A 131190-nucleotide genomic window follows, 5' to 3' on the forward strand; every position below is an offset into this window, starting at 1 on the left:
GTTTAGTTGGAATAGGGTCCAGTATGCAGCTTGAGGGTTTGGAGGCCATGATTATTTTCATCATTGCGTCAAGAGATATAGTACTAAAACACTTTAGTATCTCCCTTGATCCTAGGTCCTGGCAGAGTTGTGCAGATTCAGGACAATGGAGCTTTGGAGGAATACCCAGATTTAAAGAGGAGTCTGTAATTTGCTTTCTAATGATCATGATCTTTTCCTCAAAGAAGTTCATAAATTTATTATGAAAGTTGAAACTTATTAAGTGAAAGCCATCCTCCATTTGCGAAGGCTGCTTTTTAGTTAGCTTTGCGACAGTATCAAAAAGAAATTTCGGATTGTTCTTATTTTCCTCAATTAAGTTGGAAAAATAGGATGATCGAGCAGCAGTAAGGGCTCTTCGATACTGCACGGTACTGTCTTTCCAAGCTAGTCGGAAGACTTCCAGTTTGGTGTGGCGCCATTTCCGTTCCAATTTTCTGGAAGCTTGCTTCAGAGCTCGTGTATTTTCTGTATACCAGGGAGCTAGTTTCTTATGACAGATGTTTTTAGTTTTTAGGGGTGCAACTGCATCTAGGGTATTTCGCAAGGTTAAATTGAGTTCCTCGGTTAGGTGGTTAACTGATTTTTGTCCTCTGACGTCCTTGGGTAGGCAGAGGCAGTCTGGAAGGGCATCAAGGAATCTTTGGGTTGTCTGAGAATTTATAGCACGACTTTTAATGCTCCTTGGTTGGGGTCTGAGCAGATTATTTGTTGCAATTGCAAACGTAATAAAATGGTGGTCCGATAGTCCAGGATTATGAGGAAAAACATTTAGATCCACAACATTTATTCCATGGGACAAAACTAGGTCCAGAGTATGACTGTGGCAGTGAGTAGGTCCAGAGACATGTTGGACAAAACCCACTGAGTCGATGATGGCTCCGAAAGCCTTTTGGAGTGGGTCTGTGGACTTTTCCATGTGAATGTTAAAGTCACCAAAAATTAGAATATTATCTGCTATGACTACAAGATCCGATAGGAATTCAGGGAACTCAGTGAGGAACACTGCATATGGCCCAGGAGGCCTATAAACAGTAGCTATAAAAAGTGAGTGAGTAGGCTGCATAGATTTCATGACTAGAAGCTCAAAAGATGAAAACGTCATTGTTGTTTTTTTTTGTAAATTGAAATTTGCTATCGTAAATGTTAGCAACACCTCCGCCTTTGCCGGATGCACGGGGGTATGGTCACTAATGTAACCTGGGGTGAGGCCTCATTTAACACAGTAAATTCATCAGGCTTAAGCCATGTTTCAGTCAGGCCAATCACATCAAGATTATTATCAGTGATTAGTTCATTGACTATAACTGCCTTGGAAGTGAGGGATCTAACATTAAGTAACCCAATTTTGAGATGTGAGGTATCACAATCTCTTTCAATAATGGCAGGAATGGAGGAGGTCTTTATACTAGTGAGATTGCTAAAGCGAACACCGCCATTTTTAATTTTGCCCAACCTAGATCGAGGCACAGACACGGTCTCAATGGGGAAAGCTGAGCTGACTACGCTGACTGTGCTAGTGGCAGACTCCACTAAGCTGGCAGGCTGGCTAACAGCCTGCTGCCTGGCCTGCACCCTATTTCATTGTGGAGCTAGAGGAGTTAGAGCCATGTCTATGTTCGTAGATAAGATGAGAGCACCCCTCCAGCTAGGATGGAGTCCGTCACTCCTCAACAGGCCAGGCTTGGTCCTGTTTGTGGGTGAGTCCCAGAAAGAGGGCCAATTATCTACAAATTCTATCTTTTGGGAGGGGCAGAAAACAGTTTTCAACCAGCGATTGAGTTGTGAGACTCTGCTGTAGAGCTCATCACTCCCCCTAACTGGGAGGGGGCCAGAGACAATTAATCGATGCCGACACATCTTTCTAGCTGATTTACACGCTGAAGCTATGTTGCGCTTGGTGACCTCTGACTGTTTCATCCTAACATCGTTGGTGCCGACGTGGATAACAATATCTCTATACTCTCTACACTCGCCAGTTTTAGCTTTAGCCAGCACCGTCTTTAGATTAGCCTTAACGTCGGTAGCCCTGCCCCCTGGTAAACAGTGTATGATCGCTGGATGATTAGTTTTAAGTCTAATACTGCGGGTAATGGAGTCGCCAATGACTAGGGTTTTCAATTTGTCAGAGCTAATGGTGGGAGCTGTCGGCGTCTCAGACCCCACAACGGGAGGAGTAGAGACCAGAGAAGTCTCGGCCTCCGACTCCGACTCGCTTAATGGGGAGAACCGGTTGAAAGTTTCTGTCGGCTGAATAAGCGACACCGGTTGAGCATTCCTACAGCGTTTCCCTCCAGAAGCCATGAGAAAGATGTCCGGCTGCGGGGACCGTGCGAGGGGGTTTATACTAACGTTACTATCTGTACTTACTGGTGGCACAGACGCTGTTTCATCCTTTCCTACACTGAAATTACCCTTGCCTAACGATCGCGTCTGAAGCTGGGCTTGCAGCACAGCTATCCTTGCCGTAAGGCGATCGTTCTCCTGTATATTATAAGTACAACGACTGCAATTAGAAGGCATCATGTTAATGCACTGTACTGAACTCTACTGTACTGAACTTTACTGTACTATACTGAACTGTACTGAACTCTACTGTACTCTACTGTACTGAACTCTACTGTACTGAACTCTAATGTACTGAACTGAACTCTACTGTACTGAACTGAACTCTACTGTACTGAACTGAACTCTACTGTACTGAACTCTAATGTACTGAACTGAACTCTACTGAACTCTACTGTACTGAACTCTACTGCACTGAACTCTACTGCACTGAACTCTACTGAAATCGAATGTACTGAACTATACTGAACTCTACTGTACTGCACTCCATTGTACTGAACCCTATTGTACTGTACTATACTGATCTCTACTTTACTGTGCTGAACTCTGCTCTACTGAACTCTGCTCTACTGTGCTGTATTGTGACGTACTAACTGCTGAAACATGAGGAGAATGACATTCATATGCATAATGATGGATTTCTGTGTAATACGGATCATGGTCCTGTGATGTAATTCAGTTACTGTAATTCCGTTACCGGGTGTAAATCCTCTTCAGTTCAATAATCAAAATATATTATTTTAACTCAAGTTGTCATGTCATAGCTGACGCGCCATTGTTTCTGCAGACATTTGTTAATCTTAATTTGGAGCAGATATTTAACACAGTGTAATGGCTGTTGAAGGGAGTAGACCAAGGCGCAGCGTGGTTAGTGCTCATCTTGTAATTTATTAAACTGAGAACACTATAAACAAAGAAACAAAAACGACAGTCCACAGTTCTGTCAGGTTAGACAACTAAACAGAAATTAACCACCCACAAACACAATGGGAAAAAAAACTATAAATATGGTCTCTAATCAGAGGCAATGAGATTCAGCTGCCTCCAATTAGAGACCAACCCCAAACAATTCCAACATAGAAATAGATACCCTAGAATAAACATAGAACATAGAACATAACCCCAAAACACACAGACAAACACCCCCTGCCACGCCCTGACCAAACTACAATAACAAATAACCCCTTTTACTGGTCAGGACGTGACACACAGGGACACTAGAAGTCAATCTTAAATGAATAATTGTTTATTCTCAGCAAGCTGGATAGGTCACAGTCAAACTTAAATGCAAAAAGTACCGGTCTGAAGTGCGCTCTAATGGGGCAGTCCCGTTAGTTCTCTTGTATACTGCAGACAAGTCATATTTGCATGATTTAGCTTATTCATAATTAATTCATCATTAACATCTGCTTCATTCATTTGACCGATCAATACTGGGTCATGCATGTGACAGACCAATATCTCACCAGGCTTCTTCTTTCTAAGCTGAGACCTTGAAACTGAGATATCTTTCGTTCTCAAAACAAGGGTCTGGGCGTACTGCCAAATTGCAGATACTGATATTGAGAGTTTGTTCAATCAATCACGCATGAACACAGAAATTGGTTATTAGAAAAGCACAAACAGAACACAGAAATGAATGAAATAGAAAAGCACCTACATCATTTTTTCCATCACAGTTGTCACATAACCTGATGGATATTTCACCATAATTCCCTTACCAAAGTTTCCATCTGCACAGTTATTCCACTAAATTTGTGTTTGTACCTTTTTTTGTGGAAATTGTTAAAAGCTGTCCTTGTGCGTACAGTGACTTCAAAAAGTATTCACACCCATTTACTTTTTCCACATTTTGTTGTGTTACAATTGAGATGTTTTGCCACTGGCCTAACTACAATACCCCATAATGTCAAAGTGGAATTATGTTTTTAGAAATGTTTACAAATTAATTTAAAAATAAAAAGCTAAAATGTATTTATACACCCAGTCACTACAAAGATACTGGCGTCCTTTCTAACTCAGTTGCTGAAGAGGAAGGAAACCGCTCAGGGATTTCACCATGAGGCCAATAGTGACTTTAAAACAGTGACAAAGTTTAATGACTGTGATAGGAGAAAATTGAGGATGGATCAACAACATTGTAGCTACTCCACAATACTAACCTGAACGACAGCGAAAAGAGTTGGGGTATGCTTATAATCGTAAGGTCTAGGGAGTTTTTTCAGGATAAAAAATAAATGAAATGGAGCTAAGCACAGGCAAAATCCTAGAGGAAAACCGGGTTCAGTCTGCTTTTCACCAGACACTGGGAGATTAATTCACCTTTCGGTAGGACAATACCCTAAAATCTACACTGGAGTTGCTTACCAAGAAGTCAATGAATGTTTCTGAGTGGCCGAGTTACAGTTTTGACTTAAATCTATTTATTTTTTATTTTCTCCCTAATTTCGTGGCATCCAATTGGTAGTTACAGTCTTGTCACACAACAAAATGTGGAATAAGTCAAGATGTATGAATACTTTCTGAAGGCACTGTATGGTTTGTTAAACTTTGTTTGGCATACCTTTTCAAGTTAAAGCGTAATTATGTTACCTTGGAGACTACCGTAGACTAATATTACTATATCTTCTCTGTCCGTGTCCAGGTATGGTTCCAGAACCGTCGGGCTAAGTGGAGACGTCAGGAGAAGATGGACTCCAGCTCCTTGAAGCTCCACGACTCCCCCATGCTGTCCTTCAACCGGCCGCCCATGCCCTCCAACATGGGGCCCATGTCCAACCCATTACCCCTGGACCCCTGGCTGGCCTCGCCCATGTCCAGTGCCACCCCCATGCACACTATCCCTGGCTACAGGGCCCCAGGGCAGGGCCCTCACCTTCAGTCTGCCTACCCCAGCCACTCCCACAGCTTCCTCAACAGCCCCCCAGTACATGGTGTGGTGCACCAGGGGATTGTGCAAGGAATGCAAGGGAGGCAAAGCATGCAGTCAATGGCCCCGCCTCCCTACCAGTGTCACCCTAGCTTCAATGATAACTACCCTATGCATGACGAAGTGGAACGTAGCTCCAGCATCGCAGCGCTGAGGATGAAGGCTAAGGAGCACCTTCATTCCTTGGATAAAACCTGGCAGCACATGTGATGAATAGGAGAGGAGATGTTCTGTATGAAGGCTGTCAACACGTGATTGTAATAACAAAAACAAAGACGTTCTGTATAAAGGATGGTCAACTTCAAAAAGTGATTGTAATCACAAAAACAAAGACGTTCTGTATAAAGGATGGTCAACTTCAACACGTGATTGTAATCACAAAAACAAAGACATTCTGTATAAAGGATGGTCAACTTCAACACGTGTGATTATAATCACAAAAACAAAGACGTTCTGTATAAAGGATGGTCAACTTCAACACGTGTGATTATAATCACAAAAACAAAGACGTTCTGTATAAAGGATGGTCAACTTCAACACGTGTGATTATAATCACAAAAACAAAGACGTTCTGTATAAAGATGGACTCTATTTTCCTGGATATCAAATGAATGGGGGGGGGGCACACATCTTGATGGAGAGGATATGTGGCACCTTGTCAACTTGTTGACTGACTTATGAAAACAGAACTGATGATCAATTTATCATCAAGCTTTGATGATCGATTTATACTCCGGATTCAATTGAACTCGCACTGTAGTGGACTTGCGATGGCGGGCTGGATTGTTGACCAATATGCCCCCCTATCAGTGGAAAGGGACAGGAGTACATCTAATACTGCGGAATTCCATATTAGTGCCAGGAGTTTTCCTGACCATGTGAGCTGACTACAATAAGAAATCCTCCTGGCCTAGATGAGGCAATATTATGACCTGACCAGAGAAAACTCCTGGCCTAGATGAGGCCGTATTACCTGACCAGAGTAATCTCCTGGCCTAGATGAGGCCATATGACCTGACCAGGGAAATCTCCTGACCTAGATGAGGCCGTATTACCTGACCAGGGAAATCCTCCTGGCTTAGATGAGGCCGTATTACCTGACCAGGGAAATCCTCCTGGCCTAGATGAGGCCGTATTACCTGACCAGGGAAATCCTCCTGGCCTAGATGAGGCCATATTACCTGACCAGGGAAATATCCTGGCCTAGATGAGGCCGTATTACCTGACCAGGGAAATCTCCTGGCCTAGATGAGGCAGTATGACCTGACCAGAGAAATCTCCTGGCCTCGATGAGGCAGTATGACCTGACCAGGGAAATCTCCTGGCCTAGATGAGGGAGTATGACCTGACCAGGGAAATCTCCTGGCCTAGATGAGGCAGTATGACCTGACCAGGGAAATCTCCTGGCCTAGATGAGGCAGTATCTAATACTGCGCAATTCCATATTAGGGCAAGGAGTTTTCCTGACCATGTGAGCTGACTACAATAAGAAATTCTCCTGGCCTAGATGAGGCAATATTATGACCTGACCAGAGAAATCTCCTGGCCTAGATGAGGCCGTATGACCTGACCAGAGAAATGTCCTGGCCTAGATGAGGCCGTATGACCTGACCAGAGAAATCTCCTGGCCTAGATGAGGCCGTATGACCTGACCAGGGAAATCTCCTGGCCTAGATGAGGCAGTATGACCTGACCAGGGAAATCTCCTGGCCTAGATGAGGCCGTATGACCTGACCAGAGAAATCTCCTGGCCTAGATGAGGCAATATGACCTGACCAGGGAAATCTCCTGGCCTAGAGGAGGCAGTATGACCTGACCAGGGAAATCTCCTGGCCTCAATGAGGCAATATTATGACCTGACCAGAGAAATCTCCTGGCCTAGATGAGGCCGTATTACCTGACCAGAGAAATCTCCTGGCCTAGATGAGGTAGGATGACCTGACCAGAGAAATCTCCTGGCCTAGATGAGGCCGTATGACCTGACCAGAGAAAACTCCTGGCCTAGATGAGGCAGTATGACCTGACCAGGGAAATCTCCTGGCCTAGATGAGGCTGTATGACCTGACCAGAGAAATCTCCTGGCCTAGATGAGGCCGTATGACCTGACCAGGGAAATCTCCTGGCCTAGATGAGGCAGTATGACCTGACCAGGGAAATCTCCTGGCCTAGATGAGGCCGTATGACCTGACCAGAGAAATCTCCTGGCCTAGATGAGGCAATATGACCTGACCAGGGAAATCTCCTGGCCTAGAGGAGGCAGTATGACCTGACCAGAGAAATCTCCTGGCCTCAATGAGGCAATATTATGACCTGACCAGAGAAATCTACTGGCCTAGATGAGGCCGTATTACCTGACCAGAGAAATCTCCTGGCCTAGATGAGGTAGTATGACCTGACCAGAGAAATCTCCTGGCCTAGATGAGGTAGTATGACCTGACCAGAGAAATCTCCTGGCCTAGATGAGGCCGTATGACCTGACCAGAGAAATCTCCTGGCCTAGATGAGGCAATATTATGACCTGACCAGAGAAATCTCCTGGCCTAGATGAGGCCGTATGACCTGACCAGAGAAATCTCCTGGCCTAGATGAGGATGTATGACCTGACCAGAGTAATCTCCTGGCCTAGATGAGGGTGTATGACCTGACCAGGGAAATCTCCTGGCCCAGATGAGGCTGTATGACCTGACCAGAGAAATCTCCTGGCCTAGATGAGGCCGTATTACCCGACCAGAGAAATCTCCTGGCCTAGATGAGGCTGTATGACCTGACCAGAGAAATCTCCTGGCCTAGATGAGGCAGTATGACCTGACCAGGGAAACACCTGGCCTAGATGAGGCAGTATCTAATACTGCGGAATTCCATATTAGGGCTAGGAGTTTTCCTGACCATGTGAGCTGACTACAATAATAAATTCTCCTGGCCTAGATGAGGCAATATTATGACCTGACCAGAGAAATCTCCTGGCCTAGATGAGGCCGTATGAGCTGACCAGGGAAATCTCCTGGCCTAGATGAGGCTGTATGACCTGACCAGAGAAATCTCCTGGCCTAGATGAGGCAGTATGACCTGACCAGGGAAATGTCCTGGCCTAGATGAGGCTGTATGACCTGACCAGGGAAATCTCCTGGCCTAGATGAGGCCGTATGACCTGACCAGGGAAATCTCCTGGCATAGATGAGGCAGTATGACCTGACCAGGGAAATCTCCTGGCCTAGATGAGGCCGTATTACCTGACCAGAGAAATCTCCTGGCCTAGATGAGGGAGTATGACCTGACCAGAGAAATCTCCTGGCCTAGATGAGGCTGTATGACCTGACCAGAGAAATCTCCTGGCCTAGATGAGGCAGTATGACCTGACCAGGGAAACACCTGGCCTAGATGAGGCAGTATCTAATACTGCGGAATTCCATATTAGGGCTAGGAGTTTTCCTGACCATGTGAGCTGACAACAATAAGAAATTCTCCTGGCCTAGATGAGGCAATATTATGACCTGACCAGAGAAATCTCCTGGCCTAGATGAGGCCGTATGAGCTGACCAGGGAAATCTCCTGGCCTAGATGAGGCTGTATGACCTGACCAGAGAAATCTCCTGGCCTAGATGAGGCAGTATGACCTGACAGGGAAATGTCCTGGCCTAGATGAGGCTGTATGACCTGACCAGGGAAATCTCCTGGCCTAGATGAGGTCGTATGACCTGACCAGGGAAATCTCCTGGCCTAGATGAGGCCGTATTACCTGACCAGAGAAATCTCCTGGCCTAGATGAGGCAGTATGACCTGACCAGAGAAATCTCCTGGCCTAGATGAGGCTGTATGACCTGACCAGAGAAATCTCCTGGCCTAGATGAGGCAGTATGACCTGACCAGGGAAACACCTGGCCTAGATGAGGCAGTATCTAATACTGCGGAATTCCATATTAGGGCTAGGAGTTTTCCTGACCATGTGAGCTGACTACAATAAGAAATTCTCCTGGCCTAGATGAGGGAATATTATGACCTGACCAGAGAAATCTCCTGGCCTAGATGAGGCCGTATGAGCTGACCAGGGAAATCTCCTGGCCTAGATGAGGCTGTATGACCTGACCAGAGAAAGCTCCTGGCCTAGATGAGGCAGTATGACCTGACAGGGAAATGTCCTGGCCTAGATGAGGCTGTATGACCTGACCAGGGAAATCTCCTGGCCTAGATGAGGTCGTATGACCTGACCAGGGAAATCTCCTGGCCTAGATGAGGCAGTATGACCTGACCAGGGAAATCTCCTGGCCTAGATGAGGCCGTATTACCTGACCAGAGAAATCTCCTGGCCTAGATGAGGCAGTATGACCTGACCAGGGAAATCTCCTGGCCTAGAGGAGGCAGTATGACCTGACCAGGGAAATCTCCTGGCCTCGATGAGGCAATATTATGACCTTACCAGGGAAATCTCCTGGCCTAGATGAGGCAGTATGACCTGACCAGGGACATCTCCTGGCCTAGATGAGGTAGTATGACCTGACCAGGGAAATCTCCTGGCCTAGATGAGGCTGTATGACCTGACCAGGGAAAAATCCTGGCCTAGATGAGGCTGTATCACCTGACCAGGGAAATCTCCTGGCCTAGAGGAGGCAGTATGACCTGACCAGGGAAATCTCCTGGCCTCGATGAGGCAATATTATGACCTTACCAGAGAAATCTCCTGGCCCAGATGAGGCCGTATTACCTGACCAGAGAAATCTCCTGGCCTAGATGAGGTAGTATGACCTGACCAGGAAAATCTCCTGGCCTAGATGAGGCGGTATCTAATACTGCGGAATTCCATATTAGGGCCAGGAGTTTTCCTGACCATGTGAGCTGACTACAATAAGAAATTCTCCTGGCCTAGATGAGGCAATATGACCTGACCAGGGACATCTCCTGGCCTAGATGAGGTAGTATGACCAGACCAGGGAAATCTCCTGGCCTAGATGAGGCAGTATGACCTGACCAGGGACATCTCCTGGCCTAGATGAGGTAGTATGACCTGACCAGGGAAATCTCCTGGCCTAGATGAGGCTGTATGACCTGACCAGGGAAATCTCCTGGCCTAGATGAGGCTGTATCACCTGACCAGGGAAATCTCCTGGCCTAGATGAGGCCATATGACCTGACCAGGGAAATCTCCTGGCCTAGATGAGGCCGTATGACCTGACCAGGGAAATCTCCTGGCCTAGATGAGGCAGTATGAGCTGAGGCAGTGACTCCTAAAATGTTCTCAGAAGACTCAGTCCTGGCGGATTGAGGTTGAGTTGAGAAAATCCTCTATCTTGGGTAATCTGTCACGCCTGCTAATTTCGTCGGACAACCGTACCACTTAACACCTAATTAACCGTTTTTAAAGCGATTAACCTCAGGTTAACAATTGATGGACAGCTGCCCTCAGAGTCTCCCTGAAACCCTTAGATCTGATTCAAAGCCTGATAGTCAGTCACATCCTTTCCTTTCCTCCTTTCCTTTCCTAATTTCCTTTCCTCACCTTTCCTCCTTCTCTATTCCTCTCCCACTGTTTTACAGAGATGCTCGCTAGATTGTTAGTTTCTGTTCATACATACACCACACTAGGATGTATACAGTAGAGTGTCTGACAGACTACTACATGTAAGCATTGAGTAAAATTTGAATTGAAATTTGAGTTTACTTCCTAAATTCTCAAAATGGAACCCAACCCTGTGCACCACCACACATGTGATAGTCTGTCATGTACTGTACATGTATAAATCCTTCTAACACATCGTATTAGTTAGTGCTGCTCCTGGATGTATTGTTGACAACAGGGGAGGCAGGCAGCCTCTTCTTGGTGCTGTTCTGTTTTTACATGGCTTAAAGCGGCAATCAGCAGTACAAACAATAACTAAGAGTTTTCCCCGCCCCTGTTTCAGAGGAATGGGGCTGGACAAATGTAACCACTCTCAAATTCATAGACAGAGCTATGGATGCACGTTTTAACCATGTTTTGAGGCTATATAGTGTTTGTTTACATTGTTTTACTCCAACGTTTGTAAACAAAGTCAATCTTATATTTTGGGTTCGGACGAGGTACGACAGTTGAACTAAGCTCATTAGGCATTTATAAGATATATATTTTTGAAGAATCAATGGGTACATAGCATTAATGTATAAGTCCAAAAATGGATGTAGCAACTGCTGATTGCCCGTTTAAGTGGCAGCAGTTACTATAGGGCACAGGAAGTACAAGAGGGTGTTCTTTCTATGCATTATGGTTATTCGGAAATGAGGGGTCACATACTGAGTGTGTGTGTGTGTGTGTGTGTGTGTGTGTGTGTGTGTGTGTGGCCCTAGAATGAGGGCTGCCTGCCTGTCTGATGTAACACTTCAGTGGGTTAACTGATTCATTGTTCAGGACTATTGATTCTCCTTTTGGTCTGAAGCTCCTGGAACCAAACGGTTAGAGAGGTTTAGAGTCTGGACTAACAAATGGTCATTAAATCCATCAGAACAGGGTTGGGGTCAATTCAAATGGAAGGCAGTCAATTCAAGTGATTTTAATTAAAAAAATACTAATAAAAATACTTTTGATACACACTACTTTTCAGTCTATTGAGAAGTCACTGAAAATATATGCCCTTTGTTCAGTTTACTTCTTGTTTGACTGCCTTCAATCCTGCCCCTGAAATCCTGATGAAAGCACCTTGCTGTTGAAACAATGGTTAACTAGTATTAAATGGTTTGCATCTTAGCAATAGAGTGTAGTTACCTTCTTTTTCTCGTAAAACCCACTAAACCATGGATGGGCCCTCGTGTATATTTTCCAAAAATAAAACATTCATGGGATACTTCTTCATACATTCCTACACACAGAAGTGCATTTTGTATTTTTGTGGGATATAGTAGTTAGTAAAAGCCAAAGAAAATATATTATAAATATTTGTAAAACATTGTCTAATCGACAGTGCGTGTACAAAACATTAAGAAAACCTTCATTGAGATGCACCCCCACCTACAAGGTGTTGAAAGCGTTCCACAGGGATTCTGGCCCATGTTGACTCCAGTGCTTCCCACAGTTGTCTCAAGTTGGCTAGATGTCCTTTGCGTGTTGGACTATTCTTGATACACACGGTAAACTGTTGGGCGTGAAAAACCCAACAGCATTGCAGTTCTTGACACAAACCGGTGCGCCTGGCACCTACTACCATACCCCATTCATAGGCACTTACAGTTGAAGTCGGAAGTTTACATACACCTTAGCCAAATACATTTAAACTCAGTTTTTCACAATTTCTGACATTTAATAGGAATAAAAATTCCCTGTTTTAGGTCAGATAGGATCACCACTTTTATTTTCAGAATGTGAAATGTCAGAATAGTAGTAGAGAGAATAATTTATTTCAGCATTCATTTCTTTCATCATATTCCCAGAAGTTTACATACACTCAATTAGTATTTGGTAGCATTGCCTTTAAATTGTTTAACTTGGGTCAGACATTTCGGGTAGTTTTCCACAAGCTTCCCACAATAAGTTGGGTGAATATTGGCCCATTCCTCCTGACAGAGCTGGTGTAACTGAGTCAGGTTTGTAGGCCTCCTTGCTCGCACACGCTTTTTCAATTCTGCCCGCAAATGTTCTATAGGATTGAGGTCAGGGCTTTGTGATGGCAACTCCAATACCTTGACTTTGTTGTACTTAAGCCATTTTGCCACAACTTTGGAAGTATGCTTGGGGTCATTGTCCATTTGGAAGACCCATTTGCGACCAAGCTTTAACTTCCTGACTGATGTCTTGAGATGTTGCTTCAATATATCCACATAATTTTCCTCCCTCATGATGTCATCTATTTTGTGAAGTGCACCAGTCCCTCCTGCAGCAAAGCACCCCACAACATGACGCTGCCACCCCCATGCTTCACGGTTGGGATGATGTTCTTCGGCTTGCAAACCTCCCCCTTTTTCCTCCAAACCTAACGATGGTCATTACGGCCAAACAGTTGTATTTTTGTTTCATCAGACCAGAGGACATTTCTCCCAAAAGTACGATCTTTGTCCCCATGTGCAGTTGCCAACCGTAGTCTGGCTTTTTTATGGCGGTTTTGGAGCAGTGGCTTCTTCCTTGCTGAGCGGCCTTTCAGGTTATGTCAATATAGGACTTGTTTTACTGTGGATATAGATACTTTTGTACTAGTTTCCTCCAGCATCTTCACAAGGTCCTTTGCTGTTGTTCTGGGATTGATTTGCACTTCGCACGTTCTATCTCTAGGAGACAGAACGCGTCTCCTTCCTGAGCGATATGACGGCTGCGTGGTCCCATGGTGTTTATATTTGCGTACTATTGTTTGTACAGAAGAACGTGGTACCTTCAGGTATTTGGAAATTGCTCCCAAGGATGAACCAGACTTGTGGAGGTCTACAAATCTTTTTTTGAGGTATTGGCTGATTTATTTTGTTTTTCCCATGATGTGAAGCAAAGAGGCACTGAGTTTGAAGATAGGCCTTGAAATACATCCACAGGCACACCTTCAATTGACTCAAATGATGTCAATAGCCCATCAGAAGCTTAGTGTATGTAAACTTCTGACCCACTGGAATTGTGATTAAGTGAAATAATCTGTCAGTAAACAATTGTTGGAAAAATTACTTGTGTCATGCACAAAGTAGATGTCCTAACCGACTTGCCACAACTATAGTTTGTTAACAAGAAATTTGTGGAGTGGTTGAAAAACGAGTTTTAATTACTCCAACCTAAGTGTAGGTAAACTTCCGACTTCAACTATAAATGTTTTGTCTTGCCCATTCACCCTTTGAATGGCACACATACACAATCCATCTCTCAAGGCTTAAAAATCTTTAACCCGTCTCCTCCCCTTCATCTACAGTGATTAAAGTGGTTTAAAAAGGTGACATCAATAAGGGATCATAGCTTTCACCTGGGTTTACCTGGTCAGTCTATGCCATGGAAAGAGCAGGTGTTCTTAATGTTTTGTAAACTCAGTGTACTGTTCAAGTTGATTTTCTGTTCAGTCATTTGTAATGCATTTTATGCTGTGCTCTGTGCTATACCTTGAATTCATTTATTTACATTTTGACATTTATTTTTGTTGTATTTAGATTCAATGTTCTTTGATTGATTGTAATAAAGACACACTAGAAACAGTGTGGCAGAAGTTCCTCCCGGCAACTTGTATATTTTCCTTTCAAATGTACAACTCTCTAGACTACTCTGAAAATGACTTGATGCTGGTAATGAGTGTGTCTGCTGGACAATGGCAACATGTCAGCCCTGGCAGGAAGGGATGGGTTGGGGATTAGGGCTGGGAGGGAGCAGCAAGCTTTTGTGTCTCTGCAGCCTGGTGCATGGAGACCTGCCAGCCTGTTAGGCAGATGAAGCTCCACTCCATCAGGCCTCCCCAGGGGTGTCAGGAAGCATGGGGGGGAGGGGGTCACTGTAGCGGAGTAATGTGTGTGTGTGTGTGTGTGTGTGTGATCTCCCCATAGTTCAGGAGGACAGATGTAAGGTCCCTTCTAGGTCAATAACTTGTCAAAGTAGAGTTATGGGTATATGAGTTATTTATTGATTTTATTATATCAAACTGAGATCCAACTATGGCTAAACCACCTGTTTGAATGTAGTGTAATACATTTCTTTCACCACAGGGGGGCGTTTGGTACTTGCCCAACATTAAAGGAATAGCTCCGCTATTCTTCATATTTAGATATTTGTTTTCTCACCTTGAAAGCAATCTAGGGACAAGGGAGATAATGCAATCCATACTTTGTGATTTATTTAAACTAGCCACCGCCATCCCCTAGGTCACAATGTGGAGAGATACCAGAACACCTGTAACTATTATATCACTCATTAATTAACCAGCCACATTAATGATGTTGTGTTGTGCTTGGCGGTACTGGGCTCAGTGGTCTGGGGCCAGTCTGCAGTGAACAGGACTGACAGAGGACGTGTTCTACACTGTAAATAATAAGGAAGAGGAGCGTTATTAATGTGGTCTGATTAAGAATGCTTTTCAAAGAGACACTCACTGGTTCTGGGCTCTGAACGTTAGCGTTGACGGAATTTGAGATTTGATGCCTGGCGCCAGTTTACTTGTCTTCTGTGGAGATGTTAACTGTGTCAGTCAGAGAGGAACACACACAGACAGATTGAGGGAAAAATCTAACACCATCGAGGATGCTGGTACATTTTTTTCCCCCAGTTTACAAAAACTTGTACTGTTGGCTACATTCATTTGAAAACAAAGATATTATAACCCAGTGACAATAGTAAAGCAATGGTTCTACACCCTTTTTGCTACATATACAGCAGAGGTCAACCGATTAATCGGAATGGCCGATTAATTAGGGCCGATTTCAAGTTTTCATAACAATCAGTAATCTGTATTTTTGGACACCGATTTGGCGATTTAATTTAATTATTTAATTATTAAATTTTTTATACACCTTTATTTAACTAGGCAAGTCAGTTAAGAACACATTCTTATTTTCAATGACGGCCTAGGAAAGTTGGGTTAACTGCCTTGTTCAGGGGCAGAACGACAGATTTTTACCTTGTCAGCTCGGGGATTCGTTTTTGCAACCTTCCGGTTACTAGTCCAACGCTCTAACCACCTGCCTTACATTGCACTCCACGAGGAGCCTGCGTGGCAGGCTGACTACCTGTTACGCGAAGCCAGCAAGAAGCCAAGGTAAGTTGCTAGCTAGCATTAAACTTATAAAAAACTATCAATCTTAACATAATCACTAGTTAACTACACATGGTTGATGATATTACTAGTTTATCTAGCGTGTCCTGCGTTGCATATAATCGATGCGGTGCCTGTTAATTTCTCATTGAATCACAGCCTACTTCGACAAATGGGGGATGATTTAACAAGCGTATTTGTGAAAAAAGCACTGTCGTTGCACCAATGTACCTAACCATAAACATCAATGCCTTTCTTTAAAATCAATACAGAAGTATATATTTTTAAACCTGCAAATGTAGTTAATATTGCCTGCTAACATGAATTTCTTATAACTAGGGAAATTGTGTCACTTCTCTTAAGTTCCGTGCAAGCAGTCAGGGTATATGCAGCAGTTTGGGCCGCCTGGCTCATTGCGAACTGTGTGAAGTCCATTTATTCCTAACAAAGGCCGTAATTAATTATGACATAACATTGAAGGCTGTACAATGTAACAGCAATATTTAGACTTATGGATGCCACCCGTTAGATAAAATATGTAATGGTTCTGTATTTCACTGAAAGAATAAACGTTTTGTTTTCGAAATGATAGTTTCTGGATTCTACCATTTTAATGACCAAAGGCTCGTATTTCTATGTGTTATTATGTTATAATTAAGTCTATGATTTGATAGAGCAGTCTGACTGAGCGATGGTAGGCACCAGCAGGCTCGTAAGCATTCATTCAAACAGCACTTTCGTGTGTTTGGGGGCAGCTCTTCGCAATGCTTCAAGCATTGTGCTGTTTATGACTTCAAACCTATCAACTCCCGAGATTAGGCTGGTGTAACCGATGTGAGATGGCTAGCTAGTTAGCGGGGTGCGCGCTAATAGCGTTTCAAACGTCACTCGCTCTGAGACTTGGAGTAGTTGTTCCCCTTGCTCTGCATGGGTAACGCTGCTTCGAGGGTGGCTGTTATCGATGTGTTCCTGGTACGAGCCCAGGTAGGAGCGAGGAGAGGGATGGAAGCTATACTGTTACACTGGCAATACTAAAGTGCCTATAAGAACATCCAATAGTCAAAGGTCTATGAAATACAAATTGTATAGAGAGAAATAGTCCTATAATTCCTATAATAACTACAACCTAAAACTTCTTACCTGGGAATATTGAAGACTCATGTTAAAAGGAACCACAAGCTTTCATATGTTCTCATGTTCTGAGCAAGGAACTTAAACGTTAGCTTTTTTACATGGCACATATTGCACTTTTACTTTCTTCTCCAACACTTTGTTTTTGCATTATTTAAACCAAATTGAACGTTTCATTATTTATTTGAGGCTAAATTGATTTTATTGATGTATTATATTAAGTTAAAATAAGTGTTCATTCAGTATTGTTGTAATTGTCATTATTACAAATACATTTAAAACATCGGCCGATTAATCGGTAGCGACTTTTTTGGTCATCCAATAATCGGTATCGTTATCGGCGTCGAAAAATCATAATCGGTCGACCTCTAATATACAGTGCATTCTGAAAGTATTCCGACCACTTGACTTTTTCCACATTTTGTTACGTTACAGAATTATTCTAAAAGTGAGGAAATTGTTTTTTTCCCCTCATTAATCTACACACAATACCCCATAATGACTAAGCAAAATAAGGTTTTAATTTTGGGGTACTGAGTAAAGGGTCTGAATACTTTTGTAAATGTAAAAAATGTTTTTATGTAAATGCACCTCTTCAACCTCAGGAGGCTGAAGAAATTCAGCTTGTCACCAAAAACACTCACAAACTTGTACAGATGCACAATCGAGAGCATCCTGTCGGGCTGTATCACCGCCTGGTACGACAGCTGCTCCGCCCATAACCGTAAGGCTCTCCAGAGGGTAGTGAGGTCTGCACAATGCATCACCGGGTGCAAACTACCTGCCCTCCAGGACACCTACACAATCCGACACAGGAAGGCCAAAAAGATCATCAAAGACAACAACCACCCGAGCCACTGCCTGTTCACCCCACTATCATCCAGAAGGCGAGGTCAGTACAGGTGCATCAAAGCTGGGTCCGAGAGACTGAAAAACAGCTTCTATCTCAAGGCCATCAGACTGTTAAACAGCCATCACTAACATTGAGTGGCTGCTGCCAACATACTGACTCAACTCTAGCCACTTTAATAATGGAACATTTTATGTAATCAATTTATCACTAGCCACTTTAAACAATGCCACTTTATATAATGTTTACATACCCTACATTACTCATCTCATATGTATATACTGTATGCTATACCATCTACTGCATCTTTCCATCTTGATGTAATTAAATGTATCACTAGCCACTTTAAACAATGCCACTTTATATAATGTTTACATACCCTACATTACTCATCTCATATGTATATACTGTACGCTATACCATCTACTGCATCTTGCCATCTTGATGTAATTAAATGTATCACTAGCCACTTTAAACAATGCCACTTTATATAATGTTTACATACCCTACATTACTCATCTCATATGTATATACTGTACGCTATACCATCTACTGCATCTTGCCATCTTGATGTAATTAAATGTATCACTAGCCACTTTAAACAATGCCACTTTATATAATGTTTACATACCCTACATTACTCATCTCATATGTATATACTGTACGCTATACCATCTACTGCATCTTGCCATCTTGATGTAATTAAATGTATCACTAGCCACTTTAAACAATGCCACTTTATATAATGTTTACATACCCTACATTACTCATCTCATATGTATATACTGTACTCTATACCATCTACTGCATCTTGCCTATGCCGTTCGGCCATCACTCATTCATATATTTTTGTGTACATATTCGTATTCATTCCTTTACACTTGTGTGTATAAGGTAGTTGTTATGAAATTGTTAGGTTAGATTACTTGTTAGATATTACTGCATGGTCGGAACTAGAAGCACAAGCATTTCGCTACACTCGCATTAACATCTGCTAACCATGTTTATGTGACAAATAACATTTGATTTGATTTGAGAGCATCAGCTGTTCCGGACGACTGTGTGATCAATCTCTCCGCAGCCGATGTGAGTAAGACCTTTAAACAGGTCAACATTCACAAGGCCGCAGGGCCAGACGGATTACCAGGATGTGTACTCCGAGCATGCGCTGACCAACTGGCAAGTGTCTTCACTGACATGTTCAGCCTCTCCCCATCTGAGTCTGTAATACCAACATGTTTCAAGCAGACCACCATAGTCCCTGTGCCCAAGAACACTAAGGTAACCTGCCTAAATGACTACCGACCCATAGCACACATGTCTGTAGCCATTAAATGATTTGAAAGGCTGGTCATGGCTCACATCAACACCATTATCCCAGAAACCCGAGACCCACTCCAATTTGCATACCACACCAACAAATCCGCAGATGATGCAATCTCTATTGCATGCCACACTGCCCTTTCACACCTGGACAAAAGGAACACCTATGTGAGAATGCTATTCATTGACCAAAGCTCAGCGTTCAACACCATAGTGCCCTCAAAGCCCATCACTAAGCTAAGGACCCTGGGACTAAACACCTCCCTCTGCATCTGGATCCTGGACTTCCTGATGGGCCTCCCCCTGGTGGTAAGGGTAGGTAACAACACATCCACCACGTTGATCCTCAACACAGGGGCCCCTCAGGGTTGCATGCTCAGTTCTCTCCTGTGCTCCCTGTTCACTCATGACTGCACGGCCAGGCATGACTCCAACACCATCATTACGTTTGCTGACAACACAACAGTGGTAGGCCTAATCACCGACAACGATGACATAACCTATAGGGAGGAGGTCAGAGACCTGGCAGTGTGGTGCCAGGACAACAACCTCTCCCTCAACGTGATCAAGACAAAGGAGATGATTGTGGACTACAGGAAAAGGAGGACCGAGCACGCCCCCATTCTCATCGACGGGGCTGTAGTGGGGCAGGTTGAGAGCTTCAAGTTCCTTGGTGTCCACATCACCAACAAACTAACATGGTCCAAGCACACCAAGACAGTCATGAAGAGGGCACGACAAAACACATATAAAGTGAATCGTTTTGGGTGCTCTACGATAATGTTGGCTGGTCGACGATTCACGGTCAAATGATTAGTTGAGAGTGCCGAGACAAATGTACAAAGGTCTTTTATGGCCAAGATACACCCTTTTCAACCTACATGACGAACAACAGATACATAGAATGGGTCACAAGGTTAAGATTTGTATGAAAGATACCTATAATACATAGCAGACAGTATCTGCTGTGTCAACAGTTTTCATTGTATAGACCAGAGTCTGTCCCTCCGACTCCAAACTGGAACCATCTCTCCCTGGTACGGTATAGAACAGAAACATTAACCCATGCTCTGGAATGCTCTTTAGGTTTTATCACCCAAAAGACATTGTAATTCTCCTGTCAGTGTTATCTCCCAGAGGCCCATCCTCAGTAGAACACACACACATTAGTTAAGAATACTCTATTCTGTCGGATAAAACGTATACATTTGACATTTTATTACTGAACAAAAATATAAACGTAACATGTAACAATTTCAACGATATTACTGAGTTACAGTTCATGTAAGGATATCAGTCAATTTAAATAGATAAATTAGGACTTAATCTATGGATTTCACATGACTGGGCAGGGGCTTACACGTGGGTAGCCACTGGGAAGCCAGACCCAGCCAATCAGAATGAGTTTTTCCCTACAAAAGAGCTTTATTACAGACAGAAATACTCCTCAGTTTCATCAGCTGTCCGGGTGGCTGGTCTCAGACGATCCCGCAAGTGAAGAAGCTGGATGTGGAGGTCCTGGGATGGCATGGTTATATGTGGTCTGCGGTTGTGAGGCCAGTTGGACATACTGCCAAATTCTCTAAAACAACGTTGGAGGCGGCTTATGGTAGAGAAATGAACATTCAATTCCCTGGCTACAGCTCTGGTGAGGACCAACACTTTACATGTTGCCTTTATATTTTTGTTCAGTATACAGTACCAGTTAAAAGTTTGGACACACCTACTCATTCAAGAATTCTTCTTTATTTTTACTATTTTCTACATTGTAGAATAATAGTGAAGGTGTCAACACTATGAAATAACACATATGGAATCATGTAGTAACTAAAAAAAGTGTTAAACAAATCAAAATATATTTTACATTTGAGATTCTTCAAAGTAGCCACCTTTCGCCTTGATGACGGCTTTGCACACGCTTGTTATTCTCTCAACCAGCCTCATGAGGTAGTCACCTGGAATGCATTTCAACTAACAGGTGTGCCTTGTTAAAAGTGAATTTGTGGAATTTATTTATTTATTAACCCTCCCGTTGTCCTTGGGTCAAAATGACCCCGCTCTTGTTATCGACCCTCCCGCTGTCCTCGGGTCATTGTGAACCGCCCTGTTGTTTAACGTGTTTGAGCCAATCAGTTGTGTTGTGACATGGTAGGGGTGGTATACAGAAGATAGCCCTCTTTGGTAAAAGACCAAGTCCATATTATGTCAAGAACAGCTCAAATAATCAAAGAGAAACGACAATCCATCATTACCTTAAGACATGAAGGTCAGTCAATCCAAAAAATTTCAAGAACTTTGAAAGTTTCTTCAAGTGCAGTCGCAAAAACCATCAAGCACAATGATGAAACTGGCTCTCATGAGGTCCACCACAAGAAAGGAAGACTCTTGGCATTCTATCAACTAGCTTCATGAGGAGTTCCCACATATGCTGAGCACTTGTTGGCTTCTTTTCCTTCACTCTGCGGTCCAACTCATCCCAAACCATCAAATTGGTTTGAAGTCGGTTGATTGTAGAGGCCAGGTAATCTGATGCAGCACTCCGTCACTCTCCTTCTTGGTCAAATATCCCTTACACAGCCTGGAGGTGTGTTTTGGGTCATTGTCCTGTTGAAAAACAAATGATAGTCCCACTAAGCGCAAACCAGATGAGATGGCATTTTGCTGCAGAATGCTGTGGTAGCCATGCCTGTTAAGTGTGCCTTGAATTCTAAATAAATCACAGTGTCACCAGCAAAGCACCCCCACACCATCACACCTCCTCCTCCATGCTTCACGGTGGGAACCACACATGCGGAGAGCATCTGTCCACCTACTCTGTGTCTCACAAAGACACGGCGGTTGGAACCAAAAATCTCAAATTTGGACTCATCAGACCAAAGGACAGATTTCCACCAGTCTCATGTACATTGCTCGTGTTTCTTGGCCCAAGCAAGTCTCTTATTATTATTGGTGTCCTTTAATAGTGGTTTCTTTGCAGCAATTCGACCATGAGGGCCTGATTCGTGCAGTTTCCTCTGAACAGTGTTGAAATGTGTATGTTACTTTAACTCTGTGAAGCATTTATTTGGGCTGTAATCTGAGGTGCAGTTAATTGCCGATTTCTGAGGCTGGTAACTCTAATGAACTTGTCCTCTGCAGCAGCGGTAACCATGGGTCTTCCTTTCTTGTGGCGGTCCTCATGAGAGCCAGTTTCATCACAGTGCTTGATGGTTTTTGCGACTGCACTTGAAAGAACTTTCAAAGTTCTAGACATTTTTCGGATTGACTGTCCTTCATGTCCTAAAGTAATGATGGACCTTCATTTCTGTTTACTCATTTTAGCTGTTCTTGACATAATATGGACTTTGCTTTTTACCAAATAGGGCTTTCTTCTGTATACCACCCCTACCTTGTCACAACACAACTGATTGGCTCAAACGCATTAAGGAAAGAAATTCCACAAATAAACTTTTAGCAAGGCACACCTGTTAATTGAAATGCATTCCAGGTGACTACCTCATGAGGCTGGTTGAGAGAATGCCAAGCGCGTGCAAAGCTGTCAAGACAAAAATTGGCACTTTGAAGAATCTCAAATATAAAATATATTTGGATTTGTTTATTAACACTTTTTTGGTTACTACATGATTCCATATGTGTTATTTCATAGTGTTGATGTCTTCACTGTTATACTACAATGTAAATTAATAGTAAAAATAAAGAAAACACCTGGAATGAGTAGGTGTGTCCAAACTTTTGACTGGTAATGTACATACATACATACATACATACATACAGTACCAGTCAAAAGTTTGGACACACCTACTCATTCAAGTATTTTCTTTATGTTTTAGTATTTTCTACATTGTAGAATAAGGCTCAACCTGACCATGAATCTGATTTTAAAAGTTTGGCAATGTTGTATTTGAGCTAACCTTAACCCTTTTCCTAAACTGCTACGTTAATTATCCTAACCTGCTACATAAGTTATCCTAACCTGCTATGAAAAGTCAATTTTGACATAAACTCTGTACTATCAATTCAAAACAATTTACCACTGGTTCAGCGGAATTTAGTTCACCGGAAGAGGAATGACCGAGCGTGTGTTTCGTGGTCTCATCTGATTGGTTAAGGCTGATAGCGTTTGAACCAATGAGAGGCAGACATCTGTTCACTCGAGCAACTCCGAAATTGCTTTCCTTTCCTTGTCATTCAATGAAATCACAAGACATTTCCTGGAAGAATCTCTTTTGAGGGACAACGTTTAAGCTTTAGGCGGTCAAAATGCAGGTCTTGGGATCATTCGCGATAATTCTGTCCATATTTTCTGTTCATTCTACCGTTTACTTCCAAGAACAATTCCTTGATGGAGGTAAGTTCGTTTTATTTCTGACGTTTCACCCTCGTCTAGAAACGTTAGCTAGCTAGCCTACTTACTCAGGCCATGCACGAGTTTCAAAGATGGACCTGAAAATGTGTTGCCACACTGCCTTCTCTTCAATTTAACTGTATACTGCAGATTTTGTTTCAAATTCATTACTTTCATGTTAATGCTAGCTATATTGCTACATATTGAAAGAAAGTTAGCTTTGACAATGTAACATTAGCAGACTTAGTTAGCTAACGTTAACTACAGTCACGTTAGTTAGGCTACACTGGTCAGCCAAATTCATGAGTACCATTTGTAACATTTGACTCACCATAGCTAATCATCAAGCCATTTTGTTTTTGCGTATGTCATCAGAGAAGTGGCTAGTGACACTTTTTTTTTTTTTAATTAAAACTGAAATGAATGTTTTTGCACCTATCAGATGGTGTCCAGACTGTAAAATTACTGTGTTTGAGATGGAGAAGGCCTTGTGCCATATTTTACACTGTAAGGTGATATCAGTGATTGGTCTTCATTTTTTGACGATTCTGACTGTTCAAATGGTTGGTGTATCTTTCTGCAGATGCCTGGAAGACTCGCTGGCTGGACTCTAAGCACAAGGCAGACTACGGAGAGTGGAAACTGACAGCTGGTAACTTCTATGGAGATGCTGAGAAGGACAAAGGTCAGTTCCTTATTGCTTCCTGGGTCGCTGACCTTACTGGGTCAGTTTCTTTATTGTCTCCTGGGTCAGTGCTGCCTACCAGGGTTGGGGTCAATTCAGGAAGTGAACTGAAATTCCTACACTGGTTATAGTTTTTCGGTTTACTTCCTAAATTGATGGAATTTACCACAAGCCTGCTGTATGGCTGGGGTCTTGAACAAGTTTTGTTAACTGAGATACTGATAATGGGTGTATTGTGATTTGTGACTATGGTGTTGTCAGTCATGACTGTTATACAGCGAGTATTCATCAGTGTTCACCATGCATCACTCTGGCTGTGTCCCCAGGTCTACAGACCAGCCAGGACGCCCGTTTCTATGCCGCATCGGCCCGCTTCGAACCCTTCAGCAACGAGGGAAAGACTCTGGTGATCCAGTTCACTGTGAAACATGAGCAGAAAATTGACTGTGGCGGCGGTTATGTCAAGGTGTTCCCCTCTACCCTTGACCAGGCTGACATGCACGGAGACTCCCAGTACTACATCATGTTCGGTAGGTACTCTGTCTGGTCTAATGGGTAGTGCACTGGGGTGCATTCATTAGTGCACATCATAGAAAATTGTAGCCAAACATTTTGCAACATAAACAAGAGTTTTTATATTATACAAATTCAGGTAGGTCCCTTCCCGTCTTTGTTCCATTTGCTTCTGTTTGGTTAGTGAATACACACCTGAGTTTTTCCTAAATTGAACACATTGTGACATGACTGGGGAAAACTCTGGGTCCTTATTGTAGCCTATGAGTAGGTTTATTTCCTAGTCTAATGACGTGGGCAGGAACATCAGGACTGGTGTGTGTGTGACGATAACTCATTCATATTGAAAAGTTTTGTGGTGATTGGATGGAAGGTCTCCACTAGAGGTTAACCGATTATGATTTTAACGTCGATACCGATTTATTGGAGGACAAAAAAAGCCGATACTGATTAATCGGCCATATTATGATGATTATTATTTTTATATATATTTGTAATAATGACAAACAATACTGAATGAACACTTAACTTCTTATGGCTCAAATCCCATTAACGGGATCGATTTGACAACATCCGGTGAAGTGGCAGAGCGCCAAATTCAAAAAACAATATTTAACTTTCATACATTCACAAGTGCAATACACCAAATTAAAGCTGAACTTCTTGTTAATCTAGCCACAGTGTCAGATTTCAAAAAGGCTTTACGGCGAAAGCAAGCAATGCTATTATGTGAGGACAGCACCACATCAAACAACACAGACAATCATATTTCATCCCGCCAGGCGTGACACAACTCAGAAATAACGATATAATTCATGCCTTACCTTTGATGAGCTTCTTCTGTTGGCACTCCAATATGTCCCATAAACATCACAAATGGTCCTTTTGTTCGATTAATTCCGTCGTTATATATCCAAAATGTCCATTTGGCGTGTTTGATCCAGAAAAACACCGGTTCCAACTTGCGCAACATGACTACAAAATATCTCAAGTTACCTGTAATCTTTGTCCAAACATTTCAAACTACTTTCCTAATCCAACTTTAGGTCTTTTAACGTAAATAATCGATCAAATTTAAGACGGAATAAACTGAGTTCAATACCAGAGGAAAACAAAGTGGAGCGTGCTTTTCAGGTCACGCGCCTCTATCAAACAGTGCACTTCCCTCGAGTCTCGTTCTGAACAGGGCTACTTCATTACACAAAGGAAAAACATCAACCAATTTCTAAAGACTGTTGACATCCAGTGGAAGCGATAGGAACTGCAAGCAACTGCCTTAGAATTATGGATTCTCAATGAAAACCCATTGAAAAGAGTGGATGGTTTGTCCTCGGGGTTTCGCCTGCCAAATAAGTTCTGTTATACTCAGACATCATTCAAACAGTTTTAGAAACCTTAGTGTTTTCTATCCAAATCTACCAATTATATGCATATCCTAGCTTCTGGGCCTGAGTAGCAGGCAGTATACTTTGGGCACACTTTTCATCCGGACGTGAAAATAGCGCCCTCAAGCCATAAGAAGTTAAGTTAATATAATACATAAATAAAATCAATTTAGTCTCAAATAAATAATGAAACCTGTTCAATTTTGTTTAAATAATGCAAAAACAGTGTTGGAGAAGAAAGTTAAAGTGCAATATGAGCCATGTTAAACGTTAAGTTCCTTGCTCAGAACATATACTGTTACCGAATGACCACTTAAATAGCAAAACAGTAACTCAGTAATACAATAAATTACACTAGAAAGTCTTAGAAGAATTCTCACAGAAGAATACAACATTTGTATTGCTGGTGGTTCAATATTCCCAGTTAAGAAGTTTTAGGTTGTAGTTATTATAGGAATTATGACACCGACTATTTCTCTCTATACCATTTGTATTTCATATACCTTTCACTATTGGATGTTCTAATAGGCACTTTAGTATTGCCAGCCTATTCTCGGGAAGTCATAAACTGTAATCATGACTCTTGAACTCATAAACAGCGCTGTGCTTCAAGCATTGCTAAGAGCTGCTTGCAAATGCAGTAAAGTTTGAATGAATGCTTACTAGCCTGCTGCTGCCTACCACCGCTCAGTCAGACTGGTCTATCAAATATTTAATCATAGACTTAATTATAATAAACACAGAAATACGATTCTTTGGTCATTAATATGTTCAAATCCGGAAACTATCATTTCGAAAACAAAACGTTTATTCTTTCAGTGAAATACGGAACCGTTCCGTATTGTATCGAACGGGTGGCATCCCTAAGTCTAAATATTGCTGTTACATTGCACAACCTTCAATATTATGTCATAATTATGTACAATTTTGGCAGATTAGTTCGCAATGAGCCAGGCGGCCCAAAAGTTGCATATACCCTGACTCTGCGTGCAATGAAGGCAAGAGAAGTGACACAATTTCCCTAATTAATATTGCCTGCTAACATTAATTAAATTCAACTAAATATGCAAGTTTTAAAAAATATACTTCTGTGTTGATTTTAAGGCGTTGATGTTTATGGTTGGGTACATTCATGCAACGATTGTGCTTTTTTTTTCTACAAATGCGCTTTTGTTAAATCACCCGTTTGGCAAAGTAGGCGGTGATTCTATGATAAATGAACAGGCACTGCATTGATTATATGCAACGCAGGACACGCTAGTTGACCTAGTAATCTCATCAACCATGTGTAGTTTGTTTTTTAATAAGATAAGGTTAATGCTAGCAACTTACCTTGGCTCCTTGCTGCACTCACGTAACAGGTGGTCAGCCTGCCACGCAGTTTCCTTGTGGAATGCAATGTAATCGGCGTCCAAAAATACCTTAATCGGCCAGTCAACCTCTAGTCTCTAGTGCTAATTTGATCATACTCTGTCCTGCGACCTGTACAGGCCCTGACATCTGTGGCTACAGCACCAAGAAGGTCCACGTTATCTTCAACTACAAGGGCAAGAATCACCTCATCAAGAAGGAAGTCAAGTGCAAGGTCAGGTGCTCACGTTTTGAGTTTTGTCCTCCGATTACCGTCTGTCTCACTCACTCTCTCACACACACCTACTTTAACCTAAGCAATCTCTCTCCCCCCTCTTCAGGATGACGAGCTGACCCACCTGTACACGCTGATCCTGAACCCAAACCAGACCTACGAGGTGAAGATCGATAACGAGAAGGTTGAGTCAGGCACTCTGGAGGAGGACTGGGACTTCCTGCCGGCTAAGACCATCAAGGACCCCGAGGCCAAGAAGCCCGACGACTGGGACGACCGCCCCAAGATGGACGATGCTGAAGACGCCAAGCCAGAGGTGTACAACCGCTGTCTTTAAAGACCGAGGCACCAAGCCTATTCAAATCAAACTTTTATTTAAACTGCATTTAGATCATATGGAAACACTTTACTGTAAAATACACCCAGTAAAAGAAAGTAGAGGACAGATGCCTCATTATTACTATAGTCAGTGCTTGACTTGGGCAGGAGCTGAGCGGAGTTTCTTTTATTTAACTAGGCAAATCAGTTAAGAACAAATTCTTATTTTACAATGATGGCCTACCCCCTGGCCAAACCCGGATGACGCTGGGCCAATTGTGCACCGCCCTATGGGGACTCCGATCACGGCCGGTTGTGATACAGCCTGGAATCTAACTAGGGTCTGTAGTGACGCCTCTAGCACTGAGATGCAGTGCCTTAGTCCGCTGCGCCACTCGGGAGGGGCTATTAGCAACACCACCTTGAATGTTTCACTGTTTGAGTTCCTGTTCCTCTGATAGACTATTAACTCAAAAGTATTGTGGAGCTCCTGCTCCTAAATATAAACTGTACCAGTGACCAAACAGAGTACCTACACCTATTTTCGTCCAAGTCATATAGTATTTATTGGTTTTACCATGATATAGTGAGGCAGACCTCAATGTGCCATAGCTCACAATATAGAAATCGCTTCCTGCTATGTGTCCAGGACTGTTTCAGTAAGCTATACTGTAGTGGTAAATGACTGTATTGTGTTCTTCCAGGACTGGGATGTGGCTGAGAACATCCCTGACCCTGATGCCAAGAAGCCTGATGACTGGGATGAGGACATGGATGGAGAGTGGGAGCCACCTGTGATCACCAACCCAGAGTACAAGGTGTGTTAAACTGGGCTGGGGCAGTGATCACGCTATACCAGTGTTCCTCAACTCCAGTCTACAAGCCCAGCTGAAGTGTACCTAGTTCAACTAATCAAGGCTTGCTATAAGTAGTTTGAATCAGGTTTGTTAGTGTGGTTCTAGGACAAAAAATGTGCAATGGATGGTACTCAAGGACATTAGTTGAGAAACACTGTATTAGCCTGGGGGGGATGTGTTATCAAACTGAACCAAGAGGAGTGTGTGTTCAGCTAATTTGTCAATGAGATGTGCTTAGCCAGAGTGGTATTCAAGACCGCAACGTTGTAGAAACATGTTATTCTTGAAAGGGAAGTTCTAGCAACATTTTTGCAACAGCTTTTGTTGTCATTCAGTTTTTGTGAAGTGGAATGGAGGAAGTTGTCCTGAAATAATGCCACACAATTTGGACCGTTTGTTGCAGAACTGGCCACTCTAACCATAAAGAAAAAAGGCTTAAATCTGGCTAGGACTTAACCTTTGTGCAACTGGCACAAGTTGAGGAAGACTCTTTAGACATTATCACACTGCATTGTTCTTAGCCCCAGGCTAGATGCATTGTTCTTAGCCCCAGGCTAGATGCATTGTTCTTAGCCCCAGGCTAGATGCATTGTTCTTAGCCCCAGGCTAGATGCATTGTTCTTAGCCCCAGGCTAGATGCATTGTTCTTAGCCCCAGGCTAGATGCATTGTTCTTAGCCCCAGGGCTAACTTAGTCTGTGTTCACATGAGCATTTTTTTTACACTGGGATAAGTATTCACATGTATTCCAAAGCCCTGGGATAACGGACAAGCGACCAACATTTTATTTTGCATTTTAGTCATTTGGTAGACACACTTAACCCTAAGAGCTACTTACAGGTGCTCTGGATAAGTGCCTTGCTCAAGGGCACATCAACATATTTTTCACCTAGTTGGCTCGGGGATTCGATTCGAACCAGCAACCTTTTCAGTTACTGGCCCAAGGTTCTTAACCACTAGACTACCTTTGGTCGCATGTCAGAGACAAATGTTACAAGACACTTAGTAATGCCATTTCCTCTTGCTTCTGGACCAGCATTTGATTTCCAACAGTGATGGTTTTTGCTGTCTAACCTCAGAAACGGTTTCACTTTTGCTATGCGATTTCGCCCCTGTACAGAGATTAATCAAATCAAACTTTATTTGTCACAAGTGCTTGAATACAAAAAGTGTAGACTTTACTGTGGAATGCTTACTTACAAGCCATTAACCAACAATGCAGTTCAAGAAGAGTTAAGAAAATATTTGCAGTGAATGCTGGGCATGAACGAGAGCAACATTTCTGATCCAGGCGAAATCATGCAACAATATTGTTATCGTGGCTATATCCAATTAAATGTCGACATAAAAGCTATAAAAAGTGTTTGCTGCCCTTCCGGCAGTAGCTTTAGTTGGCTAACTACGAAGACATTAGCCAACCTGCATGGCAACCATTTTTGTTAGGCATAGCAACCAGTTTTTGCACATATTACAGTATTTTGCTCAGATTGAAGGATGAAATGGTATAATTTTACCTATCAAATTAACATGCATATGTAAATTAAGTTTCAGTGCAGCTTTTGTGATTGGACAGTGAGCATGCTAGGCTTTGTTCTTGACCCTGTTTCACACTGGCTATTTTGGCACCGTGTTTCTGGGGCTAACTCCGAAGAGTCGGCGCTAACCGTGCTCCGGAGCAGGGCCAACTAGCCCACTTCTAAATGGGGCAAAAGTGAACATTCGCTTAGCCCAAGGCTAAAATCTTCCTTAGCCCTAGGCTAAGGTGCAGGGAGAATGCACCTAAGGCTTTTAAAAACAATGGCTAAGACTAAAGCAACAACCATGTGTTGTGTCTGCAGGGAGAGTGGAAGCCCAAGCAGATTGACAACCCTAACTACAAAGGAGCCTGGATCCATCCTGAGATCGATAACCCAGAGTACGCCGCTGACTCTACCATCTACAAGTTTGATGACATCAGTGTCCTGGGCCTGGATCTGTGGCAGGTGAGACTGGACACCACAGAATTTTAAATATAACATAGTACATTATACATAGATGCTACATATTTCTAATATGATTTATTTAATAAAATGTATGCATTTTAATGGTGGACACCTGTGAACCTCATATTTTTACCCTAAAGTTTTATCTAACCATGTGACCTTGCCAAGAAACTCTGAGGGGTGTACTACTAAGGGTCTTCCAAGCTAGCTGACTTCAGTTCACTTACTACAAGGCAGGGTCAATGAGCTGGCCAGCTAACGTGGCTAAATATATAAAAAGATGAGCCTGAAATGGGAATGATCTAGCGGACTCAACAATCAAAAAGTCACATTGAAGTTTAGTTTTTATTAATGAACCTGAAGATTAGTGGTTATTTTCTGGTTGTTTATCAATGTTGGCTGGCTAACTCCACTGAAGCTAGTTTGTAGTAAGCTAACTGAAGCTAGTTTGTAGTAAGCTAACTGAAGCTGGTTTGTAGTAAGCTAACTGAAGCTGGTTAGCTTTAGAAGACCCCGAGTAGTTCTCTGCCTTATGACTATCTACAGTAATGCTAATTGTAGGGCCTTTTCCTGGTCACGTGAAAAATAAATAGCCTTTAAAAAAAAAAAAACTTTGATTAAAAAAAAAAAAATGTAGATAAGACACCAACATCATGAGTTTCTTTTCAGGTGAAATCTGGCACAATCTTTGACAACTTCCTGGTCTCAGATGATGTGAAGGAAGCAGAGAAGTTTGGAGCTGAGACATGGGGTGTTACTAAGGTATGTTATAACTATACTGTGTTTAACTGGCTGGTCCTCTCTATTCTCCTATGAGTGTTTTACCTATTTGTCACTCACAGCTGTATTGTACAATCCCAATATTAACACCTGTTTCAATTCATCAACTCCTTGGTTTGTTGAATCTGGTGTCCTAGTGCTGGGCTTGAGCAGAAATGGTGAACATGCCACCTACCACAATAAGGCTTCCAGTTCACTGTCAATACCTGTCCATCTACTGTTACCACCCCTCTTTATACCTGTCACAGGAGCCAGAGAAGAAAATGAAACAGGAGGAAGATGACAAGAAACGTAAAGAGGAGGATGAGAAAAACAAAGAACAAGCAACTGAGGCAGAAGAGGAAGGTGAGGAAGAGGAAGGGGAGGATGAAGGGGAGGAGGAGGAGACGCCAGAGGAAGGAACTGAGGAAGAGGAGGCTCCAGGGAAAGATGAGCTATAGGCTAGCCTGGACATGAGTGTCTGTCTGAATCCCAATTCAACCCCAAGCCACTACATCCTAGTGTCTGGTGTAGATCTGAGAGATTCGGGAAGGATGTCCACAATTTGGCTACAATTCCAACAGGGGGCAAGATGGATCTGCCAATTATCCAATCCCCTGAGATCTACACAAGTACCTATGGGGTAGGAGCTAGGGGTTGATTTAGGGTGTGTCCCACTCTGGCTCTACTAACCAGGGAGTTATCATGGCTGCTATGCATCCATCCCCTGAGAAGCCAATGGGTCCATTGAGAGTTACAAGCTTTACTGAAGTGTGTATCCCAAATGGCACCCTATCTCTGATAGTGCACTTTTGACCAGGGCCCCTGGTTAAAAGTAGTGCATATATATTAATTAGGTGATAGGGTGCCATTTGGGATACAGATTTGGTGATATTGGACTTAGTGATTCACACATCAGCTTGTATGTTTAGGTGATTTTTGTTTCCCTTATCCAGATATGACATTCATAGGTCCTCCCAATCCAGTATGTCATGCTTAATTGTGTAATATGTTCAGTGTCTATGTCCAACAGCAGTCCATTTACTTTTGTACCGTATAACATTGCTATATTCCCCTTGTCATCTGCTCTGCCATTTTATTCCCGAATCAACGTAACACACCAAGATGTTCTCCGCTCTGAAGTGATCCACAAAGTCACTGGTTGTCATCGTTTGGAAATAAATTGATTCTTGTACCACTGAATGTTTAAAGTGGAACAGATTTTTCAACATGCCTTCTCATAGACCTGGCACTTTGTCATTCAGATCAGCTCATTGTTATTCTGTGTTCTCATTACATCAATTTGTTTCGCACTGAATTTTCCTCACTGTTTGTTTGTCTTTACTGTTTGTTTCCATATGTCTTCAATGAGATTACTTGCTTGGCCATTAAAACAGTTGTTGGGTTCTCTGTGTTTTGATGAGTATTGTGAAAGATTAGTAATTTATAAATTGTCCCTCCTGTTCAATGCTGTGACTGTCAAATACAGTTTTAGTTTCTGCTTTGAATTTGAAATATTTATTTGCAAACATTCCTTCCGCCCCCTTAAGTATGGTGATTGTTCATGATAGTTGAATGGCATTCCATCCTAACAATGCCAAGGGTCTGTTGGACACCAAACATATAATTGCTGTCATGTCAACCCCATGTTGTACAGCAATGTCACCTAGGAATGCACACTTGTCTTATAACAATGTTATTCATACCAAAGTTTAAAATTAATTTAACTGAGGTCTTATCATTGACCCCTAAATATTATACTGAAAATATTGTTTGATATTAGATACAGTAGGAAAAATAATCTGAGAAGGGTCTGACTCATGATCAACCGATTAGATTAATTAAAAATACAAAAATAATTAAACCATTTTGCCATGTGGGTGACAACACAATGAATAACACTGGAGAGTTTTATCGCTTTGGTGCAATTTTTACATGTACATTTTCACAAAACGCTAAACTGATCAAACGGGCAGTTGTTTCAAAACTCTCAGAACATTTTCAATTGACTAAGTACAACCCACGTAGTCAATTTTTCACATTGCAATACATGTTCGTATAAAGTAATTGCCTTTCACAATGCAACGCTCACATTACTTTTGATAGGATTCTCTTTTGTTAATATAGATTTTACTATTAATCTGACTGCTCCTAATTGAGCACTTAAACATTTGGTAAACTTATAGATTTACATATCTGGTTTGTCTCCTACAGATTTTGAGAACTACATAATGCAAATGTATGTAAAGTAGAAACAAAAAGTATGGTGTATATACTCGAATCTACTATGATAACTATGATTTTACTTCACAATACATTTTTTTAAATCTAATATTGACTATGTAACAAATCCAATGTTTATTGGTCGCGTACACAGATATGCCGATGTTACAGCAGGTGCAGCGACATTCTTGCGTTTGTGCAGTAATACAGTGCAGTAATACAATACCAGTACACAAATAATAAAAGTCAAAAACAAAAATGCATCCCCTATACAGTAAACATGTATCCAAAAATGAAGTTGCTAAAACTGCATTGGCTAATACAGAACTGTAATAGCCTAATATATTTACGTAGCAGAAGCTTTTATTGAAAGTGAAAATAGTCCACACATTTTTGTATTAATCGAACCCACAACTCTGGTGCTGCTAGTGCCATGCTCTTACAGTATCAAATGTATTTATATAGCCCTTCTTACATCAGCTGATATATCAAAGTGCTATACAGAAACCCAGCCTAAAACCCCAAACAGAAAGCAATGCAGGTGTAGAAGCACGGTGGCTAGGAAAAACTCCCTAGAAAGGCCAAAACTTAGGAAGAAACCTAGAGAGGAACCAGGCTATGAGGGGTGGCCAGTCCTCTTCTGGCTGTGCCGGGTGGAGATTATAACAGAACATGGCCAAGATGTTCAAATGTTCATAATATGTATGAACTGAGCCACGTACAGGACCACTACAATACATACGTACAATAAAATACTTGATTACAATACAGGTGGAAGATGTATGATCGCCACCCCCATGAGCGAACCACCCTCCTTCAGGCCATGGATGATATGGGGGGTGATAAGTGCCAGTTTTAAGCCTTGTGAAGTTACTGATACCTCTCACCAAGCCACCTAATGTCTTCCTAGCGCCATAAAATACTGCCCTTGAATTAACATGGACTGTCAATGGAGGCAAGTTGTTTTCTAAGGCATCATGCTGCCGACGCGTTTACGTCATGTTCATGTCACGTGACACGTACACGTCATGTAGACGTGGCGTTCTAGTCATCTTATGTGTTACTGATTTATGTGTTAGTTTATTATGACAGATCTTACCATGAATGCCTTAAAAACATCTACATATGTTACGCGTCATATGTTAGTTTAAGTGTCTGTTTAGTTTATTATTAAAGATCTCAACATGAACGGCTTACAAACGACTACATGTACATGATTTTGTAAAAAATATTTTCCATTGCCAGAGTAATCTAATCAATTAAATTAGTTGATTATGCTAAAATAGGCATATCACCTCAATCACCTCAAAAATGATTAGGCTAGTTGATATCGTGGCCAGCCACCATTACTGTGTAGATTACCATTACTTTCTCACATCAGTACTGACACAATGGCTTCTTTGTTGGAGGTAGCCCTATTCAGAAATAAGAGGTAACCTAGGTCTCTAGTGGCGCATTCAAAACAACTCGGAATTCGGCAATCTCTGACTTCCAACTTCAGACAACTGAGCTCAGAATGGGAAAATTGTTCAGAACCGCCATCCAACTCGGAATTCCAATTCAGAAACTCGGACTTCGTTCTCTGACCTGGAAATCACTAATGTCATGATTTGACCTAGTTTTTTTCCAAGAGTTCCCAGTTTAACAGACACAATCACTGTCACCATGTAGTCCTTAGGCTATACATTTCTGTGGAGATGTCTTATGGTTAAAAACAGGGCCTGAATTGAGGAGGTATGTGAGGATTTAGGCCTAAACCTTGTTATCTTCTTGCGGATCTGTGGGACGCTAGTGTACCATTTCTACAACTTCCGGTGAAATTGCAGAGTGCCAAATTCAAATTAAATTACTATAAATATTAAACTTTCATGAAATCACAAGTGCAATACATCAAAATAAAGCTTAACTTGTTGTTAATCCAGCCGCCATGTCAGATTTCAAAAAGGCTTTATGGCGAAAGCAAACCATGCGATTATCTGAGGACAGCGCCGAGCACACAAATGCATAACAAATCATTTTCAACCAGGGAGTTGCGACACGAAAGTCAGAAATAGTGATATAATATATGCCTTACCTTTGAAGATCTTCTTCTGTTGGCACTCCAAAAGGTCCCAGTTACATTACAAATGGTCCTTTTGTTCGATAAACTCCTTCTTTATATCCATAAAAACTCAGTTTAGCTGGCGCGCTTCAGTCAATAATCCACTCGGTTTCCCTCCTTCAAAATGCATACAAAATGAATCCCAAACGTTACCAATAAACTTATCCAAACAAGTCAATCAACGTTTATAATCAAACTTTAGGTACCCTAATACGCAAATAAACAATAACATTTAAGACGGAGAATCGTTATTGTCTTTACCGGAGAAAAATACCCAAGAACACGCTCTCATTCACGCGCTTGGAAACACTACAGCCAAAATGGGAGCCACCTAGAAAAACTTCAATTTCTGGCTCATTTTTACAAAAACCAGCCTGAAACTCTTTCTAAAGACTGTTGACATCTAGTGGAAGCACTAGGAACTGCAATCGGGCACAATTTCGCCCTATTATAAAAGTGCAAGTTATTGAAATCAGTGGTAGGATGATTTTATTTTTTTGGGATGGTTTGTCCTCTGGGTTTCGCCTGACATTTCAGTTCTGTTATACTCACAAACATTATTTTAACGGTTTTAGAAACTTTAGAGTGTTTTCTATCCAAATCTACCAATTATATGCATATCCTAGCTTCTGCGCCTGAGTAGCAGGCAGTATACTTTGGGCACGCTTTTCATCTGGACGTCAAAATACCGCTCCCTATCCCAAAGAAGTTTTAAAGAGATGGGCAAAAAACATATGCTACCTCTTGTTTGCTTAACCTTAGAAAAAATAATGGTCCAGATTATATAAAGTGATCTAGGCTATAACAATGATTACGATTATTTCCGTAGTCTACAAGCCTATCGAAGGTATTGCTCAGCCTCAACATCATAGGAAAATGTGGTTGGTTTAATAAATGCTTTGCAATTTAGAATATTAGTGGTAACCTATGCCTGCCGCAAAAGACCCCCCCAAATATATAGAATCGTATGGGTCTATGCAAAGACCATACAGCTTAACAGATACTTTTTTACTCAGGAGAATCGCATTGAATCAAATCAAATCACATTGTAATTGTCACATGCGCCGAATACAACAGGTGTAGACCTGACAGGGAAATTCTTACTTACAAGCCCTTAACCAACAATGCAGTTTTAAGAAAAAAAAGTGTTGAAAGTATTTACTAAAATAAACTGAAGTTAAAAATGTTTTTACAATAAAATAACAGTAGCGAGGCTATATACAGGGGGTACCGGTACAGAGTCAATGTGCGGGGGCACCGGTTAGTCAAGGTCATTGAGGTAATGTACATGTATGTTATATGTGGTGTTGTATATGTACAACATATATGTTGTACCTCGTTCCCTTCTTCACTGAAAATAAGTTATGCATCCCCCATTCAATTCAGTTCGAGTGTGAATGTGTAGGCCTAGAGACAGTGGAAAAATACATCCATAGCTCCAGCACACAGTGGCATGTAGGGGTAGTGTATTACAATGTAAAATATGTATATATCCTATAGCCCCATGTGTGTATATTTTCATTTACAATTTAATTCATCCATGAAATAAATAATACTAGCACATCAAATTACATTATTATTGTACACAAGTCTACTCCCCTATCGACATAGTAAAAAATATTGGCTATGTGCTTTCTACAATACATTATCAACTCGTTATCAACAAAAAGTAATGATTTTCTGTCACGTGTGCTCCCTCTCCGGCCTCTAGGTCACCATGCTGTTCGTTTATGGCACACACCTGTCACCAGCATTACACGCATTTGCGCATAATGACACTCACCTGGACTCCATCACCTCCTTGATTACCTGCCCTTTATATGTCACTCCCTTTGGTTTCTTCCCCAGTCGTCATTGTTCCTGTATTTGTTCCTGTCATGTCGGTACCCTGTTTGTGTTTCTTGTTTTTGTTCATTTATTTATTAAATGTATACACTACCTGAACTTGCTTCCCGACTCTCAGCGTACTCATTACATTTTCAAATAAACCAAATTTGCCTTGTGTGTATATATTTTCATTTATAATTTAATTCATCCATGAAATAAATAATACTAGCACATCAAATTACGTTATTATTATACACTAGTCTACTCCCCTATCGACACCGAAAAAAATATTGCCTATGTGCTTTCGATAATATGTGTCACGATCGTCGTAATGAGTGGACCAAGGCGCAGCGTGAGTATAGTTCCTCATATTTTTAATCTCCGTGAAACAAAACAATAAAAAAACAACGAAATGTGAAGTCATGACGTGCACACAGGCAACTAAACACAAACAATATCCCACAAAACACAGGTGGGGAAATGGCAACCTAGAACAACATAGAAATAGACATACTAGATCACCCCCTAGTCACGCCCTGACCTACTACACCATAGAGAACCAAGGGCTCTCTATAGTCAGGGCGTGACAGTACTCCCCCCAAAGGTGCGGACTCTGGCTGCAAAACCTGAAACTAAATGGGGAGGGTAGGAGGGGTGATTAGTGGCGGTGGCGGCTCCGGTGCAGGTCGTAGCCCCCGCCCAGACCCCGGATCCGGCCATCGCGCCGGGCTGAACGCCGTGCCTGGACTGGGCATCGGCACAAAGGAAGACTCCGGCCATGGAGCTGGGTTGGACGCCGTGCCAGGACTGGGCACCAGCGCAAAGGAGGACTCCGGCCCTGGAGCTGGGTTGGACGCCGTGCCTGGACTGGGCACTGGTGCAGAGGAAGGCTCCGGCCCTGGAGCTGGACTGGACACCGTACCGGGATAGGGCATCGGTGCAGAGGAAGGCTCCCGCCCTGGAGCTGGACTGGACGCCGTGCCTGGACTGAGTACCGGTGCAGAAGAAGGCTCCGGCCATGGAGCAGGACTGGACACCATGCCTGGACTGGGCATCGGCGCAGAGGAAGGCTCCGGCCTTGGAGCTGGACTGGACACCATGCCTGGAAGCTCTGGACCGTTGACCGTCGCTGGAGGTTCCGGACCATTGACCGTCGATGGAGGTTCCGGACCGTTGACCGTCGTCGGAAGCTCTGGACTGGGAAACGTCGCCGGAAGCTCTGGACTGGGAAATGTCGCCGGAAGCTCTGGACTGGGAAACGTCGCCGGAGCTCTGGACTGTGAATACGCACTGGAGGCACGCACTTCAGGACGAGTGCGAGGAGCAGGCACAGGATGTACTGGACTGGGGACACGCACTTCAGACCGAGTGCGAGGAGCAGGCACAGGATGTACTGGACTGGGGACACGCACTTCAGGGCGAGTGCGAGGAGCAGGCACAGGACGTACCGGACTGGGGAGGCGCACTGGAGGGCAGATGCGTGGAGCCGACACAGGTTTCACCAGACTGCTAACCGGATCTTCTGGTCGAATGTTGAGCAGAACACACTTGCACATCATCTCTCTCCCAACTTCTCCATTGCCTCCCTGACAGTCTCTGGCTCTTCCCGCGGCTCAGCCGCCAGCTCCATGTGCCCCCCCCCAAAAAAAAAATCTTTGAGTTTCTGTGGCCGTGGTCTGACAACACGCTCCTCCAGAGTTTGCCATTCGGGCTCTAGCACTCTCCTCGGGCTCTCTATGGTCAGGGCGTGACAATACGTCGAAAGAATACAACTCGTTATAGACAAAAAGTTATTATTTTCAAATCAACCAAATTTTCCTTAGCAACACAGTAGGGCTAAATATTTCCTAGTGATATCACAACTTAAATATAACCTGCTTACTCCTCAGTCAGATCAAGGACATCTTGATCATTTTTTTCATCGTCTCTAAGGAAACTATCTTGGCCAGACACTCTCGAAAATTGAGTGCACGGACACCCTGGGAAAGCCTATGAACTCCTCTATTCGACTGAAAGCAACGAACACAACTCTTATTGGTTGTCTGATGTAGGCTACTGGGAACTGGTAACAACACAGTCTGTAAATTGGCTAACGATATTTAGATCTGTATACAGCGAGATAAGACAACATACCATGCCATGAGTTGTTGAGGGAAAGACAGATTACCTATAGATTGGACATAATCTTTTCTAGGCCATTAGCGATAACAGGAAATACACAAGCCATAGCTCAAGGTGGCTACTTTGGCATGTCGTCTTGCAGAGGAAAAACGGTAAGTTTCTAACATTTATGGTTTAATACATTTAAATATAAACTATACACCCTACGACTTTCATTAACACGCAGGCATCACGCAGATGTTAGTAAGGCATTGGTATCATGACATGTCAGTCAGATGTTCAATGGTAGGCGACAGCCACATGGTGGTGCAGTTGTCTAGGCTTAATTCTGGCACTTATCATCCCCCACAGATGAGCCATGCAATGATTTACATCCAGACCTACAAGTCAGGCTTGAATTCGCCATGCCAAAAGTTTTTCCCCAGGTTCATGAACAATGAGGATATTTACTGCGATTTCGCATTGTGATTACATTGTGAAAGATGTCTTCAATCATCACACCTTTGATCACACATGGGATGGAAATTATAGACATTTGATGTTCAGTCAATTTTAATGGGTACTGCAAGTGTGTTGTCTAATGTGAAAACACTGTAATGTACTGTAGTTTACAGTTTCCATTCAAAGGGCAATTTTGAAACATGTATCGTAACTGTTTTGCTATTGTATGAACTGGTTGTTAAACTCAATTGAGAAGATATCATTATTTTGTGTTTTTCTGATTAAACCAATGTACTCATTATATTTCACAGTAAACGTATATTTTGGATCAATGGTTGTGTGGTGAAAGATGCCTACAAACAAAATGAATGCACAATGAAAGGCACAATATGTATGACTAGCTGCGTTACAAGTGTTACCAGTTTGTAGTTTTGTACTACTAAAATTTACCACCTCCTTGTGATAATAGTACCAAAGATATACAAAAAAAAACGTAATAAAGACAGACAATAAATTAGAAAAATAGTGCGCCTGTTGAATAATGAGCACAGTAAGTTAGCAAAATGCCTCGGCAATAAGTGATCCAACTTGAGTGTTTATTCCCATTTATTGAATGTCTGTGTTCTATAATGACCATAATTTCTTTGCCAACATATTGTAATGACCCGGCTGGGTCATAAAGGAAAAAGAGACGGACTCTAGGTGTGCAGGTCAGAACACAGGTTTATTCCTAAACTGGGCTATTGTTCAGGCCACAGCCCACGCCGCTAAATGCCGAATGTACACAACTATACCAAGTCTAATTAATGTTTACTCCCATAGGAACAGATCAAGGCCCCGAACAGAAAAGAGAGAGAAGATGAGACAGTAATCCCTATTTATCATTTCCAAGTCCCGCGGGATTACCCATCATACACCCCCAACCTTTCCCTCTGTCCTGACATATTTAACCCCTGCTAGTAGCCATGAGAACCATAACACACCCACAAACACAGAACACAATACCGGGTCGTTACAATATGTTTTCATAAAAGTTATAGGAATGGAAAATCAAATCAAAGTTTATTTGTCACAATAGTCCGGGTAGCCATTTGATTACCTGTTCAGGAGTCTTATGGCTTGGGGATAAAAACTGTTGAGAAGCCTTTTTGTCCTAGACTTGGCACTGTATAGAAAAGGGTGAACAATGGAAAAGGGTGTAGCTAGTTCTATTCTATTCTTTTATTCGGTGTTACTGAAAATACGTTTTCCCTCCCCGTGCATCCATGCTCCTCCACACCACTGATGTCAACATTGTCGAGCTGTCAGTGGTGAGGCGCGTCGTAGCTTCAAGGGTGTGCGCGCTCTCGACACAGCAGGAAATATGGCGGCGCTCATGACTCTCACCCAGGTAACTCCAAATACGTACTTTCCAGATGTTTTTGCTATGGTTAAATGGTGTACATTAGCTAGTTATTCACAAATCTTGAAAGTGATTGAATTATATGGTAACCACCAGCTGAGAAGTCAAAGATTGATGCATGTCCCCTTGTTAGCTATCTAGCTAGCTGTTAGCATTTTCGCCAGCAACAGGAAGGAAGCCGACAATGTAGCTCAGTTGCTGTAGCTAAATGATTGCTGTCTAGCTGTAGCTATATTTTCTTAAAATCATGAATCACATTGACAATCAATGTTCACTATCGTAGTTGTGTCAGTAACACTGTCACTGTCAAACAATTAGCTACTAGTCTATTTGAAGTTAGCTTGTAGCCAAGTCACCAAAAGTTCAACTGCTAGCTGTTATCCAGTGTTTGTTAGCTCAGATGTAATTTCCTTGTTTATCTTCCTAATCGTCACTGTTTCTTATGGCTATTGACTTGCTCATCTTTATTACAAGTCATGTGGGTTGCTCCATTTAGAGATTGATCATGGCAGACTTGAAACCACTTCATACTGACAGTGACACAGATTTAGACACTTGATTCGATGTAACTTCACCTGTGACAACATAGGTTACATCTTTCAAGTCTCCCCCAAAAAGTGTTGAATGTAACTAGACCAAAATGTGAAAGTAAACGTGCTATTTCTTTAAAACTACATCTCCCCTGACGTTTCTTGATTTCTCTGCAGTTATCGAGTGGAAACCCAGTTTACGAAGTCTACTACAGACAGGTGAATGAATGATCATTTGTGCCATTCATGTTTGGTTTGTTACGCTTAAAATGTTGTCAATTTATTTGATATGTCTCTACATAAGCTATAGCCACTCTGCTCCTTCGTTCTACATTGCATTACATTGCAGTTGTAATTAGGGATGTGACAAATGAACAATCTTGCTTAAGGTTTAAACGGCCATTTTTAAACGAAAATCGTTTTCCGTTAAAACGATAAGAAAACGGTCATACAATTCCACGTCAATTTACAATGCAGAATAATGGCGCTATTACATATGTATGACCGCTAGGGCAGATTAATGAAGTTATATCTACCGCAACCCTTTAACAGACAGAACGAAGCTACAGTATAACATGTCGAAGGCGACAATTGATAACTTTTCAGACAATTTAAAACAAAAAGTGCCACATTAGGTCTGTACCTTGATATTATTTGGTTGACTGTAATGGTTGCCTAGTGATGGATTTGAGTCCCACTTCAGAAGTGACATTCCTTTACAGACAAAGTAAAACGACATTCCTTTACAGACAAATATCACTAGACAATGTTTCTTGTCGGCATTTGAAAACCCGTAGTGTAGCCTACCCTAACTGACAGTCAAACATGCCGTAGTGTAGTCTACCCTAACCGACAGTCAAACATACCGTAGTGTAGTCTACCCTAACAGACAGTCAAACAACCCATAGTGTAGTCTACCCTAACAGACAGTCAAACAACCCGTAGTGTAGCCTACCCTAACAGACAGTCAAACAACCCGTAGTGTAGCCTACCCTAACTGACAGTCAAACATGCCGTAGTGTAGTCCACCCTAACAGACAGTCAAACATGCCGTAGTGTAGTCTACCCTAACAGACAGTCAAACAACCCATAGTGTAGTCTACCCTAACAGACAGTTAAACAACCCGTAGTGTAGCCTACCCTAACGGACAGTCAAACAACCCGTAGTGTAGCCTACCCTAACTCAGTCAAACAACCCGTAGTGTAGTCTACCCTAACAGACAGTCAAACAACCCGTAGTGTAGTCTACCCTAACAGACAGTCAAACAACCCATAGTGTAGTCTACCCTAACACAGTCAAACATGCCTTAGTGTTTCCTACCCTAACAGACAGTCAAACATACCGTAGTGGAGACGCTTTCAAGGGGCCACATCCCAATACGTCTAAAAACCGTAATCGACACAGGCTACTGTAATTTCATATGAGACCAAAACTAAGTGTAGGCTACCCCTCTAAGACATTGGTGCGGTGAATAGGCTAGGATATTCTACACGCAACAGACCGAAGACTGAACACATTTGCATCATTAGTGAAGATACCGAGCAGGCGGCCCAGGGAGAGAGAGACAGAAGCGTGCTCATATGTTTTGGTAATTCACCAAGTAGTTTACGTTTTGCCTCTTCTTCTCTGGTTTTATTTGAATTACACAACTGTCCCAGGCCTTTCCAGCCTATTGGCTATAACACAGAAAATAATGTATTGTTATAACTGAACTGTGATTTATAATTAAGTGGGGGAAAATACATGGTTTTTCGGTTAGGGATTTTTTGTTAACGTTAAGGATCCAAATCTTTAAACTTTTACACCCGTAAGTGTTGCAGTTCCAATGTTGCAGAGTGGCTGTATACAGGGCTAATGAGCAGAGTCGCTGTATACAGGGCTAATGAGCGGAGTGGCTGTGTACAGGGCTAATGAGCGGAGTGGCTGTGTACAGGGCTAATGAGCGGAGTGGCTGTGTACAGGGCTAATGAGCGGAGTGGCTGTGTACAGGGCTAATGAGCGGAGTGGCTGTGTACAGGGCTAATGAGCGGAGTGGCTGTGTACAGGGCTAATGAGCGGAGTGGCTGTGTACAGGGCTAATGAGCGGAGTGGCTGTGTACAGGGCTAATGAGCGGAGTGGCTGTGTACAGGGCTAATGAGCGGAGTGGCTGTGTACAGGGCTAATGAGCGGAGTGGCTGTGTACAGGGCTAATGAGCGGAGTGGCTGTGTACAGGGCTAATGAGCGGAGTGGCTGTATCCAGAAGCACAACCAGCTGATTACATTGCCTCCATTCCATTCCCCCATTGAAGGTGGATCTGGGAGACACTGGGACAGTAGGAGCTGCAGATGCTGCTCAGTTCCTGAAGAAATCAGGCCTTTCAGACAGTACCTTAGGAAAAGTGAGTAGCAGACACACACATACACCACACTAAGTAAACTGCACACTTCTAGGCATATCCAAGACTCCAACTACATACAGTACAGTTACACCATATTATTTGACTATTTTTCAGATCTGGGATTTGGCTGATCCAGAAAGGAAGGGCTTCTTGGACAAACGGGTAAATAAAATGAACCTCTCTTACTTCTTAATACCAATTAATGAATGATTTCCCACATGAACCACTGACCTGTTCCTCTGTTCCTCCCAGGGTTTCTTTGTAGCGTTGAGGTTGGTGGCCTCAGCTCAGGGTGGCAACGACATCAGTCTCAACAACCTCAACCAGACTCTAGCAGCACCCAAGTTTGTGAGTGATACTTTACTTACTTACCACCAACTATATTGTCCTCTTAGGGAACATGTGTTTGCACTATCATATGTATTATTATGTTTTAAAACAAAAGTAGAAACTTGCACTTGATCTTCTCAATCATTTCAGCAATGAAAACAAGAGGAATGAGTTAGCCTGCTAACCTGCCTAAATATTCGGAAATCACTTTGTTTTAGAAGGTTAACATTTACATTTCAGTTATTTAGCAGACGCTCTTATCCAGAGCGACTTACAGTAGTGAATGCATACATTTCATACATTTCCCCCCCCCCCGTACTGGTCCCCCGTGGGAATCGAACCCACAACCCTGGCGTTGCAAACACCATGCTCTACCAACTGAGCCACACGGGACATTAAGCTTTAAATAGGAATGGTCTAATTGACTCAACAACCAAAAAACACGTCTAACGCGGAACTCAAACCGGCTGCACACGTGCGCCATCATGCATTAATTTATTTTGTCCCCCCACACCAAACGCGATCACGACACGCAGGTTAAAATATCAAAACAAACTCTGAACCAATTACATTAATTTGGGGGACAGGTCGAAAAAATTAAACATGTATGGCAATTTGGCTAGTTAGCTTGCACTTGCTAGCTAATTTGTCCTATTTAGCTAGCTTGCTGTTGCTAGCTAATTTGTCCTGAGGTATAAACATTGAGTTATTTTACCTGAAATGCACAAGGTCCTCTACTCCGACAATTAATCCACACGTAAAACGGTCAACCGAATCGTTTCTAGTCATCTCTCCTCCTTCCAGGCTTTTTCATCTTGGAACTTATATGGTGATTGGAAGCTAAACTTTCATAGTATTACCACTACGACCAGCAACAAAGTTCGTCTTTCAATCACCCACGTGGGTATAACCAATGAGGAGATGGCACGTGGGTACCTACTTCTATAAACCAATGAGGAGATGGGAGAGGCAGGACTTGAAGCGCGATCTGCGTCAGAAATAGGAATGACTTCTATTTTAGCCCTTGGCAACGCAGACGCTTGCGAGCAGTGTGGGTGCAATAATTGAATAACATAGATTTGCACGAGACGCGAGCGGTGTAGTCAGGGTATAAGTTTCTTTCTTAATGTATCAGAAAATCAACAGTTATTTCTGGTTGTTTATTAAAGTTAGCTTGCGTTGATACCCCTCTGTGATCTAATCTTCATTGGGGTAATCTCAGTCATCATATCAGTTAAGAACTACAGTGGTCTTTATTGAAACAATCTAAGTTGTATTTGTATTGTTGCAGAGAGACACAAATACTCCGTTGCTCAGCACATCGCTGAGTACATCTTCATCTGATTCCCATTGGGCTGTAAGGGTGAGCATTAATACCTGTTGTACGTAGAAATTAATCAATCAATCAATGATAGATATACTGTGACTTCAGAAAGTATTCATATCCTTTAACTTATTCCACATTTTGTTGTGTTATAGCCTGAATTCAAGATGGCTAATAATGACAAAATGAAAACATGTTTTTAGATTTTTTTTTGTTGAGAATGAAATACAGAAATATCTAATTTACATACACTAAGTATTCACACACCTGAGTCAATACGTCTTAGAATCAATCACCTTTGGCAGCGATTACAGCTGTGAGTCATTCTGGATAAGTCTGTAAGAGGTTTGCACACCTGCATTGTAAACATCTTGCCAGGTATTCTTTTCAAAATTCTTCAAGCTCTGTCAAATTGGATGTTGATCATTGCTAGACAACCATTTTCAAGTCTTTCCATAGATTTTCATGAAGATTTAAGTCAGAACTGTCCACTGTCTTCTTGGTAAGCAACTCCAGTGTAGATTTGGCCTTGTGTTTTAGGTTATTATCCTGCTGAAAGGTGAATTCATCTCCCAGTGTCTGGTGGAAAGCAGACTGAACCAGGTTTTACGGTCATGAAAATCCTGGATAACTCATGGATTTTTCTTATTGTGTTTTCCATGCCTGGAAAAGTTTAGGAAAATTATAAAATCAGAAAAGTAATGGAAATTAATTTATGTTAATGTAATTTATTTAGGCACAGTTTTAAAATAGTTTATCAATCAAATAAAAATCAACGTATCAGCCAGGATCGGAGTGTCACTTTGCGCGCATCACCTGCGTGTATGTGAGACAAGTGAGCAGTTGTTCAAGGAGAGTCAGAATTTGCAGCAGCAGGTAGGCCTAGCCTATGAAATATGAAAGGGAACAGACCAATAGCTAGGGAGCCATTTCAAAACATATCGTGTACCCTCTAGTTGACTGTTTAACTATTATTAGCATGTATTCATCATTCATCTTTCCACTAACACTTTTGAACACTATTATTGCACACAGAGTGAGTCCATGCAACTTATTATGTGACTTGTTAAGCACATTTTTACTCCTGGATGTATTTCGGCTTGCCACAACAAGGGGGTTGAATAGGGGGTTGAAAACATGATTCCATTTTGACATTATGGGGTATTGTGTGTAGGCCAGTAACAAAAAAAATCTATTTAATCTATTTTAAATTCAGGCTGTAACACAATTAAATGTGGTAAAAGCCCAGGGGTATGAATACTTTTTGAAGTCATTGTTTGTAGAACACATACCTTTTGTTAACAATCGACCTATACATGTTTGACAATGTATTCTTTTCATGTTGGAGAAATGCAGTGAGCTTAAATTCACAAAGTGATGACCAGAAATATGTTCATTATAAACAGGCATAAGTCAACACTGCACCATTAGTAGATGGGCCCTCTGAGCTTCTCTTCCAATGGGTTTAGAGAAGGAGGCGAGGAGTAACCTGTCTCTCTCCCCGTGTCTCTCTCCCCGTGTCTCTCTCCCCGTGTCTCTCTCCCCGTGTCTCTCTCCCCGTGTCTCTCTCCCCGTGTCTCTCTCTCCCCGTCTCTCTCTCCCCGTGTCTCTCTCCCCGTGTCTCTCTCCCCGTCTCGCTCTCTCCCCGTGTCTCTCTCCCCGTGTCTCTCTCCCCGTGTCTCTTTCCCCGTGTCTCTCTCCCCGTGTCTCTCTCCCCGTGTCTCTCTCCCCGTGTCTCTCTCCCCGTGTCTCTCTCCCCGTGTCTCTCTCCCCGTGTCTCTCTCCCCGTCTCGCTCTCTCCCCGTCTCGCTCTCTCCCCGTCTCGCTCTCTCCCCGTGTCTCTTTCCCCGTGTCTCTTTCCCCGTGTCTCTCTCCCCGTCTCGCTCTCTCTCCCTCTCCCTCCCCCTCTGTCTTGCCTTTCCTCCAGTCTGATGAGAAAAGGAAGTTTGATGACATCTTTGAAAGTCTTCTACCAGTCAACGGTCTTTTGTCTGGAGACCAAGTCAAACCTGTCCTGATCAACTCCAAACTACCCCTGGATGTGTTAGGAAGGGTAAGCACATGACAGGGTCCTGTCCAGAAACAATCTCTAGCCCCTACCCTACCCCCTTGCCAGGTCATTGGATAGGTATGTGGTAACAGTGGGAAAGCTGGAGCTACTACTATGTGTTCCCGTATACTAAGAAGTTAGCTATAACAGAAATTGTGACAGTTTGGTCATATTTTAGTTATATTCTGTTCCGTAGATTTGGGACCTCGGTGACGTGGATAAAGATGGACACTTGGACAGAGAGGAGTTTTCAGTGGTAAGTTGATTGTCTTGTATCTTGAGCTCATGGAGTTAAGACGCATTCCTGAATGAGGCCAATTAGCCTGGTTACACCTTGCATTAACATGTGGTTTTCGTCATCCTTTCATGACAATCCAATCACTAAGACACATCTATGCAAGGTATAAATGCTGCGAATGAAGTTTGCTGAACTATTTTCTCCATTCCCCTCCAGGCCATGCACCTGGTGTACAGGGCTATGGAGAAGGAGCCTGTCCCCTCCGTCCTGCCCTCCTCCCTCATCCCTCCATCCAAGAGGAAGAAGTCTGCGGGGGCTCTGCCTGGCGCCGTCTCCGTCCTGCCTCCCTTGTCTGCCCTCTCAGGCCTGTCTGGTCTGTCTCGGACAGCCAGCTCTCCTCCCCTGCCCGGCGCTGTAGCGGCTCTGCCTGGCCTGTCTGGTCTGTCTCGGACAGCAAACTCTCCTCCTCTCAAAGACACCCTACACTCCACCCCATCTCACGGAAGCATCACCTCCATCAACAGCACTGGCAGTCTCTCTCCTAAACACTCGTTCAAAGCCCCCTCACAGGTACGGTACAGTATAGAGCCTCTTCAATCCACACCCTGCCTGGTGAATGGGTAGGAATGCTATTACTCTGTCACATCTGTGTCTCAAATGACACATTATCCCCTAATCCCTATGTAGTGCACTCTTTTTGACGAGAACCCTATGCGGTTGTGAGATTATTGCAGACTATCCTTGATTCCCTCTATGTATTTGAGTTAGGGTTTATGACAGATGAACCATTCCAGTGGGTGAAGAGTTAGGGTTCATGACAGATGAACCAGTGGGTGAAGACCCTAACTCTGCACCCACTGGTTCATCTGTCATGAAACCTAACTCTTCACCCACTGGAATGGTTCATCTGTCATAAACCCTAACTCTTCACCCACTGGAATGGTTCATCTGTCATAAACCCTAACTCTACACCCACTGGAATGGGTCATCTGTCATAAACCCTAACTCTTCACCCACTGGTTCATCTGTCATGAACCCTAACTCTTTACCCACTGGAATGGTTCATCTGTCATAAACCCTAACTCTTCACCCACTGGAATGGTTCATCTGTCATAAACCCTAACTCTTTACCCACTGGAATGGTTCCTCTGTCATAAACCCTAACTCTTTACCCACTGGTTCGTCTGTCATAAACCCTAACTCTTTACCCACTGGTTCGTCTGTCATAAACCCTAACTCTTCACCCACTGGGATGGTTCATCTGTCATAAACCCTAATTCTTTACCCACTGGGATGGTTCATCTGTCATAAACCCTAACTCTTCACCCACTGGAATGGTTCATCTGTCATAAACCCTAACTCTTCACCCACTGGAATGGTTCATCTGTCATAAACCCTAACTCTTCACCCACTGGTTCATCTGTCATAAACCCTAACTCTTCACCCACTGGGATGGTTCATCTGTCATAAACCCTAACTCTTTACCCACTGGGATGGTTCATCTGTCATAAACCCTAACTCTTCAGCCACTGGAATGGTTCATCTGTCATAAACCCTAACTCTTCACCCACTGGTTCATATGTCATGAACCCTAACTCTTTACCCACTGGAATGGATCATCTGTCATAAACCCTAACTCTTCACCCACTGGGATGGTTCATCTGTCATAAACCCTAACTCTTCACCCACTGGAATGGTTCATCTGTCATAAACCCTAACTCTTCACCCACGGAATGGTTCATCTGTCATAAACCCTAACTCTTTACCCACTGGAATGGATCATCTGTCATAAACCCTAACTCTTCACCCACTGGGATGGTTCATCTGTCATAAACCCTAACTCTTCACCCACTGGAATGGTTCATCTGTCATAAACCCTAACGCTTCACCCACTGGAATGGTTCATCTGTCATAAACCCTAACTCTTCACCCACTGGAATGGTTCATCTGTCATAAACCCTAACTCTTCACCCACTGGGTCATCTGTCATGAACCCTAACTCTTTACCCACTGGAATGGTTCATCTGTCATGAACCCTAACACTTCACCCACTGGTTCATCTGTCATAAACCCTAACCCTTCACCCACTGGAATGGTTCATCTGTCATAAACCCTAACTCTTCACCCACTGGTTCATCTGTCATAAACCCTAACTCTTCACCCACTGGGATGGTTCATCTGTCATAAACCCTAACTCTTTACCCACTGGGATGGTTCATCTGTCATAAACCCTAACTCTTCACCCACTGGTTCATCTGTCATAAACCCTAACTCTTCACCCACTGGTTCATCTATCATAAACCCTAACTCTTCACCCACTGGAATGGTTCATCTGTCATAAACCCTAACTCTTTACCCACTGGAATGGTTCATCTGTCATAAACCCTAACTCTTCACCCACTGGAATGGTTCATCTGTCATAAACCCTAACTCTTCACCCACTGGAATGGTTCATCTGTCATAAACCCTAACTCTTCACCCACTGGAATGGTTCATCTGTCATAAACCCTAACTCTTTACCCACTGGGATGGTTCGTCTGTCATAAACCCTAACTCTTTACCCACTGGAATGGTTCCTCTGTCATAAACCCTAACTCTTTACCCACTGGTTCGTCTGTCATAAACCCTAACTCTTCACCCACTGGGATGGTTCGTCTGTCATAAACCCTAACTCTTCACCCACTGGGATGGTTCATCTGTCATAAACCCTAACTCTTCAGCCACTGGAATGGTTCATCTGTCATAAACCCTAACTCTTCACCCACTGGTTCATATGTCATGAACCCTAACTCTTTACCCACTGGAATGGTTCATCTGTCATAAACCCTAACTCTTCACCCACTGGAATGGTTCATCTGTCATAAACCCTAACTCTTTACCCACTGGAATGGTTCGTCTGTCATAAACCCTAACTCTTTACCCACTGGAATGGTTCCTCTGTCATAAACCCTAACTCTTTACCCACTGGTTCGTCTGTCATAAACCCTAACTCTTTACCCACTGGTTCGTCTGTCATAAACCCTAACTCTTCACCCACTGGGATGGTTCATCTGTCATAAACCCTAACTCTTTACCCACTGGGATGGTTCATCTGTCATAAACCCTAACTCTACCCACTGGAATGGTTCATCTGTCATAAACCCTAACTCTTCACCCACTGGAATGGTTCATCTGTCATAAACCCTAACTCTTCACCCACTGGTTCATCTGTCATAAACACAACTCTTCACCCACTGGGATGGTTCATCTGTCATAAACCCTAACTCTTTACCCACTGGGATGGTTCATCTGTCATAAACCCTAACTCTTCAGCCACTGGAATGGTTCATCTGTCATAAACCCTAACTCTTCACCCACTGGTTCATATGTCATGAACCCTAACTCTTTACCCACTGGAATGGTTCATCTGTCATAAACCCTAACTCTTCACCCACTGGGATGGTTCATCTGTCATAAACCCTAACTCTTTACCCACTGGAATGGTTCATCTGTCATAAACCCTAACTCTTCACCCACTGGTTCATATGTCATGAACCCTAACTCTTCACCCACTGGGATGGTTCATCTGTCATAAACCCTAACTCTTCACCCACTGGAATGGTTCATCTGTCATAAACCCTAACTCTTCACCCACTGGAATGGTTCATCTGTCATAAACCCTAACTCTTTACCCACTGGAATGGTTCATCTGTCATAAACCCTAACTCTTTACCCACTGGAATGGTTCGTCTGTCATAAACCCTAACTCTTTACCCACTGGTTCGTCTGTCATAAACCCTAACTCTTCACCCGCTGGAATGGTTCATCTGTCATAAACCCTAACTCTTCACCCACTGGAATGGTTCATCTGTCATAAACCCTAACTCTTCACCCACTGGAATGGGTCATCTGTCATAAACCCTAAATCTTCACCCACTGGTTCATCTGTCATGAACCCTAACTCTTTACCCACTGGAATGGTTCATCTGTCATAAACCCTAACTCTTCACCCACTGGTTCATCTGTCATAAACCCTAACTCTTCACCCACTGGTTCATCTGTCATAAACCCTAACTCTTCACCCACTGGTTCATCTGTCATAAACCCTAACTCTTCACCCACTGGAATGGTTCATCTGTCATAAACCCTAACTCTTCACCCACTGGAATGGGTCATCTGTCATAAACCCTAACTCTTCACCCACTGGTTCATCTGTCATGAACCCTAACTCTTTACCCACTGGAATGGTTCATCTGTCATAAACCCTAACTCTTTACCCACTGGAATGGTTCGTCTGTCATAAACCCTAACTCTTTACCCACTGGTTCGTCTGTCATAAACCCTAACTCTTCACCCGCTGGAATGGTTCATCTGTCATAAACCCTAACTCTTCACCCACTGGGATGGTTCATCTGTCATAAACCCTAACTCTTCACCCACTGGAATGGGTCATCTGTCATAAACCCTAACTCTTCACCCACTGGTTCATCTGTCATGAACCCTAACTCTTCACCCACTGGAATGGTTCATCTGTCATAAACCCTAACTCTTTACCCACTGGAATGGTTCATCTGTCATAAACCCTAACTCTTTACCCACTGGAATGGTTCATCTGTCTTAAACCCTAACGCTTCTCCCACTGGTTCATCTGTCATAAACCCTAACTCTTCACCCACTGGAATGGTTCATCTGTCATAAACCCTAACTCTTCACCCACTGGGTCATCTGTCATAAACCCTAACTCTTCACCCACTGGGATGGTTCATCTGTCATAAACCCTAACTCTTTACCCACTGGAATGGTTCATCTGTCATAAACCCTAACGCTTCAGCCACTGGAATGGTTCATCTGTCATAAACCCTAACTCTTCAGCCACTGGAATGGTTCATCTGTCATAAACCCTAACTCTTCACCCACTGGTTCATATGTCATGAACCCTAACTCTTTACCCACTGGGATGGTTCATCTGTCATAAACCCTAACTCTTCACCCACTGGAATGGTTAATCTGTCATAAACCCTAACTCTTCACCCACTGGAATGGTTCATCTGTCATAAACCCTAACTCTTCACCCACTGGAATGGTTCATCTGTAATAAACCCTAACTCTTCACCCACTGGTTCATCTGTCATGAACCCTAACTCTTTACCCACTGGAATGGTTCATCTGTCATAAACCCTAACTCTTTACCCACTGGAATGGTTCGTCTGTCATAAACCCTAACTCTTTACCCACTGGTTCGTCTGTCATAAACCCTAACTCTTTACCCACTGGTTCGTCTGTCATAAACCCTAACTCTTTACCCACTGGTTCATCTGTCATAAACCCTAACTCTTCACCCACTGGTTCATCTGTCATAAACCCTAACCCTTCACCCACTGGAATGGTTCATCTGTCATAAACCCTAACTCTTCACCCACTGGTTCATCTGTCATAAACCCTAACTCTTCACCCACTGGTTCATCTGTCATAAACCCTAACGCTTCACCCACTGGTTCATCTGTCATAAACCCTAACTCTTTACCCACTGGGATGGTTCATCTGTCATAAACCCTAACTCTTCAGCCACTGGAATGGTTCATCTGTCATAAACCCTAACTCTTCACCCACTGGGATGGTTCATCTGTCATAAACCCTAACTCTTCAGCCACTGGAATGGTTAATCTGTCATAAACCCTAACTCTTCACCCACTGGGTCATCTGTCATGAACCCTAACTCTTTACCCACTGGAATGGTTCATCTGTCATGAACCCTAACACTTCACCCACTGGTTCATCTGTCATAAACCCTAACCCTTCACCCACTGGAATGGTTCATCTGTCATAAACCCTAACTCTTCACCTACTGGTTCATCTGTCATAAACCCTAACTCTTCACCCACTGGGTTGGTTCATCTGTCATAAACCCTAACTCTTCACCCACTGGGATGGTTCATCTGTCATAAACCCTAACTCTTCACCCACGTGGTTCATCTGTCATAAACCCTAACTCTTCACCCACTGGTTCATCTATCATAAACCCTAACTCTTCACCCACTGGAATGGTTCATCTGTCATAAACCCTAACTCTTTACCCACTGGAATGGTTCATCTGTCATAAACCCTAACTCTTCACCCACTGGAATGGTTCATCTGTCATAAACCGTAACTCTTCACCCACTGGAATGGTTCATCTGTCATAAACCGTAACTCTTCACCCACTGGAATGGTTCATCTGTCATAAACCCTAACTCTTCACCCACTGGAATGGTTCCTCTGTCATAAACCCTAACTCTTCACCCACTGGGATGGTTCATCTGTCATAAACCCTAACTCTTTACCCACTGGGATGGTTCATCTGTCATAAACCCTAACTCTTCAGCCACTGGAATGGTTCATCTGTCATAAACCCTAACTCTTCACCCACTGGTTCATATGTCATGAACCCTAACTCTTTACCCACTGGAATGGTTCATCTGTCATAAACCCTAACTCTTCACCCACTGGGATGGTTCATCTGTCATAAACCCTAACTCTTCACCCACTGGGATGGTTCATCTGTCATAAACCCTAACTCTTCACCCACTGGAATGGTTCATCTGTCATAAACCCTAACTCTTCACCCACTGGAATGGTTCATCTGTCATAAACCCTAACTCTTCACCCACTGGAATGGTTCATCTGTCATAAACCCTAACTCTTCACCCACTGGAATGGTTCATCTGTCATAAACCCTAACTCTTCACCCACTGGAATGGTTCATCTGTCATAAACCCTAACTCTTTACCCACTGGGATGGTTCATCTGTCATAAACCCTAACTCTTCAGCCACTGGAATGGTTCATCTGTCATAAACCCTAACTCTTCACCCACTGGTTCATATGTCATGAACCCTAACTCTTCACCCACTGGGATGGTTCATCTGTCATAAACCCTAACTCTTCACCCACTGGAATGGTTCATCTGTCATAAACCCTAAATCTTCACCCACTGGAATGGTTCATCTGTCATAAACCCTAACTCTTCACCCACTGGAATGGTTCATCTGTCATAAACCCTAACTCTTCACCCACTGGAATGGTTCATCTGTCATAAACCCTAACTCTTCACCCACTGGAATGGTTCATCTGTCATAAACCCAAAACTCTTCACCCACTGGAATGGTTCATCTGTCATAAACCCTAACTCTTCACCCACTGGAATGGTTCATCTGTCATAAACCCTAACTCTTCACCCACTGGAATGGTTCATCTGTCATAAACCCTAACTCTTCACCCACTGGAATGGTTCATCTGTCATAAACCCTAACTCTTCACCCACTGGAATGGTTCATCTGTCATAAACCCTAACTCTTCACCCACTGGAATGGTTCATCTGTCATAAACCCTAACTCTTTACCCACTGGAATGGTTCATCTGTCATAAACCCTAACTCTTCACCCACTGGTTCATCTGTCATGAACCCTAACTCTTTACCCACTGGAATGGTTCATCTGTCATAAACCCTAACTCTTTACCCACTGGAATGGTTCGTCTGTCATAAACCCTAACTCTTTACCCACTGGTTCGTCTGTCATAAACCCTAACTCTTTACCCACTGGTTCATCTGTCATAAACCCTAACTCTTTACCCACTGGGATGCTTCATCTGTCATAAACCCTAACTCTTCAGCCACTGGAATGGTTCATCTGTCATAAACCCTAACTCTTCACCCACTGGTTCATATGTCATGAACCCTAACTCTTTACCCACTGGAATGGTTCATCTGTCATAAACCCTAACTCTTCACCCACTGGAATGGTTCATTATTCATAAACCCTAACTCTTCACCCACTGGAATGGTTCATCTGTCATAAACCCTAACTCTTTACCCACTGGAATGGTTCATCTGTCTTAAACCCTAACGCTTCTCCCACTGGTTCATCTGTCATAAACCCTAACTCTTCACCCACTGGAATGGTTCATCTGTCATAAACCCTAACTCTTCACCCACTGGGTCATCTGTCATGAACCCTAACTCTTTACCCACTGGAATGGTTCATCTGTCATGAACCCTAACACTTCACCCACTGGTTCATCTGTCGTAAACCCTAACCCTTCACCCACTGGAATGGTTCATCTGTCATAAACCCTAACTCTTCACCCACTGGTTCATCTGTCATAAACCCTAACTCTTCACACACTGGTTCATCTGTCATAAACCCTAACTCTTCACCCACTGGGATGGTTCATCTGTCATAAACCCTAACTCTTTACCCACTGGGATGGTTCATCTGTCATAAACCCTAACTCTTCAGCCACTGGAATGGTTCATCTGTCATAAACCCTAACTCTTTACCCACTGGTTCGTCTGTCATAAACCCTAACTCTTTACCCACTGGTTCGTCTGTCATAAACCCTAACTCTTCACCCACTGGGATGGTTCATCTGTCATAAACCCTAACTCTTTACCCACTGGGATGGTTCATCTGTCATAAACCCTAACTCTACCCACTGGAATGGTTCATCTGTCATAAACCCTAACTCTTCACCCACTGGAATGGTTCATCTGTCATAAACCCTAACTCTTCACCCACTGGTTCATCTGTCATAAACCCTAACTCTTCACCCACTGGGATGGTTCATCTGTCATAAACCCTAACTCTTTACCCACTGGGATGGTTCATCTGTCATAAACCCTAACTCTTCAGCCACTGGAATGGTTCATCTGTCATAAACCCTAACTCTTCACCCACTGGTTCATATGTCATGAACCCTAACTCTTTACCCACTGGAATGGTTCATCTGTCATAAACCCTAACTCTTCACCCACTGGGATGGTTCATCTGTCATAAACCCTAACTCTTCACCCACTGGAATGGTTCATCTGTCATAAACCCTAACTCTTCACCCACTTGGTTCATATGTCATGAACCCTAACTCTTCACCCACTGGGATGGTTCATCTGTCATAAACCCTAACTCTTCACCCACTGGAATGGTTCATCTGTCATAAACCCTAACTCTTCACCCACTGGAATGGTTCATCTGTCATAAACCCTAACTCTTTACCCACTGGAATGGTTCATCTGTCATAAACCCTAACTCTTTACCCACTGGAATGGTTCGTCTGTCATAAACCCTAACTCTTCACCCACTGGTTCGTCTGTCATAAACCCTAACTCTTCACCCGCTGGAATGGTTCATCTGTCATAAACCCTAACTCTTCACCCACTGGAATGGTTCATCTGTCATAAACCCTAACTCTTCACCCACTGGAATGGGTCATCTGTCATAAACCCTAAATCTTCACCCACTGGTTCATCTGTCATGAACCCTAACTCTTTACCCACTGGAATGGTTCATCTGTCATAAACCCTAACTCTTCACCCACTGGTTCATCTGTCATAAACCCTAACTCTTCACCCACTGGTTCATCTGTCATAAACCCTAACTCTTCACCCACTGGTTCATCTGTCATAAACCCTAACTCTTCACCCACTGGAATGGTTCATCTGTCATAAACCCTAACTCTTCACCCACTGGAATGGTTCATCTGTCATAAACCCTAACTCTTCACCCACGATGGTTCATCTGTCATGAACCCTAACTCTTTACCCACTGGAATGGTTCATCTGTCATAAACCCTAACTCTTTACCCACTGGAATGGTTCGTCTGTCATAAACCCTAACTCTTTACCCACTGGTTCGTCTGTCATAAACCCTAACTCTTCACCCGCTGGAATGGTTCATCTGTCATAAACCCTAACTCTTCACCCACTGGGATGGTTCATCTGTCATAAACCCTAACTCTTCACCCACTGGAATGGGTCATCTGTCATAAACCCTAACTCTTCACCCACTGGTTCATCTGTCATGAACCCTAACTCTTTACCCACTGGAATGGTTCATCTGTCATAAACCCTAACTCTTCACCCACTGGTTCATCTGTCATAAACCCTAACTCTTCACCCACTGGAATGGTTCATCTGTCATAAACCCTAACTCTTTACCCACTGGAATGGTTCATCTGTCATAAACCCTAACTCTTTACCCACTGGAATGGTTCATCTGTCTTAAACCCTAACGCTTCTCCCACTGGTTCATCTGTCATAAACCCTAACTCTTCACCCACTGGAATGGTTCATCTGTCATAAACCCTAACTCTTCACCCACTGGGTCATCTGTCATGAACCCTAACTCTTCACCCACTGGGATGGTTCATCTGTCATAAACCCTAACTCTTTACCCACTGGGATGGTTCATCTGTCATAAACCCTAACGCTTCAGCCACTGGAATGGTTCATCTGTCATAAACCCTAACTCTTCAGCCACTGGAATGGTTCATCTGTCATAAACCCTAACTCTTCACCCACTGGTTCATCTGTCATAAACCCTAACTCTTTACCCACTGGGATGGTTCATCTGTCATAAACCCTAACTCTTCACCCACTGGGATGGTTCATCTGTCATAAACCCTAACTCTTCACCCACTGGAATGGTTCATCTGTCATAAACCCTAACTCTTCACCCACTGGAATGGTTCATCTGTAATAAACCCTAACTCTTCACCCACTGGTTCATCTGTCATAAACCCTAACTCTTTACCCACTGGAATGGTTCATCTGTCATAAACCCTAACTCTTTACCCACTGGAATGGTTCGTCTGTCATAAACCCTAACTCTTTACCCACTGGTTCGTCTGTCATAAACCCTAACTCTTTACCCACTGGTTCGTCTGTCATAAACCCTAACTCTTTACCCACGTGGTTCATCTGTCATAAACCCTAACTCTTCACCCACTGGTTCATCTGTCATAAACCCTAACTCTTCACCCACTGGAATGGTTCATCTGTCATAAACCCTAACTCTTCACCCACTGGTTCATCTGTCATAAACCCTAACTCTTCACCCACTGGTTCATCTGTCATAAACCCTAACGCTTCACCCACTGGTTCATCTGTCATAAACCCTAACTCTTTACCCACTGGGATGGTTCATCTGTCATAAACCCTAACTCTTCAGCCACTGGAATGGTTCATCTGTCATAAACCCTAACTCTTCACCCACTGGAATGGTTCATCTGTCATAAACCCTAACTCTTCAGCCACTGGAATGGTTAATCTGTCATATACCCTAACCCTTCACCCACTGGGTCATCTGTCATGAACCCTAACTCTTTACCCACTGGAATGGTTCATCTGTCATGAACCCTAACACTTCACCCACTGGTTCATCTGTCATAAACCCTAACCCTTCACCCACTGGAATGGTTCATCTGTCATAAACCCTAACTCTTCACCTACTGGTTCATCTGTCATAAACCCTAACTCTTCACCCACTGGGTTGGTTCATCTGTCATAAACCCTAACTCTTTACCCACTGGGATGGTTCATCTGTCATAAACCCTAACTCTTCACCCACTGGTTCATCTGTCATAAACCCTAACTCTTCACCCACTGGTTCATCTGTCATAAACCCTAACTCTTCACCCACTGGAATGGTTCATCTGTCATAAACCCTAACTCTTCACCCACTGGAATGGTTCATCTGTCATAAACCCTAACTCTTCACCCACTGGAATGGTTCATCTGTCATAAACCGTAACTCTTCACCCACTGGAATGGTTCATCTGTCATAAACCGTAACTCTTCACCCACTGGAATGGTTCATCTGTCATAAACCCTAACTCTTCACCCACTGGAATGGTTCATCTGTCATAAACCCTAACTCTTCACCCACTGGGATGGTTCATCTGTCATAAACCCTAACTCTTTACCCACTGGGATGGTTCATCTGTCATAAACCCTAACTCTTCAGCCACTGGAATGGATCATCTGTCATAAACCCTAACTCTTCACCCAATGGTTCATATGTCATGAACCCTAACTCTTTACCCACTGGAATGGTTCATCTGTCATAAACCCTAACTCTTCACCCACTGGGATGGTTCATCTGTCATAAACCCTAACTCTTCACCCACTGGGATGGTTCATCTGTCATAAACCCTAACTCTTCACCCACTGGAATGGTTCATCTGTCATAAACCCTAACTCTTTACCCACTGGAATGGTTCATCTGTCATAAACCCTAACTCTTCACCCACTGGAATGGTTCATCTGTCATAAACCCTAACTCTTCACCCACTGGAATGGTTCATCTGTCATAAACCCTAACTCTTTACCCACTGGAATGGTTCATCTGTCATAAACCCTAACTCTTTACCCACTGGGATGGTTCATCTGTCATAAACCCTAACTCTTCAGCCACTGGAATGGTTCATCTGTCATAAACCCTAACTCTTCACCCACTGGTTCATATGTCATGAACCCTAACTCTTCACCCACTGGGATGGTTCATCTGTCATAAACCCTAACTCTTCACCCACTGGGATGGTTCATCTGTCATAAACCCTAATCTTCAGCCACTGGAATGGTTCATCTGTCATAAACCCTAACTCTTCACCCACTGGAATGGTTCATCTGTCATAAACCCTAACTCTTCACCCACTGGGATGGTTCATCTGTCATAAACCCTAACTCTTCACCCACTGGAATGGTTCATCTGTCATAAACCCTAAATCTTCACCCACTGGAATGGTTCATCTGTCATAAACCCTAACTCTTCACCCACTGGAATGGTTCATCTGTCATAAACCCTAACTCTTCACCCACTGGAATGGTTCATCTGTCATAAACCCTAACTCTTCACCCACTGGAATGGTTCATCTGTCATAAACCCTAACTCTACACCCACTGGAATGGTTCATCTGTCATAAACCCTAACTCTTTACCCACTGGAATGGTTCATCTGTCATAAACCCTAACTCTTCACCCACTGGTTCATCTTTCATGAACCCTAACTCTTTACCCACTGGAATGGTTCATCTGTCATAAACCCTAACTCTTTACCCACTGGAATGGTTCGTCTGTCATAAACCCTAACTCTTTACCCACTGGTTCGTCTGTCATAAACCCTAACTCTTTACCCACTGGTTCATCTGTCATAAACCCTAACTCTTTACCCACTGGGATGCTTCATCTGTCATAAACCCTAACTCTTCAGCCACTGGAATGGTTCATCTGTCATAAACCCTAACTCTTCACCCACTGGTTCATATGTCATGAACCCTAACTCTTTACCCACTGGAATGGTTCATCTGTCATAAACCCTAACTCTTCACCCACTGGAATGGTTCATTATTCATAAACCCTAACTCTTTACCCACTGGAATGGTTCATCTGTCATAAACCCTAACTCTTTACCCACTGGAATGGTTCTTCTGTCTTAAACCCTAACGCTTCTCCCACTGGTTCATCTGTCATAAACCCTAACTCTTCACCCACTGGAATGGTTCATCTGTCATAAACCCTAACTCTTCACCCACTGGGTCATCTGTCATGAACCCTAACTCTTTACCCACTGGAATGGTTCATCTGTCATGAACCCTAACACTTCACCCACTGGTTCATCTGTCGTAAACCCTAACCCTTCACCCACTGGAATGGTTCATCTGTCATAAACCCTAACTCTTCACCCACTGGTTCATCTGTCATAAACCCTAACTCTTCACACACTGGTTCATCTGTCATAAACCCTAACTCTTCACCCACTGGGATGGTTCATCTGTCATAAACCCTAACTCTTTACCCACTGGGATGGTTCATCTGTCATAAACCCTAACTCTTCAGCCACTGGAATGGTTCATCTGTCATAAACCCTAACTCTTCACCCACTGGTTCATATGTCATGAACCCTAACTCTTTACCCACTGGAATGGTTCATCTGTCATAAACCCTAACTCTTCACCCACTGGAATGGTTCATCTGTCATAAACCCTAACTCTTTACCCACTGGAATGGTTCATCTGTCATAAACCCTAACTCTTCACCCACTGGAATGGTTCATCTGTCATAAACCCTAACTCTTCACCCACTGGGATGGTTCATCTGTCATAAACCCTAACTCTTTACCCACTGGGATGGTTCATCTGTCATAAACCCTAACTCTTCAGCCACTGGAATGGATCATCTGTCATAAACCCTAACTCTTCACCCACTGGTTCATATGTCATGAACCCTAACTCTTTACCCACTGGAATGGTTCATCTGTCATAAACCCTAACTCTTCACCCACTGGGATGGTTCATCTGTCATAAACCCTAACTCTTCACCCACTGGGATGGTTCATCTGTCATAAACCCTAACTCTTCACCCACTGGAATGGTTCATCTGTCATAAACCCTAACTCTTCACCCACTGGAATGGTTCATCTGTCATAAACCCTAACTCTTCAGCCACTGGAATGGTTCATCTGTCATAAACCCTAACTCTTCACCCACTGGAATGGTTCATCTGTCATAAACCCTAACTCTTTACCCACTGGAATGGTTCATCTGTCTTAAACCCTAACGCTTCTCCCACTGGTTCATCTGTCATAAACCCTAACTCTTCACCCACTGGAATGGTTCATCTGTCATAAACCCTAACTCTTCACCCACTGGGTCATCTGTCATGAACCCTAACTCTTTACCCACTGGAATGGTTCATCTGTCATGAACCCTAACACTTCACCCACTGGTTCATCGGTCATAAACCCTAACCCTTCACCCACTGGAATGGTTCATCTGTCATAAACCCTAACTCTTCACCCACTGGAATGGTTCATCTGTCATAAACCCTAACGCTTCACCCACTGGTTCATCTGTCATAAACCCTAACTCTTCACCCACTGGGATGGTTCATCTGTCATAAACCCTAACTCTTTACCCACTGGGATGGTTCATCTGTCATAAACCCTAACTCTTCACCCACTGGAATGGTTCATCTGTCATAAACCCTAACTCTTCACCCACTGGAATGGGTCATCTGTCATAAACCCTAACTCTTCACCCACTGGTTCATCTGTCATGAACCCTAACTCTTTACCCACTGGAATGGTTCATCTGTCATGAACCCTAACTCTTTACCCACTGGAATGGTTCGTCTGTCATAAACCCTAACTCTTTACCCACTGGAATGGTTCATCTGTCATAAACCCTAACTCTTTACCCACTGGAATGGTTCATCTGTCTTAAACCCTAACGCTTCTCCCACTGGTTCATCTGTCATAAACCCTAACTCTTCACCCACTGGGATGGTTCATCTGTCATAAACCCTAACTCTTCACCCACTGGTTCATCTATCATAAACCCTAACTCTTCACCCACTGGGATGGTTCATCTGTCATAAACCCTAACTCTTCAGCCACTGGAATGGTTCATCTGTCATAAACCCTATCTCTTCACCCACTGGTTCATATGTCATGAACCCTAACTCTTTACCCACTGGAATGGTTCATCTGTCATAAACCCTAACTCTTCACCCACTGGGATGGTTCATCTGTCATAAACCCTAACTCTTCACCCACTGGAATGGTTCATCTGTCATTAACCCTAACTCTTCACCCACTGGAATGGTTCATCTGTCATAAACCCTAACTCTTCACCCACTGGAATGGTTCATCTGTCATAAACCCTAACTCTTCACCCACTGGAATGGTTCATCTGTCATAAACCCTAACTCTTCACCCACTGGAATGGTTCATCTGTCATAAGCCCTAACTCTTCAGCCACTTGAATGGTTCATCTGTCATAAACCCTAACTCTTCACCCACTGGTTCATATGTCATGAACCCTAACTCTTTACCCACTGGAATGGTTCATCTGTCATAAACCCTAACTCTTCACCCACTGGAATTGTTCATCTGTCATAAACCCTAACTCTTCACCCACTGGAATGGTTCATCTGTCATAAACCCTAACTCTTCACCCACTGGAATGGTTCATCTGTCATAAACCCTAACTCTTCACCCACTGGAATGGTTCATCTGTCATAAACCCTAACTCTTCACCCACTGGAATGGGTCATCTGTCATAAACCCTAACTCTTCACCCACTGGTTCATCTTTCATGAACCCTAACTCTTTACCCACTGGAATGGTTCATCTGTCATAAACCCTAACTCTTTACCCACTGGAATGGTTCGTCTGTCATAAACCCTAACTCTTCACCCACTGGAATGGTTCGTCTGTCATAAACCCTAACTCTTCACCCACTGGAATGGTTCGTCTGTCATAAACCCTAACTCTTTACCCACTGGTTCATCTGTCATAAACCCTAACTCTTTACCCACTGGGATGGTTCATCATTCATAAACCCTAACTCTTCACCCACTGGTTCATATGTCATGAACCCTAACTCTTTACCCACTGGAATGGTTCATCTGTCATAAACCCTAACTCTTCACCCACTGGAATGGTTCATTATTCATAAACCCTAACTATTCACCCACTGGAATGGTTCATCTGTCATAAACCCTAACTCTTCACCCACTGGAATGGTTCTTCTGTCTTAAACCCTAACGCTTCTCCCACTGGTTCATCTGTCATAAACCCTAACTCTTCACCCACTGGAATGGTTCATCTGTCATAAACCCTAACTCTTCACCCACTGGAATGGTTCTTCTGTCTTAAACCCTAACGCTTCTCCCACTGGTTTATCTGTCATAAACCCTAACTCTTCACCCACTGGAATGGTTCATCTGTCATAAACCCTAACTCTTCACCCACTGGGTCATCTGTCATGAACCCTAACTCTTTACCCACTGGAATGGTTCATCTGTCATGAACCCTAACACTTCACCCACTGGTTCATCTGTCGTAAACCCTAACCCTTCACCCACTGGAATGGTTCATCTGTCATAAACCCTAACTCTTCACCCACTGGTTCATCTGTCATAAACCCTAACTCTTCACACACTGGTTCATCTGTCATAAACCCTAACTCTTCACACACTGGTTCATCTGTCATAAACCCTAACTCTTCACCCACTGGAATGGTTCATCTGTCATAAACCCTAACTCTTCACCCACTGGAATGGTTCATCTGTCATAAACCCTAACTCTTCAGCCACTGGAATGGTTCATCTGTCATAAACCCTAACTCTTCACCCACTGGTTCATATGTCATGAACCCTAACTCTTTACCCACTGGAATGGTTCATCTGTCATAAACCCTAACTCTTCACCCACTGGGATGGTTCATCTGTCATAAACCCTAACTCTTCACCCACTGGAATGGTTCATCTGTCATAAACCCTAACTCTTCACCCACTGGGATGGTTCATCTGTCATAAACCCTAACTCTTCACCCACTGGAATGGTTCATCTGTCATAAACCCTAACTCTTCACCCACTGGAATGGTTCATCTGTCATAAACCCTAACTCTTCACCCACTGGAATGGGTCATCTGTCATAAACCCTAACTCTTCACCCACGGATGGTTCATCTGTCATAAACCCTAACTCTTCACCCACTGGAATGGTTCATCTGTCATAAACCCTAACTCTTCACCCACTGGAATGGTTCGTCTGTCATAAACCCTAACTCTTTACCCACTGGAATGGGTCATCTGTCATAAACCCTAACTCTTTACCCACTGGTTCATCTGTCATAAACCCTAACTCTTTACCCACTGGGATGGTTCATCTGTCATAAACCCTAACTCTTTAGCCACTGGAATGGTTCGTCTGTCATAAACCCTAACTCTTCACCCACTGGTTCGTCTGTCATAAACCCTAACTCTTTACCCACATGGTTCATCTGTCATAAACCCTAACTCTTCACCCACTGGGATGGTTCATTATTCATAAACCCTAACTCTTTACCCACTGGAATGGTTCATCTGTCATAAACCCTAACTCTTTACCCACTGGAATGGTTCTTCTGTCTAAAACCCTAACGCTTCTCCCACTGGTTCATCTGTCATAAACCCTAACTCTTCACCCACTGGAATGGTTCATCTGTCATAAACCCTAACTCTTCACCCACTGGGTCATCTGTCATGAACCCTAACTCTTTACCCACTGGAATGGTTCATCTGTCATGAACCCTAACACTTCACCCACTGGTTCATCTGTCGTAAACCCTAACCCTTCACCCACTGGAATGGTTCATCTGTCATAAACCCTAACTCTTCACCCACTGGTTCATCTGTCATAAACCCTAACTCTTTACCCACATGGTTCATCTGTCATAAACCCTAACTCTTTACCCACGTGATAAAAACTTCCACTGGGAAATACCCACTGGTTCATCTGTCATAAACCCTAACTCTTTACCCACTGGGATGCTTCATCTGTCATAAACCCTAACTCTTCAGCCACTGGAATGGTTCATCTGTCATAAACCCTAACTCTTCACCCACTGGTTCATATGTCATGAACCCTAACTCTTTACCCACTGGGATGGTTCATCTGTCATAAACCCTAACTCTTCACCCACTGGAATGGTTCATTATGTCATAAACCCTAACTCTTTACCCACTGGAATGGTTCATCTGTCATAAACCCTAACTCTTCACCCACTGGGATGGTTCATCTGTCTTAAACCCTAACGCTTCTCCCACTGGGATGGTTCATCTGTCATAAACCCTAACTCTTCAGCCACTGGAATGGTTCATCTGTCATAAACCCTAACTCTTCACCCACTGGGTCATCTGTCATGAACCCTAACTCTTTACCCACTGGGATGGTTCATCTGTCATGAACCCTAACTCTTTACCCACTGGTTCATCTGTCGTAAACCCTAACCCTTCACCCACTGGAATGGTTCATCTGTCATAAACCCTAACTCTTCACCCACTGGTTCATGAATGTTCACTGAACCCTAACTCTTCACCCACTGGGAATGGTTCATCTGTCATAAACCCTAACTCTTCACCCACTGGAATGGTTCATCTGTCATAAACCCTAAATCTTCACCCACTGGAATTGTTCATCTGTCATAAACCCTAACTCTTCACCCACTGGAATGGTTCATCTGTCATAAACCCTAACTCTTCACCCACTGGAATGGTTCATCTGTCATAAACCCTAACTCTTTACCCACTGGAATGGTTCATCTGTCATAAACCCTAACTCTTTACCCACTGGAATGGTTCATCTGTCTTAAACCCTAACGCTTCTCCCACTGGTTCATCTGTCATAAACCCTAACTCTTCACCCACTGGAATGGTTCATCTGTCATAAACCCTAACTCTTCACCCACTGGGTCATCTGTCATGAACCCTAACTCTTTACCCACTGGAATGGTTCATCTGTCATGAACCCTAACACTTCACCCACTGGTTCATCTGTCGTAAACCCTAACCCTTCACCCACTGGAATGGTTCATCTGTCATAAACCCTAACTCTTCACCCACTGGTTCATCTGTCATAAACCCTAACTCTTCACCCACTGGGATGGTTCATCTGTCATAAACCCTAACTCTTTACCCACTGGGATGGTTCATCTGTCATAAACCCTAACTCTTCACCCACTGGTTCATCTGTCATAAACCCTAACTCTTCACCCACTGGGATGGTTCATCTGTCATAAACCCTAACTTTTTACCCACTGGGATGGTTCATCTGTCATAAACCCTAACTCTTCAGCCACTGGAATGGTTCATCTGTCATAAACCCTAACTCTTCACCCACTGGTTCATATGTCATGAACCCTAACTCTTCACCCACTGGGATGGTTCATCTGTCATAAACCCTAACTCTTCACCCACTGGAATGGTTCATCTGTCATTAACCCTAACTCTTCACCCACTGGAATGGTTCATCTGTCATAAACCCTAAATCTTCACCCACTGGAATGGTTCATCTGTCATAAACCCTAACTCTTCACCCACTGGAATGGTTCATCTGTCATAAACCCTAACTCTTCACCCACTGGAATGGTTCATCTGTCATAAACCCTAACTCTTCACCCACTGGAATGGTTCATCTGTCATAAACCCTAACTCTTCACCCACTGGAATGGTTCATCTGTCATAAACCCTAACTCTTCACCCACTGGAATGGTTCATCTGTCTTAAACCCTAACTCTTTACCCACTGGTTCATCTGTCATAAACCCTAACTCTTCACCTGCTGGAATGGTTCATCTGTCATAAAAGTAGACTTGTTTGGCCACATTCTCTGAATTGTTTTCTATCCCTGAGTGGTTCCTTTCTTAGTCATCTGTTTGTTGTAAGGAATTTGTCTGATTTAGAGGAACAGGTTTCATTGAAAGGGAAATGATGCCACACCCACAATGTGTCATCATAACCTCAGACACAAAAACATGACATTTTTAAGAAGGCATGCGAACAACCATAGGACGTAGTGTCCTGGCTTTAAAGCTACACTCCTTAATTTGTGTATTTATGCATACCATCAAAGAGTGTTTAATGCCCATTGGTTGACAAGAATGGTTGATTTCTGAAAAGGAAAGATATGCATACATAGTTAGGATTAGGATTCTGTTCGACGATTGTATCTGCTATTCTCTGGTCCTATTCTCCGGTCCTTTTCTCCGGTCCTATCCTCCGGTCCTGTTTTTTTTCTGTCCTCTCTCCTGTCCTCTCTCCTGTGTGCTAGTCACCTGCAGTAGTGCACTGGGTTGATAGTCCTGTCCTCTCTCCTGTGTGTTAGTCACCTGCAGTAGTGAACTGGGTGGTCCCGGTGGCAGACAGAGGACGTTATAATGACATCTTCCTGAAGACAGACACAGACATGGACGGTCTTGTCACCGGAGGGGAAGTCATGGAGATCTTCATGCTATCCAGCCTTTCTAAGACCATGCTGGCACAGATCTGGTGAGAGACAGAACGGCCTGCACCTTAGACTTACATATTGTTCATCTAACACCTTACAAACACACTGAGTGGACAAAACATTAGGAACACATGCTCTTTCCATGACATAAACTGACCAGGTGTATCCAGGGGAAAGCTATGATCCCTTATTGATGTCGCTTGTTAAATCCACTTCAGTCAGTGGAGATGAAGGGGAGGAGACGTGTTAAAGAAGGATTTTTAAGCCTTGAGGCAATTGAGACAAGGATTGTGTATGTGTGCCATTCAGAGTGTGCAACTCAATGTTAAGAAGGTGCTCTTAATGTTTTGTACACTCGGTATATAATAACAGATGTATCTCTCATCATAAAATGATTTGGCAAAAACAAGAAAAACTATTATCATTGGCCAATCATACATTGACATATTGGGCATTGTCTTGTTGGACCAGTACAGTAGACATTAACCAAATGTTACTTTCAGTGATCGTGATATGTCGTTTTCTTTCCTACTGAATGTGAATGTATTATGGTAAATGACTCTGGATTACAATACACAGTACCTGTTAACTTGACTACAATGTAATGAGGGTAGCAAAATTCTCTTTTAACTTTCTCCAAATTCCCTGTTTTTCTGGAAATCCCGGTTGGGACATTGCTGTAATCAAGAGAGAATAAGCACAAAACCTGCAATCCTACAACCAGAATTTTGGGAAAAGCAGCAAAATGTAAATAAGTGACAGTGATTTAGCAAACCCTAAATGTAATGTATCTTGTTCCTAGGGGTCTGGCTGACACCAAGCAGACAGGAAAGCTGTCTAGAGAGCAGTTCTCTTTGGCCATGTGGCTGATCCAGCAGAAAGTCACCAAGGGATTGGACCCTCCCCAGACCCTCACAACTGAAATGATACCCCCCTCTGAGAGGACCACCACCTCTGTTCCTGTAAGTCACTCCCTCACCCCTAGTTCCTCACCTTCTCCCCCTCCTCGTACCCTCTCCCCCGAAGTGATACCCCCCCTACCCCTCTCACCAACCCTTTACCGCTCTCCTCTCCACTTTCTTGTCTTCCCTCTCTCTGCACCCTCTCCCATCTCCCCAGTGCCTCCTATCTGTAGCTTTACTGTACTGCATTTCAAACTCTCTCAAAGCAATTTACTTCCCAATGTGTGCTTTAGGCAGCTCTGTCTGTCATGTTCATAGACCTGCTGCCTCCTCCTCCAACTGTCTGTCATGTTCATAGACCTGCTGCCTCCTCCTCCAACTGTCTGTCATGTTCATAGACCTGCTGCCTCCTCCTCCAACTGTCTGTCATGTTCATAGACCTGCTGCCTCCTCCTCCAACTGTCTGTCATGTTCATAGACCTGCTGCCTCCTCCTCCAACTGTCTGTCATGTTCATAGACCTGCTGCCTCCTCCTCCAACTGTCTGTCATGTTCATAGACCTGCTGCCTCCTCCTCCAACTGTCTGTCATGTTCATAGACCTGCTGCCTCCTCCTCCAACTGTCTGTCATGTTCATAGACCTGCTGCCTCCTCCTCCAACTGTCTGTCATGTTCATAGACCTGCTGCCTCCTCCTCCAACTGTCTGTCATGTTCATAGACCTGCTGCCTCCTCCTCCAACTGTCTGTCATGTTCATAGACCTGCTGCCTCCTCCAACTGTCTGTCATGTTCATAGACCTGCTGCCTCCTCCAACTGTCTGTCATGTTCTGATCTGAGATGAATGTGAACTGCTATCTGAGACCACCATAGTCCCTGTGCCCAGGAATGCCAAGGTAGATGACACAATCTCTATTGCACTCCAAACTGCCTGCTCCCACCTGGACAAGAGGAACACCTATGTGAGAATGCTGTTCATTGACTACAGCTCAGTGTTCACCACCATAGTGCCCTCATAGCGTATCACTAAGCTAAGGACCCTGGGACTAAACACCTCCCTCTGCAACTGGCTCCTGGACTTCCTGATGGGCCACCCCTAGGTGGTAAGGGTAGGCAACAACACATCTGCCACGCTGACCCTTAACACGGGGGCCCATCAGGGTTGCTTCCTGTTCACCCACGACTGTGTGGCCGCGCACGACTCCAACACCGTCAATAAGTTTGCTGAAGACACGACGGTGGTAGGCCTGATCACCAACGGTGAAACACCCTATAGGGAGGAGGTCAGCGACCTGGCAGTATGGTGCCAGAACAACAACCTCTCCCTCAATGTCCCTCTACAACATTCGCAGAGTATGACCCTGCCTCACACAGGAAGCGGCGCAGGTCCTAATCCAGGCACTTGTCATCTCCCGTCTGGATTACTGCAACTCGCTGTTGGCTGGGCTCCCTGCCTGTGCCATTAAACCCCTACAACTCACCCAGAACGCCGCAGCCCGTCTGGTGTTCAACCTTCCCAAGTTCTCTCACGTCACCCCGTTCCTCCGCTCTCTCCACTGGCTTCCAGTTGAAGCTCGCATCCGCTACAAGACCATGGTGATTGCCTACGGAGCTGTGAGGGGAACGGCACCTCCGTACCTTCAGGCTCTGATCAGTCCCTACACCCAAACGAGGGCACTGCGCTCATCCACCTCTGCCCTGCTGGCCCCCCTACCTCTGAGGAAGCACAGCTCCCGCTCAGCCCAGTCAAAACTGTTCGCTGCTCTGGCACCCCAATGGTGGAACAAGCTCCCTCACGACGCCAGGACAGCGGAGTCAATCACCACCTTCCGGAGACACCTGAAACCCCACCTCTTTAAGGAATACCTAGGATAGGATAAAGTAATCCTTCTAACCCCCCCCAAAAGATATAGATGCACTATTGTAAAGTGGTTGTTCCACTGGATATCATAAGGTGAATGCACAAATTTCTAAGTCGCTCTGGATAAGAGTGTCTGCTAAATGACTTAAATGTAAATGTCAGCAAGACAAAGGAGCTGATCGTGGACTACAGGAAATGGATGGCCGAGCACGCCCCCATTCACATCAACAGGGCTGTAGAGGAGCTGTTTGAGAGCTTCAAGTTCCTCGGTGTCCACATCACTAAGGAATTAACATGGTCCAAACACACCAACGCAGTTGTGAAGAAGGCACAACAATGCCTCTTCCCCCTCAGGAGGCTGAAAGGATTTGGCATGGACCCTCAGATCCTCAAGTTCTACAGCTGCACCATTGAGAGCATCTCGACTGGCTGCATCACCGCTTGGTATGGCAATTGCAAGGCATCTGACCTCAAGGCGCTACAATGGGTGTTGCTTTCAACCCACTACCCAGTACATCACTGGGGCCAAACTCCCTGCCATCCAGGACCTCTATACCAGGCGGTGTCAGAGGAAGGCCCTAAAAATTGTCAGACTCCAGACACCCTAGTCATAGACTGTTCTCTCTGCTACTGCATGGCAAGCGGCACGGATGCACCAACTCTGGAACCAACAGGATCCTGAACTGCTTTTATCCCCAAGCCAGTTTGGGTAGCTATTTGGTTAACTATTTAGCTATCTGCATTGACCCTTTTTGCACAAACGTTTTTGAATGATCACATACGCTACTGTTTATTTGTCTGGTCTTGTGTTACTGTTTGGTGTTGTGTTACTGTGTCGTGTTACTGTCTGGTGTTGTGTTGTTACTGTGTCGTGTTACTCTGTCGTGTTACTGTCTGGTGTTGTGTTGTGTTACTGTCTGGTGTTGTGTTGTGTTACTGTGTCGTGTTACTGTCTGGTGTTGTGTTGTGTTACTGTCTGGTGTTGTGTTGTGTTACTGTGTCGTGTTACTGTCTGGTGTTGTGTTGTTACTGTGTCGTGTTACTCTGTCGTGTTACTGTCTGGTGTTGTGTTGTGTTACTGTCTGGTGTTGTGTTGTGTTACTGTGTCGTGTTACTGTCTGGTGTTGTGTTGTGTTACTGTCTGGTGTTGTGTTGTGTTACTGTGTCGTGTTACTGTCTGGTGTTGTGTTGTGTTACTGTCTGGTGTTGTGTTACTGTGTTGTGTTACTGTCTGGTGTTGTGTTGTGTTACTGTGTCGTGTTACTGTCTGGTGTTGTGTTACTGTCTGGTGTTGTGTTGTGTTACTGTCTGGTGTTGTGTTACTGTCTGGTGTTGTGTTACTGTGTCGTGTTACTGTCTGGTGTTGTGTTGTGTTACTGTCTGGTGTTGTGTTACTGTGTCGTGTTACTGTCTGGTGTTGTGTCGTGTTACTGTCTGGTGTTGTGTTGTGTTACTGTCTGGTGTTGTGTTACTGTGTTGTGTTACTGTCTGGTCTTGTTGTGTTACTGTCTGGTGTTGTCGTGTTACTGTGTTGTGTTACTGTCTGGTCTTGTCGTGTTACTGTCTGGTCTTGTGTTACTGTGTCGTGTTGTGTTACTGTGTCGTGTTACTGTCTGGTCTTGTCATGTTACTGTCTGGTCTTGTGTTACTGTGTTGTGTTGTGTTACTGTGTCGTGTTACTGTCTGGTCTTGTGTCGTGTTACTGTCTGGTGTTGTTTCACTGTCCTTTGTTTCACAGTGTAAAGCACAATATTTGTACAGATGTATTTCCTGTGGTGTGTCATAACCTATTGTTTATGTATTACCAATGCCAAGGAAGGGATGAATGCATTCTAATATTTCCAGCCTCACCTCAGAATGTTACTGTTTTCAAGGTGAACACTGCCACCTTGTGGTGGTCTAGTGATAACACCACTGTCTGTCTACACCTCATAATGACCTCTGGCTGATTCAGTTCACTGTGGAATCTTTCTCTTTCTCTCTCTCTCAATTCAAAGGGATTTATTGGCGTGGGAAACATGTTTACATTGCCAAAGCAAATGGAATAGACCAGCAAGGGAAACATTAGTGAATATTAAACTCACAAAAGTTTATAGACGTTTCAAATGTTATATTATTGGCTATGTACAGTGTTGTAACATTGTGCAAGTAGTTGGAAATAAATACACAGATAAATATAGGTTGTATTTGCAATGTTTGTGCTCCACGTTTTTGACCTTTTCTCATGGCAATGGCCCACAAATCATGCAACTGTGATTTCACACTGCGGTATGTAGCCTAACAGATATGGGAATTTATCAATGTTTGATTTGTTTTCAAATTCTTTGTGGGTCTGTATGATCTGTGAAAAACATGTCTCTCTAATGTGGTCATACATTTGGCGGGTGGTTAGGAAGTGTAGCTCAGTTTCCACCTCATTTTGTGAGCAGTGTGCACATAGCCTGTCTTCTCTTGAGAGCCAGGTCTGCCTATGGTGGCCTCTCTCAGTAGCAAGGCTATGCTCACTGAGTCTGTACATGGTCAAGGATTTTGTTAATTTGGGGTCAGTCACAGTGGTCAGGTATTCTGCCACTGTCTACTCTCTGTTTAGGGCCAGATAGCATTCCAATTTGCTCTGTTTTTTGGTTGATTCTTTCCAGTGTGTCAAATGGTTATCTTTTCACTTTCTCATAATTTGGTTGGGTCTAAATGTGTTTCTGTCCTGGGGCTCTGTGGGGTCTGTTTGTATTTGTGAACAGAGAGCCCCAGAACCAGCTGGCTGAGGGGACTCTTCTCTAGGTTGATCTCTCTGTAGGTCATGGCTTTGTGGTGGAATGTGTGGGCATCTCTTCCTTTTTAGGTGGTTGTAGAATTTAGCGGCTCTTTTCTGGATGTTGATAACTAGTGGCTATAGTCCTAATTCTGCTCTGCATTGTTCGGGATTTTGCATTGTACACAAAGTATATTTTTGCAGAATTCTGCATGCAGAATCTCAATTGGGTGTTTGTCCCATTTTGTGACTTCTTGGTTGGTGAGTGGACCCCAGACCTCACAACCATAGGTTCGATAACTGATTGAAGTATTTTAGCCAGATCCTAATTGTGATGTTTTATGTTCATTTTGATGGCGTAGAAGGCCCTTCTTGCCTTGTCTCTTAGATCGTTCACAGCTTTGTGGAAGTTACCTTTGGTGTTGATGTTTAGGCCTAGGTAGGAATAATTCTTTGTGTGCTCTAGGGCAACAGTATCTAGATAGTATTTGTTGTCTTGGCTGCTGGACCTATTTTGGAATACCATTATGTTGGTCTTACTGAGATTTACTGTCAGGGCCCAGGTCTGACAGAATCTGTGCAGAAGATCTAGGTGCTGCTGTAGGCCTTCCTTGGTTGGTGACAGAAGCACGAGATCATCAGCAAACAGTAGACATTTGACTTCAGATTCTAGTAGGGTGAGGCCGGGTGCTACAGACTGTTGTAGTGCCCTCGCCAATTCATTTATATATATGTTGAAGAGGGTGGGGCTCAAGCTGCATCCCTGTCTCACCCCACGGCCCTGTGAAAATACATCTGTGTTTTATTGCCAATTTTAACTGCACACTTGTTGTTTGTGTACATTGATTTAATAATGTCATATGCTTTCTCCCCCAACACCGCTTTCCATCAATTTGTATAGCAGACCCTCATGCCAAATTTTGAAATCAACAAAGCGTGAGAAGACTTTACTTTTGTTTTGTTTGTCAGTTAGGGTGTGTAGGATGAATACGTGGTTTGTCATACGGTATGTTGGTAAGAAGCCAATATGTAATTTGCTCAGGAAGTTGTTTTCACTGAGTAAATGTTGGATTTTTCAGAGATTATGGCTGACGCCAATTCCACTGTAATTATTGCGGTCAAATTTGGCTCCGCTTTTGTGGATTGGGGGGATCAGATCAGTCAATGTTGTTGAAGAGTTTAAGAATAGCCTATTTGAATTTGTGGTCTGTATATTTGATAATTTCATTGATGATACCATCAACACCACAGGCCCTTTTTAGGTTGTAGGGTTTGATCCTGTAGTTCATCCAATGTAATTGGAGAATCCAGTGGGTTCTGGTCTTTAGTAGCTGATTCTAAGTTCAGTAAATGATCATGTATATGTTTTAGCTTTTGGTTCTTTGTTATATGTCCAAAAGGTTGGAGAAGTGGTTTTATCCGTACATCTCCATTTTGGATAGCTAGCTCTTTGTGTTGTTTGTTTAGTGCGTTCCAATTTTCCCAGAAGTGATTTGAATCTATGCATTCTTAAATCACATTGAGCTGTTTTCTGTCATGCTGTTCCTTCTTTTTCTGTATTATTTGAGTGATTCACCATAGTGAAGCCATAGGCTCAGGTTTTCTGGTTCTCTATGTTTTTGGTTGGATAGGTTTCTCCCAAAAAATTCTTAGGTTTTTACATTCAACATCAAATCATTTCTCATTGATGTTAGTTGTCTTAGGTTTTCTGCCTGAATTTAAATTTGATATGTTAGCTGATATGTAAAATATATTATTCAGGCTTCTACTGCTAAGTTTACACTTTCACTATTGCAGGAAAAAATTTTGTCCAGGAAGTTGTCTAGCAGGGATTAGATTTGTTGTTGGTTTGGTCGGTTTCTACAATACCCTCCGTCTATCTATAACATTCCTTAATAGTGTGCAGTTTGTTCGGCTTCGATGCCTCACGGTTGAGTCTTGCTCCGTTCAAGTAGACTGTGATTTTGCTGTGATCTGATAGGGGTGTCAGTGGGCTGACTGTGAACGCTCTGAGAGACTCTGGGTTGAGGTCGGTGATAAAGTAGTCTACAGTACTACTGCCAAGAGATGAGCTATAGGTGTACCTACCGTAGGGGTCCCCTCGAAGCCTACCGTTGACTATGTACTACATACCCAGCGTGCGACAGAGCTCCTTCCTGTGTTAACGTTGTGGTGATGCAGCAGTAGGGAGCTCCTCTCTCTCCCTCAGAGCAGTATCTCTCTGACCCACTCTTCTTCTCTCCTCTGTTTCTCCACACCCCACTCTCTACCCCTTTTTTTGCATTTCCTTCTCTTATGTCTCTTCTGTCACCCTGTTCATCCCTCCCCTCTCTTCCTCATCCTCTGCCCCCATCCCCAGGACAGCAGCAGTTCTACAGAGTCAGCTGACCTGACAGGCATCAAAGAGCTGGATGACATCAGTCAGGAAATCGCCCAGCTGCAGAGGTGAGCCCCTCCCCGAACTATAAGCCCAGAACACTGAGCCCAGAACACTGAGCCCAGAACACTGAGCCTAGATCACTAACCCTAACCCCTTTGCTCGGCGGGAGGACATCTTTGTTTGTCATTTCTTTTAACAGCCAGGGGGAGATCTTCTTCGTTGGATTAAATCTACTTTTATTGTCTGTTGTTCACAGAAATGTACTTTGTGTACAGAGCCCTTGCCCAATGACTATGAAGCACAGCCAAGGAGATGAGGATAGGAAGCTATGTTTTGGGACAGACACTCTCTCTGGTTTCCTACTGATCCTCTATGTCGTGCCTTGTGGGTTTCCCTGATGTGTGTTCTGTAAACCGTGTCCTCTTCATACTGCCTCCTCAGCACTCTTATCTTTTACAGTGGGATACACTCAGGTAACCTGGTGACACAAAGGCATTGTTGCCGTGTCTAGCATTGGCTAGGGCAGTGTTTCTCGATCCATACCTTGCAGATCCCCCAGAGACTGCACTGTCAACTAATCTCCAAGCACTTGGGGGAGGAAATAACGTACAATTTGACGTGTGTGTGTGTGTGAATGTTGTTGCAGAGAGAAGTACACTCTGGAGCAGGACATCAGGGACAAAGAGGAAGCCATCAGACAGAAGAACAAGGAAATTCAGGTGAGACACAGGGAGTAAGGGACCCATTTTATGGATTCTTAATGGGTCTAATCCAGGGGAAGGGAACTCTCATTCTGAAGTGTCTCATGGACTACACAGCTTGTTCAATCACAACTACTCAAAACAGATTGGCGGAAAATATCTGACTCCACCCCACCTCAAACCTGAACTTCCAATTATTTTGGGATGGAGGTGAGGAGAGAGGATGCAAGGAATCAAGAAAAGACAAATTGAGAAAGTGCCTATATCTCTATAGCTGAGGTCTCCTTCCCTTCCACCATTACCTCAGGAGATGCAGGAGGACCTGGACCAGGAGAGCGGTGGTCTGGTCTGATTACTGTATGTATTTTAACAGGAGATGCAGGAGGACCTGGACCAGGAGAGCGGTGGTCTGGTCTGATTACTGTATGTATTTTAACAGGAGATGCAGGAGGACCTGGACCAGGAGAGCGGTGGTCTGGTCTGATTACTGTATGTATTTTAACAGGAGATGCAGGAGGACCTGGACCAGGAGAGCGGTGGTCTGGTCTGATTACTGTATGTATTTTAACAGGAGATGCAGGAGGACCTGGACCAGGAGAGCGGTGGTCTGGTCTGATTACTGTATGTATTTTAACAGGAGATGCAGGAGGACCTGGACCAGGAGAGCGGTGGTCTGGTCTGATTACTATATGTATTTTAACAGGAGATGCAGGAGGACCTGGACCAGGAGAGTGGTGGTCTGGTCTGATTACTGTATGTATTTTAACAGGATATGCAGGGGGACCTGGACCAGGAGAGTGGTGGTCTGCAGGACCTGGAGGCCCAGAAGCAGGATGCTCAGCAGCAGCTGGAGGAGATGGACCAGCAGAGGAACAAGCTGGAGGGAATGCTAAAAGACGTCCATCTGAAGTGTCAGGATCAGTCCACGCTGGTCAGTCAGCAACACACCTATACGATCGTGGTCTCGACAGGAAAATCTCTGTCCCCAGTTATAGAGGCTTATCTGAATGTCCAAAACGCTTGTCCCCAGTTACAGGCCGTCACTAGCGCTTATCGTATCTTATTTACATAGGATTCCTCTAGCTTGGATTGCAGGTAGCCTGCGGCAGGTAGTCTAGTGGTTAGAGCGTTGGGCCAGTAACCGAAAGGTTGCTGGATCGAATCCCCGAGCTGACAGGTAAAAATATGTTGTTCTGCCCCTGAGCAAGGCAGTTAACCCACAGTTCTCTGGGCACCGAAGACGTGGATGTTGATTAAGGCAGCCCTCCGCACCTCTCTGATTCAGAGGGGTTGGGTTAAATGCGGAAGACACATTTCAATTGAAAGCGTTGTTGTACAACTGACTAGGTACCCCTCTTTCCCAGACTCTTTCTGAGCTGTCTTATGAGCAGTTATTTTGACACCCTCTGAGCTGTCTTGTGAGCAGTTATTTTGACACCCTCTGAGCTGTTTTGTGAGCAGTTATTTTGACACCCTCTGAGCTGTTTTGTGAGCAGTTATTTTGACACCCTCTGAGCTGTCTTGTGAGTAGTTATTTTGACACCCTCTGAGCTGTCTTGTGAGCAGTTATTTTGACACCCTCTGAGCTGTCTTGTGAGCAGTTATTTTGACACCCTCTGAGCTGTCTTGTGAGCAGTTATTTTGACACCCTCTGAGCTGTCTTGTGAGCAGTTATTTTGACACCCTCTGAGCTGTCTTGTGAGCAGTTATTTTGACACCCTCTGAGCTGTTTTGTGAGCAGTTATTTTGACACCCTCTGAGCTGTCTTGTGAGTAGTTATTTTGACACCCTCTGAGCTGTTTTGTGAGCAGTTATTTTGACACCCTCTGAGCTGTCATTTTGACACCCTCTGAGCTGTCTTGTGAGCAGTTATTTTGACACCCTCTGAGCTGTTTTGTGAGCAGTTATTTTGACACCCTCTGAGCTGTCTTGTGAGTAGTTATTTTGACACCCTCTGAGCTGTTTTGTGAGTAGTTATTTTGACACCCTCTGAGCTGTCTTATGAGCAGTTATTTTGACACCCTCTGAGCTGTTTTGTGAGTAGTTATTTTGACACTTTCTGTGTCTCTATTTTATTCTTTCTCTCTATTTCCTCTCATTTTCTGTTGTCTCTCTCTCTCTCTCTCTCTCTCTCTCTCTCTGTCTCTCTCTCTGTCTCTCTCTCTGTCTCTCTGTCTCTCTCTCTGTCTCTCTCTCTGTCCCTCTGTCTCTCTCTCTGTCCCTCTGTCTCTCTCTCTGTCCCTCTGTCTCTCTCTCTGTCCCTCTGTCTCTCTCTCTGTCCCTCTGTCTCTCTCTCTGTCCCTCTGTCTCTCTCTCTCTCTGTCCCTGTCTCTCTCTCTCTCTGTCCCTGTCTCTCTCTCTCTCTGTCCCTGTCTCTCTCTCTCTCTCTGTCCCTGTCTCTCTCTCTCTGTCCCTGTCTCTCTCTCCGTGTCCCTGTCTCTCTCTCCGTGTCCCTGTCTGTCTCTCCGTGTCCCTGTCTCTCTCTCCGTGTCCCTGTCTCTCTCTCCGTGTCCCTGTCTCTCTCTGTCCCTGTCTCTCTCTGTCCCTCTCTCTCTCTCTCTCTCTCTCTCTCTCTCTCTCTCTCTCTCTCTCTCTCTCTCTCTGTCCCTGTCTCTCTCTCTGTGTCCCTGTCTCTCTCTCTGTGTCCCTGTCTCTCTCTCTGTGTCCCTGTCTGTGTCCCTGTCTGTCTCTCTCTGTGTCCCTGTCTCTCTCTCTGTGTCCCTGTCTGTGTCCCTGTCTGTCTCTCTCTGTGTCCCTGTCTGTCTCTCTCTGTGTCCCTCTCTCTGTCTCTCTCTCTGTCTCTCTCTGTCTCTCTCTCTCTCTGTCCCTCTCTGTCTCTCTCTGTCCCTCTCTCTCTCTGTCCCTCTCTCTCTCTGTCCTCTCTCTCTCTCTCTCTCTCTCTGTCCCTCCATCCAGATCTCATCCTTACAGACCCAGATCCACAGTCAGGAGTCTGACCTGCAGAGTCAGGAGGATGAGCTGAGCCGTACCAAGTCTGACCTGAACAAACTGCAGTTGGAGGAGAAGCAGCTAGAGCAGAACCTACTGGCCGGACGCATGCAGCTAGACTCCATCATCAAGTCACTCAAGGCCACCCAGGATGAGATCAACCAGGTACGTGGATAGAGAGATGCTGTAGCTCATTATCATAGACAAATGTTGTATTAAGTGAAGATGGTGTCACGTTTGGAGTAGAATGGAACTTTTTAATGTCCGTCCGGAAAATAGAAATGTTCCCTTTTTAATGGCTAAATTTACATTTACATTTTAGTATGCATTCACTACTGTAAGTCACTCTAGATAAGAGCGTCTGCTAAATGACTAAAATGTCCCGTGTGGCTCAGTTGGTAGAGCATGGTGTTTGCAATGCCAGGGTTGTGGGTTCGATTCCCACGGGGGACCAGTACGAGAAAAAAAAGGGGGGAAAAACTATTTTTTTCGTACTGGTCCCCCGTGGGAATCGAACCCGCAACCCTGGCATTGCAAACACCAACTGAGCCACACGGGACTGTTCCCATTTTGCTTCTACCTGTCCAATGCTTTCAGATCTAGCGTGGGGTTCTTAAACTTTTGCAGCTCAAGAACCAAATGAGAAATTGACTGTCCTCCCGTGACCCAAATCGTCCTACAACGACCCCAATTTAGAAGAAATTGTGTGTGATTTCTAGATGTATTCTCATGACTCGGTACCCACCTCTCACATTCCCAGGGCCCACTTTGGGTCCCCGCCCATAGTTTAAGAAACCCTGGACTAGAGGGTACGGGCTAGGGGTTGTTTCTGGATGGGACTTTCACAAGAACAGACAGTGTTATTTTCGTAGACTGACAACCCATTGTCCCTGCAGGCTTTTATTAATAAAGTTTTAAATGTAGGGTTGTGGCGGCCATTATATTTTGGCAGCCGGTAATTGTTAAGCAAATAACTGTCGGTCTAATGGTAATTGACCATTAACAGAAACACGTTTAGCATCTCCTGCCTTCCACACATAGCCTACAAGCCACTGATGCAGACCTTTCAAACATCTACATTTAATTTTTTTTTTTAATCCATTATTTATTTTAGACATATCCAAAGAAACATGATATGAAGAAAATGTAGTCTATTTCAGAAGAACATGTTCTGAGTTGTCCCTGATCTGGCTATGCCATATGGCTGTGGGCTACACTAGTGCTTTTAGCAGACAAGATTTGCTTAGAATTCCATGGCATTATTTTATAGTATGAAGAATACAATTGAACATAGCTGAATAAAATAGAAAGGATATTTTCTCCAAATGATTTCCGAGGGAGTGAACACGTGGCTATTCTGTTTTGAGCGGTTAACAAAGAAACAGGTCCTCCTATATGCTTAGTTTAGCTGTTTATGCTATTTTAGTTGTGATACAAACGTTGGGCTATATGTTTTGATGTTTAATAAGGCTGCATGATGAGACTAATGATGACTTGAAAAAACTCAAAATGATGACTTGAAAAAAGCTCTCATTCACAAGCACTTGATAATGCCTCGAATTTCCCGGTGGCATCTCTCTTGTGTGGCCGTAATGTCCCCTGAAAAAATTCATGCCTTATGCGGCCAGTGGTTGTTGTGCTCTTGGGCTGAATATTCATAATTATTATTCCCTTCTCCCGGCTTGCCAATCGCCGTGCTACGAAGCACCTCACACTCGTATGGCTTCCTCAGATATCTCAATTCTTATTAGCCAATGCCCGTCATGTGATCGGGGTTCTTCTCACAGGCATCTCAGCTCTGAAGTAGGCTACAAGTGAAGACCGACACATCGGGGACGTAACTGCACGCGTTCCTCTTATTGAATTCTGAGGCACATATTGAAGTGTCAACATTTTACTTTTTGTCAGCCAACAAGATGAGTAGGCCTAACGTACAGCAAATCCACCAGCCTATGTTAATCTACTATCCCCCATAATACAAAAGTTGACATTTTCTATTGGTCAACTTGTCCTTTTGTGCGAGAAATAAATATTTCAAGCAGTTGTGGGATGCGATAGATCCCAAATTAATACAACCGCTAGCATCAACAAAAACTTTTCTACACAATGAGGCTGACACAACCGATTTAGAACATTTAGCTTAAAATGTTGACAAACTATTTGGCTATTTCTTCACATTATATTTATTTAAGGGGTGGCAGGTGGTCTAGTGGTTAAGAGCGTTGGGCCAGTAACCGAAAGGTTGCTGGTTCGAATCCCAGAGCCAACTAGGGGGAAATCTGCCGATTGTGCCCTTGAGCAAGGCACTTAACCCTAATTGCTCCTGTAAGTTGCTCTGGACAAGAGCATCTGCTAAATGAAATGTTCCAAAATGCAATCAATTAGCGGAAAAACACCTTCCTCAAGTGACCGCAAAATGCGATTTAAGCATGTATTGCTTTATTATAAAGGTGCAATTTTATGGTGTAAATGATGTTCCCTAATCTTGAAACTCACACTCTGGTAATGTATGCCAGTTAGGCTCTACACCGGTTGTAAAGCGGATTAATGTGCTTAATTTTAAGAAGTTATTTGGACACTTTATCAATCAATCAAATTTATTTATAAAGCCCTTCTTACATCAGCTGATGTCACAAAGTGCTGTACAGAAACCCAGCCTAAAACCCCAAACAGCAAGCAATGCAGGTGTAGAAGCACGGTGGCTAGGAAAAACTCCCTAGAAAGGCCAGAACCTAGGAAGAAACCTATAGAGGAACCAGGCTATGAGGGGTGGCCAGTCTTCTTCTGGCTGTGCCGGGTGGAGATTATAACAGAACATGGCCAAGATATTCAAATGTTCATAGATGACCAGCAGGGTCAGGGTTCCATAGCCGCAGGCAGAACAGTTGAAACTGGAGCAGCAGCACGGCCAGGTGGACTGGGGACAACAAGAAGTCATCATGCCAGGTCCTAGGGCTCAGGTTCTCCGAGAGAGAAAAAGAAAGAGAGAATTAGAGACGGCATACTTAAATTCACACAGGACACCGGATAAGACAGGAGAAATACTCCAGATATAACAGACTGACCCTAGCCCCCCGACACATAAACTACTGCAGCATAAATACTGGAGGCTGAGACAGGAGGGGTCAGGAGACACTGTGGCCCCATCCGATGAAATCCCCGGACAGGGCCAAACAGGCAGGATATAACCCCACCCACTAGAGGGATATCTTCAACCACCAACTTACCATCCTGAGACGAGGCCGAGTATAGCCCACAAAGATCTCCGCCTCGGCACAACTCAAGGGGGGGCGCCAACCAGGACAGGAAGATCACGTCAGTGACTCAACCCACTCAAGTGACGCACCCCTCCTAGGGATGGCATGGAAGAACACCAGTAAGCCAGTGACTCAGCCCCTGTAATAGGGTTAGAGGCAGAGAATCCCAGTGGAGAGAGGGGAACCGGCTAGGCAGAGACAGCAAGGGTGGTTCGTTGCTCCAGTGCCTTTCCGTTCACCTTCACACTCCTGGGCCAGACTACACTCAATCATAGGACCTACTGAAGAGATGAGTCTTCAATAAAGACTTAAAGGTTGAGACCGAGTCTGCGTCTCTCACATGGGTAGGCAGACCATTACATAAAAATGGAGCTCTATAGGAGAAAGCCCTGCCTCCAGCTGTTTGCTTATAAATTCTAGGGACAATTAGGAGGCCTGCGTCTTGTGACCGTAGCGTACGTGTAGGTATGTACGGCAGGACCAAATCGGAAAGATAGGTAGGAGCAAGCCCATGTAATGCTTTGTAGGTTAGCAGTAAAACCTTGAAATCAGCCCAAGCCTTAACAGGAAGCCAGTGTAGAGAGGCTAGCACTGGAGTAATATGATAAAATGTTTTGGTTCTAGTCAAGATTCTAGTAGCTGTGTTTAGCACTAACTTTAGTTGTGATACAAACCTTATCAAAACATATAGGCATATGGGCTAGCTTACATGAGGTATGCCACTATGATTTTAAATAGTTGCAAAAATAAATAAAAAGGCATCCGCTGTTCCTTGTCTTACGCTGGGGATCATTCACAAGTGATAATACACCATTCACAAGTGATAATACATCATTCACAAGTGATAATACATCATTCACAAGTGATAATACACCATTCACAAGCGATAATACACCATTCACAAGTGATAATACACCATTCACAAGTGATAATACACCATTCACAAGTGATAATACACCATTCACAAGTGATAATACATCATTCACAAGTGATAATACATCATTCACAAGTGATAATACACCATTCACAAGTGATAATACACCATTCACAAGTGATAATACATCATTCACAAGTGATAATACACCATTCACAAGTGATAATACACCATTCACAAGCGATAATACATCATTCACAAGCGATATGTCATTCACAAGCGATAATACACCATTCACAAGCGATAATACATCATTCACAAGCGATAATACACCATTCACAAGCGATAATACACCATTCCGATAATACACCATTCACAAGCGATAATACACCATTCACAAGCGATAATACACCATTCACAAGCGATAATACACCATTCACAAGCGATAATACACCATTCACAAGTGATAATACGTCATTCACAAGTGATAATACACCATTCACAAGTGATAATACGTCATTCACAAGTGATAATACGCCATTCTTAAGTGATAATACATCATTCACAAGTGATAGGTGACAATATTAGCCTATCAGACTATTCTTAATTTAATCTTGTTTAAATAATATATGTGTGAAATGAGTTTTGATTGACAATGGACCATTATCATGTGCCTGTCTCGTAACAGTGGTAGGGGAAAAAATACATGTCATCTATGCACTTAAATAGTGAATGGAAGACGCCTTCCCAGTGGTTTATTTTCATGCCAGCTAGGTAGGCTATACTTCTGTTGTAAAGTGAAGCAATATGATTAATATTAGGAGAGATGATAAATGCGTATAGTAGGCCTAGCCTATAGAAAGATGATGGGATCCTCCTCTTTTTATTAGAGGCCATCACTTTGTTTTCTCCCACAATTGCGTAGTCAATAGAAATGTTGTGCAACATGAGCTCATGGGCTCTCATTAAGTGTTTTGATTTAGATGTTCCATTACATTTGCATTGATGTCAGGGATTACAGGGACAATAGAGTGCTGTGTACCAGGCAGTTAGCAAGTTTGGTAGGCTACTAATAACTATCAGCACCATCAGAGCTTGGAGAAGCCTTGTTACCGTGACTAAACGGTCACATGGAGTTTAACTGCGGTCATGACTCGTGACTGGCGGAGTGGCGGTAATACGGTCACCACAACAGCCCTATATACTTACTCTCTTTTACTAGAACAACCGGTGTTACTGGAGACTCACTGACATCCCTTTATCCCTTTAGGCTCGTAGTAAGCTTTCTCAGATCCAGGACAGTCAACAGGAGGTGACTAAGACTATAGAGCAATACAACAACGCTCTGAATGGAACCCACAGCCAGACTCATGCTGGTAGCATGACCAACCTGGCAGACATGAGCGAAGTAGAATTCTCAGAGAGGGAGAACGGGGAATTTGGAGCCAGGGTGAGTAGTGTTGTCATGATACCAGGGTCGTGTTCATTAGGCATCAAATGGAATAAAACTGATTTGAAACGGGGAGTGACTATCTGAATAAGAAATGCTCATTTTTGTTTTTCGTAGCAAAACATTTAGCTATGTAGTGCCTTAATGAAGACGACCGAAGACTGGAAAGAGCATGCCTATACTTGAATATACACTGAGAGTACAAAACATTAATAATCTAACTTGCTTTTTAGATGACATAGACTACAATCCCTTTTTGATGTCACTTGTTAAATCCACTTCAATCAGTGGAGGAGACAGGTTAAAGAAGGATTTTTAAGCTTTCAGACAATTGAGACATGGATTATGTATGTGTACCATTCAGAGGGTCAATGGGCAAGACAAAAGATTGAAGTGCCTTTGAACGGGGTATGGTAGTAGGTGCCAGGCGCACTGGTTTGTGTCAAGAACTGCAACGCTGCTGGGTTTCTCACACTCAACAGTTTCCTGTGTGTAACAAGAATGGTCCACCACCCGAAGGACATCCAACCAACTTGTCTCAATTGTGGGAAGCATTGCAGTCAACATGGGCCAGCATCCATGTGGAACGCTTTCAACACCATGCCCTGATGAATTGAAGCTGTAATGAGGGGAAAAGGCGCGGGGGGAATACAACTCAATATTGGGAAGATGTTCTTAATGTTTTCTACACTCAGTGTATATTATATACCCAGCTATTCATGTGGAGCTCTCACTGTGTTTAGTGTGACCTCACTTCCTGTTGCTCACACCTGACAGACTAGATACCTTTTTATTCAATGTTCATTATGTTAGAGATTACAAGAAGAAGCGTCTACATTCAGTTCCACTTGGTAAAGCGTTGTTGTCCCAACATTGGGCAATCCAGTTGATTTGAATGGAAGTGGAGAAGATTTTTATCTTTTGAGGTTGAACAATCTGAATATTTTGTCCCCCCAAAAATCCCCCAAAATCAGGAGGACAATTTCAAATCGAGGATAGCCATGTTCAGCAGCAACAAATCAACACCAAAACCCCTTCCTGCAGCAGACCCCTTCCAAACAGAGGACCCCTTCAAATCAGACCTCTTCAAAGGTAACTTTATAAATATATTATACCAAATGAATGTTTATGCAAAATAGTTGTCGGAACCATATTATCGGAACCATATTGTTGGAACAATTCTGGAATGATTCTAATTCCATGGCTAGGACTGTATGTTCCAGAGGCTATGAGGTTCTATTCCTTTAGAGAAAAGTGTGTGGTCTACATGTGCTTGGCTAATGAAGTACACCTGAACAGAACAGAAAGGCCTCCACGTGGTATATGCTCCACCGTTAATGAGAAATGTTTCCATCCACAAGGATCTTTGTCACATTTTGTCTCAATCCTCTCAGATCCATTTGGAGCAGATGATCCCTTCAAAGAGAGTGATCCATTCAAGGGTGCTTCCTCAGACTTCTTCAAGAAAACGACCGATCTGTTTGCCTCAGCAGATCCCTTCAGTAGAAAACCTACTCCCCCCATCAAGGTAATACATGTTGAATTACTGGCAGAATTATTTAATGTATTATTTTCTATGGTAATTTATTTACAGTATGTCATATTTGAATACATTTATATTGAATTATAAGCTGGGTGGTTCGAGCCCTGAATTCTGATTGGCTGACAAACGTGGTGTATAAGACCGTATACCACGGGTATGACAAAACATTTATTTTTACTGCTCTAATTATGTTGGTAACTAGTTTATAATAGCAATAAGGCACCTCGGGGGTTTGTGGTATATGGACAATATATCACGGCTAAGGGCTGTATCCAGGCACTCAGCGTTGCGTCGTGCGTAAGAACAGCCCTTAGCCGTGGTATATTGGCCGTATCGCTTAAATTCTATTGTATGTAATTTTTGGTCATATTTATTGAATATATTGGTATTGAAATGACATCTGTTTTCAGTTGAATGAATGTATCTTGATGGAGTTGATCTTAGTGGTGTTTCTATTCCTGTCTCTGTCTCAGCCTGGTGGAAGTCTGTCTGGTAGCAGGAATCTGTTAACCTCCCACAGCCCCCAGGCCCAGCCCCAGCCCCAAGCCTACAGGTACCTCTCCTCTGCAATATACAACCTCTCAACCCTTTAACACACACACACACACACACACACACACACTTGCTATTGAAGCAATGTGACACACAATTGCTATACATTTGAATCACTGTTTTTAGTCAGTGCACTCCAGATACGTTAGCTGCAATTGACATTTACAGTAAAAAAAAAAAAAAAAGGTTTCTGACTTTTCAGCATCCTATCAGTTATGAAGATAATGTGCTGTATCTTTCAAAAAGCAGCAGCTATCAAAGTATTTGTTTTTCTAAAGCTGTTTTCTGCTATGTCAGAGAACATTTACAACCTGGTCATTAAGTACTCTGAATTTCACAAGATTTAGAAGACGAAAAGGATAATCAAACTCCTATCTGTATATCACTAAGATACATCCATCTGTATATCACTAAGATACATATGTCTGTATATATCGCTAAGATACATCTGTTTGTATATCGTTAAGATACATCTGTCTGTATATCGCTAAGATACATCTATCTGTATATCGCTAAGATACATCTGTCTGTATATCGCTAAGATACATCTATCTGTATATCGTTAAGAGAAAAGGAAAGTTGTGCTAGACTTCTGAATAAAAGCCCTCATTCACTGCTGCCCAGGTGACGTGTTCCTGCACATTTTAGACTTTATTTCTGGGCATTCGTTTGTGGAATACAATTTGAAAACTCACTGTAACTTCATATTTTCCTGTGGCGGAGGTCTATATTTAGTAGGCTACCTACGCATTTAACTGCTGGCCAACTAAAAATAACCTTGGAAAAACAGGAGTTGCAGTGGAGGCCAAAAATAACAAACTCTGTGTGTCTGCGTGTGTGTGTGTCTGCGTGTGTGTGTGTCTGCGTGTGTGTGTGTCTGCGCGTGTGTGTGTCTGCGCGTGTGTGTGTCTGCGCGTGTGTGTCTGCGCGTGTGTGTGTCTGCGCGTGCGTGTGTCTGCGCGTGCGTGTGTCTGCGCGTGCGTGTGTCTGCGCGTGTGTCTGCGCGTGTCTGCGCGTGTGTGTGCGTGTGTGTGTGTGTGTCTGCGCGTCTGAGTGTGTCTGCGTGTGCGTGTTTGTCTGCGTGTTTGCATGTGTGCGTGTTTGCGTGTGTGTGTGTGTGTGTGTGTGTCTGAGTGTGTCTGTGTGACTTGAAAACGAACAACCAGAACACTCGCACCCCTGCTTTAACCAGTTCAGCTCTCCTCTTCCCCCCTCTCCTCCTCCCCTCTTCTCCATCCCCTGTTCATTCCCTTCATCCTCCGCTATTGAACTGCGGGCCTTTATGCCTCAGTCACTGAGAGAGGAGGAAGTTGGTTTAAGTTAGGGCTAACACTCCTACGCACCAGTGAAACGACACCCCTCCACAGGAATAAGGGACACACTGTGGGGGAAACTTAGAGCTATGCCACGAGAAGGAAAACACTGTGTAACACACATCATACTGCCCCTTTATCGCCAGTCACACACATTCTCAAGTCACAACAGAGTCGTTTCATGCCATTTCAGCAAGCCATGACACCCACCATCTCAGAATATTCAGAAATTGTTTCTGTAGTTAGAATCAGGTAAGATTGGCATTTCTAAAACATTATTTCAGTTGTAATTTAATTTCTGACATTAAACTAATTTGATTGCCCCCAAATTGGCTATTAAAATGTATAGGATTCAGATAATATTCCATAAATATAGTACCCAAAATCTGATTTGGACCAAACATCTTCCTACCAATGAATCAGACATTAGGAATCTCCAAGAGATGGTCAAAAACCACCCACGGAACCCCCCACACCCCATGTCAATTTAAAATGGCCAATTTGGGTGCAGTTAATTAACTTAATTTCTCAATTATCAAATTACAGTGCATTCGGAAGGTATTCAGACCCATTAACTTTTTTTACAGCCTTATTCAAAAATGGATTAAATAAAACATTTTCCTCATCAATCTACACACAATGCCCCATAATGACAAAGCGAAAACAGATTTTTATAAATTTGTGCAAATTTATAAAAACTTCTAAACAGAAATACCTTATTTACATAAGTATTCAGATCCTTTGCTATGAGAACTGAAATTGAGCTCAGGTACATCCTGTTTCCATCATCCATGAGATGTTTCTACAACTTGATTGGAGTCCACCTGTGATAAATTCAATTGATTGGACTTGATTTGGAAAGGCACACACTTGTCTATAAAAGGTCCCACAGTTGACAGTGCATGTCAGAGCAAAAACCAAGCCATGAGGTCGAAGGAATTTTCCGTAGAGCTCCGAGACAGGATTCTGTCGAGGCACAGATATGGGGAAGGGTACCAACAAATTTCTGCAGCATTGAAGGTCCCCAAGAACACAGTGGCCTTCATCAATCTTAAATGGAAGATGTTTGGAATCACCAAGATTCTCCCTAGAGCTGGCCGCCCGGCCAAACTAGTCAATCAGGGGAGAAGGGCCTTGGTCAGGGAGGTGACCAGTCCTCAGTAAAAGGCACATGACAGCTCGCTTGGAGTTTATTATTTAAACATCTTTTAGGGGGTAGATCAGCTTTAATATTGCAGATAGATTGTAGCTTCCATCAATGTAATTGTCTGCATCACTTCCAATCCCCCATATATTTTTTTGTGTATATATATATATATATATATATATATATATATACACACACACACACACACACACACACACACACACACACACACACACACACACACACACACACACACACACACACACACACACACTACTGTTCAAAAGTTTGGGGCCACTTAGAAATGTCCTTGTTTTTGCATATTTTTTTTGTCTGTTTAAAATAACATCAAATTGATCAGAAATACAGTGTAGACATTGTTAATGTTGTAAATGACTATTGTAGCTGGAAACAGCAGATTTTTTTTAATGGAATATCTACATAGGCGTACAGAGGCCCATTATCAGCAACCATCACTCATGTGTTCCAATGGCACGTCGTGTTAGCTAATCCAAGTTTATCATTTTAAAAGGCTAATTGATCCTTAGAAAACCCTTTTGCAATTATGTTAGCCCTGATTAAAGAAGCAATAAAACTGGCCTTTAGACTAGTTGAGTATCTGGCGCATCAGCATTTGTGGGTTCGATTACAGGCTCAAAATGGCCAGAAACAAAGGACTTTCTTCTGAAACTCGTCAGTCTATTCTTGTTCTGAAAAATGAAGGCTATTCCATGTGAGAAATTGCCATGAAACTGAAGATCTCGTACAACGCTGTGTACTACTCCCTTCAAAGAACAGCGCAAACTGGCCCTAACCAGAATAGAAAGAGGAGCGGGAGGCCCCGGTGCACAACTGAGCAAGAGGACAAGTACATTAGAGTGTCTAGTTTGAGAAATAGACGCCTCACAAGTTCTCAACTATCAGTTTCATTAAATAGTACCCTCAAAACACCAGTCTCAATGTCAACAGTGAAGAGGCGACTCCGGGATGCTGGCCTTCTAGGCAGAGTTTCTTTGTCCAGTGTCTGTGTTCTTTTGCCCATCTTAATCTTTTATTTTTATTTGCCAGTCTGAGATATGGCTTTTTCTTTGAAGGCCAGCATCCCGGAGTCGCCTCTTCACTGTTGACGTTGAGACTGGTGTTTTACTAACTACAGAAACGATTTCAGAACAATCTGAGATGATGGGGGTCAGTCCTTTTTCTTGTGCTTTTTGAGGTGGAACGACCCAACAAACAAATATTTTGTTAAAATGGTTTATTTATTTTTCTGAAACCTACAGTTGGAAATGTATTTGTTAAGTCAAAAAGGCATACCGCAGTGTTTGAAAACCACCACAGTGCTGCTCACAGTAACCCAGCACAGTGCTGCTCACAGTAACCCAGCTCAGTGCTGCTCACAGTAACCCAGCTCAGTGCTGCTCACAGTAACCCAGCTCAGTGCTGCTCACAGTAACCCAGCTCAGTGCTGCTCACAGTAACCCAGCTCAGTGCTGCTCACAGTAACCCAGCTCAGTGCTGCTCACAGTAACCCAGCTCAGTGCTGCTCACAGTAACCCACCACAGTGCTGCTCACAGTAACCCACCTCAGTGCTGCTCACAGTAACCCACCTCAGTGCTGCTCACAGTAACCCACCACAGTGCTGCTCACAGTAACCCAACACAGTGCTGCTCACAGTAACCCACCACAGTGCTGCTCACAGTAACCCACCTCAGTGCTGCTCACAGTAACCCACCACAGTGCTGCTCACAGTAACCCACCACAGTGCTGCTCACAGTAACCCACCACAGTGCTGCTCACAGTAACGCTTAGTTCTGTAATTAGTTAATCAGATGCGTACGTCATTCTTCAAGCTCTAATATTTAGGTTTGGAAAGTCCTAGTAAATACTGCATACCCCCTTCTCTGGATTCTCTCTATGTGGTTTCCCAGGCAGCTTCAATAACTAGTTTGTTCCCTGGATGTTTCCAAATGAAGTGTGTTTGGTTGTTTTCTTAAGTGTTTTTATGGTTGTTGTTCTGTTGTAGATGGCTTCGGAACAGTGGACCCTTTCGGTGGCAACGCTTTTGGAGGAAAGAGTGGATTCGCAGACTTCAGTCAAATGTCCAAAAAGGTAGGTTACAGTAAACCCACTGTCTGACTGTCAAGGCAACGAGATGTAGGCTCTTAACTAAAAGCTTATGTATAATATAGTACCTCTGTTGTAAAAAAACTTAATTTTGGATGTATTTTTTTGTCTTTATTCTGGCGTTGTGAGCAGAAACCAATCAACCCCGTGCTACCACCTAAAAACACACCCAACAGGCCTGCACCTCCTTATGGTAGGTGTGCGTGTTTGTGAGTGTGTATCCGGGTGTGTGCGTGTGTGTGCATGTGTGTGCGTGTGTGTGCGTGTGTGTGCGTGTGTGTGAGCAGTCATGCACGTGTTTCTGTGCTCACACTAATATGAGAAGGAAGTCAATGTGATGGTACTTATAAAACACAGTTCTTCCTTTTAGTTAGCAAAAAAAAAGTGATACTGTAAGTTAAATCAAAGGAACAGAAAATAACTCTAAAAACGGAGGCGTAGAAGCTAGGTTTAAAACACTTTTCTAGGGTAATACCACAAGACTAAAATAGACACTTCTATTATTAAATCGGTTTATCGAATTCATTTTCTTTAAAAAACATTCTGTAGTCAGTCTCTTGTTTATTGTGGCTATGTCTTCAATGGCACTCTATTCCCTACACAGTGCCACCTATTCCCTACACGGTGCCACCTATTCCCTACACGGTGCCACCTATTCCCTACACGGTGCCACCTATTCCCTACACGGTGCCACCTATTTCCTACACGGTGCCACCTATTCCCTACACGGTGCCACCTATTTCCTACACGGTGCCACCTATTCCCTACACGGTGCCACCTATTCCCTACACGGTGCCACCTATTCCCTACACGGTGCCACCTATTCCCTACACGGTGCCAGGAGTTAGTTAGGAGGAGTTAGTTAGTTAGGAGTTAGTTAGTTAGGAGGAGTTAGTTAGTTAGGAGGAGTTAGTTAGTTAGGAGGAGTTAGTTAGGAGGAGGAGTTAGTTAGATATTTAGTTAGGAGGAGTTAGTTAGATATTTAGTTAGGAGTTAGATATTTAGTTAGGAGTTAGTTAGTTAGGAGGAGTTAGGAGGAGTTAGTTAGTTAGGAGGAGTTAGTTAGTTAGGAGGAGGAGTTAGTTAGTTAGTTAGGAGGAGGAGTTAGTTAGTTAGTTAGTTAGTTAGGAGGAGTTAGTTAGTTAGTTAGTTAGTTAGGAGGAGTTAGTTAGTTAGGAGGAGTTAGTTAGTTAGAAGGAGTAGTTAGTTAGAAGGAGGAGTTAGTTAGTTAGTTAGTTAGAAGGAGGAGTTAGTTAGTTAGTTAGTTAGGAGGAGTTAGTTAGATATTTAGTTAGGAGGAGTTAGTTAGATATTTAGTTAGGAGAAGTTAGTTAGTTAGTTAGATATTTAGTTAGGAGAAGTTAGTTAGTTAGATATTTAGTTAGGAGAAGTTAGTTAGTTAGGAGGAGTTAGTTAGATATTTAGTTAGGAGGAGTTAGTTAGATATTTAGTTTGGAGGAGTTAGTTAGTTAGGAGATAGTTAGTTAGTTAGTTAGTTAGATATTTAGTTAGGAGAAGTTAGTTAGTTAGGAGGAGTTAGTTAGATATTTAGTTAGGAGGAGTTAGTTAGTTAGTTAGTTAGTTAGGAGGAGTTAGTTAGTTAGTTAGTTAGTTAGTTAGTTAGGAGGAGTTAGTTAGATATTTAGTTAGGAGGAGTTAGTTAGATATTTAGTTAGGAGAAGTTAGTTAGTTAGTTAGGAGAAGTTAGTTAGTTAGATATTTAGTTAGGAGAAGTTAGTTAGTTAGGAGGAGTTAGTTAGATATTTAGTTAGGAGGAGTTAGTTAGTTAGTTAGGAGGAGTTAGTTAGTTAGGAGGAGTTAGTTAGATATTTAGTTAGGAGGAGTTAGTTAGATATTTAGTTAGGAGAAGTTAGTTAGTTAGGAGAAGTTAGTTAGTTAGATATTTAGTTAGGAGAAGTTAGTTAGTTAGATATTTAGTTAGGAGAAGTTAGTTAGTTAGATATTTAGTTAGGAGAAGTTAGTTAGTTAGGAGGAGTTAGTTAGATATTTAGTTAGGAGGAGTTAGTTAGATATTTAGTTAGGAGGAGTTAGTTAGATATTTAGTTAGGAGGAGTTAGTTAGGAGAAGTTAGTTAGTTAGTTAGGAGAAGTTAGTTAGTTAGATATTTAGTTAGGAGGAGTTAGTTAGATATTTAGTTAGGAGAAGTTAGTTAGTTAGTTAGGAGAAGTTAGTTAGTTAGTTAGATATTTAGTTAGGAGAAGTTAGTTAGTTAGATATTTAGTTAGGAGAAGTTAGTTAGTTAGATATTTAGTTAGGAGAAGTTAGTTAGTTATTTAGTTAGGAGGAGTTAGTTAGTTAGAAGTTAGTTAGTTAGTTAGTTAGTTAGTTAGTTAGGAGGAGTTAGTTAGATATTTAGTTAGGAGGAGTTAGTTAGTTAGTTAGTTAGTTAGGAGGAGTTAGTTAGTTAGTTAGTTAGTTAGTTAGTTAGTTAGTTAGGAGGAGTTAGTTAGTTAGATAGTTAGTTAGGAGAAGTTAGATATTTAGTTAGGAGGAGTTAGTTAGATATTTAGTTAGGAGGAGTTAGTTAGGAGTTAGTTAGTTAGAAGGAGGAGTTAGTTAGATATTTTGTTAGGAGTTAGTTAGTTAGGAGGAGTTAGTTAGTTAGGAGTTAGTTAGTTAGGAGGAGTTAGTTAGTTGGAGTTAGTTAGTTAGAAGGAGGAATTAGTTAGATATTTAGTTAGGAGGAGTTAGTTAGTTAGGAGGAGTTAGTTAGTTAGGAGGAGTTAGTTAGTTAGGAGGAGTTAGTTAGTTAGTTAGTTAGGAGGAGTTAGTTAGGAGTTAGTTAGTTAGTTAGGAGTTAGTTAGTTAGGAGGAGTTAGTTAGTTAGGAGGAGTTAGTTAGAAGGAGGAATTAGTTAGATATTTAGTTAGGAGGAGTTAGTTAGAAGGAGGAGGAGTTAGTTAGATATTTAGTTAGGAGGAGTTAGTTAGTTAGGAGTTGGTTAGTTAGGAGTTAGTTAGTTAGTTAGAAGGAGGAATTAGTTAGATATTTAGTTAGGAGGAGTTAGTTAGTTAGAAGGAGGAGTTAGTTAGTTAGTTAGGAGGAGTTAGTTAGATATTTAGTTAGGAGAAGTTAGTTAGTTAGTTAGTTAGGAGAAGTTAGTTAGTTAGATATTTAGTTAGGAGAAGTTAGTTAGTTAGGAGGAGTTAGTTAGATATTTAGTTAGGAGGAGTTAGTTAGATATTTAGTTAGGAGGAGTTAGTTAGTTAGTTAGTTAGTTAGGAGAAGTTAGTTAGTTAGATATTTAGTTAGGAGAAGTTAGTTAGTTAGGAGGAGTTAGTTAGATATTTAGTTAGGAGGAGTTAGTTAGTTAGAAGGAGGAGTTAGTTAGATATTTTGTTAGGAGTTAGTTAGTTAGGAGGAGTTAGTTAGTTAGTTAGGAGGAGTTAGTTAGTTAGGAGGAGTTAGTTAGTTAGGAGGGGTTAGTTAGTTAGGAGGAGTTAGTTAGTTAGGAGGAGTTAGTTAGTTAGGAGTTAGTTAGTTAGAAGGAGGAATTAGTTAGATATTTAGTTAGGAGGAGTTAGTTAGTTAGTTAGTTAGTTAGAAGGAGGAGTTAGTTAGATAGTTAGTTAGGAGGAGTTATTTAGTTAGGAGAAGTTAGTTAGTTAGTTAGGAGAAGTTAGTTAGTTAGATATTTAGTTAGGAGAAGTTAGTTAGTTAGGAGCAGTTAGTTAGATATTTAGTTAGGAGGAGTTAGTTAGATATTTAGTTAGGAGGAGTTAGTTAGTTAGGAGTAGTTAGTTAGTTAGTTAGTTAGGAGAAGTTAGTTAGTTAGATATTTAGTTAGGAGAAGTTAGTTAGTTAGGAGGAGTTAGTTAGATATTTAGTTAGGAGGAGTTAGTTAGTTAGTTAGTTAGGATGAGTTAGTTAGTTAGTTAGTTAGTTAGTTAGGAGAAGTTAGATATTTAGTTAGGAGAAGTTAGTTAGATATTTAGTTAGGAGGAGTTAGTTAGGAGTTAGTTAGTTAGAAGGAGGAGTTAGTTAGATATTTAGTTAGGAGAAGTTAGTTAGTTAGGAGGAGTTAGTTAGATATTTAGTTAGGAGGAGTTAGTTAGTTAGTTAGTTAGTTAGGAGGAGTTAGTTAGTTAGTTAGGAGGAGTTAGTTAGTTAGATAGTTAGTTAGGAGAAGTTAGATATTTAGTTAGGAGAAGTTAGTTAGATATTTAGTTAGGAGGAGTTAGTTAGGAGTTAGTTAGTTAGAAGGAGGAGTTAGTTAGATATTTTGTTAGGAGGAGTTAGTTAGTTAGTTAGTTAGGAGGAGTTAGTTAGTTAGGAGGAGTTAGTTAGATATTTAGTTAGGAGGAGTTAGTTAGTTAGGAGGAGTTAGTTAGGAGTTAGTTAGTTAGAAGGAGGAATTAGTTAGATATTTAGTTAGGAGGAGTTAGTTAGAAGGAGGAGGAGTTAGTTAGATATTTAGTTAGGAGGAGTTAGTTAGTTAGGAGGAGTTAGTTAGGAGGAGTTAGTTAGGAGGAGTTAGTTAGGAGGAGTTAGTTAGGAGGAGTTAGTTAGTTAGTTAGGAGGAGTTAGTTAGTTAGTTAGTTAGGAGGAGTTAGTTAGTTAGGAGGAGTTAGTTAGGAGTTAGTTAGTTAGTTAGGAGGAGTTAGTTAGTTAGGAGGAGTTAGTTAGTTAGGAGGAGTTAGTTAGAAGGAGGAATTAGTTAGATATTTAGTTAGGAGGAGTTAGTTAGAAGGAGGAGGAGTTAGTTAGATATTTAGTTAGTTAGGAGTTAGTTAGTTAGGAGTTAGTTAGTTAGGAGTTAGTTAGTTAGAAGGAGGAATTAGTTAGATATTTAGTTAGGAGGAGTTAGTTAGTTAGTTAGTTAGTTAGTTAGTTAGAAGGAGGAGTTAGTTAGTTAGATATTTAGTTAGGAGAAGAAGTTAGTTAGTTAGTTAGTTAGGAGGAGTTAGTTAGATATTTAGTTAGGAGGAGTTAGTTAGTTAGTTAGTTAGTTAGTTAGTTAGTTAGTTAGTTAGGAGAAGTTAGTTAGTTAGATATTTAGTTAGGAGAAGTTAGTTAGTTAGGAGGAGTTAGTTAGATATTTAGTTAGGAGGAGTTAGTTAGTTAGGAGGAGTTAGTTAGTTAGTTAGGAGGAGTTAGTTAGTTAGTTAGATAGTTAGTTAGGAGAAGTTAGATATTTAGTTAGGAGAAGTTAGTTAGATATTTAGTTAGGAGGAGTTAGTTAGGACTTAGTTAGTTAGAAGGAGGAGTTAGTTAGATATTTTGTTAGGAGGAGTTAGTTAGTTAGGAGGAGTTAGTTAGTTAGTTAGTTAGGAGGAGTTAGTTAGATATTTAGTTAGGAGGAGTTAGTTAGTTAGGAGTTAGTTAGTTAGTTAGGAGTTAGTTAGTTAGAAGGAGGAATTAGTTAGATATTTAGTTAGGAGGAGTTAGTTAGAAGAAGGAGGAGTTAGTTAGATATTTAGTTAGGAGGAGTTAGTTAGTTAGGAGGAGTTAGTTAGTTAGTTAGTTAGTTAGTTAGGAGGAGTTAGTTAGTTAGGAGGAGTTAGTTAGTTAGTTAGTTAGTTAGATAGTTAGTTAGGAGAAGTTAGTTAGATATTTAGGTAGGAGGAGTTAGTTAGTTAGTTAGTTAGTTAGGAGGAGTTAGTTAGTTAGGAGTTAGTTATTTAGTTAGGAGTTAGTTATTTAGTTAGTTAGTTAGGAGTTAGTTAGTTAGTTAGTTAGTTAGGAGTTAGTTAGTTTGTTAGGAGTTAGTTAGTTAGTTAGGAGTTAGTTAGTTAGTTAGGAGTTAGTTAGTTAGTTAGTTAGTTAGGAGTTAGTTAGTTAGGAGTTAGTTAGTTAGTTAGAAGGAGGAATTAGTTAGATATTTAGTTAGGAGGAGTTAGTTAGTTAGTTAGTTAGGAGGAGTTAGTTAGTTAGTTAGTTAGTTAGTTAGGAGGAGTTAGTTAGTTAGGAGTTAGTTATTTAGTTAGGAGTTAGTTATTTAGTTAGTTAGTTAGGAGTTAGTTAGTTAGTTAGTTAGTTAGGAGTTAGTTAGTTTGTTAGGAGTTAGTTAGTTAGTTAGGAGTTAGTTAGTTAGTTAGTTAGGAGTTAGTTAGTTAGTTAGTTAGTTAGGAGTTAGTTAGTTAGGAGTTAGTTAGTTAGTTAGAAGGAGGAATTAGTTAGATATTTAGTTAGGAGGAGTTAGTTAGTTAGTTAGTTAGGAGGAGTTAGTTAGTTAGTTAGATAGTTAGTTAGGAGAAGTTAGATATTTCGTTAGGAGAAGTTAGTTAGATATTTAGTTAGGAGGAGTTAGTTAGTTAGGAGGAGTTAGTTAGTTAGATATTTAGTTAGGAGGAGTTAGTTAGGAGGAGGAGGAGTTAGTTAGTTAGATATTTACTTAGGAGGAGTTAGTTAGATATTTACTTAGGAGGAGTTAGTTAGATATTTAGTTAGGAGGAGGTAGTTAGTTAGGAGGAGGTAGTTAGTTAGGAGGAGTTAGTTAGTTAGGAGGAGTTAGTTAGTTAGGAGGAGTTAGTTAGTTAGGAGGAGTTAGTTAGTTAGGAGGAGTTAGTTAGTTAGGAGGAATTAGTTAGATATTTAGTTAGGAGGAGTTAGTTAGAACGAGGAGGAGTTAGTTAGATATTTAGTTAGGAGGAGTTAGTTAGAAGGAGGAGGAGTTAGTTAGATATTTAGTTAGGAGGAGTTAGTTAGGAGGAGGAGTTAGTTAGATATTTACTTAGGAGGAGTTAGTTAGATATTTACTTAGGAGGAGTTAGTTAGATATTTAGTTAGGAGGAGTTAGTTAGTTAGTTAGGGGGAGTTAGTTAGAAGGAGGAGGAGTTAGTTAGATATTTAGTTAGGAGGAGTTAGAAGGAGGAGGAGTTAGTTAGTTAGTTAGGAGGAGTTAGTTAGTTTGTTAGTTAGGAGGAGTTAGTTAGAAGGAGGAGGAGTTAGTTAGATATTTAGTTAGGAGGAGTTAGTTAGAAGGAGTTAGTTGGTTAGAAGGAGGAGGAGTTAGTGAGAAGGATTAGAGGTTGAGGTAAGTAACAGTTTGTAGCATCAGTTTTTCTGAACGACTAATTTGTGGTCTAACACTGTCTTATTAAACTTGTGTGTGTGTGTAAACGCGTGTGAGCGTGCGTGCGTGTGTGTGTGTCATGTTAGTACTTCCCTTTTTCTCTCCTGCTCAGTGTGGTCGTCTTGTGAGGGTGCGGAGCCCTCAGTTTCTTCTCCTTTCGAAGGAGCTGGTAAACAGGAAAGCTGTTGGAACAGATAGGGTCTGTTTTTGCTTGAGCACAGACTGATTACTGATACTGATTGTGTAGTTTACCATCCAAACCCAGTGTCCAGATTAAGATAGGAATTAACCAGTGGCTCGAATGGATTACCAGCAGGTCAAAGTTAGGCTGCCAGCAGGTCAACAGAAAGGTGAGAAAATCTGAAGGTGTGTGGTCTGCCCACCTCTACCTCAGTGTGTGGTCTGCCCAGGTCTACCTCAGTGTTTGGTCTGCCCAGGTCTACCTCAGTGTTTGATCTGCACAGGTCTACCTCAGTGTGTGGTCTGCACAGGTCTACCTCAGTGTGTGGTCTGCCCGCATCTACCTCAGTGTTTGGTCTGCCCAGGTCTACCTCAGTGTGTGGTCTGCCCAGGTCTACCTCAGTGTGTGGTCTGCCCAGGTCTACCTCAGTGTGTGGTCTGCCCAGGTCTACCTCGGTGTGTGGTCTGCCCAGGTCTACCTCGGTGTGTGGTCTGCCCAGGTCTACCTCAGTGTGTGGTCTGCCCAGGTCTACCGCAGTGTTTGGTCTGCCCAGGTCTACCTCAGTGTGTGGTCTGCCCAGGTCTACCTCAGTGTGTGGTCTGCCCAGGTCTACCTCAGTGTGTGGTCTGCCCAGGTCTACCTCAGTGTGTGGTCTGCCCAGGTCTACCTCAATGTGTGGTCTGCCCAGGTCTATCTCAATGTGTGGTCTGCCCAGGTCTACCTCAGTGTGTGGTCTGCACAGGTCTACCTCAGTGTGTGGTCTACCCAGGTCTACCTCAGTGTAAACTGTAGCCTACAGCTGAGCACAATAAAATGTAGCCTACAGCTGAGTGCTGAGCACATTAAACTGTAGCCTACGGCTGAGCACATTAAACTGTAGCCTTCGACTGAGCACAATAAACTGTAGTCTACAGCTGAGCACTGAGCACATTAAACTGTAGCCTACAGCTGAGCACTGAGCACATTAAACTGTACCCTACTGCTGAGCACTGAGCACATTAAACTGTAGCCTACAGCTGAGCACTGAGCACATTAAACTGTAGCCTACGGCTGAGCACTGAGCACATTAAACTGTAGCCTACGGCTGAGCACTGAGCACATTAAACTGTAGCCTACGGCTGAGCACATTAAACTGTAGCCTACAGCTGAGCACTGAGCACATTAAACTGTAGCCTACAGCTGAGCACTGAGCACATTAAACTGTAGCCTACGGCTGAACACTGAGCACATTAAACTGTAGCCAACAACTGAGCACATTAAACTGTAGCCTACAGCTGAGCACATAGGAACATTTACAGCGCATGAACATTTAAAGCATATTTAGAAAATCCTGAGCTACAGTACTGCATAGTCTGTCAACCTATTTTAATTTCACTCTTCACCTCTTCACCCCACTGGCTCCAGGTCATCTATAAGTCTTTGCTAGGTAAAGCTCCGCCTTATCTCAGCTCACTGGTCACCATAGCAACACCCACCCGTAGCACGCGCTCCAGCAGGTATATCTCACTGGTCATCCCCAAAGCCAAAGCCGCCTTTCCTTCCAGTTCTCTGCTGCCAATGACTGGAACGAATTGCAAAAATCGCTGAAGTTGGAGACTTATATCTCCCTCACTAACTTTAAACATCAGCTATCTGAGCAGCTCACAGATCGCTGCAGCTGTACATAGCCCATCTGTAAACAGCCCATCTATCTACCTACCTCATCCCCATATTGTTTTTATTTACTTTTTTTGCTCTTTTGCACACCAGTATTTCTACTTGCACATCATCATCTGCTCATCTATCACTCCAGTGTTAATCTGCTAAATTGTAATTACTTCGCTACTATGGCCTATTTATTGCCTTACCTCCTCACACCATTTGCACACACTGTACAGTGAGGGAAAAAGTATTTGATCCCCTGCTGATTTTGTACATTTGCCCACTGACAAAGAAATGATCAGTCTATAATTTTAATGTTAGGTTTATTTGAACAGTGAGAGACAGAATAACAACCAAAAAATCCAGAAAAACGCATGTCAAAAATGTTATAAATTGATTTGCATTTTAATGAGGGAAATAAGTATTTGACCCCTCTGCAAAACATGACTTAGTACTTGGTGGCATAACCCTTGTTGGCAATCACAGAGGTCAAACGTTTCTTGAAGTTGGCCCCCAGGTTTGCACACATCTCAGGAGGGATTTTGTCCCACTCCTCTTTGCAGATCTTCTCCAAGTCATTAAGGTTTCGAGGCTGACGTTTGGCAACTCGAACCTTCAGCTCCCTCCACAGATTTTCTATGGGATTAAGGTCTGGAGACTGGCTAGGCCACTCCAGGACCTTAATGTGCTTCTTCTTGAGCCACTCCTTTGTTGCCTTGGCCGTGTGTTTTGGGTCATTGTCATGCTGGAATACCCATCCACGACCCATTTTCAATGCCCTGGCTGAGGGAAGGAGGTTCTCACCCAAGATTTGACGGTACATGGCCCCGTCCATCGTCCCTTTTATGCTGTGAAGTTGTCCTGTCCCCTTAGCAGAAAAACACCCCAAAGCATAATGTTTCCACCTCCATGTTTGACGGTGGGGATGGTGTTCTTGGGGTCATAGGCAGCATTCCTCCTCCTCCAAACACGGCGAGTTGAGTTGACGCCAAAGAGCTCCATTTTGGTCTCAACTGACCACAACACTTTCACCCAGTTGTCCTCTGAATCATTCAGATGTTCATTGGCAAACTTCAGACGGGCATGTATATGTGCTTTCTTGAGCAGGGGGACCTTGCGGGCGCTGCAGGATTTCAAGTCCTTCACGGCGTAGTGTGTTACCAATTGTTTTCTTGGAGACTATGGTCCCAGCTGCCTTGAGATCATTGACAAGATCCTCCCGTGTAGTTCTGGGCTGATTCCTCACCGTTCTCATGATCATTGCAACTCCACGAGGTGAGATCTTGCATGGAGCCCCAGGCCGAGGGAGATTGACAGTTATTTTGTGTTTCTTCCATTTGCGAATAATCGCACCAAATGTTGTCACCTTCTCACCAAGCTACTTGGCGATGGTCTTGTAGCCCATTCCAGCCTTGTGTAGGTCTACAATCTTGTCCCTGACATCCTTGGAGAGCTCTTTGGTCTTGGTCATGGTGGAGAGTTTGGAATCTGATTGATTGATTGCGTCTGTGGACAGGTGTCTTTTATACAGGTAACAAACTGAGATTAGGAGCACTCCCTTTAAGAGTGTGCTCCTAATCTCAGCTCGTCACCTATATAAAAGACACCTGGGAGCCAGAAATCTTTCTGATTGAGAAGGGGTCAAATACTTATTTCCCTCATTAAAATGCAAATCAATTTATAACATTTTTTACATGTTTTTTTTCTGGATTTTTTTGTTGTTATTCTGTCTCTCACTGTTCAAATAAACCTACCATTAAAATGATAGACTGATCAATTCTTTGTCAGTGGGCAAACATACAAAATCAGCAGGGGATCAAATACTTTTTTCCCTCACTGTATATAGATTTTTCTATTGTGTTATTGAGTGTACTTTTGTTTATCCCATGTGTAACTCTGTGTGTTTTTTTTTTGTCGCACTGCTTTGCTTTATCTTGGCCAGGTTGCGGTTGTAAATGAGAACTTGTTCTCAACTGGCCTACCTGGTTAAATAAAGGTGAAATAAAAACTTATCACGTGTTTAGTTAAATAAACAAACAATTGGGCGGTAAGATTGTTAAGAGTGGAGAAGCTGTGCCGCTTCAGGCCACTTGTCCCACTCTTTGGTTGGTAGACTATTTGGTTAAACCGCAGCATTTTTTTACAAGCAGTGTACTCGGTTCCTTCCTTGTACACTGACGTAGATTGGCATCTGACTGAGGTAGCCTAATGACTGGCAACAACTGGAGCGAGGCGCGAGTGAGCTGACGGAAGAGGGAGGGGGAAGTCACCATTTATTATTTATTTAAACTGTATTAGGCCACAGTTGTTTTTATGAAATGCTCCACAAATGACGTATTTCCGCCCCAAAAAACTCAGTTTACAACTATTCCTGTAGACTGTTGGTCCTGTATTGTACTGACCGTTCCTGTAGACTGTTGGTCCTGTACTGCCCTTTCCTGTAGACTGTTGGTCCTGTACTGTACTGCCCGTTCCTGTAGAATGTTGGTCCTGTACTGACCGTTCCTGTAGACTGTTGATCCTGTCCTGTACTGCTCATTCCTGTTGACTGTTGATCCTGTCCTGTAGACTGTTGATCCTGTCCTGTACTGACCGTTCCTGTAGACTGTTGATCCTGTCCTGTACTGCTCGTTCCTGTAGACTGTTGATCCTGTCCTGTAGACTGTTGATCCTGTACTGCCTGTTCCTGTAGACTGTTGATCCTGTCCTGTAGACTGTTGATCCTGTCCTGTACTGCCTGTTCCTGTAGACTGTTGATCCTGTCGTGTAGACTGTTGATCCTGTCGTGTAGACTGTTGGTCCTGTCCTGTACTGCCCGTTCCTGTAGACTGTTGATCCTGTCGTGTAGACTGTTGGTCCTGTCCTGTACTGCCCGTTCCTGTAGACTGTTGATCCTGTCCTATACTGCTCATTCCTGTAGACTGTTGATCCTGTCCTGTAGACTGTTGATCCTGTCCTGTACTGCCCGTTCCTGTAGACTGTTGATCCTGTCCTGTACTGCTCGTTCCTGTAGACTGTTGATCCTGTCCTGTAGACTGTTGATCCTGTCCTGTACTGCCTGTTCCTGTAGACTGTTGATCCTGTCGTGTAGACTGTTGATCCTGTCGTGTAGACTGTTGGTCCTGTCCTGTACTGCCCGTTCCTGTAGACTGTTGATCCTGTCGTGTAGACTGTTGGTCCTGTCCTGTACTGCCCGTTCCTGTAGAATGTTGGTCCTGTCCTGTACTGCCCGTTCCTGTAGACTGTTGATCCGGTCCATAACTTGACTCCCATTCCTGCCAGATTCCTGCAACCTCTACTGCCCACATCTCCGTGTGTGTGTGTGTTCTGCCCACACCTCCCACGGTGTGTGTGTGTTTTGCCCACATCTCCCACGGTGTGTATGTGTTCTGCCCACATCTCCCACGGTGTGTGTGTGTGCCCTGTGTTTCTCTTCCTGTGTGACTCTCATAGCAGAAGCCACAGTTCAGATGTGGTGGTGGTGGTGGTGTCAACTATTCACCCTCGCTACATTATCTCTCTCACTTCTCACCTCTCTCTCATCTCTGTCTCTTTCGCCTCTCTCGGTCTCTCTCGCCTCTCGGTCTCTCTCGCCTCTCTCTGTCTCTCTCGCCTCGCTCTGTCTCTCTCGCCTCGCTCTGTCTCTATCGCCTCGCTCTGTCTCTCTCGCCTCTCTCTGTCTCTCTCGCCTCTCTCTGTCTCTCTCGCCTCTCTCTGTCTCTCTCGCCTCTCTCTGTCTCTCTCGCCTCTCTCTGTCTCTCTCGCCTCTCTCTGTCTCTCTCGCCTCTCTCTGTCTCTCTCTGTCTCTCTCGCCTCTCTCTGTCTCTCTCGCCTCTCTCTGTCTCTCTCTGTCTCTCTCGCCTCTCTCTGTCTCTCTCGCTCTCTCGCCTCTCGCTCTGTCTCTCTCGCCTCTCGCTCTGTCTCTCTCGCCTCTCGCTCTGTCTCTCTCGCCTCTCGCTCTGTCTCTCTCGCCTCTTGCTCTGTCTCTCTCGCCTCTCGCTCTGTCTCTCTCGCCTCTCGCTCTGTCTCTCTCGCCTCTCTCTGTCTCTCTCGCCTCTCTCTGTCTCTCTCGCCTCTCTCTGTCTCTCTCGCCTCCCTCTGTCTCTCTCGCCTCCCTCTGTCTCTCTCGCCTCCCTCTGTCTCTCTCGCCTCTCGCTCTGTCTCTCTCGCCTCTCGCTCTGTCTCTCTCGCCTCTCGCTCTGTCTCTCTCGCCTCTCGCTCTGTCTTCGGCTCTCGCTCTGTCTCTCTCGTCTCTGTCTCTCTCGCCTCCCTCTGTCTCTCTCGCCTCTCGCTCTGTCTCTCTCGCCTCTCGCTCTGTCTCTCTCGCCTCTCGCTCTGTCTCTCTCGCCTCTCGCTCTGTCTCTCTCGCCTCTCTCTGTCTCTCTCGCCTCTCTCTGTCTCTCTCGCCTCCCTCTGTCTCTCTCGCCTCCCTCTGTCTCTCTCGCCTCTCTCTGTCTCTCTCGCCTCTCTCTGTCTCTCTCGCCTCTCTCTCTCTCTCGCCTCTCTCTGTCTCTCTCGCCTCTCTCTGTCTCTCTCGCCTCTCTCTGTCTCTCTCGCCTCTCTCGCCTCTCTCTGTCTCTCTCTGTCTCTCTCGCCTCTCTCTGTCTCTCTCGCTCTGTCTCTCTCGCCTCTCGCTCTGTCTCTCTCGCCTCTCGCTCTGTCTCTCTCGCCTCTCGCTCTGTCTCTCTCGCCTCTCGCTCTGTCTCTCTCGCCTCTCGCTCTGTCTCTCTCGCCTCTCTCTCTGTCTCTCGCCTCTCGCTCTGTCTCTCTCGCCTCTCGCTCTGTCTCTCTCGCTCTCTCGCTCTGTCTCTCTCGCCTCTCTCTGTCTCTCTCGCCTCTCTCTGTCTCTCGCTTCTGTCTCTTCGCTCTCTGTCTCTCTCGCCTCGCTCTGTCTCTCTCGCCTCGCTCTGTCTCTCTCGCTCGCTCTCGCTCTGTCTCTCTCGCCTCTCGCTCTGTCTCTCTCGCCTCTCGCTCTGTCTCTCTCGCCTCTCTCTCTGTCTCTCTCGCCTCTCTCTGTCTCTCTCGCCTCCCTCTGTCTCTCTCGCCTCCCTCTGTCTCTCTCGCCTCCCTCTGTCTCTCTCGCCTCCCTCTGTCTCTCTCGCCTCGCTCTGTCTCTCTCGCCTCCCTCTGTCTCTCTCGCCTCCCTCTGTCTCTCTCGCCTCCCTCTGTCTCTCTCGCCTCTCTCTCTCTCTCTCTCGCCTCCCTCTGTCTCTCTCGCCTCCCTCTGTCTCTCTCGCCTCTCGCTCTGTCTCTCTCGCCTCTCGCTCTGTCTCTCTCGCCTCCCTCTGTCTCTCTCGCCTCCCTCTGTCTCTCTCGCCTCCCTCTGTCTCTCTCGCCTCTCGCTCTGTCTCTCTCGCCTCTCGCTCTGTCGCTCTGTCTCTCTCGCCTCTCGCTCTGTCTCTCTCGCCTCTCGCTCTGTCTCTCTCGCCTCTCTCTGTCTCTCTCGCCTCCCTCTGTCTCTCTCGCCTCTCTCTGTCTCTCTCGCCTCCCTCTGTCTCTCTCGCCTCCCTCTGTCTCTCTCGCCTCCCTCTGTCTCTCTCGCCTCCCTCTGTCTCTCTCGCCTCCCTCTGTCTCTCTCGCCTCCCTGTGTCTCTCTCGCCTCTCGCTCTGTCTCTCTCGCCTCTCGCTCTGTCTCTCTCGCCTCCCTCTGTCTCTCTCGCCTCCCTCTGTCTCTCTCGCCTCTCGCTCTGTCTCTCTCGCCTCTCGCTCTGTCTCTCTCGCCTCCCTCTGTCTCTCTCGCCTCCCTCTGTCTCTCTCGCCTCCCTCTGTCTCTCTCGCCTCCCTCTGTCTCTCTCGCCTCTCGCTCTGTCTCTCTCGCCTCTCGCTCTGTCTCTCTCGCTCTGTCTCTCTCGCTCTGTCTCTCTCGCTCTGTCTCTCTCGCTCTGTCTCTCTCGCTCTGTCTCTCTCGCTTGTCTCTCTCGGGTTTGTCTCTTCGCTCTGTCTCTCTCGCTTCTCGCTCTCGCTTGTCTCTCTCGCGTCTCGCTCTGTTCTCTCGCTCTCGCTTGTCTCTCTCGCCTCTCGCTCTGTCTCTCTCGCCTCTCGCTCTGTCTCTCTCGCCTCTCCCTCTCTCTCTCTCGCCTCTCGCTCTGTCTCTCTCTCATCTCTCTCGCCTCTCTCTGTCTCTGGCCTCTCTCTCCTCTAGCCTCTCGCTCTCTTGCACATCTCGTTCTGGTCTATCTCACCTCTCTCTCTGTCTCTCATGCCTTTCGCTATCTCATACCTCTCGCTCAGTAAAATGTCAAACAAGTACACAAATAATTAAAATGTTTAAAAAAGTACAGCGAATCCAATTAAAAACCCAAATAACACCGATTAAGTAGCCGAGTAAACACTCCTTGGCTCGGGTGACTGAGGTACTTAATGATCTTCTTGGCCTTCCTTTGACACAGAGTGCTGTAAATGTCCTGGAGGGCAGGCAGCGTGCCCCGATGATGTGTTGGTCTGACCGTATCACCTCTGGTGTGCCTTGTGGTTGAGGGCAGTGCAGTTGGCGTACCAGGCGGTGATGCATACCCGACAGAATGCTCTCGGTGGTGCATCTGTAGAGGTTTGTGAGGGTCTTAGGGGCCATGCCAAATTTCTTCAGCCGCCTGAGGTTGAGGCGCTGTTTGATGTCAGGTCCTCAGTTATGTGTATGCCAAGGAACTTGACGCTTTTGACCCTATCCACTAGTGCCCCTTCGATGAGGATGGGGGCGTGCTCCCTCTTCTGTCTCCTGTAGTCCACCATCGGCTCCTTTGTTTTGTTGACGTTGAGGGACAGGTTATTTTCCTGGCACCACTCCACCAGGTCTCTCACCTCCTCCCTGTAGGCTGTCTCGTCGTTCTTGGTAATTAGGCCTACCACTGTAGCGTCGTCAGCAAACTTGATGATTGAGTTGGAGTCATGCGTGACCACGCCGTCATGGGTGAACAGGAAGTACAGGAGGGGGCTGAGCACGTACCCCTGTGGGGCCCCAGTGTTGAGGATCAGCGTGGCGGAGGTGTTGCCTACCTTCACTGCTTGGGGTCGGCCCGTCAGGAAGTCCATGACCCAGTTGCACAGAGAGGAGTTCAGAACCCTGAGCTTAGTGACGAGCTTGGAGGGTACTATGGTGTTAAAAGCTGAGCTATAGTCGATGAACAGCATTCTCACGTAGGTAGTCCTGTTGTCCAGGTGGGATAGGGTGTTGTGCAGTGCAACGGCGATTGCGTCGCCCGTGGATCTGTTGGGGCGGTATACAAAATTGTTGTGGGTCTAGGGTGTTGGGTACGGTGGAGCTGATGTGGTCCTTGACGAGCCTTTCAAAGCACTTGATCATGACAGAAGTGAGTACTCGTGTGCTACTGGGCGGATAGACAGTTCAGTTACCTTAGCTTGTCCTGGACACAGGAACAATGGTGGCCATCTTGAAGCGAGTGAGGACGACAGACCAGTGGTGGTGAGTCAACTATTCAGCCTCTTATCTCTGAGAGGAGGGGGTGGATTGTAGCTAGTCTTTACAGGTGCTCCTTCGGTCACCCAGCTGTTCCTTCAGCTGTTCAGCGTGTTCCAAATTGATTTCTATCAATCTAAAATTGTACCCATGTATTTCACATGGGTATCAACACACTTTATAGGGCTTGATGCATAGAAAAGCTGACTACAAAAGCCCACTGCAACAGTGTCGTTGTTTAACACAGTAGCTAGCATGATGGTAGTCTGATGGTTTTCTAGGTTTCTTTCTAAGGCCACAATTCTGACTGACAGCAATGTTCAGCTTCAGTATTTATCTGATGTTCAGTCAAGGCTCCGTCTGTTGATGTCGTTAGTGATCAAGTGTTAAGTGGTGTATGTCAGGACTGAGGGAAGAGAGAGAAACCCAGTCTGATCAATACAAACACACAAATACTAGGTTGGACAATGAAGCTGTTTTTATTTGCACAATTAATGGACATCCTTCCGTTTTCCAGACATACGTTATTTTGTACATTTTCAAGGTCGTTTTAAATGAGAGAAAACAGTGGATGGATGATCTCTGTCGTTGTGTTAGATGTGTATAGTAATTCAACTGTAGACAACTATAGGGTGTATTGCTGCTACTGTCAGTACTGAGAGAAAGTGATGGTGTTTTCTCTACAGCCCTGCTGATACAAGGCACAGAGAAAGTGATGGTGTTTTCTCTACAGCCCTGCTGATACAAGGCACAGAGAAAGTGATGGTGTTTTCTCTACAGCCCTGCTGATACAAGGCACAGAGAAAGTGATGGTGTTTTCTCTACAGCCCTGCTGATACAAGGCACAGAGAAAGTGATGCTGTTCTCTCTACAGCCCTGCTGATACAAGGCACAGAGAAAGTGGTGGTGTTTTCTCTACAGCCCTGCTGATACAAGGCACAGAGAAAGTGATGGTGTTTTCTCTACAGCCCTGCTGATACAAGGCACAGAGAAAGTGATGGTGTTTTCTCTACAGCCCTGCTGATACAAGGCACAGAGAAAGTGATGGTGTTTTCTCTACAGTTTTTTTGGAGTCAGTCGGTGTCCAAAATGGCACCACCCTATTCCCTACGTAGTGCACTTTATAGGGAGTAGGGTGCCATTTGAGACATACGGGGGGCAGATCCTCAGTATGTTTCCTCGCTACTTTGTGGTTAACACCTTATGTAACCAGTACTCCTCCCACAATGCCTACTGCCCTAGTACCAGTGTCTCAATCTCTCACTCACAAACACACACACACACACACACACACACACACACACACACACACACACACACACACACACACACACACACACACACACACTGTGTCTCAGAGCCAGGCTCTCACTCAGGCAGCTCTAGGCTTCCTTCTACTACTTTCATAATGCCCTGCAACACGTACTTCTCCTAATGTGGCTCAATGTAGTTGGGACATTTTCATCTACACACTTTTTGATGCCGGGGTTTCTGTATATAACGAGACACAATTTAATTTTGTTACGTCAGTCAATCATCAATCAATTAAGTTCCACCAAATATTATTTGTTTAGTGCTTGTAACAAATACATTATTGTCACAAAATGTTTAACGGTAGCCTGGAACTAATGTGAGAATGTTATGTCATTCAAGTACTGTAATCTTTAAACATATTCTACAAACACAGTGCTGTGAAAAAATATTTTTTTATAAACTGAATGTTAATCAGATCTTCAACCAAAACCTAATATTAGATAAAAGGAACCCGAGTGAACAAATAACACGACCATTACACACTTATTTCATAAACAATGTTATGCAACACACAATGCCCCCGTGTGAAAAAGTAATTGTCCCCTTTCACTCAATAACTGGTTGTGCCACCTTCAGCTGCAACGATTCAAACCAAACGCTTCCTGTTGATCAGTCACAACTTTTTCTCATGAACTCTTCCATGCAGAACTGGGTGTTGTATAACTTTGTTAATTAAATAAATAAAATAAGTATCTGGTTTTTTTTTGTATTTGTAAACTCAGATTCCCTTTGTCTAAATATGCAAAAAATATAGAAAATCAGAAAGGGGGCAAATATTTGTTTATTTGTTTACAGCGCTGTAGATGCACTGTACAGCAACATTCCTGTATGTAGGATCTGTACACTGTACAGCAACATTCCTGTATGTAGGATCTGTACACTGTACAGCAACATTCCTGTATGTAGGATCTGTACACTGTACAGCAACATTCCTGTATGTACGATCTGTACACTGTACAGCAACATTCCTGTATGTAGGATCTGTACACTGTACAGCAACATTCCTGTATGTAGGATCTGTACACTGTACAGCAACATTCCTGTATGTAGGATCTGTACACTGTACAGCAACATTCCTGTATGTAGGATCTGTACACTGTACAGCAACATTCCTGTATGTAGGATCTGTACACTGTACAGCAACATTCCTGTATGTAGGATCTGTACACTGTACAGCAACATTCCTGTATGTAGGATCTGTACACTGTACAGCAACATTCCTGTATGTAGGATCTGTACACTGTACAGCAACATTCCTGTATGTAGGATCTGTACACTGTACAGCAACATTCCTGTATGTAGGATCTGTACACTGTACAGCAACATTCCTGTATGTAGGATCTGTACACTGTACAGCAACATTCCTGTATGTAGGATCTGTAGGATCTGTACACTGTACAGCAACATTCCTGTATGTAGGATCTGTAGGATCTGTACACTGTACAGCAACATTCCTGTATTGCTTTGACTTCTTCAAACCTGTCAAGAGTTATCTCTCATGACTTGGGTTGGGTGGTGATGGTGCTAATGCTTTGATAAAAGCAAGGGACCCTTTGGAGATTCAAAACACCTTTGGAGATTCACTTGGCAGCAGAAAAGATCGTTTTACTCTTCCTTCCTCTCCAGCAAAGCTACTTCTAGAGGGTTTTGTTCTGTAAGTTTGAGCTCAATGGTTCTTCCTACTGTCCAGTCTCTGCCGCTGTTGCTTTCTGCTTCCTGCTTGTAGTGGTCATCTCAGAACATCTAGAGCAGAATACAAGTTTATTTTTTTTTCTGCAAATCATTCAGCACCTGGAGCTGGAGTAGCTGTTGCTATGCAACCATTCACCGTCCAATAGATGATATGAATGTAACAATGGGATCACCTGTACCCTGGTGTTGACGAGCAAACCTCTTGAGAAAGCTCAGCAGACATCAGTTCCTGTTCTTCCTCTAGTCGCCGGTCTCCAGGTTTAGGCTCAAATTCCAGATAATTCACTGAAGGACACTTTGAAATTCCAATTCTCATCAATACTTTTCAATGTGGAAAGTTTAGGATTTGGAAGTTGTTTTACTTTCTGAATCGACTGGAATTGAATTGGAATTGACCCCAACCCTGCTAGTCTCTCCCCTATTGCGTTGTCGTGTAATAGGAGGCTGGTTGCTAACTGTTCCTGCGACGTCTCTGACATCTGGCTAAACAAACGTAAAAATAAAATGAAAAACGTGTCTAGAACACAGTTGATTGTTCATAGTTCAACACCAATGGCAATCATCTATTCTGTAATAGTTCTGCGGTGGCTTTCGCTCCCTCAGTCGGTGCTCTGCTTGTACGTCGTACCGTGTGACTCTCTGTCAAGACGTACAGTAAGTAGTCTTGTCAGAATCTCTGTTTTTCGTCTCCACACTGTCTGGTACATCTGATGCTTTGCATTTTCTTTTGCGTTTCTTCTTGTTGCACATTTTTTTGTTGTTGGTGATATTGTTTACCTAGGTCCTGGTGCCAACGTGGTGTGTGTGTGTGTGTGTGTGTGTGTGTGTGTGTGTGTGTGTGTGTGTGTGTGTGTGTGTGTGTGTGTGTGTGTGTGGTGTGTGTACGTGTGTGTGATCTGCCCTGCGTTATTTGTGTTGGTGCCTGTTATTATTTTTAATAATTTGTATGTTTAGCATTGTATTGTAATGTGTTTTTCTCCCAGGACTGGAAAGTGTCAAGGTAAGTTTACTAGAGAAGGGTGTGATGACCAAATTGAATTCTTTGCATACAAAGAACCTTTCTAAATTCCACTCTCTAAATGGATGAGCACTCTGATTGGTGATCACTATTGACATCCTGAATGGATGAGCACTCTGATTGGTGATCACTATTGACATCCTGAATTGATGAGCACTCTGATTGGTGATCACTATTGACATCTTCAACAAAGGTGGCTTTACACACTGAGTAGAAAATGGAGGTACGTTACAGTTGGTAGCACCAGAAATCCTCAAAATGTATAACTTTTTTTCTCTTTTTTTTTGGCACCGATTTGAAGAATTCAATATTTTATCAATCAGCATTAATTAAATAAATCATCATGAGCTGGTTTTACCACAGTTGGAACTCACTGTTTAATTTTTTTGTTCATATTTACTGAAATTCAACTTCTCAGTTCAAAAACCATCATTTGATCTCAAATGTTTTTATCGCTCACTATTGTCTCCAAATGTAAAAGTTGATTATGAGACCCTTTGACACGTGGGCTTCAGGTGTCTATGGGCATCTCTCCCCTTGTATCCAGTGTGTAACTTTTCCCCCTACCTTCCTGTAGTCAGGAAGTGAGTCAGAGCAGCTGGCGTGGGCAAAGAGGGAGACTCCGCCCACAGGAACAGGAGAGACTGAGGAGACTCCACCCACAGGAACAGAAGGACCCAGACCTGGCCATCGCCCTCAGCAAGGATGAAAACCCTATTAAAAACCCTATTAGACTCACTTCAATAACCACAGTCCTGTTAGACACTCACAACAACACTCACCTCCTGGCCACAGTCCTGTTACAAGCTGAGTAAAACAATGCAACTAACTGATATCATACAGTACAGCACAACATACAGCTTCACCAGGAGCAGTAGTTCCTCAACAGCCTAAATACTACCGTCTGACTAGAGCCTGAGGACAGTGTGTCTTCAGACTTGACTACAATGCTTGTACACCCCCCAATATAAACCAGAGTACACCCTAACAACAACTACAACTTCACCCTGACAACAGCCTCCCGCTGCAGCTCTGTGACGTTCTGACAACAGCCCCTCTAGACTGTGGCCCAATCATCTCCTAACCCCTGTGCCCAAATTGGCCCCTAAACCCTGCGCCCTATGCTAATCTGAGAGGATTTGACAGGTGTAAGTAATCTGGCTATAGCTCCAGCGTGCTCTCTGATAGGCTAGGTGGAAGTTTCACTATATTGCTTATACCAATCAAATCCTCTCCGATCTCTACAAGTGCATATGGTGTAGGGTTTAGGGGTCGATTTGGGATTGGGCCTAGGATTTGAGGATGGGATAGCAGCCCCTCTACCGATCCAGTTCCACTGAAGCCAGACTTTATCAACACTAACCTACCAAAGCCTCTCTTTAACCTCTTTGTCATCGTCAGCCTCAATGGTTAATTCTAGTTAGCTGCATCACAACTAAAATCAGCTACAGCTCAGCTCCTTTTTTTTAGCCCGACCTGACTGACTGACAGCCTAAATCAAGAGTGACTTAACTCTGACTTGGCTAAGGTCAAGGGTCGTTCTGACTCTAGTAGACCTCGTAGTTCTTCTATGGGGAGACTCTGGGTGCTTAACTTTATTTTGCTTCATCATTTGTTGTGAGGAAATAGCCAAGATTTTAACATTTTTATTTAATTTGTATTATTTATATAGGGAAAAATCATGCACTTGTGGTTTATGAAGTATCTGTACATGCACTGTTATAACTGTATAATATACCCTTAAATAACTGCTTAAAAACATTCATGCTAAAAGTCTAAAGTTATAGCATACTCTTTCTCTGTCAGTGAGTGTGCTTGTGTTCCTAATTTCTGGTGAAAATCTCCTTTTGGTAAGGAAATGTTTAGATTATGGAAATACAGATATTCTTTGTTATTTTCTTGTCTCGGGGTTCTCTACTTTTTATTGCCTTCCACCCCAACAGAAGAATGACAAGTTCAAAAACTCTCCTGCCTTAAAGGATATGGGGGGGTTGACCTTTCACCTCTCACTGTCAACATTTAGATTGTATTTTTGTTGTAATCTCTTAATGCTAAACTCTATAATGAATTCAGTGGGTTGACTTTGAAGTGTTTCATCTGTTATTGATTTATTCAACTAGGGCATTAGAATTACTACCTTTCTTTTATATTTAATTCATTTTCAGAAGACAATTTCTTGTTACACTCATAAGCACCACAGTCAATAATAACTCAGTTTGGTCCTGGCCACTACCTGCCGCAAGGATGTGCTGTCCTAATGGCTTGTATTTCACTGATGATAGGGCTTGTTTGGCACGTACAATGTGTGTTTATGACCTCCTTTGGTTGTCTCAATTTCCACCCTATTTCCTATGGGGGCCCCTTGTTAAAAGTAGTGCACTATATAGGGAATAGGGTGGCATTTGGGCTACAGACACAGTGTCTGTGTGTATATTCAAGGAACTCTGTGCTGCAGCTCATTCTCCAGTGTTGTATTGGTCACACTGAGATGCATTAAGAAGTGATGTCTGTCTTACTTATCCACAACCAAAATGGCTCATTTCATGTGTAACGGTATATATGATTATAAATATTCCTTCAAGGTTGAAATAATTGTAATCCTGTGTATATCTTTGAATATAAATAAAACGTCATGTAACATTCCAGGAAGTGGTTGGTGTCTTGTTTCAAAGAGATACACTCTCTACCTCTCTTCTCCTCTTTCCCTCTTTTCTGCTCTCTCCCTGTCTCCTCTCTCCTCTTTCTCTTCTCTCCTCTTTCTCCTCTCTCCTCTTTCTCCTCTCTCCCTCGCTCATCTCTCCCCTTGCCCTCTCTCCTCTTTTCTCCTCTCTCCCTCTCTTCTCCTCTCTCCTCTTTTCTCATCTCTCCCCTCTCCTCTTTTCTCCTCTCCCTCTCTCCCCTTGCCCTCTCTCTTTTCTCCTCTTTCCTTCTCTCCTCTTTCCCTCTTTTCCTCTCCTCTTTCCCCCTCTCTTCCTCTCTCCTTTCTTTCCCCCTCTCTGTCTCTCGCCCTCCTTTCTCCCTCTCCTCTTTCCCTCTCTCTTCTCCCCCTTTTCCCTGTTCTTTCTCACTCTTTCCTCTCTTTCCCCTCTTTCCTCTCTTTCCTCTCTTTCCTCTCTTTCCTCTCTTTCCCTCTCTTTCCTCTCTTTCCCCTCTTTCCTCTCTTTCCCCTCTTTCCTCTCTTTCCTCTCTTTCCTCTCTTTCCCCTCTTTCCTCTCTTTCCTCTCTTTCCCCTCTTTCCCCTCTTTCCTCTCTTTCCCCTCTTTCCTCTCTTTCCCCTCTTTCCCCTCTTTCCTCTCTTTCCTCTCTTTCCCCTCTTTCCTCTCTTTCCCCTCTTTCCCCTCTTTCCTCTCTTTCCCCTCTTTCCTCTCTTTCCCCTCTTTCCTCACTCTGCAGTAAAAAATAACTTTCACAAGAACAGAAAAGTGAAAGAATGTTAGATTTGCGTTTCACTACTCAATTAGTTATTTTTAGGCAGGCTTCTACTTGTTGGCAGATTGAACTGAAATCTGTGATTAACCTTTTTCCTCTGCAAATGGCCAAATCCTCTCAAATGGACCAATAGTCAGTGCAATGTAGCAGATATTGAGTGAGAGGTACCAAGTGCAGCTGCCTGCTCCTACCTGTCTTGCCTGTCTCTTTCAGCGACAGAGTAGTGTCACTTCTAATGGGAGGCGTGATCAGTTAGCAGCTCAGGTAATATGTTTTTGAAGGAGTGTGTATCATTTCGGTTGAATGTAAGGACCTCTGACGTCCATGTGTAATTTAGCCATCAGAGATATGGAACCATATTCCATAAAATAACAAAAGTAGTCCTCTAAATAAGAGAATAAAGACAGTGCTATTTGGGACTGCTGTGTCCCCCCCCTGTCCCGTCCAGACATCTCCCCAGCCCAGTCAGCCTCTAATTATGGACATTTGTTTGTATTTATAGGCTGAACCCACAAAGAAATACTGGCCTTGTCAGAGTAACAGCTGGAAAACATATTTTCAATTGAACCAAGTCTGAGGTTGAGAAGAGGTGTATAGAGTAGCAGTGTGTATACACTTATAGTCTAATGAACTGTGTGATAGAGTGAATGTATGATCTTAGGTCTGTCCTACTACATCCATCTACAGTGTAAATATAAAGGCCATATTCAGGGCTGGATGTGGTTTATTAAACTAGTACAACGTCTGAACAACTTTCTCAAAACAAGGATGATGTCTGCTGACTATCGGACTAAATGCATCATTACACACATCATGATATCAATCAAGAATGAAATACAAATCAATATATTTCAATGTATTTTAATATTTACAATAAATACACCATTTACAGTATAAAATGAATACAGACTTCAGTCAAAAATAAGGATACACAAGACATCTAGCCCTGGTAGTGTACAATGAGTCTGGACCCATCTTTTTGCACCCAAATCATACCACACAATTTCATCCAAAAGATTTCCATGAAAACAGTTGAGGCTAAGGTAAGTTACAGTATTTGGGCCATTCAAATCATTGAGGCAGTTTTCAATAACAAAACGTATTTCACTAATAGCAGACTATGTAAACATGTCTTATTTTGGTGCCCTTCTAGTTCTGCAGTGGACACTTACAGGTAGAATAATAGAAAGGCACTTTTGTGTTGAACACAGCACTCCAGTTTTTCCAAGGAAAGAGAATAAGTACAGGGCCAGCCCCACATACAACCAAACACCCTACCAAGCGTTTCTAAAGCTTTAATATAACAATAACCAAGGTAGTACCAGCTACATTACTAGAAAATAATCACACTAAACATTTATCAATATACATATTTAAAAAAACAACAACAACAAAAAACGTTGGCATGTAAAACATCTTAAATATGAAAAAGACAGATAAACAAAATAGGCCTGAAGGTCACCCCTTAATAATAACCCACCATCAGTCCAAGTCGTGTACATCACATTCACATGTGTCGCTTCATGTGAAGCGCAAGGTGGTCGGACCGGGAGAATGCGCGCTCGCACAGGTGGCACTGGAAGGGCCGGTGACCGGTGTGTTTGCGGAAATGCCGTGTCAGTTCGTCGGAGCGAGCGAATTTCCAGCCGCAACCGTCCCAACTGCAATGGTATGGCTTTTCACCTGCAGAGACAAAGAAGAGAGAAACGTCAGCATAAGCTTCCGTTGGGATAACGTCAACAGTCAAGCAACTATATGTATTCACCAAGAATACGGCTGTGTAATAGCATATATGCCCAATGTTAGACGTAATGTTGCGTAATTCGTCAAAAAAACAATAATATTCCTTACCAGTGTGCGTTCTGTGATGCGCCTTCAGATGTGAACTCTTGGTGTAAGTCTTACCGCACCCAGCGAATGTGCAGGTGTGCGTAGCTGTGCGCTTCCGCGGCCAGGTGCGGCGACCTCTCTTGGGCTTGGTCTCCAGCAGTTCCAGCGGAGAGGACGGAGGCGTCAGCAGTACCCTCTGTGTGTTCGGCTGCACGCTCAGTCCCTCCTCGTACATGCCGAACTGGTGAGCGCCTTGGTATGGTCCAAGCTGCATCTGTGCTGCTGGAGGCGCTCCGGGGCGTTGGTGTGTGTACGTCGCCGAGGAGTGGAAGTTCTGTGGGAAGCTCATGGAGTGACACATCGGTACCTGCTGGTGGCACTCGGAGCTCCCCTGGTCGTTGGGGCTGAGCGGTGGCGTTATGTTGCTGGCTGCACGCGGAGAGACGGCTACTCTCGGCTGCTCAAAGGACATCATGCACGACACGTTTCCCTCTTGCTTGATTTTTGGACAGCTCTGGGGGCCCATGCTCATAACGGGTCCATAACCGTCCATGGACGGCTCCACTTTGATGTTATCAATAATGTCCTGTCTGATGGGAAAAAGTGCAGAGTTGACATAAAACCGTCCTTGGACGCTATAGGTATTACGAGTAATATCGACTCCGTAGTTGTTCTCTCCCTCGGACCTGAGAAGCTCCGCCATCAGACTGGTGCTGTAGGGGGGAGGCGGGGAGCTGTGCTCGCTGGACGGGTAGGACGGCATAGGGCTCCCGGTGGTGAACAGGTTGCCTGGATAATCCACTGAGGGCATGTTATACAACGCTACACCTGCTCCCAGCGCAGGGGTAGGCATGCTGTCTGATCCAGTGGTGTTTGCCAGAATGAAATCCAAATCTAAGTAGTTACTCAGATCTTCGTCGTCTTTCCTTTCGATGCTCCGACAGTCCATGTTCTGTACCATATCAAGCATGGAGCAGTTGGAAGACATCGTTTTGTCCATGTCGCTTTTCCACCTCTGCAACAACCAATAGGGGGGGAAAAAGACATTAGATATATGACACAATACACAGAGGTGAATCTCCAAGCAGAAGGCGACACCGAAACACACACATGATCATACAAGTTTGAGGTCTGTACTTACATCTTCTAAACTTTTGGTTTGGTTTGCGAATGTCGAGATGGGTGGCAGAATCACACCGGATAAAGCCATTTAAGTCACAATAAATGCGTATTTGTTTCTTGTCAAAGTTGATTCAGTGAGTGAGTGCCTTTTTGAGTGCCTTTTTGAGCTCACCTTCCACCAGAATATCTAACTGTTCCAAAGTTGCGCTTGAAAGACACCAGCAAGCAGTAGGTCGTCCAGGCTTATAAATATGGTAGCCGAGTAGCTGGACCAATTGTGCGCCAGCGAGGAAATACGTTCAGGATGATGATAAATTTAGCTCCGGTATATAAAGCTGTCCTCCGGTGAGCTAAGTTACTCCGCTCTGTCTCTCTCTGTCTCTCTCCACTCCGCCGTTCAGCCGAGCCTATAAAGCGCTGGGGAACCTCCCTCCACGCGGGCGATTCATAGACCAACCCACCTGGAGGCGGAGGGAGTGCAAGCGTGGCACGTACTTGTCAAAAACATACAATATGTCATCATTACACATACATAATGTGGCCAAAGGAATGAAGTTACATCTGAGAAAAATAAAACAGGCCAAATGTTTGATTGACTTAGCCCATTTAATTTCTTACAGTTTAGTTGTACTTTGTCAATAATTTAAATCTAAATTCAACTCACAATTTACACTGAACCTTGAATTACTATTAAACAAATATTTAAAATAGGGTTTGGGATAGCCTAGAGATAAACATTCAGAACATGTATGTAACGATGCTACATGAGATATCTTATTACATGTTAAAAATCTTTACATCTAATGTATTGTAGGCCAATTGAAAGTTTCCGTGCTCAGTCAATGTGAGCTAATTTAATTTAAACCTGTTTAACCCTTATGGTTTGTACTAGAAGACTATTGTCCCCTCTCAGCATGCGTGTCTAAATGCAACTATATCAGGCACTTGGAAACTGTTTTCACAGTTGTTTTCACAGTTGTTATCACTGATGTTTTCACAGTTGTTTTCACAGTTGTTTTCACAGATGTTTTCACAGATGTTTTCACAGTTGTTTTCACAGTTGTTATCACTGATGTTTTCACAGATGTTTTCACAGATGTTTTCACAGTTGTTTTCACAGATGTTTTCACAGATGTTTTCACAGTTGTTTTCACAGTTGTTATCACTGATGTTTTCACAGTTGTTATCACTGATGTTTTCAGTTATTTTCACAGTTGTTTTCACAGTTGTTTTCACAGTTGTTATCACTGATGTTTTCAGTTGTTTTCACAGATGCTTTCACAGTTGTTTTCACAGTTGTTTTCACAGATGTTTTCACAGTTGTTTTCACAGATGTTTTCACAGTTGTTTTCACAGTTGTTTTCACAGATGTTTTCACAGTTGTTTTCACAGATGCTTTCACAGTTGTTTTCACAGTTGTTTTCACAGTTGTTTTCACAGTTGTTATCACTGATGTTTTCAGTTATTTTCACAGATGCTTTCACAGTTGTTTTCACAGTTGTTTTCACAGTTGTTTTCACAGATGTTTTCACAGTTGTTTTCACAGATGCTTTCACAGTTGTTTTCACAGTTGTTTTCACAGATGTTTTCACAGTTGTTTTCACAGATGCTTTCACAGTTGTTTTCACAGTTGTTTTCACAGATGTTTTCACAGTTGTTTTCACAGTTGTTTTCACAGATTTTAACTGTTTTTAGACACGTGATGGTAACATGATTTAACTCCCCTATGAGCGATCCTATTCAGGTGTAAATAACAAACAGTGATTGGAATCAGTGGTCGGAACGTTGATGGGGTTGATGACGTTTGCCCTACCTTACCTAACCCTACCTTATCTGACCCTACCTTACCTCACCCTACCCTACCCCACCTTACCTTGCCTTACCTGACCCTACCTTACCTGACCCTACCCTACCCTACCTTACCTGACCCTACCTCACCTTACCCTACCCTACCCTACCTTACCTTACCTTACCTTACCTTACCTTACCTTACCTTACCTTACCTTACCCTACCCTACCCTACCTTACCCTACCCTACCCCACTCTACCCCACCCTACCTTACCCTACCCTACCTTACCCTACCTTACCTTACCTTATCCTACCTTACCCTACTCAACCTTACCCTACCCTACCTTACCCTACCCTACCCCACTCTACCCCACCCTACCTTACCCTACCCTACCCTACCTTACCTTACCTTACCTTACCTTACCCTACCTTACCCTACTCAACCTTACCCTACCCTACCTACCCTACCCTACCCCACTCTACCCCACCCTACCTTACCCTACCCTACCCTACCGTACCGTACCCTACACTACCCTACTCTACCCTACCTACCCTACCTTACCTTACCTTACCCCACCCTACCTTACCCTACTCAACCTACCCTACCCTACCCCACTCTACCCCACCCTACCTTACCCTACCCTACCCTACCCTACCCAACCCTACCCTACCCTACCCTACCCTACCCCACTCTACCCACCCTACCTGACCCTACCCTACCCTACCCAACCCTACCCTACCCTACCCTACCCTACCCCACTCTACCCACCCAACCTTACCCTACCCTACCCTACCCTACTCTACCCTACCTACCCTACCCTACCTTACCCTACCCTACCTACCCTACCCTACCCTACCATACCCTACCGGACCTTACCCTACCTTACCCAACCCGACCCTACCTCACCCTACCCTACCCCACTCTACCCACCCTATCTACCCTGCCCTGCCTACCGTACCCTACCCTACCTTACCCTACCCTACCCTACTCTACCCCACCCTACCCTACCCTACCCTACCCAATTCTACCCTACCTCACCCTACCCTACCCCACTATACCCCACCCTACCTTACCCCCCCTACCCTACAGAACCCTACCCTACCCTACTCTACCCTACCTACCCACCCTACCTTACCCTACCCGACCCTACTCTACCCTCCATACCCTACCCTGCCCCACCCGACCCTACCCTACCCGACCCTACCCTACCCTACCCTACCCTACCTTACCTTACAAGGTAAGTTGTTTTGTTTCCCTGTGTTTTGTAACCAGAAGTCTAACACCAAGAATAAACAAATATTTGCCTATTCTGCTTTAAGAGCAATAGACTAGTCTAATGAGTTATCCTACTGCAACAGCCATACTTATCACTCATTCTTACCTCAGATATCTTGTTATTGTGACACACACACTCCATGTTATTGTAGAAAATAAAATGCAGAATCTAAATTAGTGTCTAGCTCATGTTATTGTAGAAAATAAAATGCAGAATCTAAATTAGTATCTAGCTCATGTTATTGTAGATAATAAAATGCAGAATCTAAATGAGTATCTAGCTCATGTTATTGCCTCGTGAAGGACATGATTACATAATCATAATATTATCTCTGAAATAATCAGTTAGGCCCAACTGACACATGGCCTATGCATTGATTGTACATGTTTGGGCTAACTGTCATTGCAATCTCTAATTACTTTATAATAATAATAATATACTTTATAATAATATTGTTATTACAATGTTACTACACAGGCATAAGAGCAACATAAAGTAAAGCTTTGATGTTACCAATTCCCTAAACTGATAGGGTTGCCATCTGGGATTGAACTCATTCTACCAAAAAATCCATTGATAACATTTACATTATATCATTAATTCAAACATTATAATGTATAAAAATGTGCTCGGGTATTATACAATCTCTCTGAACAGCTTTACTGCTTGCCAGAAGGTCAAAGTAAACTTTTTTTTTATGCTGGAGTCTGTGTTCTGTTCTGTGGAACATGTGTCATCCTACAGTGTTCCAGTAGTCCTGGAAAGGAAGGGGAAGTGTGTGTGTGTGTGTGTGTGTGTGTGTGTGTGTGTGTGTGTGTGTGTGTGTGTGTGTGCGTGTGCGTGTGTGAGCTTGTGTGTGACCACCTGACCCGTGGCCCTAACTCTCACACCACCACTTCTTCCCGACCAACCACCAATGAGAGTGTTCTGCTGTCGGACCACCTTCTCTCAGAGTGTGAATCAGACATCTCCGTTGCAAATTCCACCCTATTCCCTACATAGTGCACTACTTGTGACCAGAGCGGTATGGGCTCTTTTCAACAGTAATGGAATAGGGAGTAGAGTACCATTTGAGATGGGAGACAAACGTCTCTCTGAACGGGAGACAAACGGCTCTCTGAGCGGGAGACAAACGGCTCTCTGAACGGACAAATGGCTCTCTGAACGGGAGACAAACGGCTCTCTGAACGGGAGACAAACGGCTCTCTGAACGGGAGACAAACGGCTCTCTGAACGGGAGACAAACGGCTCTCTGAACGGGAGACAAACGGCTCTCTGAACGGGAGACAAACGGCTCTCTGAATGGGAGACAAACGGCTCTCTGAGCTAAGTGACACTCTGAACTGTTTGCTTGTAGCTAACAAGAGTGTGAGGAACTCAACTTTGTTCAGACAGAGTGATACTTGACTTACTTGAATTAAATGCTAAATGCTAAAAGGAGCAAAAGGCTTCCTCTACAGTGCCTCTCCACTGAAGCTTGTTTTAGACAGTTTTCTTCATTTTTTTAGTTGCATCTTTGAGGTATAATTTGTTAATAAAGGGATGAGGTATAATTCATTAATAAAGGGATGAGGTATAATTCATTAGTAAAGGAATGAGGTATAATTCATTAATTAGGGGATTAGGTATAATTCATTAATAAAGGGATGAGGTATAATTCATTAATAAAGGGTGAGGTATAATTCATTAATAAAGGGATGAGGTATAATTCATTAATAAAGGGATGAGGTATAATTCATTAGTAAAGAGATGAGGTATAATTCATTAATAAAGGGATGAAGTATAATTCATTAGTAAAGGGATGAGGTATAATTCATTAGTAAAGGGATGAGGTATAATTCATTAATAAAGGAATGAGCTATAATTCATTAATAAAGGGATGAGGTATAATTCATTAATAAAGGGATGAGGTATAATTCATTAATAAAGGGATGAGGTATAATTCATTAATAAATGGATGCGGTATAATTCATTAGTAAAGGGCAGAGGTATAATTCATTAATAAATGGATGCGGTATAATTCATTAGTAAATGGATGACTACATGGACCATGCTACTAGATCAAATGTGTTGAGGATGCGGATGAGGTGGGGATTCACATAGACAATTAAAGGCCACTTGAGTGAATCGAGTTTGATTGGCTTGACTCTGTAGGAGTTATTAAGCTTTAAAACCTACTTTGAGCACAAGTCTGCAGAAAATAAACAAAAATTGGAAATTATATTTTGAGTGACAGTGACATTGTTGATGAGTAAGAACACCACAGAATGAGCAACGCCCAAAAAGCTGGTTTTTCTTGAATTAAAGATTTACACAATAGTGTGACTATTGGGCAATGCAAAAAAAACTATTTCACAACTATGTACTAGAATGATGAAATACATAGGTCTGCCATTCTAGTTCACACCCTACACTTTAAATGAGTTATTTCCACCTACACACAGGGGAGGAACCTGAAAGACCAGACTACTGGAATTCTTTACATTTTGGTTGTTATTAGTAAAAAATAATAATAATCACCTGGCCCATGGAGCAACCACAGAGCATGCTCAACTAGCATGACTTGTCAGGTCACTCGCCCCGGGAAATAGGGCAACCCTTAATGTCAAAGTCATTGTAACTCATTCCTTATCTGTGTGGTAAATTGATAGCATGTCTGTCATTTTTATCATACTGAAGAGGTTAAATCTCCAAGCCGATGATTGACACATTCCTCATGTTGTCTACCTGCTACTTCCAGCCAGCTGTGTGTGAAAAATGAACACCCTTTGATATTTTAAGTAGAAGTTGTGGAGAAATAAACCTCTTATATTTAAACAACGTTCCCTTTAATATAGACATCATGGAACATTTTATAAATCATTATTTATTTTTATATGAATGCAATACAGAATGTTATCAGTTCTTTAATCCAAACCTTATATTAGATAAAGGGAAGCTGAGTGTACAAGTAACACAACCATTACACACTTATTTCATGTACTTCATAAACAAAGTTATGCAACACCCAATGCCCTTGTGTGAAAAAGTAATTGCTCCCTTACACTCAGTACCTTTAGTTGCAATGACTCCAACCAAATGCTTCCTGTAGTTCTTGATCAGTCTCTCACATCTCTGTGGAGGAATGTACTGTAGCTGTACTGACTCCAACCAAATGCTTCCTGTAGTTGTTGATCAGTCTCTCACATCTCTGTGGAGGAATTTACTGTAGCTGTACTGACTGCAACCAAATGCTTCCTGTAGTTGTTGATCAGTCTCTCACATCGCTGTGGAGGAATTTACTGTAGCTGTACTGACTGCAACCAAATGCTTCCTGTAGTTGTTGATCAGTCTCTCACATCTCTGTGGAGGAATTTACTGTAGCTGTACTGACTGCAACCAAATGCGTCCTGTAGTTGTTGATCAGTCTCTCACATCGCTGTGGAGGAATTTTAGCAGACTCTTCCATGTACAACAGATTTAACTGAACGACATTTATGGGTTTTCAAGCATGACCTGCTCATTTCAAGTCCTGCCACAACATCTCAATTGGGATTAGATCTGGACTTTGACTAGGCCATTCCAAAACTTCAAATATGTTTATTTTTAGCCATTTTCATGTAGACTTGATTGTGTGTTTTGGATCATTGTCTTGCTGCATGACCCAGCTGTGCTTCAGCTTCAGCTCACAGACGGATGGCCTGACATTCTCCTGTAGAATTATCTGATACAGAGCAGAATTCATGGTTCCTTCTATTAAGGCGTCCAGGTCCTGAGGCAGCAAAGCATCCCAAACCATCACACTACTATCACCATGCTTGACCGTTGGTATAATGTTCTTACTGTGGAATGCAGTGTTTGGTTTTCACCAGGCATAATGGGACCCTGTCATGTCGTTTTTGTGTTATTTGTAAACTCAGGTTCCCTTTATCTAATATGATTTGGTTGAAGATCCGATAAAATTCAGTTTAAAAAATATGCAAAAATAAAGAAAAACAGAAAGGGAGTAAATACTTTTTCATTGTACTGTAGATGTAAAAAAATAAAAAAAGCTACAAAAAAACCAGACACTGAATATCCCTTTGAGCATGGTGAAGTTAGGATGGTGTATCAATACACCCAGTCACTACAAACATACAGGCGTCCTTCCTAACTCAGTTGATGGACAGGAAGGAAACTGCTCAGGGATTTCACCATGAGGCCAATGGTGACTTTAAAACAGAGTTTAATGATTGTGATAGGAGAAAACTGAGGCTGGATCAACAACATTGTAGTTACTCTACTAACCTAAATGAAAAGAAGGAAGCCTGTAAAGAATAAAAATATTGCAAAACATGCATCCTGTAAAAGGCACTAAAGTAAGACTTGCAAGACTTTAAATGGCTGTCTAGAAATGATCAATAATCAACTTGACAGAGCTTGAATAATTTTTTTAAGAATAATGGACAAATATTGTACAATCCAGTTATGGAAAGCTCTTAGAGACTTACCCAGCAAGACTCACAGCTGTAATCGCTGCTAAAGGTGTTTCAACAAAGTATTGACTGAGGGGTGTGAATACTTATATGTAAATGAGATTTTTCTGTATTTAATTTGCAATAAAGTAGCAAACATTTCTAAAAATATATTGTGTGTATTGTGTGTAGATGGATGAGAAAAAAACATATTTAATCTATTTTTTTAACACAACAAAATGTGGAATAAGTCAAGGGGTACAAATATTTTCTGAAGGCGCTATAATCCCAAAATTTTGACCATCATTTTAAAGCCCTAGTCATTTTGTTGCTTTGACAAAAGTCATTTCTGAAGATTATAATTTATTTAATGTGATTTAGTGATTCATTTATGTCTGTCCTTCATTTTAAGGTCAACCCTGTTACGTGAACTGAACTCTCACTTTATATGGTGAAACTATTCCTTTAACAAATTTTTTTTCAAAGGAAACACTGAACATCTAATAGTTAAATTATAGTGTAACGCAGGTGAGCTGGTTCTACTATTTTGGGTCCTGTTCTAGTGTTTTGGGCCCTGTTCTAGTGTTTTGGGCCATGTTGTAGTGTTTAGGGCCCTGTTCTAGTGTTTTGGGCCCTGTTCTAGTGTTTTGGGCCATGTTCTAGTGTTTAGGGCCCTGTTCTAGTGTTTTGGGCCCTGTTCTAGTGTTTAGGGCCCTGTTCTAGTGTTTTGGGCCCTGTTCTAGTGTTTTGGGCCATGTTCTAGTGTTTTGGGCCATGTTCTAGTGTTTTGGGCCCTGTTCTAGTGTTTTGGGCCATGTTCTAGTGTTTTGGGCCCTGTTCTAGTGTTTTGGGCCATGTTCTAGTGTTTTGGGCCCTGTTCTAGTGTTTTGGGCCATGTTCTAGTGTTTTGGGCCATGTTCTAGTGTTTTGGGCCCTGTTCTAGTGTTTTGGGCCCTGTTCTAGTGTTTTGGGCCATGTTCTAGTGTTTAGGGCCCTGTTCTAGTGTTTTGGGCCATGTTCTAGTGTTTTGGGCCATGTTCTAGTGTTTTGTAGTGGAAAGCTGAGATAGACAGGCTAGAAATGTTTTATCAATTCATTCTTTTTTTTTTACGCTTGCATTTCCTAGCACACAACAGGGCTTCCATTCCCCCTGTCACAAGAGGACTCATGGCGGATTTATGATGAAGTCGTCAACCCTGTTACTTTATTCGTCACTTAACAGGCACTAGCTATAGTCATTTTATTTATTTAACCTCTTCACATGGGAAAACATGTTTTCTATTAAGTTGAACGTGCTCTCTATGACAGTTTTTTTTCACCAAGGTACACTACTCAAAAGACATGTAATTGGTGGAAGGACTCTTTGTATACCATTCTTCATTTTGATCTATTTTACATTCTATTATGTACAGACTTCTCATACTAGTATTTCTTACTCGTTCTTCTTCTATTGTTTGTTACTATTTGTTATTTTTGGACTTTTGTATTTGGCATTTGATTCTTGACTGATATTTTTATTGTACAGCATTGTTGAAGAGAGTTAGCAAGCAAGCATTTCACTGTACCGTGTGTACAGTACGTGACCAATAAACTTTGATTTGATTTGGAGAGGGAGTGAAAGAGCTTTCGCTGTGTCTCTGGTACTTGTGAAAGAGAGAGAGACCTTTGGATGGGTGTCGGGTGCTTGTAATGGGAGAGAGCGGGAGAGCTTTGACCCTATGGACTGGTGCTTGTACTGAGAGTGATGGAGAGCAGAAGAGCTTCGGCTGGGTGTCTGGTACTTGCCTTGAAACTACTAACTGGTGCCTGTATTGGGAGAGCTGGAGAGCAAGAGAGCGGGAAGACGAGGGGGAGCTACGCATACCAGGCAGGAAGTCCTGCTAGAGAGTGAGGAAGATAAGGAGAAAGAGTGTGTGTGAGAGAGAGTGAGACAGAGTTGGGTTCTGCTTTTTCTTTCCTGCTCACACACACACACACACACACACACACACACACGTCCAGATTGAAGAAAAATCACAGAATGATGGTACTGAGAGACTTAACGTCTCATGTTGGAGGGACTGAGAGACTTAACGTCTCCTGTTGGAGGGACTGAGAGACTTAACGTCTCCTGTTGGAGGGACTGAGAGACTTAACGTCTCATGTTGGAGGGACTGAGAGACTTAACGTCTCATGTTGGAGGGACTGAGAGACTTAACGTCTCCTGTTGGAGGGACTGAGAGACATAACGTCTCATGTTGGAGGGACTGAGAGACTTAACGTCTCCTGTTGGAGGGACTGAGAGACTTATCGTCTCCTGTTGGAGGGACTGAGAGACTTAACGTCTCATGTTGGAGGGACTGAGAGACTTAACGTCTCCTGTTGGAGGGACTGAGAGACTTAACGTCTCCTGTTGGAGGGACTGAGAGACTTAACGTCTCCTGTTGGAGGGACTGAGAGACTTAACGTCTCCTGTTGGAGGGACTGAGAGACTTATCGTCTCCTGTTGGAGGGACTGAGAGACTTAACGTCTCATGTTGGAGGGACTGAGAGACTTAACGTCTCCTGTTGGAGGGACTGAGAGACTTAACGTCTCATGTTGGAGGGACTGAGACATAACGTCTCATTTGGAGGGACTGAGAGACTTATCGTCTCCTGTTGGAGGGACTGAGAGACTTAACGTCTCCTGTTGGAGGGACTGAGAGACTTAACGTCTCCTGTTGGAGGGACTGAGAGACTTAACGTCTCCTGTTGGAGGGACTGAGAGACTTAACGTCTCCTGTTGGAGGGACTGAGAGACTTAACGTCTCCTGTTGGAGGGACTGAGAGACTTATCGTCTCCTGTTGGAGGGACTGAGAGACTTAACGTCTCCTGTTGGAGGGACTGAGAGACTTAACGTCTCCTGTAGGAGGGACTGAGAGACTTAACGTCTCCTGTTGGAGGGACTGAGAGACTTAACGTCTCCTGTAGGAGGGACTGAGAGACTTATCGTCTCCTGTTAGAGGGAAAAAGGAAAATGACGTGGAGGAAGGGGACAGAAGACATGTAAACAGAAAAAGGTTGATGAATGGTGTGAGATTTAAAGACTCTGCCTCTCTACTGCTCTGATTTCCGTTCAACTCAAATATTCAGGACTAGGCTACGTAGGCTAACATAGGAGTAGGGTTCATTAGCATGACTGAGGCACTGTGGATTTTCTCTCAATTCACTGGTAAAAATTAAACCGCAAACAAACTAACCAAAACAAACTACAGTAAAAAACTAAAGGAACAAACTAAAGGAACAAACTAAAGGAACAAACTAAAGGAACAAACAACAGGAATAAACTACAGGAACAAACTAAAGGTACAAACAACAGGAATAAACTACAGGAACAAACTAGAGGAACAAAGAACAGGAACAAACTAAAGGAACAAACAACAGGAACAAACTAAAGGAACAAACAACAGAAACAAACTACAGGAACAAACTAAAGGAACAAACTAAAGGAACAAAGTAAAGTTGCCCTTATGAAAAGAGAGTAGTTGCATAACATTGACTAATTGCAAAGCCTTAAATACCATAATTAGAGTCCAGCAAAGTGTCCCTCAAACCTAAGAAAAACTAAATCTATGATCTGCATATTTTGAGTCATTCAACATGAATTTGTGTCATGCCACAGTATGTGTTCTATAAATGTGTATTAGCGTATTACTATGTTAAAGACTGTCACACACAGGACTGCAGTGAGACGTTTGAAAACAGAGGTTGACGTTTTTTCAGCTGCCATGTTGCGTTCCACAACACATTCATACTATACTCATAGAAAAACAAAATGCTATCTAGAACCTAAAAGGGTTCTTTGGCTGTCCCAATAGGAGAACCCTTTAAACAACCCTTTTTGGTTTCAGTTCTAACCCTTTTGGTTCCAGATAGAACACTTTTGGTTTCCACATAGAACCCTTTTGGTTCCAGATAGAACCCTTTTGGTTCCAGATAGAACACTTTTGGTTCCAGA

General features: G+C 43.2%; 4 protein-coding genes across 7 annotated transcripts in view; 3 read left to right on the plus strand and 1 right to left on the minus strand.

Annotated features, from left to right (window-relative positions):
- The window catches only part of LOC106569618 (retinal homeobox protein Rx1), a 23317-nt gene extending 10814 nt beyond the window's left edge, over positions 1-12503 (plus strand). The window contains exon 3 of the mRNA XM_014141160.2: positions 5030-12503. Within this exon, the coding sequence (XP_013996635.1) occupies positions 5030-5524 (495 nt within the window). The 3' untranslated portion in view covers positions 5525-12503. The remainder of the gene's footprint in view (positions 1-5029) is intronic.
- Positions 12504-23379: 10876 nt separating this feature from the next.
- calr3b (calreticulin 3b) lies at positions 23380-33117 on the plus strand. 2 transcript variants are annotated; one of them, XR_001320519.2, is made up of 10 exons: positions 23380-23630; positions 24211-24312; positions 24639-24842; positions 27701-27795; positions 27902-28111; positions 28818-28931; positions 30808-30951; positions 31621-31713; positions 31980-32454; positions 32579-33117. XR_001320519.2 is itself a non-coding variant. In XM_014141139.2 (9 exons), the coding sequence occupies exons 1-9, from the start codon at positions 23543-23545 to the stop codon at positions 32169-32171; spliced, it is 1242 nt and encodes a 413-aa protein (XP_013996614.1). In that variant the 5' UTR covers positions 23380-23542; the 3' UTR covers positions 32172-33117. The 2 variants fall into 2 exon arrangements, 1 of the variants encoding a protein (XP_013996614.1); XM_014141139.2 differs by having other exon boundaries at positions 31980-33117.
- An 8552-nt stretch (positions 33118-41669) lies between these two features.
- Positions 41670-115978, plus strand: LOC106569607 (epidermal growth factor receptor substrate 15-like 1). 2 transcript variants are annotated; one of them, XM_014141137.2, is made up of 23 exons: positions 41670-41813; positions 42533-42574; positions 44647-44736; positions 44851-44898; positions 44989-45084; positions 46358-46429; positions 48318-48443; positions 48637-48696; positions 48895-49248; positions 69115-69278; positions 70040-70199; positions 77106-77191; positions 77773-77845; positions 78597-78758; positions 80744-80941; positions 86178-86357; positions 87332-87449; positions 87752-87885; positions 88374-88453; positions 92937-93022; positions 93170-93230; positions 113299-113315; positions 113911-115978. In XM_014141137.2, exons 1-21 carry the CDS (start codon positions 41787-41789, stop codon positions 93196-93198), a joined length of 2385 nt encoding a protein of 794 aa, XP_013996612.2. In that variant the 5' UTR covers positions 41670-41786; the 3' UTR covers positions 93199-93230; positions 113299-113315; positions 113911-115978. The 2 variants fall into 2 exon arrangements, with proteins under 2 accessions (XP_013996612.2, XP_013996613.2); XM_014141138.2 differs by lacking the exon at positions 113299-113315.
- A 1629-nt stretch (positions 115979-117607) lies between these two features.
- On the minus strand, positions 117608-120119 carry LOC106569606 (Krueppel-like factor 2). 2 transcript variants are annotated; one of them, XM_014141136.2, is made up of 3 exons: positions 119887-120119; positions 118614-119607; positions 117608-118445 (listed from the first exon to the last, which is right to left on the minus strand). In XM_014141136.2, exons 2-3 carry the CDS (start codon positions 119590-119592, stop codon positions 118270-118272), a joined length of 1155 nt encoding a protein of 384 aa, XP_013996611.1. In that variant the 5' UTR covers positions 119593-119607; positions 119887-120119; the 3' UTR covers positions 117608-118269. The 2 variants fall into 2 exon arrangements, with proteins under 2 accessions (XP_013996611.1, XP_013996610.1); XM_014141135.2 differs by having other exon boundaries at positions 119734-120115.
- Positions 120120-131190: the final 11071 nt, after the last annotated feature.

The sequence above is a fragment of the Salmo salar genome, chromosome ssa14 (genome assembly GCF_905237065.1).
Source record: "Salmo salar chromosome ssa14, Ssal_v3.1, whole genome shotgun sequence".
Taxonomy (NCBI): domain Eukaryota; kingdom Metazoa; phylum Chordata; class Actinopteri; order Salmoniformes; family Salmonidae; genus Salmo; species Salmo salar.

What these genes read in the sequence shown, in the direction of transcription:
- LOC106569607 (XM_014141137.2), top strand. Translation starts at nt 41,787, where the DNA reads ATGGCGGCGCTCATGACTCTCACCCAG. An exon ending in CTCTAGCAGCACCCAAGTTT is followed by an intron (nt 45,085 to 46,357) that starts GTGAGTGATACT and finishes GTATTGTTGCAG; the next exon opens with AGAGACACAAATACTCCGTT. An exon ending in GAAATCGCCCAGCTGCAGAG is followed by an intron (nt 77,192 to 77,772) that starts GTGAGCCCCTCC and finishes ATGTTGTTGCAG; the next exon opens with AGAGAAGTACACTCTGGAGC.
- calr3b (XM_014141139.2), top strand. Translation starts at nt 23,543, where the DNA reads ATGCAGGTCTTGGGATCATTCGCGATAATTCTGTCCATATTTTCTGTT. An exon ending in CTGAAGACGCCAAGCCAGAG is followed by an intron (nt 28,112 to 28,817) that starts GTGTACAACCGC and finishes GTGTTCTTCCAG; the next exon opens with GACTGGGATGTGGCTGAGAA. An exon ending in TCACCAACCCAGAGTACAAG is followed by an intron (nt 28,932 to 30,807) that starts GTGTGTTAAACT and finishes TTGTGTCTGCAG; the next exon opens with GGAGAGTGGAAGCCCAAGCA.
- LOC106569606 (XM_014141135.2), bottom strand. Translation starts at nt 119,802, where the DNA reads ATGGCTTTATCCGGTGTGATTCTGCCACCCATCTCGACATTCGCAAAC. An exon ending in AAACCAAAAGTTTAGAAGAT is followed by an intron (nt 119,608 to 119,733) that starts GTAAGTACAGAC and finishes TGGTTGTTGCAG; the next exon opens with AGGTGGAAAAGCGACATGGA. An exon ending in GCATCACAGAACGCACACTG is followed by an intron (nt 118,446 to 118,613) that starts GTAAGGAATATT and finishes TTGTCTCTGCAG; the next exon opens with GTGAAAAGCCATACCATTGC.